This window comes from Pan paniscus, chromosome 1, assembly GCF_029289425.2.
Source record: "Pan paniscus chromosome 1, NHGRI_mPanPan1-v2.0_pri, whole genome shotgun sequence".
NCBI classification, from domain to species: domain Eukaryota; kingdom Metazoa; phylum Chordata; class Mammalia; order Primates; family Hominidae; genus Pan; species Pan paniscus.
Window position 1 is genome coordinate 158,305,019 of NC_073249.2, and position 144,179 is coordinate 158,449,197.

The window sequence follows — 144,179 nt, forward strand, 5'->3', positions numbered from 1 at the left end:
GGTACACATGAATATAAAGATGGAAACAAGAAATTAGGGATTCCAAAAAGGCAGAGGGTGAGAGTGGGCCGAGGGTTGAAAAACTATCTACTGGGTTTAATGTTTACTGTTTGTGTAATGAGTACACTAGAAGCCCAATCCCTAACAGTACACAGTATACCCATGTAACAAATCTGCACATGTACTCCCTGAATTGAAAATAAAGCAAATTTTTAAAAATAGCCCAAAGGATAGGGGGATAAAAGTATACAGTTGTAACAATTTTATACTGTTTATGATGTGATATAATATTGCTTGAAGGTGAACTGTGATAAATTAAGAATGCATATTTTAAAATCTAGAACAGCTGCAAAAAGTATAGCTATTAGATCAATAGGAAAACAAAATGAAAGATTAAAATAGATTCAATCTAAACAAAGACAGTAATTGAAGAAAAAAAAAGAGCAAATCCCACAAATAGGAAATAAATAGCTGATAGACTTAAACCCAAACATAATGAAAATTATATTAAATATAAAGTTTCTTAACTGCCAATTAAAATACAAAGATTGCCAGAATGATTTAAATTCTCATATGGATTTTTATGATGACAATATGTCTTGGAATATGGTATGACTTTTTAATTTATTGATTCAAATCTTTTAGTTCTGAAAACATTTCTTAAACTGTATTTTTAATCTATTCAATTCTGTTCTTCGAAGTAATTATAAATAATTGAAATATTATTTGTCTCTCTTCCTTACCTATAAATTTCTCTCTAATCCTGTGTTATTTCCTACCGCTGCTGCAACAAATTACCGCAAATTTAATGGCTGAAAACAACACCGACTTATTATCTACAATTCTAGAGGTAAGAAGCCTGAAGGGGATTTCACTGAGCTGCAGCCAAAGCATGGGTGAGACTGTGCTCCCTCCAGAAACTCAAGCAAATAATCCATTTATTTGCCTTTTCCAGCTTCTAGACCTGCATTCCCGACATTTCTTGGCTTCTTCTTCCATCTTCAAAGTCAACAGGGTACCATCTTTAAATCTATCTCTGCTTTGTCATTACATCACCTTCTCTTTTTCTGTCTCTATGGTCAAATATCTCTCTGCTCTCCTTTTATAGGAACACTTATGGTTACATTTAGAAATCTCCAGGATAATCTCCCATCTCAAATTTCCTAATTTAATCACATCTGCAAAGTCACCCTTACTACATAAGGTAACATTCACAGTTTCCAAAGATTAGGACTTGGATATCTTTGAATCTATTAATCAATTTCCCACAAATCCATTTAAATTACTTGTTCATTGACATTTCAATTTGCTTGATTCTCCCAATCTTACTGTGTTTTCAGTAGTTTTTATTCTTTTTTTATTATTCATATTTGATCTTCATTTGGGAGATCATTGTATTTTTCTCATCAATTTCTCCTTAAGGTCTGAGCTTATGGATTTTTTAAATTGTTATGTAATATTTAAAACCTTTACAAACGAATGTTTTTATTTTAAAATATGTTGGCAAATTCTTTGAATCTCATCAGAAATTGGAGTCTAATTTCCCTTTCTCTGAATGTGGGTTACATTTGTTGTCTCATTTCTTACAGATAGCATATGACATAATCAAGGAGAAATTGGTAGTTGAGGGGAAAAAAAGATTATAACAGAAGACATATTATGTGACTTTTGAGGCTATATCACTGCATGATTTTACCTTGTGGCCTTTTAATCACTTGCCATGGAGGAAGCCAACTACCACATTGCCAGGATACTCTGTCAGCTCGAAAGATGCCTGCATAGGGAGAAACTAAAGCCTCTCTCTAATAGTCAGAACCAACGTTTAGCCATTTGAGTGGGTAACCTTGAAAGCAGATCCTTCAGCCCCATTTAAACCTTCAGATGACTGCAGTCCTGACTAACATCTTGACTGCAACCTATTCATGAATTTCTGACCCACAGAAACTGTGAGGATAATCAATATTTATTGTTAAGTCACTAAGTTTTAAAGTAATTTGCTGTGGAGCAATAGATACCTAATGCATAAATGTAACATATTATAAATTAAGAAGCATAACGATAAGATATACATCCATAAAATATCCACCAACTTAAAACCAGTTGATTGCATCTGAGGTGTTGACAGCACTGTTTCTCTCTCACTCTGACTCATCTATTGACTGTTTTCTTAAAATAGGGCACACGTATAGGATCCCTCTTCTGGTTTCACCATATGTGATTTTCCTCTGTACTAGTCTTAATCCAAGAAAGCATCTTTAGGAAGCCCAATCACCCTACTCCTCTTGCTTAAAACAAGGAATCGATATTTTCCCTTGGGTTATAGCACCAACTTTAGAGAATTGTGCTGTATTGATTTTCTTTCCTTTTTTTTTTTTAAATGCTTTTACTCTTCAAAAGACCAGCTTTTCAGAGCTGTTATATGAAAGCCATACTCTAAGGAATTTGTTAGCTTCTCAATATTTTAAGACTTTGACAATTTTATCCATATATTACAGGAAATAATTAAAAGTTGCATTCCTGAACCACTACATTCTCTAGTTTCCCTCTGCCCACCCAGTCACTAACCACTAACAATTTCCCCACAGAGCTTTACTTTCTCATTACTTCATTGATTTTCACTGATGGCCATTATAATAAATGATAAGTGGAAAAAACACTTCTGCATTTCTTCTAAAGATACTCCTGATTTCATTTACTATATTTACATATATTTCCTATATGTTAATTATTCTCACCCCAAACATTTGAATTGATAAGTTTATCTTAGGATTCAAGGCCAAGGAGGGAAAAATGGGTTTCTGATGAACGAGTATGTAGTCTTTAGTAACAAAAATTATATATTTCAGAGTTTATACAAGTGGGATTCATGTGCATACATTTTGTGTCATCATTGAATTTAAGAAAAGTAGGAAAGATTTCATAGTAGATGTACTAGAAAAAAAAGGAAGAATTGAGTCTTCATAAGAGAGCAATTAGTAAAAGATTCATACTGTTAACAAAAAATATGTTTTTTCAGAATATTGTTATTTGTAAGTGTATAGGCCTTTTCTTGATTAATATTTTTTTGTAATAAGGAATGTATGAAACCAGTTCCAAATCTGTAAATCATGTTTCTGGCTCCTCCTATTTCTTTTAATATTCTCAAATCGAAATGCACAACAGTAGCCCTAGATAATGGTGTCGTCTGCACACTTTTGGTAAGTCTTTTCAATTACTGCCTTTTCATCTTATGCCCTATTTTTGGAGGGGGAAGGAGAGGAGAAAAACTATAGAAAGAGATAGGTATATGAGCATGCCAAACCCAGAAGAACCTGTGCCATAGTAGTCAGTAATACATTTGTGTTGTAAACAGCCATTTAATGTCAGTAAACATCCAAATGTACTCCTATTTTTGTTTGAATTGTATTTAATTTATACATTTCTTTTTCTTTTTTAAATTTCCTACTTTTATTTTAAGTTTAGAGGTACATGTGCAGTTTATGCAGGTTTGTTACCTAGGTAAACATGTGCCTTGGTGGTTTGCTGCACAGATCATCCCATCACCAGGTATTGAGCCCAGCATCCATTAGCTATTCTTCCTGATCCTCTCCCTCCTCTCACCCACTGGCCCTCCAACAGGCCCCAGTGTATTGTTCCCCATTATGTATCCATGTGTTCTCATCATTTAACTCCCACTTATATCTGAGAACATGCAGTATTTGGTTTTCTGTTCCTGAGTTCGTTTGCCTCCAGCTCCACCTATGTCCCTGCAAACGACATCTCATTCCTTTTTATGGCTGCATAGTAGTATTCCACAGTGTATATGTACCACATTTTCTTTATCCAGTCTATCATTGACAGGTATTTAGGTTGATTCCATATCTTTGCTATTGTGAATAGGGCTGCAGTGAACATACACATGCATGTGTCTTGATAAGAGAATGATTTATATTCCTTTGGGTATATACCCAGTAATGGGATCGCTGGGTCAAATGGTATTTCTCTCTCTAGGTCTATATTAGTCTGTCCTCACACTGCTAATAAAGACATTCCAAAAACTGGGTAATTTATAAAAGAAAAGGGTTTAATGGACTCACAGTTCCACATGGCTGGGGAGGCCTCACCATCATGGCAGAAGGTTAAGGAGAAGGAAAGCCATGTCTTATATGATGGCAGGCAAGAGAGCTTGTGCAAGGCAACTCTCGTTCATAAAACCATCAAGTCTTGTGTGACTGATTCACTACTACAAGAACAGTATGAGGGAAACTGCTCCCATGATTCAATTATTTCAACCTTGCCCCACCCTTGACACATGGGAATTATTACAATTCAAGGTGGGATTTGGGTGGAGACATAGCCAAACCATATCATTCTGCCCCTGGCCCCTCCCAAATCTTACATCCTCACATTTCAAAACCAATCATGACTTCCCAACAGTCCCCCAAAGTTGTAACTCATTTCAGCATTAACTCAGAAATCCTCAGTCCAAAGTCTCATCTGAGACAAGGCAAGTCCCTTCCATCTAGGAGCCTGTAAAATCAAAAGAAAGTTAGTTATTTCCTAGATACAATGGGGGTACAGACATTGGGTAAATACAGCCCTTCCAAATGGGAGAAATTGGTCAAAACAAAGGGGCCACAGACCCCAAGCAAATCTGAAATCCTGCAGGCCAATCAGATCTTTTTTTTTCTTTTTCTTTTTTTTTTTTTTATTATACTTTAAGTTTTAGGGTACATGTGCACATTGTGCAGGTTAGTTACATATGTATACATGTGCCATGCTGGTGCGCTGCACCCACCAACTCGTCATCTAGCATTAGGTATATCTCCCAATGCTATCCCTCCCCCCTCCCCCCTCCCCACCACAGTCCCCAGAGTATGATATTCCCCTTCCTGTGTCCATGTGATCTCATTGTTCAATTCCCACCTATGAGTGAGAATATGCGGTGTTTGGTTTTTTGTTCTTGCGATAGTTTACTGAGAATGATGGTTTCCAATTTCATCCATGTCCCTACAAAGGATATGAACTCATCATTTTTTATGGCTGCATAGTATTCCATGGTGTATATGTGCCACATTTTCTTAATCCAGTCTATCATTGTTGGACATTTGGGTTGGTTCCAAGTCTTTGCTATTGTGAATAATGCCGCAATAAACATACGTGTGCATGTGTCTTTATAGCAGCATGATTTATAGTCATTTGGGTATATACCCAGTAATGGGATGGCTGGGTCAAATGGTATTTCTAGTTCTAGATCCCTGAGGAATCGCCACACTGACTTCCACAATGGTTGAACTAGTTTACAGTCCCACCAACAGTGTAAAAGTGTTCCTATTTCTCCACATCCTCTCCAGCACCTGTTGTTTCCTGACTTTTTAATGATTGCCATTCTAACTGGTGTGAGATGATATCTCATAGTGGTTTTGATTTGCATTTCTCTGATGGCCAGTGATGATGAGCATTTTTTCATGTGTTTTTTGGCTGCGTAAATGTCTTCTTTTGAGAAGTGCCTGTTCATGTCCTTCGCCCACTTTTTGATGGGGTTGTTTGCTTTTTTCTTGTAAATTTGTTTGAGTTCACTGTAGATTCTGGATATTAGCCCTTTGTCAGATGAGTAGGTTGCGAAAATTTTCTCCCATTTTGTAGGTTGCCTATTCACTCTGATGGTAGTTTCTTTTGCTGTGCAGAAGCTCTTTAGTTTAATTAGATCCCATTTGTCAATTTTGGCTTTTGTTGCCATTGCTTTTGGTGTTTTGGACATGAAGTCCTTGCCCACGCCTATGTCCTGAATGGTAATGCCTAGGTTTTCTTCTAGGGTTTTTATGGTTTTAGGTGTAACGTTTAAATCTTTAATCCATCTTGAATTGATTTTTGTATAAGGTGTAAGGAAGGGATCCAGTTTCAGCTTTCTACATATGGCTAGCCAGTTTTCCCAGCACCATTTATTAAATAGGGAATCCTTTCCCCATTGCTTGTTTTTCTCAGGTTTGTCAAAGATCAGATAGTTGTAGGTAAGCGGCGTTATTTCTGAGGGCTCTGTTCTGTTCCATTGATCTATATTTCTGTTTTGGTACCAGTACCATGCTGTTTTGGTTACTGTAGCCTTGTAGTATAGTTTGAAGTCAGGTAGTGTGATGCCTCCAGCTTTGTTCTTTTGGCTTAGGATTGACTTGGCGATGCGGGCTCTCTTTTGGTTCCATATGAACTTTGAAGTAGTTTTTTCCAATTCTGTGAAGAAAGTCATTGGTAGCTTGATGGGGATGGCATTGAATCTGTAAATTACCTTGGGCAGTATGGCCATTTTCACGATATTGATTCTTCCTACCCATGAGCATGGAATGTTCTTCCATTTGTTTGTATCCTCTTTTATTTCCTTGAGCAGTGGTTTGTAGTTCTCCTTGAAGAGGTGCTTCACATCCCTTGTAAGTTGGATTCCTAGGTATTTTATTCTCTTTGAAGCAATTGTGAATGGGAGTTCACTCATGATTTGGCTCTCTGTTTGTCTGTTGTTGGTGTATAAGAATGCTTGTGATTTTTGTACATTGATTTTGTATCCTGAGACTTTGCTGAAGTTGCTTATCAGCTTAAGGAGATTTTGGGCTGAGACAATGGGGTTTTCTAGATAAACAATCATGTCGTCTGCAAACAGGGACAATTTGACTTCCTCTTTTCCTAATTGAATACCCTTTATTTCCTTCTCCTGCCTGATTGCCCTGGCCAGAACTTCCAACACTATGTTGAATAGGAGCGGTGAGAGAGGGCATCCCTGTCTTGTGCCAGTTTTCAAAGGGAATGCTTCCAGTTTTTGCCCATTCAGTATGATATTGGCTGTGGGTTTGTCATAGATAGCTCTTATTATTTTGAAATACGTCCCATCAATACCTAATTTATTGAGAGTTTTTGGCATGAAGGGTTGTTGAATTTTGTCAAAGGCTTTTTCTGCATCTATTGAGATAATCATGTGGTTTTTGTCTTTGGCTCTGTTTATATGCTGGATTACATTTATTGATTTGCGTATGTTGAACCAGCCTTGCATCCCAGGGATGAAGCCCACTTGATCATGGTGGATAAGCTTTTTGATGTGCTGCTGGATTCGGTTTGCCAGTATTTTATTGAGGATTTTTGCATCAATGTTCATCAAGGATATTGGTCTAAAATTCTCTTTTTTGGTTGTGTCTCTGCCAGGCTTTGGTATCAGAATGATGCTGGCCTCATAAAATGAGTTAGGGAGGATTCCCTCTTTTTCTATTGATTGGAATAGTTTCAGAAGGAATGGTACCAGTTCCTCCTTGTACCTCTGGTAGAATTCGGCTGTGAATCCATCTGGTCCTGGACTCTTTTTGGTTGGTAAACTATTGATTATTGCCACAATTTCAGCTCCTGTTATTGGTCTATTCAGAGATTCAACTTCTTCCTGGTTTAGTCTTGGGAGAGTGTATGTGTCGAGGAATGTATCCATTTCTTCTAGATTTTCTAGTTTATTTGCGTAGAGGTGTTTGTAGTATTCTCTGATGGTAGTTTGTATTTCTGTGGGATCGGTGGTGATATCCCCTTTATCATTTTTTATTGCGTCTATTTGATTCTTCCCTCTTTTTTTCTTTATTAGTCTTGCTAGCGGTCTATCAATTTTGTTGATCCTTTCAAAAAACCAGCTCCTGGATTCATTAATTTTTTGAAGGGTTTTTTGTGTCTCTATTTCCTTCAGTTCTGCTCTGATTTTAGTTATTTCTTGCCTTCTGCTAGCTTTTGAATGTGTTTGCTCTTGCTTTTCTAGTTGTTTTAATTGTGATGTTAGGGTGTCAATTTTGGATCTTTCCTGCTTTCTCTTGTGGGCATTTAGTGCTATAAATTTCCCTCTGCACACTGCTTTGAATGCGTCCCAGAGATTCTGGTATGTTGTGTCTTTGTTCTCGTTGGTTTCAAAGAACATCTTTATTTCTGCCTTCATTTCGTTATGTACCCAGCAGTCATTCAGGAGCAGGTTGTTCAGTTTCCATGTAGTTGAGCGGCTTTGAGTGAGATTCTTAATCCTGAGTTCTATTTTGATTGCACTGTGGTCTGAGAGATAGTTTGTTATAATTTCTGTTCTTTTACATTTGCTGAGGAGAGCTTTACTTCCAACTATGTGGTCAATTTTGGAATAGGTGTGGTGTGGTGCTGAAAAAAATGTATATTCTGTTGATTTGGGGTGGAGAGTTCTGTAGATGTCTATTAGGTCCGCTTGGTGCAGAGCTGAGTTCAATTCCTGGGTATCCTTGTTGACTTTCTGTCTCGTTGATCTGTCTAATGTTGACAGTGGGGTGTTAAAGTCTCCCATTATTAATGTGTGGGAGTCTAAGTCTCTTTGTAGGTCACTCAGGACTTGCTTTATGAATCTGGGTGCTCCTGTATTGGGTGCATAAATATTTAGGATAGTTAGCTCCTCTTGTTGAATTGATCCCTTTACCATTATGTAATGGCCTTCTTTGTCTCTTTTGATCTTTGTTGGTTTAAAGTCTGTTTTATCAGAGACTAGGATTGCAACCCCTGCCTTTTTTTGTTTTCCACTGGCTTGGTAGATCTTCCTCCATCCTTTTATTTTGAGCCTATGTGTGTCTCTGCACATGAGATGGGTTTCCTGAATACAGCACACTGATGGGTCTTGACTCTTTATCCAACTTGCCAGTCTGTGTCTTTTAATTGGAGAATTTAGTCCATTTACATTTAAAGTTAATATTGTTATGTGTGAATTTGATCCTGTCATTATGAAGTTAGCTGGTGATTTTGCTCGTTAGTTGATGCAGTTTCTTCCTAGTCTTGATGGTCTTTACATTTTGGCATGATTTTGCAGCGGCTGGTACCGGTTGTTCCTTTCCATATTTAGTGCTTCCTTCAGGAGCTCTTTTAGGGCAGGCCTGGTGGTGACAAAATCGGTCAGCATTTGCTTGTCTGTAAAGTATTTTATTTCTCCTTCACTTATGAAGCTTAGTTTGGCTGGATATGAAATTCTGGGTTGAAAATTCTTTAAGAATGTTGAATATTGGCCCCCACTCTCTTCTGGCTTGTAGGGTTTCTGCCGAGAGATCCGCTGTTAGTCTGATGGGCTTCCCTTTGAGGGTAACCCGACCTTTCTGTCTGGCTGCCCTTAACATTTTTTCCTTCATTTCAACTTTGGTGAATCTGACAATTATGTGTCTTGGAGTTGCTCTTCTCGAGGAGTATCTTTGTGGCGTTCTCTGTATTTCCTGAATCTGAACGTTGGCCTGCCTTGCTAGATTGGGGAAGTTCTCCTGGATAATATCCTGCAGAGTGTTTTCCAACTTGGTTTCATTCTCCGCATCACTTTCAGGTACACCAATCAGACGTAGATTTGGTCTTTTCACATAGTCCCATATTTCTTGGAGGCTTTGCTCATTTCTTTTTATTCTTTTTTCTCTAGACTTCCCTTCTCGCTTCGTTTCATTCATTTCATCTTCCATTGCTGATACCCTTTCTTCCAGTTGATTGCATCGGCTCCTGAGGCTTCTGCATTCTTCACGTAGTTCTCGAGCCTTGGTTTTCAGCTCCATCAGCTCCTTTAAGCACTTCTCTGTATTGGTTATTCTAGTTATACATTCTTCTAAATTTTTTTCAAAGTTTTCAACTTCTTTGCCTTTGGTTTGAATGTCCTCCCGTAGCTCAGAGTAATTTGATCGTCTGAAGCCTTCTTCTCTCAGCTCGTCAAAATCATTCTCCATCCAGCTTTGTTCCGTTGCTGGTGAGGAACTGCGTTCCTTTGGAGGAGGAGAGGCGCTCTGCATTTTAGAGTTTCCTGTTTTTCTGTTCTGTTTTCTCCCCATCTTTGTGGTTTTATCTACTTTTGGTCTTTGATGATGGTGATGTACAGATGGGTTTTTGGTGTGGATGTCCTTTCTGTTTGTTAGTTTTCCTTCTAACAGACAGGACCCTCAGCTGCAGGTCTGTTGGAATACCCTGCCCTGTGAGGTGTCAGTGTGCCCCTGCTGGGGGGTGCCTCCCAGTTAGGCTGCTCGGGGGTCAGGGGTTAGGGACCCACTTGAGGAGGCAGTCTGCCCGTTCTCAGATCTCCAGCTGCGTGCTGGGAGAACCACTGCTCTCTTCAAAGCTGTCAGACAGGGACATTTAAGTCTGCAGAGGTTACTGCTGTCTTTTTGTTTGTCTGTGCCCTGCCCCCAGAGGTGGAGCCTACAGAGGCAGGCTGGCCTCCTTGAGCTGTGGTGGGCTCCACCCAGTTCGAGCTTCCTGGCTGCTTTGTTTACCTAAGCAAGCCTGGGCAATGGCGGGCGCCCCTCCCCCAGCCTCGCTGCCGCCTTGCAGTTTGATCTCAGACTGCTGTGCTAGCAATCAGCGAGATTCCGAGGGCGTAGGACCCTCCGAGCCAGGTGTGGGATATAGTCTCGTGGTGCGCCGTTTTTTAAGCCGGTCTGAAACGCGCAATATTCGGGTGGGAGTGACCCGAGTTTTCCAGGTGCGTCCGTCACCCCTTTCTTTGACTCGGAAAGGGAACTCCCTGACCCGTTGCGCTTCCCAGGTGAGGCAATGCCTCGCCCTGCTTCGGCTCGCGCACGGTACGCGCACCCACTGTCCTGCACCCACTGTCTGGCACTCCCTAGTGAGATGAACCCGGTACCTCAGATGGAAATGCAGAAATCACCCGTCTTCTGCGTCGCTCACGCTGGGAGCTGTAGACCGGAGCTGTTCCTATTCGGCCATCTTGGCTCCTCCCCCTTTTTTTTCTTTTTTTATTACACTTTAAGTTCCAGGGTACATGTGCATAACATGAAGGTTTGTTACATATGTATACATGATCCGTGTTGGTGTGCTGCACCCATTAACTCGTCATTTACATTAGGTATTTCCCCTAATGCTATTCCTCCTCCAACCCCCTACTCTACAACAGGCCTCGGTGTGTGATGTTCCCCACCCTATGTGCAAGTGTTCTCATTGTTCAATTCCCACCTATGAGTGAGAACATACAGTGTTTGGTTTTCTGTCCTTGCGATAGTTTGTTCAGAATGAGGGTTTCCAGCTTCATCCAAGTTGCTACAAAGGACATGAACTCATCCTTTTTTATGGCTGCATAGTATTCCATGGTGTATGTGTGCCACATTTCCTTTATCCAGTCTATCATTGATGGACATTTGGATTGGTTCCAAGTCTTTGCTATTGTGAATAGTGCCGCAGTAAACATACGTGTGCGTGTGTCTTTATAGCAGCATGATTTATAATCCTTTGGGTATATACCCAGTAATGGGATGGCTGGGTCAAATGGTATTTCTAGTTTTAGATCCTTGAGTAATCGCCACACTGTCTTCTACAATGGTTGAACTAGTTTACACTCCACCAACAGTGTAAAAGCATTCTTATTTCTCCACATCCTCTCCAGCACCTGTTGTTTCCTGAGTTTTTAATGATGGCCATTCTAACTGGTGTGAGATGGTATCTCATTGTGGTTTTGATTTGCATTTCTCTGATGGCCAGTGATGATGAGCATTTTTTCATATGTCTGCTGGCTGCAAAATGTCTTCTTTGAAAAGTAACTGTTCATATCCTTTGCCCACTTTTTGATGGGGTTGTTTGATTTTTTTCTTGTAAATTTGTTTAAGTTCTTTGTAGATTCTGGATATTAGCCCTTTGTCAGATGGGTAGACTGCAAAAATTTTCTCCCATTCTGTAGGTTGCCTGTTCACTCTGATGGTAGTTTCTTTTTCTGTGCAGAAGCTCTTTAGTTTAATTAGATCCTATTTGTCTATTTTGGCTTCAGGGAAGTCAAATCTTAAAGCTACAAAATTATCTCCTTTGAACTCCATGTCTCACATCCAGGTCACACTGATGCAAGAGGCGGGTTCCCATGGTCTTGGGCAGCTCCACCCCTGTGGCTTTGCAGGGTACAGACCCCCTCCTGGCTGCTTTCACGGACTGGTGTTGAGTGTCTGCAGCTTTTCCAGGCACATGGTGCAAGCTGTTGGTGGATCTACCATTCTGGGGTCTGGAGGTCAGTGGCCCTCTTCTCACAGCTTCACTAAGCAGTGCCCCAGTGGAGACTTTCTGTAGGGGCTCACACCCCACATTTTCCTTTTGCACTGCCCTAGCAGAGTTTCTCCAGGAGGGTTCCTCCCCTGTGGCACACCTCTGCCTGAACACCCAGGCATTTCCATACATCCTCTGAAATATAGGCAGAGGTTCCCAAACCTCAATTATTGACTTCTGTGCACCTACAGGCCCAATACCACATGTAAGCTGCCAAGGCTTGGGGCTTGCACCCTCTGAAGCATTGGCCTGACACAGGGCACCAAGTCCTGAGACTGCACAAAGCAGAAAGGCCCTGGCCACAGCCCACAAAACCATTTTTTTCCTCCTAGGTCCCCCAGCTTGTGATGGGAGGGGCTGCAGTGAAGACCTCTAAGATGCCCTGGAGACATTCTCCCCATTTTCTTGGTGATTAACATTTGGCTCCTGGTTACTTATGCAAATTTCTGCAGCCTGCTTGAATTTCTCCTCAGAAAATGGGTTTTCCTTTTCTATTGCATTGTCAGGCTGCAAATTTTCTGAACTGTCATGCTCTGCTTCCCTTTTAAACATAAGTTCCTATTGCAAACCATGTCTTTGTGAATATATAAAACTGAATGCTTTTAGCAGTACACAAGTAACCTCTTGAACACTTTGTTGTTTAGAAATTTCTTCTGCCAGGTACCCTAAATCATTTCTCTCAAGTTCAAAGTTCCATAAATCTCTAGGGCATGGGCAAAATGTCACCAATCTCTTTACTAAAACATAGCAAGAGTCATGTTTGGTCCAGTTTCCAACAAGTTCTTCACCTCCATCTGAGACCACCTCAGCCTGGACCTTATTGTCCATATCACTATCAGCATTTTGGTCAAAGCCATTCAACAAGTCTTTAGGAAGTTCCAAACATTCCTACATCCCCCTGTCTTCTTCTGAGCCCTCCAAACTGTTCCAAGTTCTGCCTGTTACTCAGTTCCAAAGTCACTTCCACTTTTTCAGGTATCTTTATAGTAGCAACCCACTACCTGGTACCAATGTACTGTGTTAGCCTGTTCTCACACTGCTAATAAAGACATACCCCATACTGGGTAATTTATAAAGGAAAGAAGTTTAATGGACTTATAGTTCTACATGGCTGAGGAGGCTTCACAATCATGACATAAGGCAAAGGAGAAGCAAAGTCACATCTTACATGGTGGCAAACGAGATCTTGTGCAGGGGAATTACCATTTATGAAAACATCAGCTCTTGTAAGACTTATTAACTGCAATAAGAACAGTGTGTGAGAAACCACCTGCATGATTCAATTATGTGAACCTGGCCCTGTCCTTGCCATGTGGAAATTATTACAATTCAAGATGAGATTTGGGTGGGAACACAGTCAAACCATATCAAGGTCTTTAAAGAATCACCACACTGTCTTCCACAATGGTTGTACTAATTTACACCCCCACCAACAGGGTAAAAGCATTCATTTTTCTCCACTACCTCACCAACGTCTGTTGTTTTTTGACTTTTTAGTAATAGCCATTCTGCCTGGTGTGAGATGGTGCATCTCATTGTGGTTTTGATTTGCATCTCTCTAATGACTGGTGATGTAGAGCTTTTTTTCATGTTTGTTGGCCACATACATACCTTCTTTTAAGAAGTGTCTGTTCATGTCTTTTGTCCACTTTTTACTGTGGTTGGGTTTTTTCTTGTAAATTTGTTTAAGTTTCTTATAGATGCTGGATATTAGACCTTTATCAGATACATAGATTTGACAAATGTTTTCCTAATCTGTAAGTTATCTGTTTACTCTGTTGACAGTTTCTTTTGCTGGGCAGAAGTTCTTAAGTTTAATTAGATCCCATTTGTTAATTTTTGCTTTTGTTGCAATTGCTTTTGGCATCTTCATCATGAAATCTTTGCCCATGCCTATGCCCTGAATGGTATTGCCTAGGTTTTCTTCTAGGGTTTTCATAGTTTTGGGTTTTACATTTAAGCCTTTAATACATCTTCAGTTGATTTTTGTATATGGTGTAAGAAAGAAGTCCAGTTTCAATTTTCTGTATATGGCTAGCCAGTTCTGCCATCACCATTCATTAAATAAGGAATCTTTTGCCCATTGCTTGTTTTTGTCAGGTTTGTTGAAGATCAGATGGTCATAGGTGTATGGCCTTATTTCTGGGTTCTCTATTCTGTTCCATTGGTCTATGTGTCTGTTCTTGTACCAGTACCATGCTGTTTTGGTTACTGTATCCCTATAGTATAGTTTGAAGTCAGGTAGTGGGATGCCTTCAGCTTTGTTCTTTTTGCTTAGGATTACCTTGGCTATTTGGGCTCTTTTTTGTTGCATATGAATTTTAAGGTGTTTTTTTTTTTCTAATTCTGTGAAGAATATCGATGGCAGTTTGATAGAAATGGCATTGAATCTATAGATTGCTTTGGGCATTATGGCCATTTTCATGATATTGATTCTTTCTATCCATGAGCACGGAATGTTTCTCCATTTGTTTGTGTCCTCTCTGATTTCCTTGAGCAGTGGTTTGTAGTTAACCTTGAAGAGGTTCTCCACTTCCTTTGTTAGCTGTATTCTTAGCTATTTTATACTCTTTGTGGCCACTATGAATGAGAGTTCATTTGTGATTTGGCTCTCAGTTTGCCTGTAGTTGGTGTATAAGAATGTTAGTGATTGTTGCATATTGATTTTGTATCTTGAGACTTTGCTGAAGTTGCTCATCAGCTTAAGAAGCTTTTGGGCTGAGACACTGAGGTTTTCTAAATATAGGAACATGTCATCTACAAACAAAGGTAGTTTGACTTCCTCTCTTCCTTCTTAAATACCCTTTATTTCTCTGGCCCTGGCCAGAACTTCCAATACTATGTTGAATAGAGGTGGTGAGAGAGGGCAACTTTGGCTTTTGCTGATTTTCAAGGAGAATATGTCCAGCTTTTGCCCATTCAGTATGATATTGGCTGTGGGTTTGTCATATATGACTCATTATTTTGAGGTATGTTCCATTAATACCTAGTTCTTTGAGAGTTTTCAACAGGAAGGGATGTTGGATTTTATCAAAGGCCTTTTCTGCAGATATTGAGATAATTATGGGGTTTTTGTCTTAGTTCTGTTTATGTAATGAATCACATTTATTGATTTGCATATGTTGAATCAGCCTTACATCCTGAGGATGAAGCCTACATGATTTTGGTGGATATGCTTTTTGATGTGCTGCAGGATTTGGTTTGCCAGTATTTTGTTGAAGATTTTTGCATTGATGTTCATTAAGGATATTGGCCTGAAGTTTTTTGTTTTAATTGTATTTCTGCCAAGTTTTGGTATAAGGATGATGCTGGCCTCATAAAATGATTTAGGGAGAAGTCCCTCCTTTTCAATTATTTGGAATCATTTCAGTAGGATCAATGCCAGTTTTTCTTTTATCTCTAGTAGAATTCAGCTGTGAATCTATCTGGTCCTGGGCCACTTTTTTGTTGGTGGTGGTGGTGGTAGGCTATTTATTACTGCCTCAATTTCAGAACTCATTACTGGTCTATTCAGGGATTCAATTTCTTTCTGGTTCAGTCTTGGAAGGGAGGGTGCATGTGTCCAGGAATTTATCCACTTCTAGATTTTCTAGTTTATATGCATAGAAGTGTTTATATTACAGTATTATCAGATGGTTGTTTGTATTTGTTTAGGGTCAGTGGTAATATCCCGCTTATCATTTATGATTGTGTTTATTTGACTGTTTTTTCTTCTCTTTTTTATTAATCTAGCTAGTGGCATATCTATTTCATAAATTTTTTCAAAAAAAGAACCAGCTGGATTCATTGATTTTTGAAGGGTTTTCCATGTCCCTAGCTCCTTCAGTTCAGCTCTGATCTTGGTTATTTTTCTTGTCTTCTGCTAGCTCTGGGTTTGTTTGCTCTTGGGTTTCTAGTTCTTTTAGCTGTGATGTTAGGTTGTTAACTTAAGATCTTAAGTATTTTGATGTGGGCATTTAGTGCTATACATTTCCCTCTTAACACGTCTTTAGCTATGTCCCAGAGATTCTGGTATGTTGTTTTGTTGTTCTCATTCATTTCAAAGAACTTCTTAATTTCTGCCTTAATTTCATCATTTACCCAAAAGTCATTCAGGAGCTAGTTGTCCATTTCAAGGTAGTTGTATGGTTTTGAGTGAACTTCTTAATCTTGAGTTCTAATTTGATTGTGCTGTGGTCCAAGAAACTCTGAGTTCAGATATTTTTGCATTTACCGAGGAGTGTTTTACTTCCGATTATGTGATCAATTTTCAAGTAAGTCCTGTGTGGTGATAAGAATGTATATTCTGTTGTTCTGGGGTGGAGAGTTCTGTAGATATCTATGAAGTCCACTTGAGCCAGGGTTGAGTTCAGGTACTGATAGCTTTGTTAATTTTTTGTTTCATTAATCTGTCTAATACTGTCAGTAGGTTGTTAAAGTCTCCCACTATTATTGTGTGAGAGTCTAAGTGTCTTTGAAGGTTTTTGAGAACTTGCTTTATGAATCTTGGAGCTCCTGTATTGGGTGCATATATATTTAGTATAATTAGCTCTTCCTGTTGAATTGAACCCTTTACCATTATATAATGCCTTTGTTTTTTTTTTTTTTAATCTTTGTTGGTTTAAAGTCTGTTTTGTCAGAAACTGTGATTCCAAACCCTGCTTTTTTTCTGTTTTCCATTTGCTTGGTGTATTTTTCTCCATCCTTTATTTTGAGCCTATGTGTGTCTTTGCATGTGATATGGGTGTCTTGAAGACAGCATACAAGTGGGTCTTGATTCTTTATCCAGCTTGCCGTTCTGTGTCTTTTAAGTGGGACATTTAGCCTATTTACATTTAAGGTTAGGATTATTATGTGTGGATTTGTTCCTGTCATCTTGATGCTAGTTGGTTTGCAGACTTGTTTATGTGGTTGCTTCAAAGTGTCATTGGCCTGTGCACTTCAGTGTGTTTTTGTATTGGCTGGTAACCATTTTTCCTTTCCATACTTAATGCTTCCTTCAGGACCTCTTGTAAGGCAGATCTGGTGGTAATGAATTCTCTCACCATTTGCTTCTCTGAAAAGAATCTTATTTCCCCTTCACTTATGAAGCTTAGTTTGGCTGGATATGAAACTCTGGGTTGGAATTTCCTTTGTTTAAAAATGTTGAATATTGGCCCCCAGACTTTTTGAGCTTGTAGGGTTTCTGCTGAAAGGTGCACTGTTAGTCTGATGTGCTTCCTTTTGTAGGTGACCTGGCCTTTCTCTCTGGCTGCCCTTAACATTTTGTCTTTCATTTCAACCTTGGAAAATCTGATGATTATGTGTCTTGGGGATGATCTTTTCATGGAGTATCCTACGTGGGTTTTCTGCTTTTCCTGAAGTTGAATGTTGGCCTGTCTAGCTAGGTTTGGAAAATTCCCCTGGATGATATAGTGAAATACGTTTTCCAAACTGGTTTCATTCTCCCATCTCTTTCAACTACCCCAATCAGTGGTAGATTTGGTCTCTTCACATAATCCCATATTTCTCGAAGGTTTTGTTTATTCTTTTTCATTCTCTTTTCTCTATTCTTGTCTGCCTGTCTTATTTCAGAAAGACAGTTTTCAAGCTCTGAGATTCTTTCCTCTATTTGGTCTATTCTGACATTAATACTTGGGATTGTATTGTGAAGTTCTTATAAAGTGTTTTTCAGCTCTATCAAGTCAGTTATGTTCCTCTGTCTATGGGCTATTTTAACTGTCAGCTCCTGCATTGTTTTATCATGATTTTTAGTTTCTTTGCATTGAGTTACAACATGCTCCTTTAGCCCAGTGAAGTTTGGTTTTATCCACATTCTGAAGCCTACTTCTGTCATTTCATTCATCTCAGCCTCAACCCAGTTCTGAACACTTGCTGAGAAGGTGTTGCAGTCATTTGGAGGGAAGGGGGCACTCTGACTTTTTGAGTTTTCAGCATTTTTGCACTAATTTTTTTCTCATCTTTGTGGGCTTACCTACCTTCAATCTTTGAGGTTGCTGATCCCTTTGAATGAAATTTTGTCATCATTGTTGTTGTTGTTTGTTTTTCTTATAACAGTCTGACCACTGTTCTGCAGGGTTGCTGTGGTTTGCTGGGGGTCCACTCCAGACCCTAGGCTTGTACATTGAGGTATCAACAGGGAAGGCCACAAAACAGCAGCCTGCTCCTTCCTCTGGAAGCTCCATCCCAGGGGTATACTGACCTGTTGTGCTCAAACACACTTATAAGAGGTGGTTGGGGACCCTGGTTGGGAGGTCTCACCCAGTCAGGAGGAACAAGATAAGAGACCCACTTAAAGAAACAGTCTAGCTGTGTTTTGGTAGAGCAGCTGTACTGTTTTGGCAACCCCTTAAGCCCCCCATTGGTTTGGGCTCTCCAAGGCCCGCAGGGTGGACCGGTTGAGATGCTCAAACAATAAAGATGGTGGCCCACCCCACCCCATGGGAGAAATTAGAATTGCATCCCAGGGAGAAATTAAAACTCTGTTGGCCATAGAACACCTGCAGGAGTGGCAAGAGGCCGCAGTTAGGTGGATCCACCCTGTGAGGAGGAGAGGATGGAGTCCAGTTTAGCAGCCTGGCCACCCCTTGACAAAACAGCTGTATCTGCTGGGGAGCCACCTCTTTTCTGGTTGGCTTGGACTCTCCAAAGTCCACAGGCTGGAATGGCTGAGTTGTCCAAACAACAAAGTTCTTGGCCCACCCCACACCCTAGGCAGTCCATCCCAGGAAGAGATCAGAGCTCTGTTTTTAGAATACAGGCAGTTGGGGGTGGCTAGAGGCCCCAGATGGGAGGTCCCGCCTAATGAAGAGGAATGGATCAGGGTCCAACTTAAAGAAGCAGTCTGGTAATGTTCTGGCAAAGCAGCTCCACTGCGCTCAGGGGGACCCTTCCTCATCCAGACCATCTGGACTCTCCAAAGCCTGCAAGCTAGAATGGCTGTGTCAACCAAACAGCAAAGATGGTGACTGGCCTCTCCTTCTGGGGGCTCCATCCAGTCTCAGTCAGGCTCCACTTTGTTGCTAGTGGCTGGTTGGAATTTCAAGCCAGTGGGTCTTATCTTGTGAGGTGCCATGGAAGTGGGGCCTGCAGACCAACGCTGCTCAGACCCCTGGATTCAGTCCTCTTCCTAGGGGTATGTATGGACCTGCCTTGCCTGAGTTGCAGTCCCTTTGTCAAATACCCCAGAGCTGGAATATGTAAAGCTCTAAGGGTTGCAAAGGTTTGTGGGAGAAGCATGGTTTCCCAGGGCCACACATTCACTCACCAGTTCCCTTGGCTGGGAGTCGGGGGTTCCCCTGGCTCTGTGTTCCTCCTGGGTGGGCCATCGCCCCACCCTGCTTTTCTTCATTTTCTGTGGGTGAAGTTGTTTCCCTGATCAGTTCCAATGTGAGTACCTGGATATTTCCGTTGAAGATTCTGTATTCACTCGCCCCTTTCATTCCTCTCCGTGAGTGCCAGGCACCACAGCTGCTTCTAATTGGACATCTTGCCCTGGTATCTATATATTTATTTTTCTAGTTTTATATTTTTATAAGAGCCACAAACATAAGAAGTACATACTTTATGAGCTTTATTTTAGTTCCACTTAAGTAACATTATAAGACAGGTGGCTTGCCTCGACCTTATGAATCTATGAACATATTTTTCTTTTCCCCTAAAGTACTGATATTGATTCCTCTTTGTCTAGCTGCTAAAAAGGTCAGAAATAAGTTTTATAATCAATTGCCATTCCACCACAAATAGTTCTCTGTATAGTTTTCTTCTTTCCTCCTTATTATGTCTCCATTTATTTTTCTTTGGTAAGTTGTTTTTCCATATCATATTTGTTTTTTCATAAGCTGTCTGATATAGTTTGGATATGTGTCCTTGCCAAAATTTCAGGTTAAATTGCAATTCCCAGTGTTGCAAGTGGGGCCTGGTGGGAGGTGTTGTAAACTGTGGCACCTCCCCCACCCCACTCTTTCTCTTGCCTCTGCTTCTGCCATGTGATATGCCTGCTCTTGCTTTGCCTTTCACCTTAAGTAAAAGCTCCCTGAAGCCTCCCCAGAAGCTGAGCAGATGCCAGTGCCATTCTTGTACAGTCTGCAGAACCATAAGCCAATTAAACCTCTTTATTAATTATTCAATCTCAGGTATTTATAGCAATAAAAGAACAGCCTAACACACTGCCTAAAATGAATTTTTTACATTGACAAAGTAAAAACAATCAGTAAGACATACACAATTTCTTTTTTTGAGAAAGGATCTGGCTCTGTCACTCAGGCTAGAGTGCAGTGGCACAATCTTGGCTCCCTGAAACTTCCACTTTCTGGATTCAAGTCACCCTCCCACCCTAGCCTTCCAAGTAGCTGGGACTACAGGTGCAGGCTACCACATTCAGCTAATTTTTGTATTTTCTGTGGAGATAGATAGGGTTTTGCTGTATTATCCAGGCTGGTCTCAAACTCCTTAGCTCAAGTGATCCCCTAGCCTTGTCCTCCCAAATTGCTTGGATTATAGGTAGGAGCCATTGCACCCAGCCTTCAAGTAGAACTTTCTGCAATGCTGGAAATGTTCTATATCTGCACCATCCAATATGGTAGCCACTAATCACATGTGCCTACTGAGCACTTGAAATATCACTAGTGTGCCTGAGGAACTGAATTTTTAATTGCATTTAATTTTAATTAATTTAAATCTGAATAGCAATACCTAACTGGTGGCTACACTATTGAACTGCACAGCTATGACATTAAAATAATACCATTTGCACTTAAGTGATTTTTGTCCTCTCCATAAGATGTAAACTTTTTGTGAAATTTTTATATTTTACATAATGCCTTAAGCACACCAAGGCAAGTTTATAAAGTTTAAATAAAAACTAAGATAGTATTTCTTTGTTCATGAAAGACTATAAAACCATCAAGCATGTTGACTTATTTTATTCTTAATGCAAATCAATACACCATTATGTTTCTTTATCTATAAAGTCCAGATATAATATGATAGATACTGTATCTCACAAATACATGTTAAAAACTGATAATATTTTATTACTGTACTGGAGACATGGGAAAAGAAGTAGTATACAGATGGTAACATTATTACATTATGACCTCTCATATAGTTTGAGTGATGAGTTAGTTAATGGCCATAATATTAAACAATTTAATAAAACTTTTGGAGATGGCTAAATTAAATGGTTTAATGGCATAATGTTGAGTTTAGAGTTAAGCAATTGAATAAAGCTATAAGGGAGCATCTGTAATCAAGCCAGATTTAAGCAACATCTGATGCACATTTATAGAATAATAGTCTTGATGGTAAGCTAATTTAAGGAAAGTAGGTCCAGCTGTATATTCATTAGAAAGAAGGAAGATGCTTTCTCTAAAACATAAAGCCACACACAGGAGAGGCAATCTAGTAAAATATCCATTAGCTTAAGGGTATGTAAAAACAGTCTTAGCTCCATCCCTGACTAAGCAAGTTCATTTCCCTTCCTTTATTTATGTGCTGGTGCCTCAGGAAAATAGAGGGGAACAATAGCCTTACATTTGCCCTGCATATTTGATGAATAGATTGTGAATATAAGCATACTGATATGGAGACGGGGGATAAGGTGTGTTGCACATTTTGGAAGATGCATTACTTCAATTTATTGAGATGAGAACTTGGGAACCTTTCAGATCATATACTCTATTTCCAAAAGACAATATGTTATCATTAAAGATAATGTTATATTTAAGCAGTTCCAACTTATTTGCACTTACTGACATTAATAAATGCCTGTGAAATTCTTCTAATACCTTAGCAATTTCATAAGATGCTTTTGAATGCAGGTTTTAAATGTTTACAAATCTGTGGTGAGGTGCTCGTTATTCCTCATTGTATTCTATGGCAGGACACCATGTAGTATATCACAAAGAAAATGAGCTTTACGTGCCACACGAACTTGAAATTGAGCCTCAACTCTTACAGCGCATCATTTTTTACTTAGTAATGCTACTTCTTCATGTCTGTTTTCTCATCTGTAAAGTAGGCATTGTAAAACTCACCTGTGTGATGTGAAAGATTAAACGAAAAATATACATATTGCAAGGACAAAAAACCAAACACCGCATGTTCTCACTCATAGGTGGGAATTGAACAATGAGAACACTTGGACACAGGAAGGGGAACATCACACACCGGGGCCTGTTGTAGGGTGGGGGAGGGGGGAAGGATAGCATTAGGAGATATACCTAATGTAAATGACAAGTTAATGGGTGCAGCACACCAACATGGCACATGTATACATATGTAACAAACCTGCACGTTGTGCACATGTACCCTAGAACTTAAAGTATAATAAAAATATGTGTGTATATATATATATATAAAGAAAATACACACAAAAGCGTTGTATTCTACAGTATGCCTTAGTGTTATGCTGCAATTATAATTGGGTTAAAATGGCAAAAATGAGGAGCATGAAATCATAGTAGGAAGCCTTTTGAGTAAGGCTCTTTTCTTTCAGCATAATACTCTTGAAATTAACCCACAGTTGTGCATATCATTAGTTTGTTACTTTTTGTTACTGGGTAGTATTCTATTGTATAAATGTACCACAGTTTATCTATTCATCCTTGTTGACCATTTAGGTTGTTTCCAGCTTTTGGTGACTATGAATAAAACTGTAGAAATGAAAGATAAAAATTTCATAAAAAAAGAAATAAACTATAAATATGAAAAAAAGAAAGAAAAACATACATATTTAGCGCCTGGAATGACATAGATGCTTATCAATGTCTTCTTCATTATTAATTCTGAAATCATGTATTGTTTGTTCTGCCTTTCATCCCTGGCTCTGCATGCTTCATCCTCTGTCTATACTATAATCTCATCTTATGAGTCTATCAAAAGAGAATGATTGAAAATGCACAAGACAGCTTTGAAGAGAGAACATTTCAGTCACTTTCAAGTTTGTGTTTGGACTGTAATCATAAATCAGAAAATGATAGCCCAGGGGCTAAATTCAGCCTGAAGACTGTGTATGGCCCATGAGCTAAGAATAGGTTACAATGGAGAAGAAGGAAAGAAGAAAAAAAAATCAAACAAGGAAAAACATGGGGAGGAGGAATAGGAGGAAAAGAAGGGGTAAGAATATGTGAGACTGTATATCCTCAAAAAAAACCTAAAATATTTACTATCAGGCCCTTTAAAGAAAGAAAAATCTTGTCAACTTCTGGACTATATCCTGAAGGCTTTGTGATTGGAGGCCTCCTCTTGTTATACAGCATTGAGAATTCAGCATAATTATCTATAAGTAAATAATAAAAACCTACACTTGTAAATAATTGTGTTTATTAACGATAAAGAAATCAAAGGAAGATTAAAAGTATAACAAATCTGTGATTATTTTTAGATATTAGTAAGAATAATTCTTAGTTACCTAGAGTCTGAGTTAAAATTAAGTTCGTTTGAAATGCTGCATAAGTTACTGGAGGGCTTCCAGTTTTGCAACCAAAAAGCTCATTGCGTTACACATTATTTGAATATTGCAGTAAAGAAAGTCAACATGCTTAATTAAAATGTCTGAACTGTGATATTAGTAGTTATTTATTGAGCTGTTATTTCAGAACTTTACAGGAAATACAATTTATATCTTAGGCAATAAAACTCCAGCATTAAATTCAAACTTCCAACTACCTCTGACTCCAGCAGAAATTTAACTTTCTTGACAAACCCAATTTATTTTTGTAAATGCAGGCATATGGAAATGAGCCCAGGACTGTATTAGTCAAAATTATCAAACTGTGAGCAAGAAATTTAATAAAAATTAGGAATATAATTCACAATATTGGTGGTCTTAAGTCTTAAGAGTTCTGATGTTCACTATGTGAATAGACACAGGCTGACTATTCAGTCCACAGCCCATTTTATGGGAAATGACTCACCACATACAAGTGTGAGGCCCCTCTGGCCCTGTGTGTCCCATATGATCCTGTCAACCTGGCCATAGCTATTTAAATTGAGTCAGTCAAATCTTCCTTCTAGAATTGAGTTTCAGATACATTAATCTGTCTCTTAGCTTAAACTCTTATGGAGCTGAAGGAAGGCCACTTTCAGCACATGCATAGAGAAGTACAAAGAAAAAAGAAACTCCAAACAAGGAAAAATTCACAAGGTTCGTAGAGCAAAGCCAAGACAGACCATGGCAACCTGTATCTACAAAGGTCTGCATCACTGCCTTGCCAGCTACTGACTTTTCTGTTTATTTCTCATCCCTCATGAAGGCCAGTGATTTTCCTGCTCCCTGCTTGTGTAAAATACTCTGGATCCATATGTAGTAAAATATGTTTGCTCCACAATACGACTCCCTAGAGTTTCTGATTCACAGGCCTGAGGTGGGGCCCGATCATTTGTATTTCTAAAAGTTTACAGGTGATTCTGCTATATGGAGAGGGGACCACAGTCTGAGAATCACTACCCTAAGGTCATGTATGTGTCTTGGATTGGAGTTAGGGGGAAGAGGTGATTACATAGTTCAACAAATTAGGGGGAAAAAAGACCTCTTGTCTTCAGTTCTAGATAATTCTAGTTCTGTGATGTTAATTGTTTTCTAGTTCTACGAGATGATTTTCAAATCATCTAAGTACCCCTTTGTAGACTAGTGTTTCCACTCCCTCTGCAGTAACATGGGACTCCAGGAACTAAGTGTCCCAAGCCATGACTTTCAGTGGTACCACAATCCACTCAGCCTTATGGAAGAACTATCATTTCCAAGAATTATGAGAATTGGGGGAATAAGATGTTGGTCCGTATTTTTACTCCCAACAAGCTGTCCAACATCTGTGACACCCAACCTCAAAAACTCTTAACATTTTCTTTCTCAGAAAGGAGCACTTTCATGGACCACTTTCATTGGAATCTTTCCCAGTCTAAAACAATCAATTTACATCACCCTGATGAGCCTAGCTTTTTAAAAACAAAGATTTTGTTTGATACCCTGTGAGGGCAAGGGGCTAGGTTGCTGAAGGAAGATGGGAAATCTCTGAATACGGAATGAACATACTTTTACAATGCATAAGCTTCATAAAGTACAAAGTCTATCTCCAAGTCTTGAGAAAATCCACCCACAATTCCTTAACATCAGAAGTCTTTTGGTTCCAGAACTTCAGGATGCCAAGTTGGCATCAAAACTGATTCCAGAAGATGCTTATTGTCAACAGATATTTACTGAGCATACATACTTTCAGCAGAGGATCCAGCCTTTATGAGATCTTAATCTTAAACAATTTGAGAGAGAAAGAGACCCTTTAAATACATATATATAAATTATAAATGCAAAATTAGGTAAAAAAATATTTATTTGAAATGAGAAAACAAATCACAACAAATAATAAATTTTATTAAGTTGCAATCTCAAAAGCATAAAATCAGAAAAGTCACATATTTGTATTAATTAACTTTTTTATTAAATTAACTGCCAAATTAAAAATTTGTCATTGGTAACAACATGTAAAATTTTCAGATTGTTGTGATATTTAGAAAAACTTCTATTGAAAGAACTGTTTGACTAGGTGTTGATGAAAAACCATTTCTATACTTACATTTTACTTATCTAATGTTTGGAAGAATTTTCTATAAATTAACTTCTGGTTCTGAACATTTCTAACTTTGTTCTCCCCCTCTACCAACATACTTGAGGAGCTGTGGCTATAAGATGAATTCATGTTAATAAAGTGACTGCCTGTGCTATATTTTATGTCTCAACACAGGTTGAGTCAACACAGTGGGATACAGTAATATTTGAATAAAACATCCTTGTATCAGGATGGCTAACAACTATTTAACTATACAAGGAGATAACTGAAAACCACATAAATAAATCTCTCTAAATAAAGTGTATTGCTAAATCAGTTTCCTCTAAGTCAGATCCAAAAACTGTCTTTAGCTAGTTAAATGCCAACCCATCACATGGGAAGCAAGACAGAGGTGAAGATGCAGTGGAAAGACTGCAGCTTGAAAAAAATCTTTCTTTTAAAAAATACTATAAAATTTGCCAGGCCAGGTGGCTCATGCCTACAATCCCAGAGCTTTGGGAGGCCAAGGCGGGAGGATCAGTTGAGACCAGCATTTGAGACCAGTCTGGGCAACATACTAAGACTTTGTCTCTACAAAAATAAAAATAAAAAATTTAGCCAAGTGTAGGTGGCACACTCCTGTAGTCCTAGCTACTCAGGAGGCTGGGGCAGGAGAGAGGATTGCTTGAACACATGAGTTCAAGGTTTCAGTGAGTTGTGATTGCACCACTGCACTGCAGCCTAGGTGACAGAGCAAAACCCTGTCTCTCTCCAGAAAAAAAAATAAAAAAGATACATGTATGTGTATATATATATATACACACACACACATATGCATATATTTATGTAAATTTATGTGTACATATATTTAGATTAAAAAATATAAATGTTTATGTGTACATGTATAACTTTACATAAATATATAAATATATACATATATTTGTGTATATATGTATGAATTTACATAAATATATACATATATTTGTGTATATATGTATAAATTTACATAAATATATGAACATTATTAGGGCTACTCCAAGACATTGGAATGGGCTTATGCAAGTGAGGGTGCCTGAAACTATACTTCCTTTAATTCATGATAAATCTACCACTGCATCTTCTTACTAGCAAGAAGAGGAGTTAACATGATTTTAGAAAAATGAGTAATATGCAAAAGGAGTATGCACTAGAATCAAGGAGATTGAATACAACTTCTGGGCTCTTGATTAACCCCTGTATGACCACAGCTAATGCACTTGACTTTAGTTTTCTCATCTCTATTATGAGACTGATGGCAATAATGTCTCCCAAAAGACAGAATTCAAAAGAGTGCAATTTTTAAACTATAGAGCAGGCTATTGAATGGATGTGTCCCCCTAAAATTTATATACTATAGCCTAATTTCCATTGTTATGGAAACCCCGTCTCTACTAAAAATACAAAAATTAGCTGGGCATGGTGGCAAGTGCCTGTATTCCCAGCTACTCATGAGGCTGAGGCAGGAGAATCACCTGAACCCCTGAGGCAGAGGTCGCAGTGAGCCGAGATCACACCACTGCACTCCAACCTGGGCAACAGACTGACAGAGCGAGACTCCGTCTTAAAAAAAAAAAAAAAAAAAAAAAATTACACAGCAAGAAGATGGCCATCTATGCACCAGGAAGCAAGCCCTCACCAGACACTGAATCTGCTCACACTTTGATCCCAACTTCCAGAAATGTAAGAAATAAATATTTGTTGTTTAAGCTACCCAGTCTATGGTATTTTTGTTACAGCAGCCCAAATGACTAAGACAGAGTGCTTTGTAAGTGTTTATAATTATTTTTGTTAATAGTGTAAGCACTACCATTAGCATTATTAGTAGTACTAATAATCAACTTAAAGTTATAAAAATTGCTTTTGCCCTTCTGCACTCTTAGCTTCTAGTCTCTACAGTGTTTTCTCCACTGTGGCTAACCTAGATAAAATTAAAGCATAGCAAGATTACAGTCTTGCCATATGTGGACTCCTAGTACACATTTATCCTTTTCCAGTGAGGAAGAAGTTTCCCTGGTAACTTGCCTTTCTAAGCCCACTCCCGATAAGCAATTGGCTGAGTTTGACAGTTGTTTCTTCAGTAATCTCTGTAAACTACTAGCAATTTTTTGAACATGACTTCTTAAAGAGGTTCATGTCTTTTTTCCTGTTCTAGGCATTGGAATGAAGTGCATTAGAACAGAATCATTTAATTATTTATATTTGCATTTTTAATAAAAATATGTACGGATTTGCTCATATCAAGTATTCCTGTTAATGTAACTAAATGTTGGTCACGGCTGATCTCTCAGGTATTATCAATCTACTTGGGAACCTAGTAATGTTCCCAAATTTTCTAAGGAATTATAAAACACAGCATTCAGTACTTTTTATTAAATTGTATTCATATTTATCTGAACAATTGAATTTAGATTTAAGTTTTCTCAGAATATATTGCTTAAAAATAAAGTTTTCAGAAACTTTGAATTTTAGAAAAAGAATCTGGTATTTAAAATGAATACAAAACTGACGAAATCACTTAAGTGTAAAAGGATCGTTTTAATCTGATTTGGGGAAGAATTAACAAAAATAAAAATATTTATTGAACTGTACCTTTTAATAATTCTGAGTAGATTTGAGATCATTTCATAATCACTGCATTACAGCAGAACTCCCTATAGAAACAGAGTAATGTTTTAAATTTATCCCCACAGTTCTCATAATCATTTAACTAATAAGTAGAAAATGAAACCAAAGCATAAAAGTATAAACATACAGAAAATAAACACAATGGTATTAAGGGGACCAGTTTAAGAACTTCCATTGTTATAAGGTATTAAGATGATGATAGCAATTTCTCAGGGTGCATATTTCCTAGATTATGTTTTGTCTGTCTATTGTGTACCAAAGAATTTATAATCAACTTTTCTATGTATTACATTTGGCTTTTCATTCCTTCATTCATTCAACAAATATTTATTGAGTAGCAACCATTTTGCAGCTGCTTTGTTAGATATTGGGTATATAAAGTTAGAATGAGAAAACAATTTTCCCGTATCTCTGGTATTGACAATTTAATGGAGTATAACAGAATGTTCATATGGGATTTTGTCCTGTTTTAAAAATCACTGCGGAAGCTCAAAACTATATACAAAACATACCAAAAAATACATCATAAGCTTAGAGAGTCACCAGGAGTTGGGGCCAGATACATATGTATTTTTAGGGACTAATGAGAGGCACTAATCCAAGAATTTTTTCTACCACATCCAATGCTCATTCTTGTTACAGTCAAAACACACACAAGACTGTGAGGTAAGAAAAAAAGAATAAAAAAAGAGAAAAAAGACAAACAAAAAAAGTAAAAGAAAGAAAACTGTGAGATAGGAGAGCACATGGCCTTTTCAGAAGCCCAGTGTCCAAGCAGGAAGACTCTTCTTCCCTTCTCAGCAGAAGCCTACAGGAATGCTTCTCCTTCCAAACTCCACAGGGAATAGGAAGCTTCATGAAGATCACTTATGCAATACTAGGATTTCTGCAAGAAAAGAAGAGCATTTTGTTCTCTAGTTGTATACTTGTGGAACCAGCAGACTCACTAATCTGCCCCTTGGTCACCGTGAGCTGAGAAAAGATAAGGAAGACAAGGCTAAAAGAGAGGGAAGCAGTGGGACTGCCCTTATACACTCAAAGCTGGGGCAAGCAGACACCTCAGAGGTAGCTGAATTTGAGCTATCTTGCAGGAACTTCTCCCAAGAGGGACCCCAGCAGCAAGATGCTGTGGAATAAGGGAAAGATGAGAAGGAGGACAATACCAAGCCAAAGCTAGATTTCCTATATCAGATAATCAGCAGGAAACTTGACCAGGGCCCTCCTGTGCTCCATGACAGAAATGACCAATGTGAGCTAGAGACTTCTCATCAGTTAACGAGTAACCACTTCTACTCCCAGTTCAGAAAGGAGAAGTTTGCCTGTTCCCTCTCCTTCCTCTCCACCTGAACCTAAGAGAGGATCTAGCACCTAGAAGATAAAGGAGGGTGGGGGAAACTCTACTCCAGCTGCTGAAGACATGAAAATTCCAACTATCCTTTGAAGAGAAAAGAGAACTTTAAATGGAGTTTGAGGCCAAAGTCATAAAATATATAAGGGTAAAGATTAAATATTGAAACAGAATTGCTCCAATAACTGAAAGAACGTGGAATATTAAAGAGCCTATTCATGATTCCACTAGACAGAGTGAATGGCATTGCTTTTTCCAGAGTTTAGGCCAAGTCATGAGCAAAGCTAACAGTCACAGAAATAGAGATAAGCAGATGCATTGTTTTGAAAGATAGAAGCAGGCCTGGACCCCAAAAAATGGATCTGAACTGAAGGTACAGACTTGGAAGCTCTCAGCTCTTCAAAAGAATAACATTGATAAATAATGCTATTAGCAAAATATAATATTATTAACAATAACAGTTAACATCTATTAATCTCTTACTACTTGACTGGTACTTTACTGAGAGTTTTATATGAATTATATAATTTAATCTTTCGCACAATCTTACGAGGTGGGTCTGAAAAACCAACCACTTTGGGCCCATTTTACTTAGAAGGAAAGTGAAAATTTAAAGAATTTAAGGACCCTGCTTCACTTCCTAACAGAACAGGTATCTAAAATAGTTCTGACTACAATGGCCACATGCTGAATCCAATTTATTAAACTACCTTCTTAACAATTTCTCTTTTTTTTTTTTTTCTTAACTGGGTTTGTCTTAGGGAAGGGAAGTAGAGGACATGAGAAATTTATTCATTTTATTTTATTTTTTCTTCCAACTTCTATTTTAGGTTCAGGAGGTGCATGTGTGGGTTTCTTATATAGGTAAGTTGTGTGTCACAGAGATGTAGTATACAGATTATTTCGTCACCCAGCTACTAAGCATACTACTGGACAAGTAGTTTTTCGATACTTACTCTCCTCCCACTCTCCACCCTCATGTAGGCCCCAGTGCCTATTGTTCCCTTCTTAGTTGCTTTGTTAGATTGTTTAGCTCCTACTTATAAGCGAGAACATGTAGTATTTTGTTTTCTGTTCCTGCATTAATTTGCTGAGGATAATGGTCTCTGGCTCCACCCATGTTTCTGCAAAGGACATGATCTCATTCTTTTTTATGAATGTGTAGTATTCTATGATTTTAGGTACCACATTTTCTTTATCCAGTCCATTATTGTATATTTAGGTTGAATCCATGTCTTTGCTACTGTAAATAGTGCTGTAATGAACATATGCATGCTTGTGTCTTTATGGTAGAATGATTTACTTTCCTTTAGGTATATAACCCATAAGGGATTGCTGGGTCAATTGTTAAGTTCTTTGAGAAATTTCCAAACTGCATTCCACCATGGCAGAACTAGCTTATATTCCCACCAGCAGTGTACAAGCATTCCCTTTTCTCCCCAACCTTGCCAGTATCTGTTATTTTTTTTTTACTTTTTAATCTGACTGGTCTGAGATGGTATCTCATTGTGGTTTTTATTAGAATTTTTCCAGTGATTAGTGATGTTGAGCATTTTTTCATATGCTTGCTGGCTATGTGTATGTATTCTTTTGGGAAGTATCTGTTCACATCCTTTGCCCATTTTGTAATGCGGTTGCTTATTTTTTTGCTTGTTGATTTGTATAAGTTTCTTATAGATTCTGGACATTAGAACTTTGTTGAATGCATAGTTTGAAAATATTTTGTACCAGTCTGTAGGTTATCTGTTCACTCTTGATAGTTTCTTTTGCTATGCAGAAGTTCTTTCATTTAATTAGGTGCACTTGTCAATTTTTGTTTTTGTTGCAATTGCTTTTGTCATCTTCATTATGAAATTTTTGCCAATGTTTATGTCCAGAATAATATTTCCTAGGTTTTCTTCCAGGGCTTTTTATGGTTTCTGAATTTACATTTAAGTCTTTAATCTATCTTGAGTTGATTTTTGCATATAATGAAGGAAGGGGTCCAGTTTCTATAATCTGCATATGACTAGCCAGTTAGCACAGCACCATTTACTGAATAGGGAGTCCTTTCTCCATTACTTGTTTCTGTTGACTTTGTTGAAAATCAGATGGTTGTAGGTATGTGGCTTTATTTCTGGGTTCTTTAACCTGTTGCAACGGTCTGTGTTTGTTTTTGTACACGTACCATGCTGTCTTAGTTACTGTAGCCTTGTAGTGTAACTTGAAGTCAGGTAGTGTGGTACCTCTGGCTTTGTCCTTTTTGCTTAGGATTGCATTGGCTATTCAGGATTTTTTTGGTTCCATATGAATTTCAGAATAGTTCTTTCTAATTCTGTGTAAAATGTCATTAGTAGTTTGCTAGAAATAGCATGAAATCTGTAAATTGCTTAGTGCAGTGTGACCATTTTAACAATATTTATTCTACCTATCCATGAGCATGAAATGTTTTTCCATTTTTTGTGTGTGGTCTCTGATTTCTTTTGGCAGTATTTTATAATTCTCATTGTAGCAATCTTTCACCGCATTAGTTAGCTGTATTCCTGGGTACTTTATTTTTTGTGGCTATTGTGAATGGGATTGCATTCTTGATTTGGCTCTCAGCTTGCATATTGTTGGTGTAAAGGAATGCTACTGATTTTTGTATCCTGAAACTTTACTAAAGTTGTTTGTCAGGAATAGGAGTCTTTTGGAGGTTCTTTAGGTTTACTAAGTATACAATCATGTCATTGATGAACAAAGATAATTTAACTTCCTTTTTTCTTATTTGGATAATTTTATTTTTTTCTCTTGCCTGATTGTTCTGTCTAGGACTTCCAGTACTATGCCGAATAGGAGTGGTGAGAATGGGCATCCTTGTCTTTTCCGGTTCTAAGATAAATGCTTCCAGCTTTTGCCCATTCAATATGATATTGGCTGCGGGTTTGTCATAGATGGTTCTTATTATTTTGAGGTATATTCCTTCAATGCCTAGTTTGTTGAGAGTTTTTAACATGAAGGGATCTAGAATTTTATAGAAAGCCTTTTCTTCATCTATTGAGATAATCGTGTGATTTTGGTTTTTCTTTCTGTTTATGTGGTGAATCACATTTATTGATTTTTGTATATTAAAGCAACTTTGCATCCCAGGAATAAAGCCTACTTGATCACGGTGGATTATCTTTTTGATATGCTGCTGGATTTTATTTGCTAGTATTTTGTTGAGGATTTTTGTACTTATGTTCCTCAAATATATTGGCCCCAAGTTTTCTTTTGTTGTAGTTGTTGTGTCTTTGCCAGGTTTTGGTATCAGAATGATGCTGAGCTCATAGAATGAGTTAGGAAAGAGTCCTTCCTCCTCAATTTTTTGGAATATTTTTAGTAGGATTGGCACCAGCTCTTCTTTATACATCTGGTAGAATTCAGCTGTGAATCTGTCTGGTTCAGGGCTTTTTGTGTTGGTATGCTTTTCATTACTGATTCAATTTCAGAACTTGTTATTGGTCTGTTTGGGCTGTCAATTTCCTCCTGGTTCAATCTTTGGAGGTTGTATGTTTCCAGGGACTTATTCATTTCTCCTAAGTTTTCTAGTTTGTGTGCAAAGTGGTGTTTGTAACAGTAACTGAGGGTTTTTTTTTCTTATTTCTGTGGGGTTTGACAGTAATGTCCCCTTTGTCATTTCTAATAGTGTTTATTTAGATCTTTTTTCAATTTAGCTCTGATGTTTGTTATTTCTTTTCTTCTAGCTAGCTTTAAGGTTGATTTGTCTTGTTTTTCTAGTTCCTCTAGGTGTGGTATTAGGTTGTTAGTTTGGGATTGCTCTTAACTTTTCTGTTAATACTGTTTTAGCTGTGTCCCAGGGATTTTTTTTTTCCTTTCTTATTTTTTTAGACAGAGTCACGCTCGGTCACCCAGACTGAAATGCAGTGGTGTGATCTCAGCTCAATGCAACCTTTGCCTCCCGTGTTCAAGAAATTCTCATGCCCCAGCCTCTCAAGTAGCTGGGATTACAGGCATGCGCCACCACACCCAGTTAATTTTTGTATTTTTAGTAGAGATAGACTTTCACCATGTTGCCCTGGCTAGTCTCAAACTCCTGGCCTCAAGTGATCTGCCCACCTTGGACTCCCAAAGTGCTGGGATTACAGGCATGAGCCACCACACCTGGCCCATCCCAGAGATTCTTGTATGTTGTATCTTTGTTTTCATTAGTTTCAAATAATGTCTTGATTTCTGCCTTCATTTAACTGTTTACCCAAAAGTCATCCAAGAGTAGGTTAATTTCAATGTAATTGTATGATTTTGAGAGATATTCTAGGTATTGACTTCTCTTTTTATTGCACTGTGGTCCAAGAGTGTGGTTGTTATAATTTTGGGTTTTTTTAATTTGTTGAGAATTATTTTATGGGTGACTGTGTGAGCAGTTTTAGAGTATGTGCCATGTGCAAATGAGAAGGATGTATATTCTATGGTTGTTCTGTGGAGTGTTCTGTAGATATCTGTTAGATCCATGTGGTCAAGTGTTGAATTCAGGTCCTGAATATCTTTGTTAGTCTTCCGTCATGATGATCTATCTAGTTCTGTCAGTGAGGTGTTGAAGTCTCCCACACTTATTCTGTGATTATCTAAGTCTCTAAGTCTCTTCATAGGCATCTAATAACTTTTTTAAATGAATCTGGATGCTTCAGTGTCTAGTGCATATATATTTAGAATAACTAAGTCTTCTTGTTGAATTAAACCCTTTATCATTATGTAATAACCTTCTTTGTCTTTCTTGATTGTTGTTGATTTAAAGTCTGTTTGTCTGAAATTAGCTCCATCTCTTTACTTTGAGCCTATGGGTGTCATTGCATGTGAGATGGGTCTCTTGAAGACAGCATAAAATTGGATCTTGCTTCTTTATCTAGCTTGCTACTCTGTGCCTTTTAATTGGGATATTTAGCTCATTTACATTCAAGGCTAATATTGATATGTGTGGATTCGGTCCTGTCATCATGTTGTTAGCTGGTTGTTATGCAGACTTGATTGTAAAGTTGCTTTATAGTGTCAACAGTCTGTGTACTTAAGTGTGCTTTTGTGATGGCCAGCAACAGTCTTTCATTTCCATGTTTAGCACTCCCTTAAGGACCTCTTGTAAGGCTGGTCTGGTGGTAACAAATTCTCTTAGCATTTGCTTGTCTAAAAAGAAAGTTATTTCTCTTTTGCTTATAAGGCTTAATTTGGCTGAATACAAAATTCTTGGTTAGAATTTCTTTTTTTAAGAATGCTGAATATAGACCCTCAGTCTCCTCTGGCTTGTAGAGTTTCTGCTGAAAGGTCCATTGTTAGCCTGATGGGGTTTCCTTGCAGGTGACCTGCCCCATCTCTTTAGCTGCCTTTATTTTTTCTTTCACATTGACCTTGGAGAATCTGATGACTATGTGTCTTGGGGATGGTTGTCTTGTGTAGTATCTCACAGGGATTCTCTACATTTCCTAAATTTGTCAAATTCTCTAGAAAAGTTGAGGAAATTTTCTTTCTGTTCCTCTCTTTGAGGGATACCAATAAGTCACACATTTAGTCTCTTTACATAATTCCATCTTTCTCAGTGGTTTTGTTGATTCTTTTTACTCTTTTTTCTTTATTTTTGTCTGACTGAGTTGATTTGAAGAATCAGTGTTTGAGCTCTCAGATTCTTTCCTCACTTTGGTCTATACTGCTATTAATATTTGTGATTGTATTCTGAAATTCATATAGTGAGTTTTTCAGCTCCATCAGATCAGTTTGGATCTTTCTTAAAATGGCTATTTTGTATTTCAGCTCTTGTATCATTTTATCAGTTTCCCTAGATTCCTTAAATTGGGTTTTGACTTTCTCCTTAATCTTGATGATCATTGTTTCTATCCAAATCCTGAATTCTATGTCTGTCATTTCAGCCATCTCAGCCTGGTTAAGAGCCATAGCCAAGGAACTAGTGCAATCACCTGGAAGTAAGAAGATACTCTGGCTTTTTGAGTTGCCAGAGTTCTTGTGCTGGTTCTTTCTCATCTGTGTAGCCTCATGTTCCTTTAGTCTTTGAAGTTGCTGCCCTTTGGGTGGGTTTTTTTGCTTTTACATTATTTAAGGCCCTTGAGGATTTGACTGTGGTATAAGCTAACTTCAGTTGACTGGCTTTGTTTCTGATAGATTTTCAGGGGCTCAAGACTCACCTCAGCACTCCTGGGCTGCATGCTCTAGCCCTAGGGAACTGGTATTAGGCCCAGTGCTTTGTTCTTTGGCCCCTCAAGGTTAAGCACCTGCTGCACTGGAGGGGCTGAGGTATTCCTGGTCTGCTGACAAAAACACTCCAATGGGAGGTGCCAGCCAAAGCTTTCCATTGAGGCAGTGGCAGCAGCGTCCGCACTCCAGTGTGCATGCCAACAAATCAGCACCTGAACATTTTCAACAGTGTGAAACTAAATATTATCATCAGGACATGAATAAAGTAAAAAGAAAGACAAACTCCAAAAAACACTTAAAGCAGAGAAGCCAGGAAGATGGGTGGAAAATCAAGAGAGGTTAATTTAGATATTTTGTAAGATGAGGCTAGCATGATCATTACAGAGATATTAAAGACTTCTTTTTTACCTCAACTAGTGTTGACAGCCCCATTTAGGCTGAAAATAATGAATTTATAATATCACATTCCTTTGCTGGTGGTTCATATGTTTTCACAGGTAAAATGCTTGTTTTGTTTACAAAATAACACTTCATTTAACAGCTCTATTTTCTATTATTTGATAACAGCTGCATAAAGAAAAGTGCATAATTGATAATTTCATCAGATGTATGTAACTATATGGAAAAGGTATAGTTAGATGGGTACATATGCGTTTTTAAAAATTGAACACATTTTGTAGATCACATTCTTTAAACATGATTATTTTCATGGGTTGCAGAACATTCTCTGTTCACAGTTTGATGCAGAAACTGAATTAAGACTGTTGTGGTTCATTTTGTAACTAAATATCCAAAGCTATTGCATTCACTATCCCTCATTTTATGTAGCCACACTTCATTTCACTGATATCGCCCAGGAATAAGGTACTCAACATCGATCAATTTTTCAGGTAGCTGAAGCTTACCCACTATATGAGTGAACTGACTTTATTTTAATTTGAAGGAAATCTAAAATATGTCATACACTTTCAGTCCTTCTTACAGAAAGTATATTATATAAAAGTATATTATATAAAATTTATAAAATTTATCTTTTTCTTGATGGTCTTGAATCATTCTTATAAACTTCAGGGTTTGCATTGCACTACAATGTAGCAATGCCCTGAGGGGCGAGTCATGTAGAGCTGTTTACCTTTATACAAAGATCACATCATGATTGGCATAATCATTCTGAATAAAATAAAGCAAAACTAAGAATGCCATGTGCTTTGAATCCAGCCATATGTGGTTTAAAATCTTGGGTCGCTTATTTAAGGTCAGGATTACTCTTTAGGTAAGTTATTAACCACTTATAATTCTTTGTTTTCCTATTAGTAAAATGGGTATAGAATTAAGAGCTAATATTTAATATGTACTAATTGTCAGATATTGTACTACAGCATTGACTCCACAATGAGAGAAATAGTATAGTGAGATTAAAAACTCAGACTTTGGAGTCAGACCACTTCCTATCTCTGTGACCATATACAGATTATTTGACTTTCCATGTCTTATTTTCCTCATTGGTAAAAATGAGATCATAAAAATACCTACCTTCTGGAGTTATTGTTGGAGTTAATACATTTGTAACACTTAGAGGAGTGCCAGGATTGTAGTACGCATTGAGTAAGTGATGATGATGATGATGATCTCATTTTATCCTCATAGCAGTCCTGAGAGTTCATTAATATTATGACTTCCTTATCCTAGAAATGAAGAAACTAAGGCTTAGAGATGTTAAGCAACTTGTGAAGGTCACAGCATTAGTAAAAAAGTACTGATTCCAGACCCAAGGAAACATGGGCCACTAAGAGGACAATCCAAGATGTATTGCTCACACTGTCAGAGATGGCTTTGTTGTTCTTCAGGGTACAACCTGTATAGCTCTGTGAAACAGCCCTGCCACTAAGATAGGCTGCCTCCCTATTTCATGCAACATTTTTTGAAGGTAAACTGAAACAAAGTGTATGGAGGCAGCCAACACAGTTTCTTGTATATAGACCTAATAAATGCGAGGTGCTTTGCACCTCTTCATGCTTCAGTTTTGTTTAACCCTTTTGGCTGCACGCAATCTGGTACATTCTGCACCTAAGGAGAAATTAGATAATTTGTCAATTCAATAATTAACTATAAGCTACTTTTAGGCCTGAAAAATATGCTCTTATCTTCTTTTAGAAAAAGTTTAAGGATATTTTGATAGATTTTTTTATTCTGGGTGTGATAGGCAGCTTCCAAAATGGCCCCCAGTGATCCTTACCTCCTGTTATTTATTCCCTTGGGTGATGTCTTATTTTTTGAGTATAGGCTGAACCTAGTGACTTGCTTCTAACAAATAGAATATGGTAAACGTGATGGATGACACTTCTGAGATTAGGTTATAAAACTATGACTCCTTGCTTGCTTGCACTCTCTCTTGCATACTTATACTTGCTCACCTGGATGAAGCCAGCTGCCCTGTTGTGGGTCGTCCTACGGACAGGCACACCTGATAAAAGCTGAAGGCAGCCTCCAAACAATAGCAGCAAAGAACTAAGGCCTTCAGTCCAAGAACTCGCAAGGAACTGAATCTTGCCAACAACTGCCTGAGTATGCCTGGGAGCAGATCCAGCCCAGACAAACCTTGTGATGACTACAGCCTCAAGGTTGATGAAAGCATTGTTAGTCAGAGGACCCAGCTAATTCAGGTCCAAATTCCTGGCCCATAGAAAATGCCAACTAATAAATGGTTTTTTAGGCCACTGAATTCTGGGGTAATTTGTTATGTAGCAATAGAAACGTAATACACTGGGGCTTTTTCTACTTAGTCTCAAATCTCTGCTTGTGTTTTATATGGTTAACCAAGATCATACTACTAAAAAGAGACATGGAACCAGCAATAATTTCTAACATAACTTTTGCCACACAGTATTGTCATTTTCTGATTCCTTTCTTGCCAGTCATGCTAGACTGTGAGCTCCTTGATGGCTGAAACTGTATCTTTTATCTCTATTTTCTAAAATTATAATACTTGTTATCTAGTAATTAAAATATCTGGAGCCAAAGATGAAGTACAAACTCAAAAGAAGCAAAAGTGTGGGAGGATATGGGGAGAAAGAAGAAAAGACTGTAATTCAAGAAGCGATTTCTAATTTTGAAATCCTAAAGAAAACAAACCAGAAGGAGAATAAAGTGTGAAATGTGACAGTAATTTTGCTTGGCATACAAGCCATTTTTAATTCGCCTAGAAGTAGTAACTTATGATAGGCAATAACCACATGTGGAAGAATTAGTGGTGGGCAAAGCTCCCTCCTTGCTTTTGAGAAACACCTAGAGTTAATCGCTAATAACCTAACCCCTCTCTAACACTTCCTGGCCTCAGAAATGAGAGCCCAGGACCACAGCATCACATCCGGTTCTATTTCCAGACACATCATGGCAAAAGGATGGGGAAAACACCTCAACACATCACTTAGATCTGGCTGCTGGTCAACAAAACAAATTGTCTATATGGAGTTTCATGAGGAGAAGTTTAAAAAGCTGATATTGCATTGCCTTAAGAAAAGGCACTTGCAGGCCAGGCGTGGTGGCTCACTTCTGTAATCCTAGCACTTTGGTAGGCCGAGACAGGTGGATCACTTGAGGTCAGGAGTTCAAGACCAGACTGGCCAACATGGTGAACCCCCCATCTTTATTAAAAACACAAAAATTAGCCGGGAATGGTGTCTTGCACCTGTGGTGCCAGCTACTCAGGAGGCTGAGGCAAGAGAATCGCTTGAACTCAGGAAGCCAAGATTGCAGTGAGCCGAGTTCACACCACTGTACCACTGCAGCCTGGGTGACAGAGTGAGACTCTGTCTTAAAAAAAAAAAAAAAAGGAAAACACTTGCTTAGTATACTTTATCTGACCAAGGACCAAGTTGACCTGATCTTTGATAAGAATTCACTTTTCCCTAATTTCTTGGGATTTGGTCATAATTGGGTTTTGTGTAATTACTGTAATAGCTTAACTAATTTGTGCTTTTAAATTAATAGCAAAATTATTAGAATTATCCATATTTTTCTAGTCTATTCCTTGTTACTTATATTATCAGGGATAAAATAGGAAAGAGAAGACATCCTATGGACCAGAACACTGGGGATTTGGCCTCAAGTCTTAGATATCCAGCTAATCAAATGTATCCTTAGATGATATTTAACTTCTTTATGGCTTAGTTTCTTTATTACTCCAATTATTACGGTAACTGCTATTGAAATTTTGTCTAGATAAAGTGAGATGCTCAAGGTGAAAAGCCTTTGACAAGGTTAAATGAGCTGCTCAATACAAATTAAAACACAGACGTCAATCTGCATCTATTACAACCCTCCAGAAAGGATTAACCTTCTATAAGAAATTTTTCTTAATTCTAGCTTCATCAGCAATCTCCTTTCCCTAGAGTTCTTCTGTACTTTTTACATGTTTTATATTATCATGTGCTTATTTCTAATTATAATAATTTTCATTCAAGTTGATGGTACAAAAGTCAAAAATATTGTAAGATAAATATCAATGTGAACTTCCACTTGCCCATTAGCACCAAACCAAACTACACCTGTGCCCTTGTGTAATTTTTTGACCTCTCCAATAACTTGATTAAATATTATACATCTAGAATGTTCCACAGCACCTACTTTCACCACCAGCAACAATCGGTCAATGCCTTCAGAGTCACATTTTTCAGGATGCCTTATACTATTATTCTAGGATATACAAAGTATTATTTCCAGGAAGTTGGAGTTTATAGAGAACCAAACCTCCCAGTTTTGGGAAAATCCATGCCTGAGACAAGGCCCCTTTAAAAAAAGAATTTTTTTTTTTAATCTTCATTTTGGTCCTAAGAAGCCCAGGTTACTCTCTCCAACTTTACCTGATACCTGATTGGAACTAGGCCATGGTACACCCTTTCAACACACAAGTCCAGTACTTGTGCCTATAACTCTAGGTAAACATCAAGATAGATACTTTGTGTGCTACCCCCAGGCCAGTGAGGTAAACCTTGCTGGATTAGAGAGCCCAATACCAGCATGCCTTCTTCTTCTGCTGCTGTAAGAGGAGCTCTTCTCCTCACCGTTTCTCCAAAACTCATCTCCCTGGCATCTAGGGAGTTCCTCCGCATTTGGCACAGGTAAAACTGAGTATACACATATCATAACATAATTCTTAGTTGATTAATATATCATCTCTATTTTTTCTTAGGTTCTCTACTCTCACTGCTTCATTGTACCAGATTCACTTTTCCTTGTCTTTCGGAGACTGGAGTAATGGGAAGGAAGGTGAAGAGGAGAGGTTCACTATCTCCACAAGAGTACCTATCTGAGGGTCCTACCTCAACAAGAACATTATAGAGATGCTGAATCACCATGTCACCATGGGGTTGGTTAGCATTGCAGTCCCTCAATTATAATCATGGTGCCCTATTCTGGAGTTACTTCTGTGGCATGAAGGCATCTGCCAGTGCCTTCCAAACCACCCAAACTTCCAGGGTAAGCACTCTTATCTCCCAGGGTACACCAGTTATTCCTCAATATTATTCTGGATTTTAGAGAGTATATAGTGAAGAGCCCTAAACTGTGCTCTTTTATAAGCCAGGAAGCTGGTCCTAGAAAAATATCATGTTCCATCCAGCTAATGTTAAGTTTCCTCTTATGTGAATGCTGTTCATGCCATTATCAAAGCACCAAACAGCATTGTATTGAAGTTATCCCACCTTTTTTGTTAAAGTGTACATTCTTTACAGACAACTACCAGATCACAGCATATTTCTTAGAGCTATATGTCTGCATATGTCTTTTGAATTGAATTGCATTAAGTCAGGGATGTGATCCTGGGAAATTCTGAATCTCTGAGTTCTCTTTGCTATATTTTATATTATCAACAAGAAAATGTTCCTAAAAATCTCATAATAAAAATATTAAGCAATTTTCAATATGAATTTTCTAGAACATTGAATTTATGATTGTAAAAATTATTTCTAATTCTTTAGTATTGCTGTCATTAAATTTTTCAAAAATATGTACATCTCAATATCAATGTATATTAATATTCTAATTCTTTGACCTAAGTAAATGTTGCTTTATTCAACTACCACAGTAAGATTCTGTCACTATAATAAAAAATCCAATACTTTTCATTTTAAAATAAATATGGTAGTACAAAACAGTATTATAAAAGATTGTGGATGCTTGGATAAGCAGTGGTTAGGAAGTAGAAAAGCATCATATTTCCTATATTAATCATGATTTAAAGACATAATAAAATCTTAAAATTAAGCAACTGAGTAATTGAGTAGCAGAATAGAAATTGCTTTCAGTGAAAAAGCTAGTCCATCATTTTCAGTTTTAGACCATTAATTATAGAGTATTCTTACTTACTGCTTTCTATTAGTAATAGATGGTTTCACGGTAATAAATGCAACATAAATTTAGCTCTTTATAATTCCTTATGACCTCTTGATTTTAAAGTTGACAAATCTCCTTAGATTATAATGTTCTGTAAAATATTCCATGTACATAGGAGTCAAATGCTATCCAATGTATTTACCTCTCCAAAATTGCCCCTAAACTACCCACTCAACCACAAATACACATAAAGAACCTATAGAGGTACAATCTTTATTTTCTTTTGTATGATAGTACAATCTCACTCTCTCTAAAGTGGCAGATAAGGTTGCCTTTTGTGAAAAAGCAGAGTATTGCAGTTCATGTCATATTTCTTCACTTATTCTACAGCATTTATTGATAGACACAATATGGCCTTTCATGGAAACTACAGTCATTGGACTGTCATTGGCATATATTAACACTCAAGCTCACTGCATTCTTGAGACTGTGTCCATTCAAGCACAACCTGGGCAACTTGAATAGTTCTTCTTTAAGTACTCCATTTAATAGAAGCCCACCTACTCATACATTTTGTAACACCCAGGTTCTCCATCAGAGCATCTAGGACCCCATGTGCTGTCACTCACAGAAGTCTGAAGTTCACCTGCAAATAACCTGAAGTAAATTATCATGATCCCAAATCCTTTTGTCCATGATTACAAAAATATTTAGTTATACCACCACCTTTCATTCTTGCTCTTTCTCTCTTGGAGGCTTTGGACTCTATAGGCTGGTCTACACTCCATTCATCACCATTGGCCAGCCAAACAAGATTGTTTTTCTCTTACTATGCTATAGAAGAATATTCAGAAATTAACTTGAAGGCATGCACTCAGAAATGTAACTTCCAATGACAAGAGGAGGAAAAGAAAACAAAAGTTATCTGAGAGCAAGCTAGCAGAGAAATTAAAATAATATATTCTACACTTCAAAGCCATGGTGATTTGTCTGGAAAAGTGAGGATAAAATGAGTAATGAATTTAACAGAGATGGTATTTATATTTCACAAGGGCAGAATGATCCCTAAAGAATAAGAAATGTGGAAGGAAACTGGAAATAAAATGGTAAGACAAGCAAATATATAAATGGATCTGCTGTCAGACAAGATAACAGTGAAGGTAAGCTGTTAACAGATGGCATCAAGAAGCATTGTAATATGATTGGCCTAGGAGACAATATACATATAAAATTATTTATTAGTAGTTGACAGCGATGCATGAGAACATTAACGTTTCTTTATGATTGATCACTGTTTTTATTCATTTGTATCTGATCAGAATTTTGTATTAATTAGAACCTCAGCATTATTTAACGTAGAGAAAAAGTATAAATTTTGCTGGGCACTCACTCTTTAGAAGAGACAAAATAACTTTGAAGTGGGACCATAAAGCATCACGATTTACAGGCTACAAGTCTCAGGGGAGGCCCTTATACAGAGTTTCTCACAAGGCAAAAAGCGTTTCTAACACCTCTTCACGTGGTTGATTTATACTTGGTGTTGAATATTATCCTAGGCCTTCTTTGAGCTAAATGTCCCTCCAATATACCTCCACAAATCGTATACCTCTCTTATCAGAGCAACAATTAAACCTTATTTTATTGGCTTGTATTTCTTGCTAGACTGTAACTTGGAGTGAAACTGTATTTTCCTGACTAATATAGACCCAGATCTAACAAAGTTACCAGAACATAGTAGGCAGTCAACGAATATTTATTGAAGTAATGAAAGAGCACTTAGATAGGAGTGATGACTTACAAAAGAGTCAAAAATATCTAGTTTTTAAACTAGATTTCTTTTAAGAAATTTGTCATTTCTTGATAGGCACTCCTAAAGAATCTTAAAAAGGATTGATGTTATGGCCCCTAGGAAATGTATGCCTATTAGAAGCTTAGGCTTCTAGGAAGTAGACATCCAACCTAAATACATTTTCATTATGGTGACAGAGAAAGGCAAATATGCTAGACCCATTTCTATCCAAGACTGATTCTCAGAGTCTAGCAGTTCACTTTATAGTGTCCATGATACCATGTTTCCTATATTTAGAATTACTTCTAATAACTGAAACCCAATGTCTAAATTCTCCAGTGTGCAGTGAAGATAGAATTACATTAAAAGTTCATGAGCTTTAAAGTGCCAACTGCAATATAACCCCATTACAATTGCTTGTAACTGTACCATAACCATGTTTTATGAAGAGACAACCTATGAATAAGTTAGCATTTTGATCATTATTTGGTACATATGAACACTTTATTTTTCCCCTTTATTTTTTAATAGTTAACATATGCCTTGAATAGTAGTTTTTCAGTTATAAATAACTTCTCTTAATATAAGACTAAAAAAGATTTTTAGTCCTTGTGTCTGATTATCCAAGAATTTCATTGTGAATAATTTTATTTTTAAATTTATTTTCAAGTATAAAAATGAACCTATTAATTTTAAGGAAAAAGGAAACAAGTATAGTAACACACAAAATGTTATATATTATATTTAAATTTTTTAAAGAACAAACACTACTAAAATGGTTGGGATGATTTAATTGATAGGGTATTTTTGTACTGTGGTTATTATTTTTGCTACATAGTGTAACAGTTTTATTATTTCTGCAGAAACACTGAAGCTTTTTTAACTTTTGAATTATTCGAATACAAAGATCTACAAATGAGAATGTAGAAAAATGTAAAAATATTTTAAAAATCAATTACATACTGAGCCTGCAGCAAATACTATGAGAACTAAACAGCAATGTGAAGATTATTTCTTTCAGAATAACAAAGAACAATTATCTTAATATCTAGAAAAGGAATTTTACAAGAGAGAAATTAAATTTTCCCTCATAAAAAATTATTGGCAAAAAATTCATTTAAAAATTCTTTATTTGATAAGTTATGATATCCTCTCACTCAATAATCAAGCAACTATTTATTAGTAATTCACTATTGTACCTAATACAGGTATAAAACCTGAACAGATGCATCCAGCAGCTGTTTGAGAACTCTGAAAAGTAAGTGGCAAGGAGACTGGGAAGAAAATCAGATATCAAAGTACCACTGAAAGGGCAGTGAGTTTTAACTTTTATTTTACTCTAGCATCTCCTGTCCTGGACTCAATTCAGCAGGAAATCTGGAAATAGAATTTGATTGTAAACAGATAAAGTGCCAGGAGAATTCCTCCAGTTCTGGCTTAAGAAGCTCAAGGAGTGGAAAAGCAATCTCCCAACACTCAGAGAATGCAGGAACTCCATTTTTCTTTCTTGTTCTCCATTCTCTCATGTCCCTGCCCCCAAGCAATCCAACAGTGGCTCAAAGACCATGACTGAGGTAGCATTGGGAGGTACAAGGGCTGAAAACTCTAAGGGAGGAAAACTTTCATTTCCAGTCACAGGAGCTGTAATTAAAGGAAGTAAGGTAATTTTTCCCCACCCTCTTCGAAATGGTTTGGCCCTGTGTCCCCATCCAAATTTCATATTGAATTGTAATCCCCACGTGTCTAGGGAGGGACCTGTAATGCCACAAGTCAAGGGAGGGAGGTGATTGGATCACAGGGATGGTTTCCCCCATGCTGTTCTCATGACAGTCAGTGAGTTCTCAAGAGATCTGATGATTTTATATGTGTTTGGAAGTTCCTCCTTTGGTCTTCTCTCTCACCTGCCACCTTGTAGGACATGCCTGCTTCCCCTTCCACCAGAATTGTAAGTTTCCTGACACCTCCCCAGCCATGCAGATCTGTGAGTCAATTAAACCTCTTTTCTTTATAAATTACCCAGTCTCAGGCAGTTCTTTATAACAGTGAGAACATGTACTAACACACTCTTATTATCTTGTTGCTTTGTACCAGATGTGGAGAGAGTCACAAGAAGTGCGTGTCAGAGTGGAGTAATAAAGATACAGTAAGAGGACTAATGAGGGGAGCCCCAGGAAACAGGAAAGTACAGGAAAGAGTGCAGATACAAAATCTTGAAATCTTGAAATAAAATACAGTTGATATTTGAACAACAAAAGATTGAACTGCATGAGTCCACACAGTGGATATTTTTCAATAAATACAGTCAGCTCTCTGTATTGGCAGATTCCATATCCACAGTCAAACATGAATTGAAAGTACAATATTCATGGAATGTGAAACTTGAGCATACAAAGGCCACCTTTTTGTATCTGAGGGTCCCACAGGGCTGACTGTGGAACTTGAGTATGCACAGATTTTGGTATCCACAGGGGGATCTTAACCAATCCTCTGCAGATAGGGAGGAATGATTATAGAAAATATAAAGAAGAACCAGATGGATATTTTAGAACTAAAAGATGCAATAACAAATTTTAAATCTTACCAGTTGGGCTCAGTAGCAGAATAGAGAGGACAAAAAAAAAAAAACTACTGAAGATAGAACAATAGAAATTATCATCGTCCCCCCTTATGCAAGGTTTTGCTTACCCATGGTCAACTGCAATCTGAAATATTAAATAGAAATACCAGAAGAAAGAATACACAACTTTTAAAACATGTGTGGTTCTGAGTAGCATGATGAAATCTCACACCATCCCACTTTGTCCCACTCAGGACATGAAATCATCCCTTTCTCAAAGCATATCCACACTGTGTATTCTACGTGTCCATTAGTCTCTTAGTGGCCCCATATTTGTTGTCACATCAACTGTTGTGGTATAGCAGAGCTTGTATTCAAGTAACCCTTATTTATTTACTATTGTTCCCAAGGTACAAGTAGTAATGCCGGCAATTCGGATATGCAAAAGAGAAGCCCTCAGGTGCTTCTTTTAAGTGAAAAGGTTGTTAAAAACTTCAGTTGAATTAAATTTGAAAGAGTTTAATTGAGCAATGAATGCTTTACAAATTGGAAAGCATCCCAAGCCAGGGTATGCTTAGAGACTTCAGCATAGCCATGTGGTGGAAGAAGATTTATGAACAGAAAAAGGAAAGTAACCTACAGAAATCGGAAGTGAGGTGCAGAAACAGCTGGATCAGTTACTGTTGGTGTTTGCCTTATTTGAACATGGTTTGAATAGCTGGCTACATTTGATTGGCCAAAGCTCAGTGATTGGCACAAGTATAGGCTATGGTCTGTTACATCTCCACTTGTTAGAGTTCACAATGCGCAGAGAACCCTTTAGGCTGAACTTAGATTATATAAGGATGCAGCTTTAGGCTAAACTTGATTTAATAAGGTGAAAGTTTTCAATTTAATAAAGAAATGAAATAAATCATATGCCGAGATTACTAAGATTACAGTAAGAATGAATGTTCTATTTGTGAAATTGTAAAGAAGGAAAAGGAAATGTGCACATAGTCTATACAGGGTTTGATACTATCTGCCTTTCAAATATCCATGAGGGGTCTTGGAACGTAACCCCTGAGAATAAGGGGGAACTATGGTATATGATCTGAAAAGCAGGGGAAAAATGATTGAGAAACCTCAGGAACATGTGGTGCGATAATGAAAGAACTAATATTCTGTTATTTTAGTCACAGAGACAAGAAAGAATATGTTAATTTTAAAAACCTTGAAGAAATAAGGGCTGAAAATAACCCAAATGTGAAGAAAAGACATTAAGCTACAGATTCAAAAAATTCAGCAAACCCAAACAGAAAAATAACAACAACAACAAAAAAATCATGCCCAGAGCCATCCTATTCCAACTGCTGAAAACTAAAGACAAAGAAAGTATCATGAAAAAAGCCAAAGAAAAATGATGTATAACTTATAGGGAAACATTTATTCTAATGACTGCAGCTGTCTCATTGAGGCCAGAAGGAAGTGAAACAACATTTATAAAGTGCTGAAAGAAAATAATTTCAACCCAGAATTCCATATTCAGAGAAAATGTCTTTTAGGAATTAAGATAAAATATTCTCAGATGGATAATAAACTAAAAAATGTGTTGCCAGCAGATCTGTTCTAAAAGAATCGTTAAAGGAACTTCTTCAGACAAAAGGAAAATAATACCCAAAAGATGCCTGTAGCATGGAGAATGAAGGAAGAACAACAGAAATGTTAAGCATCTCAGTAAATATAACAAAGTCTTCTTGTCTTCTGTAGTTGTTTAAAGTGTGTTTGATCTTTTAAAGCAAAAATTGTAACATTCTCTCATGCATTCTTAATGTATGTAGATAGAATACATTATGGTAAATACAACTGAAGAGGGAACTATATGGTGAAAAGGTAACTGGCTGTTTTATGCAGGATAAACTTTAAGGAAACAAAAGTAGATGTGGGAACTACAATTATAATGTGGCTGCCTACAGGAAAGTGATCTTTAAAGTCAGAAGCAAGAATTATCAGGAATAGATTTGAAGTGGTGTAAAGTGAAATTCTTAATATAGCAAATACATTATCAGAATCTGACCCATGCTTACCATTACAGCTTCATATCAGTCTCCTTTTCCTTGTACTATATATTCTACTTATGCAAATTACCTGCAATTCTCTGTATATTCTATACTTACATGCCTCTATGACTCTTGTATAAGTTGCTTCTTCTCATGAGATTGACCTCCTTCCTTCCTTTCTCCACCTGGCTAATTAAATTCATTCATCAAGATTAGCTCAGGTGTTTCCTCCTGACATAACTTCCCCCAAAGTTAGGTTTCATGATGTTCCTAAGCATCCCACATAGTTTATTACAGTGGCCATGGTGCTTAAAAAGATATACTACCTGTTCATTTGCCTTCATATTTAATTAATAAAGAAATATGTGCTTAATATAAAAATTTCAAACAAGAGAATAAAATACATCTTAAAGAAACAACGAATACAAATTTTACATGGAGTAAACATTTACTTCATGTACCTTTGCCTCCCCAGATAAGTGTGTGTTTATCAAGTTTTTTTTTCTTTTTACTTAAATCCTTTCTCAGATGGAGCTTTTCATTCCAGCGGGTGAAAACAGATTTTATAAAATATACATATAATACGTTGATGCTGATAGTATCTAAGAAGAAAAATTAAACAGGATAATGGGGAAAAGAAGGAGTAGGATTTATAATCATTCCACAACAGTGTCCCCTTTGCCACACTCTGCCTTACATATTATAAATTTTGTAATGTGCAAAAACTGGAATATACTATTTAATTAGAATTTCTCTGATTATTAGTGTGTGCAGATATTTCACAGGTTAACTCACCATGCAACTGTCAGTTTACATGATTATTTCATTCAACAGAACATAAGCTCCTTGAAGCCAATAACTGCAAGTTTCGTGTCCCTGGATCCTAGCATAGTACCTAGTATAAAGTAGGCTGAATGAATGACAATGTAAGAAACATTATATATGTGTGTGTGCATGGCATGTGCATGTGTGTCTGTATAAAGCAAAAGTTCTCTTAAATCAATGCATCATAAAAACAATTTGAAAATAAATGAACATATTTAAAATAAATTTAGATTAGTTTAAAAAATGCATTGAATATGACCTCTAGTACTTCTCCTATTTAGTTGTACCTTGGTACCATTATTAGAATGATCTTAACTAATGTGTTAAATGCCCAAAGGTAAAATTACTTTTATGAATAATGTTTAATGATCCAGCAGGACAAAATCAAACCTAGATTTTAGGATAATTTTCAAAACATATTTTTAAAACTTGGTATTTTAAAGTCACTGTTGAATAAATGCGTGTTCTGAAATTTGGTAAATTTATTATAAATTCCTGGAACTGGAAGAATCTTAGACATCTACTTCAACTTCTTCATTTTACAAATGAGAAAATTAAGAACCAGGGGAGAGATTTGCCAAGGTCTCATAGTTAATTAATGGCAAAGCCAAGATTAGAATCAATATTCCTTGACTCCTTCCTAGAGCAGTGCTCGTTCTAGCACACTACAAAGCCTTTCATAGTTACAGTAAATTCTGAACTTATGAATGGATTGTACTTTAAATATTCATTTATGAATCATTTGTGGCTAGAACTGGGAATTCATTTTCCCCTGGAAATAATTCTTAAAATTTGACTGAGTTTCTAATATAATACCCACATAAACGTCCTGTAAGGAACTAATAGTTTTTAATTCAACAGCCTGCACAATGAGGAAGAATTAAAGTTAAAGGGAAGGCTAGTTTTATGTGAAAGTCCTTACACCTCATAGATGAAGCTTCCTGAACACATGTTACTAATGATTCTTGCAGTTGAAAAATGCAGGATGACTTTCTAACCAGGTATTACTGTGATTCTAGAACACTTTCCCACCTTTAATATCCAACTTCATAAGGATTAGATTTGGGGATATTTTTCCTTTGTACTTAGAATATCTGCCAGATGTCTTGTAGTTGCCAGCCATCCTCAGCTGCGTGCCTGCCTGACTCCAAAACTTTTCTGTAGGAGCTGGCAAGACTTGCATTAAATATGACAGTTTCAACATACTTGTTGGCTTAAGTCCAGCCAACACTGACTACCCAGGGTAACTAAATGTTCTTATTATCTTAAATAATCTAGGCCTACCCCAGATATGGCAGCAGTGTGACTATCTCCCTAAACTCATAGGAAGTATATAAAAGAGATGAAAGACCTAAGAAAAATCTGGGTATTATAAGGGAAATGGATGCTGAGTGATCAATCAATAAATGTCCGCTACAGCAGGAGAGAATGTTCCTTGTTTTATGAATTTTCTTCTAGACACAGTGTCATTTCCAGATTTCACGGCAGTCTTTCCTCAACACAAAATTCACAAACTACCTCCTCCTCTACAAATCTCCTTCTACCAGTCATTTTCATACCCTGAGTTTGTCAGATTTCCCATGTATACAATATAGTTACAAAGCAGCCAGCCAATCATTTTTCTGCTTTATGAATGAACATAAACATAATGCATATACTCATATCTGTGTCTTAGACCCATATAATTGTACAGCTAAAGATCAATTGATTTTAATAAATCAATCTTATTGAAAAACATAAAAATTACATTAAACAAGGGCAAATCCAGACATTTGATGGTTGTATATTAAATTAGCATTTTTCATGTATATTAACTGAAATTCATTAATGAAATTTGCTCCCTGCAGATAAGCTCTGACTAAGCAAAGTTAAAAGAGAATAAAAAGTTGGCATTAGAGTTTAAAGAAAAGTAGAAGACTATAAAATTACATATGATATGAAGACTAGAATTTCCTACAGCCACATCCCTTACTTCCATCTCTCTGCAGAAAAGACAAAAGATAAAGAAAGAAAAGCAAAAAGCAAACAGAATGAAGGAAGATGTAAGAGGAAACTACTGCATGTGAATGATTGTAATGGAAAAACTGAAACTCTGTATTAACCATGGAATATAATTTACAAAATGGCACTACTTTTATTATCATGCACTAAACACATACACACAAATTCGAATTATTCAGAGAGAAGAAATCCAAGGGAAGCTAAAAATAATAATATTCAAGTATAGTAAAACCCAAGCAAAACAAAATTAGGAAGTGCTTAATTAAAAACTTTTTCACATAATTTTTAATGCACATATTAAGCATTAACAGGACATCAAGGGAAGTGATTTATTTTAGGAGGATTTTCAACAATTATGTTGAAACCAATAGTATTTTGATTAAACAGAAAATTCTGATTACTATACCTCATGCATACTTAAGTATTATTTTAATCTGAATTTCAAATATATACATGTATGATATATAGAAGTAGATATATGGATATATAGTTAGTATGCTTAAACAGTCTTTTCACAAAGAATAAACTCTAAAATGCAGTATTTACATTTGGAAAGTCTAAGATATTGGTATTCATCTTTTAAAACCAGTTTGAATTCCCTATCTCTGAAGACTTCTAAATGGGGTATGAGTTAAAAGTAGTCAAGCTTAAGTGTGTACATTGATATGCTACTACAGAGAACTCCAAAGACCGTCCACCAAAGATCTAATACGCAAAAAGCTCAGCCTGGTGCTTTGGATTCATTTCTATCTATTCTTACAGTTGCTAGTCAGACCCCAACAGTCAAAATGGTGAAGCATATTGAGAACAAGTATGCTTTTCAGGAGGCCTTGGACAATCTAGGAGACAAACCTATAGTAGTTGATTTCTCAGCCACGTGTTGCAAGCTTTACAAAATAATCGAGGCTTTCATTCCCTCTCTGCAAAGTATTCCAAGATGGTGTTGCTTGGAGTAGACATGGAAGACTGTCAGGAAGTTGCTTCAGAGTGTGAAGTTAAATGCATGCCAATTTTTGAGTTTTTTTTAAAGGACAAAAGGTGTGTAAATTTTCTAATAAGAAAAAGCTTGAAGTCACTATTAAAAAATTAACCTAGTTATGTTTTCTATTTCTTTTTTTTTTTAGACAGGGTCTCACTCTCACCCAGGCTGAAGTACACTGGTGCAACCATGGCTTACTGCAGCCTCCACCTCCTGGGCTCAGGTGATACTCCCACCTCAGCCTCCCAGGTAACTGGAACTACAGGCATGTGCCACCACACCTGGCTAATTTTTTGTATTTTTTGGAGCAGTGGGGTTTCTCCATGTTGCCCAGACTAGTCTCAAACTCCTGGGCTCAAGCAATCTGCCTGCCTTGGCCTCCCAAAGTGCTGGAATTACTTTGTGGTAATACTTTGTGGTGTGAGCCACTGCACCCAACCCTAATCATGTTTTCTGAAAACATAACCAGCCATTAGCTACTTAAAACTTGTAATGTTTTATTTATAGGAAGGGTGAACTATGGAGCTCCAGCTGCCTTCTGATTATGAATGAGAATAAAATATTAATTCTAAGAAAATAATATGCAATTATGTGAAAGCATTCATATAAACCACAGGGAGAAAAGTGACAAGTAATTTTCTGTGTTGTCCCATATATGACTGAGGTTTCTTAGACTCATCATTTATCATCATTGCATTGCAATTTTTATTATCATAGGTATCCTTAACCATCCCAAATATAAATTTCTGCTTCTCCTTCTAGTTTTCATTAAACATTTCCATGAAGTCTTTCTAGTCTCTCCTGAACAGATATGGGTCCTTCTTTTTACTGTGTTCTCATAGCACTTTGAACACACCTCCATTATCACAGTTAAATAATTGCAGTTCAGTGCTTGTTTACATGACCATTTCCGAAGTAGGTTGTAATTTCCTAGAGAGAAATATTATATTATTTTGCCAAAGTAACTTCTACTTTGGGGAGTTCAATATATACTTGTCAAATAAATGAATAATTGAAACTGTGCCAAAGAGTAATTTCTTCAATAAATTATATAATATAGGTAGGAGTTGAGACACAAGACAGTTTTTCTGACACATTTTCCATTCCCACACTCTCTCTATTACAATAGAAAAGGCCTATCACTGCCTCCTTAATACAAAAAAGGAAGTATTTCCTGCTCCTTTAAAGGCCAGTCTCTCCACTTCTACTCTATTCTCAGTTTCTCATAGAGCTTGCATTATCTGTCCGTACATTATCAATTATTCTCTTAAGCTTAATTATTCCCATCTTTAAATAATAACTATCACAGTTTTCATAAGTAATGTATGTAAACTATTTTAAAAATTAACTAATTAGGTAAATATAATGGAATAAATGCTTATAAGTAAACATGTCAAATAATTTAGAATCTAAAGTTATATTAAATTAAATAACAGATATTAATTAAATGTCTGGGTTATTTCCCATCTAAAAAATTATAAGAAAACATTTTTCTCAAAAAAAGTGTTCTTAAAGGAAAATGATTTTTGTCTTATTCAAGGTTATGTAAAGGTTATTTATAAAACAGGGCAAAAGGTACCAGTAAATAAGAGACATATAAAGAATCTTATAACTATAAAGAGCTACTTTGGGTAAGAAAAATTGAAGGGGGAATAATTTTATATGAAAAAAATCTTATATGGTAAACTTTTGTCCTAAAATAAAATGAATAGGATGTTAAGGATAAAATGAAAAACCTAAGCAAGTCATAAATGGTGTAAGTCAATAAAATTTGTAAAAAGAGGCTTTATGGAAAAAAAACTTTATGTGATCAAGTTGGCTATAATTAAAAGAAAATTAGTTATAATAGTCTTTCTAGAGATTGGTCTTTGATATTTAAAATACACTAATACACTAAATAATTGGTTAGAACTACAAAATTTTCTTAAGGTATTATCTCTTAATAAAATTACAAGAGGGCTGGACATGGTGGCTCACACCTGTAATCCCAGCACTGTGAGAGCCCAAGATGGGAGATCACTTGAGCCCAGGGGTTCAAGACCAGCCTGGGCAACACAGTGAAACCCATTTCTACAAAAAACATTTAAAAATAGAAAAAATTATCCAGCATGGTGGCATGCACCTGCAGTCCCAGCTACTCTGAAGGCTGAGGTGGGAAGATCTCTAGAGCCCAGGAGATCAAGGCTGCAGTGAGCCATGATCACACCACTGCAACACAGCCCAGGCAACAGAGTGAGACCCTATCTCAAACAACAAAACAAAAAATAATTAGAAGAAATTTTAATTTATTTTTAACCCAGAAGTTCAACTTTTATTGCATCTTGCTGTTTTGAGCTTTCTTTCCTTTTTGAGAAGGGCTGAAGTAATAACGCTCAACTTTTTAATCAGCTCCTATAACATTTTCCTCAGGTTCTAACTATTGTTGTAGCCTGATGCTAAAAATGTTTTATCTCAAATGTCTAAAGCAAATGTTTTCTTCCAATATAACATCTTGTGCATTGGCTTTAAATTGTTCTATTAAACTAAAACTTTTCACTTATGATCCAGAATACATTCTTCCTATGTCTAACTAATTCAAATACCATTTTCTTTAGTTTCGACTTGCAGGTTATCTAAGTGGACTTCCCATAGGGGAGAGGAATCACAGTGCAGAAGGTTTTTTGGGGGGGGATTGTTTGTTTTTGTTTTTTTGCCTTTTGGTACCTGGACTAACAAACAGATTTTACATTTTATCAAAGTTATGACTATTTAATTATTATTAAGTTTTATTATTATTTTTAATAACTTAATTATTATTAAGTTTATTATTGATTTGCTTAGGAAAACTGAGGTTTTTAAAAACTCTTTAAAATTAAGTTTATTACATCCATGTAACTTTCTGTATTACTTTTATTTATTTGTTAACCTTAATTTAAAATTTAAAAATGTTTTATTACTGAAAAATGCTAGCAGTTATCTGAGCCTTCAGTGAGTCATAATCTTTTTGCCAGTGGAGTGTCTTGCCTGGATGTTGATGGCTGCTGACTAAACAAATTTGTGATTGCCGAAGGTTGGGGTGGCTGCGGTAATTTCTTTTTCTTTTAACTTTTGTTTTAGGTTCATGGGTACATGTGCAAGTTTGGTATAAATTTGTGTCACAGAGGTTTGTTGTACAGTTTATTTAATCACCCAGGTACTAAGCCTCATACCCAATAGTTATATTTTCTAATCCTCTCCCTCCTCCCACCCTTCACCCTCAAGTAGGCCCCAGTATCTGTTATTCCCTTCTTTCTGTCACTGAGTTCTCATCATTTAGCTACCACTTATAAGGGAGAACATGCAGTATTTCTGTAATTCTTTTAAAATCCTTATGCTATTAAGTTACAGGGCTTCGATTCTTGGGTCTAAAAAGGACATCAAGTCCTGCTAAATCTTAAACAAGGGCAGTAGTTAAAGCATCATCTTCAGACTTGGGGGAAGATGATAATCAAAACAAACTGTGTTCATGAGACACAGGGCCAAGAATTAAAAGTATTCCACCCTTCTAGGCCTAGAGACTATTGTGGAAGAGGTAGGCACATGAAATCATAAGGGCCAATTTTGAGAGATAAAATTAATTCAGTTTCTTTATAAATTAAATGTTAATGTTGAAGGCAAACTGATACAAGACCAGCATCAGGGCCTCTGTGTCAGATTAACAAGGTTTTCTTGGAGCATTAAACTGCCTTTTAAAAAACTTATAAATGGTTACAAAGATGTTTGATGGAAATTATGTCTTATGGTCAAGATTATTAAAATTTTATAGATGTTTATAACATTTGAGAGACAGATTTAATTGGCCTCATGCTGTCTTTGTTAGGGCTTATTGTTTGGGAAATTAAGTCTCCTCTATCAATGAGTAAGGTTTTTTGCCTTTTTAAAATTTTGAGTTATCATTTTGGGTAAATAAATGACTTATAGTGACCTGGAATTCTATTTTGTAATATCAAGTGTTTTAAACTTTGATATTTGACAAACTTTCCATAATCAAATTTTAAATTATGTTTTTTTGACCTAATTAACCCTTTGAGATATTAGGTCCCCCAAAGACCAAAAGACACATATTCAGCTTATTTGATACATTAAATTCATATAGGAAGCATTGTCAAATGTAAAATGATGTGTAACTTTCTTTCTTTAAGTTATAATCATATAAATGTTATTAGTATGCATTACAAAATCATATAAAATTTCTATATTCTGATATGTCTCAGTATATATTGTCAGTAATAATTATAATTGTTATGTTAAATTGCTGTATACCACAGAGGTGACCAGATTTTCTTGTCAATTGTGTTTTTAACTGTGGCTGTTCTAAGACTTTTGTCATCCAAAGACAATTGTTGTCTTGTTTTAATCCTCTTCAAAAGGCAGTTTATAATCAGCTATAGGACTCTTGGACTCTCTGATAACTTTGAAAATTGGGCCATTGAAGTAGAGAAAACAAAACAGATAAAACAATTTCCAGGACTCTCATAGAAAGCTAATATATTCCAAAGGATTCCTGACATGGACTAAACTAATAAAAGGCTGAAATAATCTTTTAATGATTTTTTTTTTTTTGCTTAAAATGTTGCTGATCCTTTTCATTTTGTTTTTCAGAGTCAAGAAAACTTTTGTTTTCTTTTGAGCTATTTACAGCTTTCAGCAAGTGAGTAAATATACTCCTGTAAGAAAAATTTGGAGCATATTTCTTTCTCTCTATCTGATTTCTCCAGAATTTGGAAACTATTTGTGAATATTCTTAACTTATGGCAATATAGTTTTTGCATAAGTGCAATAAGAATCTGTTTTCTTTAGTACAGGACCCAATTGGAGACACTGGTTATTTTACCAAGGCTTTGACTGGAATGGCATATTTTCAAATATAAACAGACTGCTTTGAATAATCAAAGGTGACTTATAGAGTGAATAGAAGCCCCTTGAGAAAACTGGCCTCATACGTTGTCTACACAGTCCCTGTACAGGGTTCCTGACTTGCGGTCAGCAAAGAATGTCACTTTCCGACAGGCTCAGGAACCTCAAGTTATCTTGTCACCTTGAGAGGAGAGCAATTTACCCAACTCATACAAGTATTTGCGAGCACAGATAAATCTGTGGCTGGGCTCAATGCTTTGAAAAATCTAATATGAGATTCCTTATGGAACAAACTTCCATCAAAGCCAATTTAAAAAGAGCCTATGTGGCAAATAATTTATTCTTGTTGTACTTTATGCAAATAATCAGGCCAAGTATAAGACTAAAACTTATTTTGCAATAAATTGGTCCTACTATGATTTTGTCTGTAATAAAGTTGGGGAATTAGAAAAAGAAAAATCATGTTTCAAAATAAACTATAGTACACCTGTTACTAGGTTCTGGCCTTGCCTAATATTTTTACGTTTTTATTATTTTCTATAAATTGGACAGAATTCTAAAGTTTTTCCTGGCTGCAAGTTCCCAAAATAATGTCTTACATTTTTTCCTTCTTTCTTTTCCTTTTTTCGTCATTTTTCCTGATTTGAAATCACTGAACATTAAACTGAGAAAACTGGAACTAGACAACTTAAACTTCAGAAGAAAATAACAGCAACATATATATATATATGTACTTACACACACTTACATATATATGTGTGTATATATAGATATATGTGTGTGTATATATATAATATATATATAATATACCATTTCATATCTTCCTACTGATATATGGACTTTAGAATAATATGGCCTTTATGGGTTTTCCAGGATTGCTCTCCCTTTTTTTGTTCATTTGTAGTTTTAGTTCTCTCTTCCTCCCCCTATTTTTTGTCTTTGTAGGACGTGAGACTGCACAACCTGTTAATAATGAGCTTTTCTAACAACATGAGACCTTTCTAGGAATAAACCATCCTAGCCATGAGAGATGAGACAAAACTCAAGACCACAGACTCATTTTCTTCTAAAATGTTTTCTCTGAAGATTTTAAAAAGAAAAGGGGAGAGAATTTCGAAAGAAAAAAAACCTGGGAGCCCAACTCACTATGCCAAAAGGAAAAAAATTACCTGAAAGCTGAATCATGCAAGAAGCTGCCTTTCCTTTTGTTCCTAAGCAAATACCTACGGATAAAAGGTTAAAAATCTTCATAGGAGGCTGGGCGCAGTGGCTCATGCCTGTAATCCCAGCACTTTGGGAAGTGGAGGCGGGCGGATCACCTGAAGTCAGGAGTTCGAGACCAGCCTGGCCAACATGGTGAAACCCGTCTCCACTGAAAACACAAAAATTAGCCAGGCATGGTGGCAGGCGCCTGTAATCCCAGCTGCTCGGGAGGCTGAGGCAGGGGAATCACTTGAACCCGGGAGGTGGAGGTTGCAGTGAGCCGAGATCGCACCATTGTACTCCAGCCTGGGTGACAAGAGCGAGACTTTGTCTCAAAGAAAAGAAAAAAAAAGTCTTCACAGGAAGTTACTATGTTCACCTTATCTTATGTAAAGTACCAATATACTGAGCTTGAGGTGAATACATAATTGACTATTCCCCTACCTGTTCCTTTTCTCTTGCAATATATGAGTTCAGTAATGTGACCATACCCTCCCTCTTTCCCCTCCAGCCTGCTTTTCCCCTGAAACCTTCAAAATCACCTATGGAGAAAGTACAGACCTGTCTCATGGGCATGTCCTCAACCTTGGCAAAATAAACTTTGAAAGTGATTGAAACCTGTCTCAGCTACCTTTTGGTTTACACCCAAATGATTTTTTTTCCTGTAAATCATCCTATTACATACAAATACAGCACAGAATTATATGGGATATGGCAACATGACTACAAGTACCTGTCACTGTCCTCCCAGTTTTTCTCAGTAGATGTGGATGGTCCATTTCATACTACAGTCTTTACCAGAATCTTTGGAGAATTTAGGGACTTCCATCTACTTTGTACTAGGTGGGATATCAGTGGTCTCTGAAGGTAAAACTCCTCACAAACACTCAAAGGTCTCAAGATCACTTAGCTGTCAAACATCTACATTTCTCAGGAAGAGAGCACTTTATTGTGAGCAATTATATTAGGCCATTCTTGCATTACTATAAAGAAATACCTGAGACTGGGTAATTTATAAAGAAAAGAGTTTAAATTGGCTCATGATTTTGCAGGCATTATAGGAAACATGGAACTGGGCATCTGCTTGGCTTCTGATGAGGCCTCAGGAAGTTTACAAGCATGGTAGAAGGCTAAGGGGGAGCAGGCATGTCATATGTCCAGAGCAGGAGCAAGTGAGAGAGAGAGTGGGCAGTTCCATACACTTTTAAATGATGATATCTCCTGTGAACTCAGAGAGAGAGGTCACTTATTACCAAAGAGGATGGCCTAAGCCATTCATGAGGAATCTGCTCCCATGATCCAAACACATCCCACCAGGACCCACCTCCAGCGTTAGGAATTACAATTAAACATGAGATTTGGGAAAGGGCAAATATCCAAACTATATCAGCAATCCTGAAAAATCTCGCAAATACAATTATATAGTTGCTCTGACATCTATGTAGAGTGTTGTAACGTACTGGAATGATATAGAACCTTACCTAGGAGCTCAATGGCATCTGTGCCCTTGAGAAAAGTCATTGTCATTAGCATTCTTGAAAACGTGTCTTTTACTGGAGACCTTTGGAGGGTAGATGAAAGAAATCTAAACAAACTGACTTGTTTAATAAAAAATTGTTATTGTCCCACTTAATAAAATTTCAGGAGTCTAAGTGAACCGCAGAAAGACTAAAATTAGCACTCTCTAGCTCTCCTTTCTGCTTCTCTTTGGTCATCAGTGCATTTCACCTGACTAGAGAGTCTCCATTCAGGTGTAACTATAACCACACTGGCTCCTGGCTCATAGCCTCTCATCTTAGTCACCAGAAAGAGAAGGCTTTTCCCTCTTAATCCAGTTTTTAAAAATCTTACTGACTCAGCTTGGGTCATGTGACCGCCTCATTGGAATTGGGTGAGCAGAACTGTGACTCAGTTGGAGCAAGTGTTCACTCCTAGATCCCTGAGACAAGAAAGAAAAGTTCTCTCAGAATACATTTTAGAGCTAGAAAGGGCCAGACGCAGTGGCTCACACCTGTAATCCCAGCACTTTGGGAGGCCATAGGTGGAAGGATCACTTGAGGTCAGGAGTTTGAGACCAGCCTGGCCAAATTTTTAGTAGTGAACCCCGTCTCTACTAAAAATACAAAAATTAGCCAGGCATGGTGCCACACACCTGTAGTCCCAGCTACTCAGGAGGCTGAGACAGGAGAATCACTTGAACCTGGGAGGTGGAGGTTGTAGTGAGCCAAGATCGTACCACTGCACTATAGCCTGAATGACAGAGCAAGACTCTGTCTCAAAAAAAAAAAAAAAAAAAAAAATGCTAGAGAAGTATTTTCCCAAATGAGGAGGTATACTTTTCCCAAAGGAAATGAGAGCTGATTGCCAGACAAGACAATACATGTCAACTGTACTTCTAATCCTAAACTACACCAGCTGTCTGAATACTTGAGGATGCAGGATTTGGGGAATGATGGTTGAAAAATAAAAAGTCATTATCTGAGAAATACTTACATGGACATAACTGATCTTCACTGAGGCTTATTTCAGTTACTGATGTTAAATTTTAAAAAAAAGCCTTGTATAAGAAAACATAAATTTAAATTAAAAGCAATGCAAACAATAAAATAATCAGCAGTTCAAAGAAGAGGGTCATTCTGAGCATTTTACTGTGAGCTAGTTTAAGACAAAAGGGAAAAATAATTAAAGTCTTATTCATAATTCATATCTCCAAGCCTAAATCAAGAGCAGGCAATACAGAAATAAATAATAATGAGAGAATAGAAAAGTCTTCCTGGAGATGAATGAAAAACTGAGCATAAAGGAAAATTAAATAGAAGCTCAGCTGGAAGAATTCTCTCAGAATTTGAAGAAAAAAATAATAAAAGGAAAATTATAGAAGGAAGGACATCAGAAAAATAAGATAGATCCAGAAGATCAAATAATGAATAATAGTTTCAGAAGCAGGCAGGACAAGAGCCAGGAGCAATTTAAAAGAAAAAAATTAAAAGAAATTTCAGACCAGACCAAATATTAGACAAAATTCACGAAATAAGACTCATAACTAGACATAGCATGGTGCAATGGCTAACCTCAAGGATAAATAAATTTTACAGACTTTCAGGAATATTTTATTAAAGGTTACCTAGAAAGGAAAGACAATTAGATTATATTCCCTATATATAAACTTTCCTTTTTGTGATAAGAAAAAATTCATCCTTTCACCAAATATTTATTAAATTCCTACTATGTGCTGTTTAGGGGCTGGAGAGAGAGCACTAATCAAACTGGATAAAGTCTTGGCCATGGAACTTATTTTCTAGTGGGAATATATGAATTCCATGGGCAGAATGAGGAAAGCCTACTAGAATAGATAATTTCTGTCTAGGCAGAAAAAATTTGTCTCACTATATATAATACAGGGTACATGCAATTCATTTTCTTTTTTAAAAATTTTTTTATTTCCATAGGTTATTGGAGAACAGGTGGTGTTTGTATATGAGTAAGTTCTTTAGTGGTGATTTGTGAGATTTTGGTGCACTTATCACCTGAGCAGTGTGCACTGCATCCTATTTGTAGTCTTTTACTCCTCACTCCCTTCCCACCCTTTCCCCTGAGTCTCCAAAGTCCATTGTGTCATTTTTATGCATTTGCATCCTCATAGCTTAGCTCCCACTTATGAATGAGAATATACAATGTTTGGTTTTCCATTCCTGAGTTACCTCACTTAGAATAAGTCTCCAATTTCATCCAGGTCGTTGCAAATGCCATTGATTCATTCCTTTTTATGGCTGAGTAGTATTCCATCATATATGTATGCCAAAATTTCTTTACCTACTTGTTGATTGATGGGCATTTAGGTTGGTTCCACATTTTTTCAGTTTCAAGTTGTGCTGCTATAAACATGTGTGTGCAAGTATCTTTTTCATATAATGACTTCTTTTCCTCTGAGTAGATATTCAATAGTGGGATTACAAAATCAAATGGTAGTTCTAATTTTAGTTCTTTAGGGAATCTCCACACTGTTTTCCATAGTGATTGTACTAGTTTACCTTCCCACCAGCAGTGTCGAAGTGTTCCCTATTCTTTGCATCCACACCAACATCTATTTTTTTTTATTTTTTTATTATGGCCATTCTTGCAGGAGTAAGGTAGTATCACATTCTGGTTTTGATTTGCATTTCTCTGATCATTAGTGATGTTGAACATTTTTTCATGTTTGTTGGCCATTTGTATATCTTGTTTTGAGAATTGATTATTCATGTCCTTAGCCCATTTTTCGATGAGATTGTTTATTTTTCCTTGCCAATTTGTTTGAGTTCATTGCAGATTCTGGATATTAGTCCTTTGTCACATGTATAAATTGTGAAGATTTTCTCCTACTCTGTGGGTTGTCTATTTACTCTGCTGACTGTTCCTTTTGCTGTGCAAAAGCTCTTTAGTTTAATTAAATGCCAGCTATTTATCTTTGTTTTTATTGAATTTGCTTTTGGGTTCTTGATCATGAAATCCTTGCCTAAGCTAATGTATAGAAAGGTTTTCCAATGTTATCTTTTAAAATGTTTATAGTTTCAGGTCTTAGATTTAAGTCCTTGATCCATCTTGAGTTGATTTTTGTATAAGGTGAGAGATGAGGATTCAGTTTCATTCTCCTACATGTGGCTTGCCAATTATCCCAGCACCATTTGTTGAATAGGGTGTTCTTTCCCTACTTTATGTTTTTGTTTGCTTTGACAAAAATCAGTTGGCTGTAAGTATTTGGGCTTATTTCTGCATTCTCTATTCTGCTCCATTGGTCTCTGTGACTATTTTTACACCAGTACCATGCTGTTTTGGTGACCATGGCTTTACAGTATAGTTTGAAATCAGGTAATGTGATGCCTTCAGATTTATTCTTTTTGCTTTGGCTATGTGGAATGTTCTTTGGTTCCATATGAATGTTAGGATTCTTTTTTCTAGTTCTGTGAAGAACAATGGTGGTATTTTTATGGGAATTTCATTGAATTTGTAGATTGCTTTTGGCAGTATGGTCATTTTTACAATATTGATTCTACCCATCCATGAGCATGGGATGTGTTTCCATTTGTTTGTGTCATCCATGGTTTCTTTCAGCCATGTTTTGTAGTTTTCCTTGTAGAGATCTTTCTTCTCCTTGGTGAGATATATTTCTAAGTTTTTTGTTGTTATTATTTGTTTTTATTTTGTGCAGCTACTGTAAAAGGGGTTGAGCTCTTCATTTGATTCTCAGCTTGGTCACTGTTGGTGTATAGAAGAGCTACTGATCCGTGAACATTAATTTTGTATCCACAAACTTTGCTGAATTATTTTATCAGTTCTAGGAGCTTTCTGGAAGAGTCTCGAGGATTTTCTAGGTAAACAATCATATCATCAGCAAAAAGTGGCAGTTTGACTTCCTCTTTGCTGATTTGGATGTCCTTTATTTCTTTCTCTTGTCTGATTGCTCTGGCTAGGACTTCCAGTACTATGTTGAAGAGAAGTGGTGAGAGTGGGCATCCTTGTCTTGTTCCAGTTCTCAGAGGGAATGCTTTCAACTTTTCCCCATTCAGTATTATGTTGGCTATGGGTTTGTCATAGACGACTTTTATTATATTGAGGTATGTCCCTTGTATGCCAATTTTGCTGACAGTTTAATCGTAAAGCAATGCTGGATTTTGTCAAATGCTTTTCCTGCATCCATTGAGATGATCATGTGACTTTTGTTTTTAATTCTGTTTATGTGGTATATCACATTTATTGACTTGTGTATGTTAAAACATCCCTGTATCCCTGGCATGAAACCCACTTGATCATGGAAAATCATCTTTTGATATGCCGTTGGATTTGGTTAGCTAGCATTTTGTTAAGGATTTTTGCATCTATGTTCATCAGGGATACTGGTCTGTAGTTTTCCTTTTGGTTACGTCATTTCCTGGTTTTGGTATTAGGGTGATACTGGCTTCATAGAATTTGGGATGATTCCCTCTTCCTCTATCTTGTGGAATACTGTCAATGGGATCGGTACCAATTCTTCTTTGAATGTCTGGTAGAATTCTGCTGTGAATCCATCTGGTCCTGGAGTTTTTTTTGTTGGTAATTTTTTAATTACCATTTCAATCTCACTGCTTATTACTGGTCTGTTCAGGGTATCTAATTCTTCCTGATTTAAGCTAGGAGGATTGTATCATTCCAGGAATTTATCCATCTCCTCTATTTGAGCTTATTTGAATTTTCTCTCTTCTTTTCTTGGTTAATCTTGCTAATGGTCTATCAACTGTATTTATCTTTTCAAAGAATCAGCTTTTATTTCATTTATCTTCTTTTTTTTGTTTCAATTTCATTTAGTTCTGATCTGATCTTGCTTATTTCCTTTCTCTGCTGGGTTTGGGTTTGGTTTGTTCTTATTTCCGTAGTTCCCTGAGGTGTGACCTTAGATTGTCTGTTTGTGCTCTTTCAGACTTTTTAATGTAGGTGTTTAGGAAGATAAATTTTCCTCTTAGCACTGCCTTTTCTGTATCTCAGAGGTTTTGACAGGTTGTGTCACTATTATTGTTCAGTTCAAAGAAATTTTTAATTTTCATCTTGATTTCATTGTTGACCCAATAAAGGATGCAGGAGCAGTTTATTTAATTTCCATGTATTTACATGGTTTTGAAGGTTCCTTTAGGAGTTGATTTCCAGTTTTATTCCACTGTGGTCTGAGAGAGTGCTTTATATAATTTTAATTTTCTTAAATTTATTGAGGCTTATTTTGTAGCCTATCATATGGTCTATCTTGGAGAAAGTTCCATACGCTGATTAATAGAATGTATATTCTGCGGTTGTTGGGTAGAATGCCTTTTGTTAAGTCCATTTGTCCCAGGGTATAGTTTAAATCCATTGTTTCTTTGTTGACTTTCTGTCTTGATAACCTGTCTAGTGCTGTCAGAGGAGTATTGAAGTCCCCCACTATTATTGTGTTGCTTTCTATCTCATTTCTTAGGTCTAGCAGTAATTGTTTTATAAATTTGGGGGCTTCAGTGTTAGGTGCATATATACTTAGGATTCTGATATTTTCTTGTTGGACAAGGCCTTTTATCATTATATAATGTCCCTCTTCATCTTTTTTAACTGCTGTTGCTTTAAAGTTTATTTTGACTGATATAAGAATAGCTACTCCTGCTCATGTTTTGTGTCCATTTGCATGGAATGACTTTTTCCACCCCTTTACCTTAAGTTTATGTGAGTCCTTATGTGTTAGGTTAGTCTCTTGAAGGCAGCAAGTAGTTCGTTGGTGAATTCTTATCCATTCTGCAATTCTGTATTTTTTCAGTGGAGCATTTAGGCCATTTACATTCGACATTAGTATTGAGATGTGAGGTTCCATTCCATTCATCATGCTATTCGTTGCCTGTATACCTTAGTTTTCTGTTTTTTTTTTTCAATTGTATTTTTGTTTTGTAGGTCCTGTGAGATTTATGCTTTAAACAGGTTCTGTTTTGATGTGTTTCCAGGATTTGTTTCAAGGTTTAGAGGTCTTTTTAGCAGTTCTTATAGTGCTGGCTTGGTAGTGACAAATTCTCTCAGCATTTGATTGTCTGAAAAAGACTATATCTTTCCTTCATTTATGAAGCTTAGTTTCACTGGATACAAAATTCTTGGCTGATAATTGTTTTGTTTGAGGAGGCCGAATATAGGACCCCAATCGTTTGAGGAGGCCGAATATAGGGCCCCAATCCCTTCTAGCTTATAGGGTTTCTGCTGAGAAATCTGCTGTTAATCCAATAGGTTTTTCTTTACAGGTTACCTGGTCTTTTGTCTCACAGCTCTTAAGATTCTTTCTTTCATCTTAACTTTAGATAATCTGACGATAATGTGACTAGGTGATGATCTTTTTGTGATGAATTTCCCAGGTGTTCTGTGAGTTTCCTGTATTTGGATGTCTAGGTCTCTAGCAAGGCCAGGGAAGTTTCCCTCGATTATTCCCCCAAATATGTTTTCCAAACTTTTAGATTTCTCTTCTTCCTCAAAAATGCCAATTATTCTTAGATTTGGTTATTTAACATAATCCCAGACTTCTTGGAGGCTTTGTTCATACTTTCTTATTCTTTTTTTTTTGTCTTAGTCGGATTGGGTTAATTCAAAAACCTTGTCTTTGAGCTCTGAAGTTCTTTCATCTGCTTGTTCAATTCTATTGCTGAGACTTTTCAGAGCATTTTGCATTTCTGTAAGTGCGTCCATGGTTTCCTGAAGTTTTTATTGTTTTTTAATTATGCTATCTATCTCATTGAAAATTTCTCCCCTCATTTCTTGTATCATTTTTTGGATTTCCTTAAATTGTGCTTTGCCTTTCTCTGGATCGCCCTGATTAACTTAATAATGAACCTTCTGAACTCTTTTTTAGGTTAATCAGGGATTTCTTCTTGTTTTGGATCCATTGCTGGTGAGCTAGTGTGATTTTTGGGGGGGTGTTAAAGAACTTTGTCATATTACCAGAGTTGGTTTTCTGATTCCTTCTCATTTGGGTAGGCTCTGTCATAGGAAAGGCCTAGGGCTCAAGGCTGTGGTTCAGATTCTTTTGTCCCATGGAGTGTTCCCTTGATGTAGTGCTTTCCCCCTTTTCCTAGGAATGTGGCTTCCTGAGAGCCAAGATGTAATGATTGTTATCTCCTCTGGATCTAGCCACCCAGCAAGTCTACCAGGCTCTGGGCTGGTACTGGGGGTTGTCTGCACAGAGTCATGTGATGTGAACTGTCTGTGGGTCTCTCAGTCATGGATACCAGCCAGCACAGTATTTGGGGTGTCTTCCGGGTCCTGCAGGAGCAATCCACTTCCTTCAGATGGTCTATCAATTCTCTCAGTTTTCCTGATTTATTCCTGCAGTCATTCTGGAGCAAAAGTTCACAGTGCAAGCCTCCACATTCTGCTCTTTCCATCCAAGTGGGAGCTGCAATCTAGTCCTGCCTCCCATCCACCATTATCTCTCCAGCTACCTGAATTAAGTTCTGTGTGGCTTGGGACGCCTCACGATCATGGCAGAAGGTGAAAGGCACATCTCACATGGTGGCAGACAAAAGAAGAGAGCTCATTTTCTTTTGTGATACTCATTGTATCACAATGAGTAGATTAGGTTAGGTTCAGCTAGAAGAGTAAATTAACAGAGGCTCATATTTCTTTCATATATAAGTCCACAGCTAGGCAGTTCATGGGCATTACAGCATCTCAGCTGCACAGTCTTCAGAGATCCAGGCTCCTCCAACCCTACACATTGACCCTGTACTCTCCCTCCCATGACACACACACACACACACACACATACACATTCATACATACACCCCAATCAGGATTTGGGGAATCCCAGGAATCAGCATTTTAACAGGTATTGCAGGAAATTCTAAAACATGTAGTTTTTAACCCACTCTGAGAAATTCTAATGTAGTAGAATTAGGAAAAGGATGATAAAGTGACTCTCGCAGAATTGGTAATGAGAGGAAATAAAATGACTTCCAAGATTTAAACTATGCAATCAATGAATAATTGTTAAGAGCAAAGGTATGTAAAGTTACCTTAAAGAAACTCGGACCACTCACATTTAACAAAAACCTAACTTTTAAATATTTTATCATCTAAAGACACTATAAATGTGAAAGTGGATGGTGCAGAGTGAATCCACAGCCACAGTGGATTATTAAGGTACTATTAAGCTGTGGCTACCTATATCAAAGGCTGTATGTGAGATGATTTTCAACTTGGGGAGCTGGGCAAAAATAAACTTTGGCTTCCACAGTCTCATCTCCATTTCCTTCTGAAAGGAAAAAGAAAAGAAAAACGAAAATCCTGGGACAATGTATCATAAAGCCAGGTAAGAAACAGTTAACATTATTTTGTAACATCAATCATTTTACTTTTCCTTAACATAAGTGGAAAATTAAGTAGATTGTTCCTGTTTACCAAGTATGTTTTTGAAAATTCCTACCCACTGGTCCTGGTAGAAAATAGATGTGTTTCTGCCTAAATAACCCAAATTAAGGAAAACTCCACAGACCTACACTACCACTCCCTGAACATTTTTCTTTCTCTCTTCTTTTTACTGCTTCCTATCCTCTTAAACTGCTATTTAATTTCCAAGTGAATTCTTCCACAGCTTCAAATCACTCAAGCAATCTCCCACTTTACTAAGGGATTCTTAGCATCAGATAGTTTCAGACTGGTGACAGGGTATTTATTAAAAGCATGAAGTCTGTGCTTTGCCAAGGAGACCTAAGACTGAGTAAGTCTCTTCAACTCTCGGAATGTAGTTTTTGTCATTTGAAAATTGACTTCTGTTGAAGATTTATTTTCTAAGATCCTAGTGAAATTTTAAGTGTATAATCACGATCCAAACATAACCAAGATTCTTATACAGTAGTAGAGTTTAAGGGAAGCAATTTGACAAGTTGTACACAACCTTTCCCAAGCCCCACATTGTATGTACTTAAGAAAGACTACCTATAATCCATTTTATTACCCAACTGGGGGGTTCTGAATGATCCATTTTACTGCACAATTAGGGGGTTCTGAACCTACATTTTAGCACTTCAGAGAATCATGGCACCTGCTGAGAGAGAGGATAGGCAGCAGAGAGAGAAACTGCGACATATATCCACCAGGTTGCTTTGCCTTCTAAGCTAACTGCTGAAGATCCTGTAGGGCCAGGCAGAAAAACCGTATTTTCTTGTCTTTTCAAATTTCAAATTCCCTTAAACCAAAGGCTGGACTCCAAATAATTTCGTTTGGAACTAAACAGCTCATCCCCTCTGAGCACGAAAACAGGACTCTGTGACTCCGCCCCGCCGTAGACCGCAGGAGGGAGAAACAGCGCCAGGGAAACCCGAGCCTGTCCCACCGAGGCGGTCCCAGGCCAGCCCAGCCCACCCCAGCCCGCGCCAGCTACCGGAGCCCCAGGACGCAGCCGAGCGGCCCTCGCCGACTCCTTCCCGAGCCTGGCTGTGGCGTCACGTGACCCGCGGCGCGGCCAATCCGCGCAGCCCTCTATGCTATTCAAATCGGCGGCGGGGCCAACGGTTGTGCCGAGACTCGCCACTGCCGCGGCCGCTGGGCCTGAGTGTCGCCTTCGCCGCCATGGACGCCACCGGGCGCTGACAGACCTATGGAGAGTCAGGGTGTGCCTCCCGGGCCTTATCGGGCCACCAAGCTGGTAAGACAGCTCGGATAGACGGGACCGGTCAGCGGGCTGACGGCAGTCACCACTGTTCGCAGTTTTACCTCGACCGTTCGCAGTTTTACCTCGGTCGGAGGGATGAGTCCCAGGATCCCTAGGTTCAGTGAAAAGGCTGGCGAGGAGAAGTAGCGGGTATGCGACCCTTGCCAGACTCACCGCTCCCTCTATTTTGAGGGTCTGGGCCTCAGGTCCGAAAGGAAGCGCCGCGCGTAGGCCGCACCAGACTCGCTATGAGGAGCGACTCCTGTGCCTGGTGTGGCCGGCGTCCCGTGGGGGCGTCTTAGAATATTCCGATTTGGCCGCTCACCTCGCCTGATTTTCTACCCGCCTCAGAATTAGGGAACAATTGGGAATGAGGTCCAAAGCTTTGTAGGGTTAGGTGGGGGGCAAGCCCGAATGTGGCAATTTTGTTTATTGAACCCATAGAATTTAACGCAGGATGTATCGGCCGAATAGCACTAGGATAACAGCTGCCTGTTTCAAAACGGTATTTCCGAGTACCCATCAGTAACCACTGCTGGTGGTCCCTGAATTGCACGTACAGCACTCCTAACGCGTTTTGTGCAGTTGGGTCTTCGGTTCTATAGAATACTGTGGTGCTGGTTATGTGACGTTAGGTGAGTCCCCTACCTTCTGTGAGCCTGTTTCCACATTGGTAAAGGTTACTAATACATGCCTGCCTTAAGGGGTTTCCCAGGAGGATGCTGTTTTTGAAAGTGTCTTGTGATCTGCAGAATAACAAGCATTTTCCTCTTAGGAATGCCCTTCAGACGAGCATGTATTATTAGCCCTACTTTATCAGTGTGCACACTGAGGCTCACAGACGTTAAATGCCTTCTAGAGTCACATCAACAGCAAGTGGCAGAGCTAGAATTCAGATCTTCCTGGTATGGCGATCTTACATGGATTCTGCTACTTAGTAAGTTATTGGCTATATTTACCAATATGAAGGATAGAATTTAGGACAGGAAGGAACCTCAATCAGTAGTCCTGCCACATTATTTAAAACCCATTAGATGAAAGTAGTATAAGCACGCTGAAAAAGAAAACATGCACTGAATGCTGACTAGTACTTCACATATATTACATCATTTTATCATTCCAATAAGCCCATTCGTTAGGTCCTTTTGTCCCTGTTTTGTGGTTAAGGAGATTGAGGCATAGAGATTGAAGATAGGCCCAAAAAGTCATAAACAATAGTGGCAGAGCTAGAGCTGGGAAACCAGCCCTACTAGTCTAACTCCAGAGCCTGTTCTTAAAGCCACTACCCTGTACTGCATCTCAGGAAAGCCGTTCTGTAATCTCCCTTAGTACAGAGTCCCTTTCTGTCATTTTTATTACTGTGTCCTCAGGCCAGTACAGAGTGAGCAGCTCAATATCAGTTTCTAGAGTCAATCACACCTGGGTTTGAATGCCTAGGTTCATCACTTAGCTGTGTGACCTTGGTCATTTTATTAATCTCTCTGCTTTATTTTCCTTATGTGAAAAATGAGAAATTAATAGTACCTATTCATAGAATTGGGGTGATTAAAGTGAAATAATGAATGTGAAGCACAGTGCTACCAACATTAATATTAATTGAGGTAAAAAACAGGGATGAATGTTTTCTCTATTGATTGTAGTTCTTCCTTATTTGCAGATTTCTTAAATAAGCTCAGGATCTTAAATAAGGATCTTAGATCAGCCAATGAAGTTCTTCTAATAAAAAAGCTATTACATAAAAATATTACTACAGCACTAGAATTAATAAAAAGAAAGCAGTGTAAGATATAATTTTTTTTTTTGAGACTGAGTTTTGCTCTTGTTGCCAAGGCTAGAGTGCAATGGTGCAATCTCAGCTCACCGCAACCTCCGCCTCCCAGGTTCAAGTGATTCTCCTGACTCAACCTCCTGAGTAGCTGGGATTATAGGCATGCACCACTATGCCCAGCTAATTTTGTATTTTTAGTAGAGACGGAGTTTCTCCATATTGGTCAGGCTGATCTCAAACTCCCGACCTCCGGTGATCCACCCGCATCGGCCTCCCAAAGTGCTGGGATTACAGGCATGAGCCACCGTGCCCGGCCAGATATAAAATTTTATATGGCACAAATAAGATGAATGATTCTTCAAGAATTTTTATGATATAATCAGATGTGAATTAAAGAATTTTCTTTACCTAATGTACTTCAAATCAATATGAGATTTAATTTTTCTTCAATTTTTTAAAAATATTTTCCTTCTTTTTACAGTGGAATGAAGTTACCACATCTTTTCGAGCAGGAATGCCTCTAAGAAAACACAGACAACACTTTAAAAAATATGGCAATTGTTTCACAGCAGGAGAAGCAGTGGATTGGCTTTATGACCTATTAAGAAATAATAGCAATTTTGGTCCTGAAGTTACAAGGCAACAGACTATCCAACTGTTGAGGAAATTTCTTAAGAATCATGTAATTGAAGATATCAAAGGGAGGTGGGGATCAGAAAATGTTGATGATAACAACCAGCTCTTCAGGTAATGAACAGATATGTAACTGTAAAACTGAATTACTGTAAAGTTTTATCTCTACTTATATTATACTTTTACTATAACAGCAGCTTCTTCAAAGAAGTTATATTTCTTTGGAAAACTATTAATGCTGTTCAACTAAAATCATTTAGAAAAATTGTAATGTGAAAGTTAATTGCTTCAAAATTTAAAGTTTTTAAGTGTTAGCATATATAATAAAGTAGGGAATTGGAAGGGAAATAGTGATATATTATCACTTCCGCATATTCTGAACACTTCATAACATTTTAAGGACATATTACTGACCTTTAGTTGCATAGTTTCTAGATTATAAGTTCACAGATCCTTCCCTTCAAACATATAATTTAATTTAAGAATACATGTAATAAGATAATAGCAAATCTTACATAATAAATAACAGACAAATAACAGGACCAGGTAAAGTGGCTCATGCCTGTAATCCCAGCACTTTGGGAGGCTGAGGTGGGCGGATCAACTTGAAGCTAGGAGTTTGAGACCAGCCTGGCTAACATGGTGAAACCCCGTCTCTACTAAAAATACAAAAAATGAGTTGGGTGTAGTAGCACACACCTGAGACTGAGGCACGAGAACTGCTTGAGCCTGGAGTGGAGGTGGAGGTTGCAGTGAGCTGAGATTGCACCACTGCACTCCAGCTTGGGCGACAGAGCAAGACTGTCTCAAAAAATAACAATGATAACAGAAGAAATATACCACAGGTTAAAGAGAATATTTATTAAGCAGTTAAGATATAACAGAAACTCTGTTTGATGATTTACATATGTGTTCTTACTTAATTGCTATAGTAGCCAAGCAGGGTAGGTATTAACCCCTTTTAACAGATGGGGAAACTGAGACCATGCTTCAACAAATCTTGTTCTGTCTGCCTGAAATGTTTTTCCACCGTGAGACACTGTACACATTTGTCAGGCTAGTAAACTTATACATTTCTTTTAATCTCAGCTCCTTTATAGCCTCTTCTGTGGAGCTTTTCTGATTCCCACAGGTCAGCATAATTGCTTTTTCTCTTATGACCTACGCTTCTTTGTTATGTAGCCATTAAACTAGGCCTGTGGAATCTAATGCCCATGCTTTTTTTTTCCTACAACATTAGGTACTTTGCAAATGAAATGTCTAAGAATTTATTGTTTCCTATGTACCAAAAATGATTTATGTCATACAAGTAAACTACAATAACAGTCATATGAATAATCCATTTTGTATAGCACTCTACAAATCTTTCCTCTCTTAACTACTCCCCAGTTATCTTTGTGGGCTCCTTTACTGCTGCTCATCCTTTAACTCGCCCATCTTCAAGTTCCTGCCCTTGTCCTTACTTCACCTTCTCCCTAGGCAATCTCATGCCATGTCTTCGCCTACTTTTCTTAAGACTTTCAGGCCTCTCCTGAAATATCTTTCCTGAGCTTTCGGCCCATGTTTTTTCATCTGCCTCCTGGAAGGCGCTTCAAATATACCGTATAGAAAAATGACTATCACCCTCTAACCTAAATTTTGTCTTCTTAGGTTTCCTATCTGAATAAATGGCATTGCCTTCCCTATAGTTGCCTTGATTCTTTCCCTTTCTTGTCCTTTAAATATGATTTAGTCTATTGTGCTCCCTAAGTAGTTCTCTGATCTGTACACATCTCTCTCCAAGATGAATCTTCTTTTTGTTAGGCTATAATTCTTACCTGGATTTCTCTTTATTTGTTTTGCTTTTGTTTTACCTGGATTTCTGCATAAATCCTCAACTAGTCTCTCTGCCCCTAGTCTTTTCTGCCTCCTGGGCTCAAGCTATCCTCCCACCTCAGCCTCCAAAGTAGTGGGGACTACAGGCACACACCACCACACCCAGCTAATTTTTGAATTTTTTGTGGACACGGGGTTTCACTATGTTGCCCAGGCTGGTCTCAAACTCCTGAGCTCAAGGGATCCACCCACCTTGACCTTCCAAAGTGCTGGGATTACAGGCATGAGCCACCGCACCCGGCCTCTCCTAGTCTTTTACGATCGTAACAAAACTATAAAGTACGTAAAAATAAAGTTTACCAAAAATGTGTAAGACCTTATTGGAGAAAAGTATTAAATTGTATTAAATAGAATAAATGGAGAAAGATACCCTGTTCATGAATGAAAATACTTAGTACATGTATATACAAGTCAATTCCTCCCAAATTGAAATAGAAATTCAGTGCATTTTCATTCAAAACTTCAATATAGTTTCTTTGTGGAACTTGATAAGCAGATTCTAAAATTCATTTGGTAAAAGTCTAAGAGAATTTTGAAGACCAAGGTCAAACTTCTGAGGTGTTCAAACTTTTGAGGTCACTACAAACTTTTTGAATAAATTTGATATATGGGGCCAGGCAGGGTGGCTCACACCTGTAATCCCAGCACTTTTGGAGGCCAAGACAGGAGGATCACTTGAACCCAGGAGTTCGAGACCAGTCTGGATAACATAGGGAGACCCTGTCTCTACAAAAAAAAAAAAAAAAAATTAATTAGCCAGGCATGGTGGCATATGCCTGTGGTCTCATCTACTTGGGAGGCCGAGCCCGGGAGGTTGAGACTGTAGTCAGCCGTGATCACACTACTGCACTCCATCCTGGGTGACAGAGTAAAACTTGGAGAAGAAAAAAAAATTGATATATAGTAAAAGATATGATAAAGTGAAAAAACACCAAACCACATATTGTTTATATACATTTATTAAAAGTATAAAAGCATGGAAAAGAAATACAACTATAGGTTTATTTTATGAAACTGTAAGTTTATAGTTTACTCTCCCTTAGAAAGAGGGAGATATGAATGAGCAAAGAATTTCATTTTTTTTAAAAAAGGAGTTATTTACACTCCCACCAACAGTGTATAAACATTCCATTTTCTCCGCAACCTTGCCAGCACCTGTTATTTTTTTGTTTTTTAATAGTGTCCATTCTGACTGGTGTGAGATGGTATCTCATTATAGTTTTGATTTACATTTCTCCAATCAGTAATATTGAACTTTTTTCATATGCTTGTTGGCTGCATATATGTCTTCTTTTGAAAAGTATCAGTTCATGTCCTTTGCCCCCTTTTTAATGGAGTTGCTTTTAAATTTAAGTTCCTTGTAAATGCTGGATACTAGACCTTTGTCAGATTCATAGTTTGCAAAAATTTTCTCCCATTCCATAGGTTGTCTGTTGACTCCATTGATAGTTTTCTTTTGCTGTGTAGCTCCTTCATGTAACTACAGTCCATTTGTCAATTTTTGCTTTTGTTGCAACTGCTTTTAGCATCTTCATCATGAAATCTTTGCCCATTCTAATGTCCAGAATGATATTGCCTAGGTTTTCTTCCAGATTTTTTATAGTTTTGGGTTTTACACTTAACTCTTTAATCCATGTTGAGTTAATTTTTGTATATGGTGTAAGGAAGGTGTCCCATTTCAATCTTCAGCATGTAACTTACCAGTTATCCCAGCACTATTTGTTAAATAGGAAATCATTTCCCCCATTGCTTGTTTTTGTCAGCTTTGCTGAAGATTGGTTGGTTGTAGGTGCATGGCCATATTTCTGGGCTCTGTATTCTGTTTCATTAGTCTACGTGTTGGTTTTTATACCAGTACCATTTTGTTTTGGTTACTACAGGCCTGTAGTATAGTTTGAATTCTGGTAGCATGATGCCTCCAGCTTTGTTCTTTTTTCTTAGGATAGCCTTGGCTATTTGGGCTCTTTTTGGTTCCATATGAGTTGTGGACAACAGTATAATGATTCATTAAAATCCTAAAACCAGAACTACCATTTAACCTAACAATCCCTTTACTAGGTATATACCCTAAGGAATATAAATCATTCTGTCATGAAGACACATGTACACGTATGTTCATTGCAGCAGTATTCACAATAGCAAAGACAATGAGTCAACCTGAATGTCCCTCAGTGGTATACTGGATGAAGAAAATGTGTACATATACACCATGGAATAGTATGCAGCCATAAAAAAGAATGAGTTCATGTACTTTGCAGGAACATAGATGGAGGTGGAGGCAAACTAACTAAGGAACAGAAAACTGAATATCACATGCTCTCACTTACAAGTGGGAGCTAACTGATGAGAACTCATGGACACATAGAGGGGAACAATAGACACTGGGGCCTATTGGACAATGGAAGGTGTGAGGAGGGAGAGGTTCAGGAAAAATGACTAATGGGTACTAAATACTTGGGTGATGAAATAATCCGTACAACAAACCTCCACAACACAAGTTTACTTATGTAAGAAACCTGCACATGCACCCCTGAACTTAAAATAAAAGTTTAAAAAAATTAAAGGAGAAGTCTGGCAAAATGTCAACGATTACATTGGTTGCCAGTTACATACATGGGTATTGTTTTATTATATCTTTGAAGTATTTTATATTAAAATAAAAGGAGGCCAAAACATTACAATCAAAAGAAGCAACAGAAACTAAGTTCCAGAAATGAGGACAAACACAAACAAAAGAGGGAATATACAAACTAGATAACTCATCAAAGAAATTTAGAAAATGTAGCATTCTAGAGCCATTTTGTGTGTAAGCAATACCCCTCTACCAGAATTGACCCTAATAATAACCCTGAATTATCCAGAAATAAAGTTAAAATATACACAATATACTAAAGAAAAAAGGAACCTATTTTTTTTAAAGGTTTAATGGGAAAATTTATTTGTCTAGAATCTTTATTACTTGGTAGTATTAATAAGTCAGGCTCTTTATGTGAATTTAAAGAAAAAATAGGCTCTAAAAGTTTGTTTCTGATCTCACATTATTTAATTGCTTATTGTTTTTAAACCAGATTTCCTGCAACTTCGCCACTTAAAACTCTACCACGAAGGTATCCAGAATTGAGAAAAAACAACATAGAGAACTTTTCCAAAGATAAAGATAGCATGTTTAAATTACGAAACTTATCTCGTAGAACTCCTAAAAGGCATGGATTACATTTATCTCAGGTAACACATCCTTTTGCTAATTACTAGTTTAAATATAATTATGAGGTACTCAATGATAGAATCATTAAAAGTAAATGATTCTTTAATATTTAAAGCCAGAACTGAAACCTCCTAACCTACATTACATTCTAAATATGTATATATAAAATTGTTTGTAACCCATAGAAAGAATAATAAAAATGATAGTGAGACATAATTGAAAACAACAGTTATATAATTTAAGTGTGTTTTGGTTTAAATTGATTTGAGGGTGGTAGGGACAACTGCAAAATTAAAAACTCCATTACCATATTACATTATTTCTTTGGGAGACACTTTATAGCTCCACAATGGACTGACAGTAATAGAATTATTGTTGCTTTCAATATTTAAAAAATTTGAGCATAACAGATTAAACCAAAATAATCCTTTTTTCAGGAAAATGGCGAGAAAATAAAGCATGAAATAATCAATGAAGATCAAGAAAATGCAATTGATAATAGAGAACTAAGCCAGGAAGATGTTGAAGAAGTTTGGAGATATGTTATTCTGATCTAGTAAGATAAAATTAAGCTTTAATGAAGTTCCTGATGTGTTCTGATTATTAATTTGACATTTTCATCAAAATATGCAAATGAATCAACAGATTAATTCTGAAAGCTTAGAATGCAACCTGTATATGTGTTTTTAAATAAATACTCTTGTTATAGCTCTAGTAGAGTAGAAATTGAATGTTTTGGTATGATTCACCTTTTCTTTGAATCAACATTATGGCCATAGTTTGGGATATATATTGGAATCCTTTTAAGATTATTGAGATAAATGTATTTGAAAGGGGATACTAAATATAAGTCTTAGAAATTTGGTTAAAAAAATAAAATATTCTGATGGCTTTGTTTACTAGTCATATTCATATGTATAATCTATTTATGAAGAAAAAAAGTTAATATTCTTTCTTCTATTTAGCCTGCAAACCATTTTAGGTGTGCCATCCCTAGAAGAAGTCATAAATCCAAAACAAGTAATTCCCCAATATATAATGTACAACATGGCCAATACAAGTAAACGTGGAGTAGTTATACTACAAAACAAATCAGGTTGGTATTAATAAAATAATTGGACTTTTAAAAACTTGCCAACAAGGTTGCAGCTATAGTAGTGTAAAGAGAGACCCAAATATTGAAAGTACAATACTTTCATGGAGCATCAGAGGGGCTATCATAAGTTCTTTAGTAATAACAGTGGAATAATTTTTAAGTGAGTATTATTCGTGCTAGTATAAGAAATATTTTGTCTGCTAAGATAAATTCATGCATGGTATTTAAAAAAATGACAAAGTTAAGCATCCAAAAGGTATACAAATATAAGAAAAGTTTTGATTAAGCACATTTTTGTTGAGGGCCTCCAACACGTCAGACATTGTGCTAAAGATTAATGATAAGTAAGATAGAAATGGTCCATACTCTCATGAGGCTTACATGAGTAGTTATGTACAAATTAACAGGAGTCAAACATATTTACAAAACTGTAATAACACAACAAAATAAGCTCAGACTTTCAAGATGAGGATTCTAAAGGGATTGGCTTTTTTGTTTTATATATTTATATAGTTGATTGATTTCAGATTTAGATACAAAAATCAGGGAAATAATTCAAGCTAGATAGATGTATTAGAAAACTTAGATTATGAGAAAGGTATCCATAAATCTCTCAAAATCGTAGCTGATGTTTTTATGATAAGTTTCTGGCTGTGGAATTAACTGACATATGCTACTTTGGTTTTCTTTTTATGGGCAAGAACTTTGAGTTTTTAATTGTGGGAGCAAAAGGTAAATGTTAAAACTGATGAGTTTGCTATGTGGCATATGTATGTGGCTGTAGACCAGTCCCTTCTTCCATTACCTAAAATAATATGGTTAACAGTATATTCCCTCATTTAAGATTTCTATTCTTTGTAACCCTGTGTTAAAAAAATGCTAGATTTCTATGGAACATATTTTATTTAGTGGCACTCGAAAGATTTTAAGCAAACTTCACTATAAAAGCAGCATAATAGTGAGATACAGTTCATTTCAATCTTAGGTCTCACCCAAATCAGTAATATTCAAATAGCATAGCAATAGGCAGAATAGAAACAAGGATGAAGAAAAGATAGTGGTAGTAGATAAAAATGAACGTGGAGTTTATATCTAAACACTCCCTCAAAATAATCCTCAATTTGGCAGTATTTAATTGTTATATGTAATATGAATCAAACTCAGAATCCATAATTTTTTCAGACTTTTTCTATTTTAAAATATTGACTTGATCCTGTGTCTTATTAAACATATAATACTTTTTAATCCTGGTAATACACACATATACAAATGTAACATGTATGTGTATGTATATATACATATATATAATTGCACATAAGTGTGATATTTTAAAATATACTATCATAAAAAATGTATGGTTTACTTAGTAATATTTTTCTTTTTGTGTAGATGACCTCCCTCACTGGGTATTATCTGCCATGAAGTGCCTAGCAAATTGTAAGTTAAATATATGTGTGTGTGTGTATGTGTGTGTGTGTGTGTGTGTGTGTTATATTGATAGTATTTAACAAGAACCAAGGAAATTTAATAAAGTCCTGATAAAATTAAAGTATATCATTTCTCTTGATTTATAAATGAAAGTCTAGTGGAATTTATTACATTATGGAGCCCTTAATTTTTTCTGTTTAGAAAGGTGGCGATTTTTTAATTCAAGCATATTATTTATGGTTTAGTTCACATATATTATAAAGTCATAGCCTAGAGGATCTCAAAGGATTTTTTAAGTGAAATCCACACTAATTGCCTCAGTGAGGCTCAGAGTTCAAATGGCTTGAACTCCTTGGTATTTCTATAGTGTAGAAGCATAGAATACTAGATATATTAATGTGACTTTATGTTATGAAAAAAAGATTATCTGTCATTGTATCAGTTTGTTCTCGTGCTGCTGTAAAGAAATACTTGAGACTGGGTAATTTATAAAGCAAAGAGGTTTAATTGGCTCATGGTTCCACAGGTTGTATAGGAAACATGGCTGAGGAGGCCTCAGGAAACTTACAACTTACAGTCATGGCAGAAGGTGGAGGGGAAGCAGGCATGTCTTACATGGCTGGAGCGGGAGGAAGGTTGTGTGCAGAGGTGGTACACACTTTTAAACAACCAGATCTTGTGATAACTCACTCAGTATCACAAGAACAGCACCAAAGGGGAAATACACCCCCATGATTCAATCACCTCCCACCAGGCCCCACCTCCAACACCGGGGATTACCAATTTGGCATGAGATTTGGGTGAGGACAGATCCAAACCTTATCAGTCACTAATCCAGAAATTTTTTTAGCATTTAATTGATCAAGCTTTTCGTAGTGATCAGTGATAATTGATTTTTGTAACATAAAACCCTAGTATGAGTACAAAATCCTAATTGCTTTCAAAGTTAATTTTTTAAATGTACAAAGATATAAGCTAAATCATCAAAAGCTAAATTATGTTTTAATAGTTACAAGTATAATTTTCTAGTTCATACAAAATTAGCATTTTCTAAATGCTAATAGGGTTTTATTAATGTTCAGGGTAACTTTATATTCCTTTGTTGTCCACTGGGTGTCAATATGATAAAATGACATTGAATAAATAGCAATAAATTAAATATATTTACAGAAACATTTTATCAAATTAAGATTAAAATCTTTATTATGAACTTAAGACTTGAATTTGTCTTTCTACTTTCCAGGTATAGTTAGCTATTCCTCTCTTTCATTCCTTTGCTCATGGTTAGGAATTCAGATAGGCATACTGACAGGGATTTCTCTGACATCTGGTCTTCAGGGATTCTGTCTTCCTTCTCTTTTCAGTCTATGTAATACCTAAACGATACCAATTATATAACTTACTGGATTCCAAATTAGCAACAATGTATTTAGCCAGAGGCAGTGTTAAGACTTACTTTACTTGTTATTCGATCCCCCAGAGTAATTCTGTGAGATGTAGGAATTAGTAATCAGTATACCATCCCAATTTTTCCAACAGAGAAAGCCAAAGCTTCGAGTATCTTCTTTTAGTGCAAATGAGCTAGAGCTCAAACCTAGATTCTCTATAAATTCTATATTTTTAATATTTTTAATTCCTGTAAACATGTATTTTCTGTCTTAGAGAACTTTCTAATGATTATCAAATCTTTTATTCCACATACTATTTCTTATGTCCTTAGAAAAATATCTATTTTGCTCTGTTGTTAAGAGTGTGTGTGTGTGTGTGTGTGTGAATTGTTTTCTTTAATTCTTTTTCAGTGTTTGCTCACATTTGTGTGTCCATACAAAAGTGTGGAAACAGAGAAGTAAGAAATATTATTTGGACTTGGGAAGAGAAACATTTTAACTTGAAAGATAGTATAATGGCTCTAAAACCTAGCTGCATACCACAGTCACTAAAGAGACTCTCCAGAGATTCTGTAGGTCAGGAATCTTTAAAAAAAAAATATATATATATATATATGTGTATATATATATATATATACACATATATATATATATATATGCCTCCAGAAGATTACTATAGTGAAGATTCTCAGGTTAGTGTTTGGAAAACACTCAATTAGTGAACCAGAAGCAAACATTTCTAGGTCAGTAAATTTCTGGCCCCGCCTTCATGGATTATGGTCTCCATAGAGGACTTTGTATTTTTAATAGGCACATTGGATGATTCTGTGATATAATCTATGAACCACACTTTAAATGTTGTTGTAGCTTTAAAAGTCCTGGGCCTTGCGCTTATTTTACACTGCTCTAACTTCTAATTCAAACTTTGCTACCAGAGTCTTTTTCATCTTGGGCAAGGTACTCTCAGCCTCAGTTTTCTTATCTATAAAATGAGATCAGATCTTATTTTTGAGGAAAACACAAATGAGTAGGTATGATTATTTCAATAGTTGTGTCAAGCTTAAGAAACAACAATGTAAAGATATTATTTAAATTCATTAAGGCTATGCTTCATGTCAGACAAAATATATTCATGAACATGTAAATTTACAAAAAGACAATTTGAAGGAATTATTTGTGTTGTCCAAATATTCTTTCCTTTACAAAATGAATTACAATAAAATCTTATTAAACTAAGCTTCCCTAATGCTTTTAAAATGATATTAAAATTTTGCTTTATGTATGATTTTTCAGGTATACAAATGTTAAACAAAATACTAGCAATTGACTGCTTCTAGTGGAAAGATAATGAGGAAGAATGAGATACACCCTTTAAATTTTTGAACTGTGGCAGAATTTGTTGTTAAACCTAGCTCCTTCATGAAATACAGATTTTATACTTTTTATGTTTAAAAATTGTATTTAAATTAAAATATACTTTACCTTTTTCTCTTGCCTGCTACTTCTTAGGGCCAAGAAGCAATGATATGAATAATCCAACTTATGTTGGATTTGAACGAGATGTATTCAGAACAATCGCAGATTATTTTCTAGATCTCCCTGAACCTCTACTTACTTTTGAATATTACGAATTATTTGTAAACATTTTGGGTATGTATGGATTTTACTGATTTTAGTTCATTTTGTTAAAGTTTTCAACTTTCTTATAATTTCGAAGATCTAAAACCATAGGTAAATATAAAGGTGGCAGCCTACAAATTATTTTAAAATTCAGTGAAATAAGGTTCCCAGGTTACTCATACTTCCGCCCAGCCAACTACCAATTCGGGACTTCCCTCAACCCCCTACCAGACTCAATAATTCACTACAGTGATTCACAGAACTCAGAAAAGCACTTTAACTATGACTATTAGTTTATTATAAAAGCTAGACCTCAAGAATAGCCAAATGGAAGAGTTACACAGAGCACGGTATGAGGGTGGGGGTGGCACAGAGTTTCTCTACCCTTTCTGGTCATGCCGTGATCCCAGCACATCCATGTGTTCACTAACGTAGAAAACTCCCTCAGCCTGCATGTTTTAGAGTTTTAATTGAAGTTTAATTACCAAGGCATGACTGACCAAATCATTGGTCACTGTTGTCAATTGAACTCAATCTCTAGCCCCTTTCTCCTCCCACAAGGTTGTAGTTGGTGATGAAAATTCAAACCATGGCCGGCCCTCAGTTACCTTAGCATGAACTCAGATACGCTGAAATAGGCTTGTTATGAGTAACTAAAGACTTCTATCATTCAGGAAATTTCAAGGATTTTAGGAGCTCCATACCAGGTACCAAGGACAAAGATCAAATATATGTATTTTATTATACCACAATTATCTTATATTTATGAGGTTTCTAGTACTTGCAGACTGAGAACAGATTTTTTAAATGTATTCTGGCTCAATCCATTTAATTAGGCTGTTGAAATAATTTTTTAAAGTTATATTACAAATGGGAAAACCACTCATCTGTCTTGCACGTTTGTAACCGAATGTTGCATGTGTCCTATTTAAGTGGCTTCTGAATTAAGCAACTACTGTGTATACTATACTAACAATATATACTATAGTAATGCTTTATTTTTTAACTTTACTATTGTTTTTGTTTTATTTTTGTCCACTGTCATACAGTTGCATCTTAATTTTTGTTTCATTTCCTGGTAGTTGTTTGTGGCTACATCACAGTTTCAGATAGATCCAGTGGGATACATAAAATTCAAGATGATCCACAGTCTTCAAAATTCCTTCACTTAAACAATTTGAATTCCTTCAAATCAACTGAGTGCCTTCTTCTCAGTCTGCTTCATAGAGAAAAAAACAAAGAAGAATCAGATTCTACTGAGAGACTACAGATAAGCAATCCAGGATTTCAAGAAAGATGTGCTAAGAAAATGCAGCTAGTTAATTTAAGAAACAGAAGAGTGAGTGCTAATGACATAATGGGAGGAAGTTGTCATAATTTAATAGGGTTAAGTAATATGCATGATCTATCCTCTAACAGCAAACCAAGGTGCTGTTCTTTGGAAGGAATTGTAGATGTGCCAGGGAATTCAAGTAAAGAGGCATCCAGTGTCTTTCATCAATCTTTTCCGAACATAGAAGGACAAAATAATAAACTGTTTTTAGAGTCTAAGCCCAAACAGGAATTCCTGTTGAATCTTCATTCAGAGGAAAATATTCAAAAGCCATTCAGTGCTGGTTTTAAGAGAAACTCTACTTTGACTGTTCAAGACCAAGAGGAGTTGTGTAATGGGAAATGCAAGTCAAAACAGCTTTGTAGGTCTCAGAGTTTGCTTTTAAGAAGTAGTACAAGAAGGAATAGTTATATCAATACACCAGTGGCTGAAATTATCATGAAACCAAATGTTGGACAAGGCAGCACAAGTGTGCAAACAGCTATGGAAAGTGAACTCGGAGAGTCTAGTGCCACAATCAATAAAAGACTCTGCAAAAGTACAATAGAACTTTCAGAAAATTCTTTACTTCCAGCTTCTTCTATGTTGACTGGCACACAAAGTAAGGCTGTTGCTTTCAATGCATGCAATATTAACTTTTAGTGTTTACTAACTCTGTGTTTTGCTTACCTGGCTTTTCTTCCTTGAAGTTGCTTAATTTTTTTTCCTCCAAGAGGAATTATTTAAAAAGACTTTTGTCTGTGACATAACCAAGATTTATTCTGTTTACCTAAGGAACTTATTTTCTTTTTTGCAATTTCATTTATTCTGAGTCACTTTATTTGTAATAAGTGAAGAATTTTAATACTTAGAAATAAGTTGTAAAGAAAATAATGAGAATCTTACCATGCTTTAGAGGAACGTAATTTCTAGAAATAGTTAAAAGATGAAATACTAAGATATTATTTTACCTTCTTTATATAGCTGTATATACTGGTAGTATGAAAGCAACTAGTGTCATTGATGATTTTTTGGGGGGGTATTTTTGTATTCTAGGCTTGCTGCAACCTCATTTAGAGAGGGTTGCCATCGATGCTCTACAGTTATGTTGTTTGTTACTTCCCCCACCAAATCGTAGAAAGCTTCAACTTTTAATGCGTATGATTTCCCGAATGAGTCAAAATGTTGATATGCCCGAACTTCATGATGCAATGGGTACGAGGTCACTGGTAAGTTGATTTCTTATAGAAAGAATAAGTCTGATTCATAAACCAAAATAACAAAACCAAACTACGTAAAAGTACTACTCAAGTGATGTCTTAGTCTTAAAGTGCTAGATTCTTAGGTTGGAAAGGCTCTTTAACCTTTCCTAGCAGCAGAATTTTGGTGTATTAATCTTTTGTGCACACTCTGTTATACTTTCACATGCTGATGTTAATCCTGGCTAAGGACTTTGCCTGCTCATTCATCCTGAATCACTTCATAGTGATTGACCAGTCAGACCACGTTATGTTGCCTTGTGCCAATTCTGTTTGGTGGATAAGGAAGAAGAAATGTAGGTACTGTTGAAAGCCTAAGGAGACTATAACTGTGGACGCAGAGAACTAATGGAACTTAATACAGTAAGTCAGTGTTTCAGAGAATATAGTAATGGAAAAGTAGGTCATTGTGGACAAGAAGTTGGGAAGCACTATTGCCAAACAGCCTTAGGCTCCTTGTGAAAATGAGGACAAGGGCATTTATATGCAGACAATTGATTGGAAATGAACTCTTGAAATAGTATCTTTAATCTCTCTCTTTTTTTTTAAGTCACCACTTCCTCAAAATGCAACTTCAATTTACAAGAGGTTCTTATACCAAGGAAACCGGAGTTACGCTTTCTTCCACGCGTTATTAAAGATAGTTCTTTAACAATGACAGACCTAATATAAAGAAGAAGAATTATTCTTGAGTAATTATAGCACTATTAAAAAGCTAGGAAGTTTATAGAGGAAGATGTTTTCAGGAGACATGACTGGGAAGGTGATAATTTTGGTTTTGCACTTTTAAGATTTGAAGTCATAGGACCTCCAAGAGAAATTGAAATTTGTCCAACAGAATGTTGGAAATATGAGCCAGGTGAAGAAAGATCAGGGGAGAATGCAAATTGTTTTGGTCATTTACATAGGGATGGTACTTGAAGCTATGAGAGTAGATGAGCTGTACAAGGCTAAGAATGTGAAGAAAGAGCAAAAGGCTGAGGTCTGAGCCACGGAAGGAGACAGGAAACCCCGACTGATGTGTAGGAATAAAACTAAAAATGTATCAGTTCTATAAATATTCTGATCATCTACTATGTGTGAAATATTTAAAACAATTCTGATTTCTAAGTATTTTAGAATGAGGGGTGTGTGTGTGTGTGTGGTGTTACAGTTAGAGGGTTGCATAGATATAAGTGAAAGTAACGAGAGTAATAAGTGAGAGTAATCAATTTTATCCCAGGATTTGAAGATCCCATAAGATGGAATTGAAAAATGTGTGTTTTAAATTGCTGTCTAAAGACTGACAGAATAAACATTTTTAAAAACTATTTTCCAGCATTTCAAAAGCTAAATGGCATCAGCTTTGCAACCAGTTATGAATAGAAGTGTTCTATATGTTACACATTCTCCTGGTTTGTGTTTTTCTGTGGGATTCATTTAATGTAATTAGTTATTGTTCTCTGACAATCTTTAAGCTTAAGCAACATATATATGTGGTATTAATAGAACCTATGGTGTTTACTGATAAAATTGTGACAAAATTGTAGAAAAACCAAAGCCTTTTATAATTCTTGGGAATTACATTAAGGATATACTTTTTATTTATTTATTTTTTTTCTGGTTACACAGGATCACGCTCTGTTTCCCAGGCTAGAGTACAGTGGTGTGATCACAGCTCACTGCACCCTGGAATTCCTGGGCTCAAGAAATCCTTCTGCCTCACTCTCCCAAGTAGCTGGAACCACAGGCATGCACAATCATGCCTGGCTAGTTTTTTATTTCTTCGTAGGTATAGGGTTTCACTATGTTGCCTAGGCTGGCTTCGAACTCCTTGCCTCAAGTGAGCCTCTCACCTCAGCCTCCCAAAGTGCTTAGATTACAGGCATGAACCACCATGCTCAGCCATGGAAAAACTTCAAAAAGGATTTATGTATAATCAAATTCTTACATTTCTAACTGTATAAATCGTTGTCCTCATTTTTAAACTGAGGGCTGCTTACCACTTTTTCCCAATACTTCACATAATGCTACCTGGAAATTACCGATATTCTAGTTTGTATGCAACCTTAGCTTTTTAAATTCACATCTTTTAATATTTTTCTAGATGATACATACCTTTTCTCGATGTGTGTTATGCTGTGCTGAAGAAGTGGATCTTGATGAGCTTCTTGCTGGAAGATTAGTTTCTTTCTTAATGGATCATCATCAGGAAATTCTTCAAGTACCCTCTTACTTACAGACTGCAGTGGAAAAACATCTTGACTACTTAAAAAAGGGACATGTAAGTATTGTGAGTCTTAAAATTCTCTGCAATAGTCAGTTGCAAGTGGCAAACTCATCTCAAGATAGCTTAATCAGAAAGGGAGACTTTATCAGCTCCCATAAACAACCTCTAAAAGTCAGGAATGTAGACAGAATCTGGGACTCAAATAGCTATATGACTCTTTCCATCCCTCCATCTCTTATTTCTGTGTTGATCCTGTGTTTGACAATGGCTCCTTCACATGATGAGGAATGTGGCTAGTTGAAGTTCATGAGTTAGAGCCTTACATTTGCAATTCAAAGGAAAAAGAGCCATTCCTCCGTCTCCAATTTAAAAGCTCTGGATGTAGACTCTTACCATAGTTGAGGTTAAATATGCATCGTTTAGGTTGTTAAGAGTGAGTATGATGGAGATAGGGCCTCACTCTGATTGGTTCTACACAAATTAAAGGAGAATTTATTCTTCACAAAAGGTGAAGGTAGAGGGGTAAAATGGGAAGGAACTATTAAAAGAAGGAGAGAAGGAATACTGAGCAGCCAAAATAACAGACATCTACTGTATTCTGTCTTTGGCTGCCCAATACATGTTTATGTTTTTCCCATACATACCATTCTAATATTGCCCTGGCTTATAATTATAACTATCTCCTAGAATTTCTTTCTCTTATCAGAAGATGTTAGAAGCTCTGCCTATGTCCCTAGGCCTCAAAAAAAAAAAAAAATACATGAAAACTAAAAATATTTCATTTCAGTAAATATGCTGATCATCTACTACCTGCACTGTCAGAACATTAAAGTCTTAAGATGCATTAGAATAACACTTAGATTGTTATTTTATAGTTAAAAGAATAAAATCCATAGTTAATGGTAATAATTATAATACCTGTCTTTATTTAATGCTTATTGTGGGCTGAGCCCTTTCTATACATTTTCTTATGTAATTTCCATTTTAATGATGAAGAAACAGACCAAGAAAAGTTAAATACATTGTTGAATGCTGCAAACCAAGTAGATTATGGAGCTGGGGTTTAGAACCTACTGACTTACATACCTCTACTGCATAATACATAGTTTTTTTAATGGCTGAATGTTTGATTGGTGGTAAATTAATAGGTTCTAGATCCCATCAAAAGAATACTTTATCATATAAGAACATGACCAGAATTAACAGAGTTATATCATTTTGTTCACTACAGATTGAAAATCCTGGAGATGGACTATTTGCTCCTTTGCCAACTTACTCATACTGTAAGCAGATTAGTGCTCAGGAGTTTGATGAGCAAAAAGTTTCTACCTCTCAAGCTGCAATTGCAGAACTTTTAGAAAATATTATTAAAAACAGGAGTTTACCTCTAAAGGAGAAAAGAAAAAAACTAAAACAGGTAAGAGAATGAGCAAGTTCTCAATCATGTAAATATTTTCTAATGTGCTGTTCCTGGTTGTTAATAACATTTAGAATCTACTTTCTTATTTTAATATTTTAGATTTTAAGTTTGAGTTATATAGACTATATATTATGATGTCTTGTATATGTGCGTTAACCTAAAACATGTGAGTACCTACCTGATTTTGCTCTTTATCCTGAATTTTAAAATAATACCAACAGTAATAATATATATATTCTCCTTTTTCACTGGTATTTTGTATAATTATAGCTTGGATTAGCCTGGGAAAGCAATTTATAAGGTATGGATATGTATCTTTGAGTGACTTATCACTATGTTTTAGAATTTTTAGCTCTGAAAGCCCAGTAGCCACATGATTTTGGCATGTCTAATTCTACGTCTGAGACACTGAAAGAAATATGAATACTAATGCCTATGCCCTTTATAGGTTTTATCAGTGGGAAAGAAGATCTGGAATTTAGGGGGAGAATTAACATTGGAAGAGAAAGAATCCTAAAATGTTAATGTTAATGAGATCTAAGAGATCTTATAGTATTCACATGAGAAGAGAGAGGGAAAGGCAAGGATAAAATGAAAGGATACTAATCTCTATACTACGTCTTTGAGAAAAACACTGAATTCTTATAAAATGTTGAGCACTGCTTCAGCTTGGGAAATAATGTTAAATACCTTCTAATTTCTCACCTCATTTTTAAGTTTCAGAAGGAATATCCTTTGATATATCAGAAAAGATTTCCAACCACGGAGAGTGAAGCAGCACTTTTTGGTGACAAACCTACAATCAAGCAACCAATGCTGATTTTAAGAAAACCAAAGTTCCGTAGTCTAAGATACTAACTGAATTAAAAATTATGTAATACTTGTGGAACTTTGATAAATGAAGCCATATCTGAGAATGTAGCTACTCAAAAGGAAGTCTGTCATTAATAAGGTATTTCTAAATAAACACATTATGTAAGGAAGTGCCAAAATAGTTATCAATGTGAGACTCTTAGGAAACTAACTAGATCTCAATTGAGAGCACATAACAATAGATGATACCAAATACTTTTTGTTTTTAACATAGCTATCCAGTAAGGCTATCATGATGTGTGCTAAAATTTTATTTACTTGAATTTTGAAAACTGAGCTGTGTTAGGGATTAAACTATAATTCTGTTTTTAAAAGAAAATTTATCTGCAAATGTGCAAGTTCTGAGATATTAGCTAATGAATTAGTTGTTTGGGGTTACTTCTTTGTTTCTAAGTATAAGAATGTGAAGAATATTTGAAAACTCAATGAAATAATTCTCAGCTGCCAAATGTTGCACTCTTTTATATATTCTTTTTCCACTTTTGATCTATTTATATATATGTATGTGTTTTTAAAATATGTGTATATTTTATCAGATTTGGTTTTGCCTTAAATATTATCCCCAACTGCTTCAGTCATTCATTTGTTCAGTATATATATTTTGAATTCTAGTTTTCATAATCTATTAGAAGATGGGGATATAAAAGAAGTATAAGGCAATCATATATTCATTCAAAAGATATTTATTTAGCAACTGCTATGTGCCTTTCGTTGTTCCAGATATGCGGAGACAATGATAAATAAAACATATAATCTCTTCCATAAGGTATTTATTTTTTAATCAAGGGAGATACACCTATCAGATGTTTAAAATAACAACACTACCCACTGAAATCAGGGCATATAGAATCATTCAGCTAAAGAGTGACTTCTATGATGATGGAACAGGTCTCTAAGCTAGTGGTTTTCAAACTGGTGCACATTAGACTCACCCGAGGAATTTTGAAACAGCCTGTATGCCCAGGGCCTAACTTATACTAATTAAATCTGAATTTTGGGGATGTTGTATAGGGATTAGTATTTTTTTTAATCTAGGTGATTCCAATATTCAGCCAACTGTGAGAATCAATGGCCTAAATGCTTTTTATAAACATTTTTATAAGTGTCAAGATAATGTCACATTGACTTTTTTTTTTCATTGGAAGAAAATGCCTGCCAAGTATAAATGACTCTCATCTTAAAACAAGGTTCCTCAGGTTTCTGCTTGATTAACTTGGTACAAACTTGAAGCAAGTTGCCTTCTAATTTTTACTCCAAGATTGTTTCATATCTATTCCTTAAGTGTAAAGAAATATATAATGCATGGTTTGTAATAAAATCTTAATGTTTAATGACTATTCTCATTTCTCAATGTAATTTCATACTGTTTCTCTATAAAATGATAGTATTCCATTTAACATTACTGATTTTTATTAAAAACCTGGACAGAAAATTATAAATTATAAATATGACTTTATCCTGGCTATAAAATTATTGAACCAAAATGAATTCTTTCTAAGGCATTTGAATACTAAAACTTTTATTGTTTATAGATATGTAAAATGTGGATTATGTTGCAAATTGAGATTAAAATTATTTGGGGTTTTGTAACAGTATAATTTTGCTTTTGTATTATAGACAAATATATAAATAATAAAGGCAGGCAACTTTCATTTGCATTAATATACATGCAATTGAGATTACAAAATACATGGTACAATGCTTTAATAACATAAACTCTGCCAGTAAGGTTTGAATCCTACTGTGCTATTAACTAGCTAGTAAACTCAGACAAGTTACTTAACTTTTCTAAGCCCCAGTTTTGTTATCTATAAAATGAATATTATAATAGTACCTCTTTTTAGGATTGCGAGGATTAAGTAGGATAATGCATGTAAAGTGTTAGCACAGTGTCTCACATAGAATAAGCACTCTATAAATATTAGCTTTTACTAGAATCACCTAGGATTATAGCACTAGAAGAGATCTTAGCAAAAATGTGGTCCTTTCTGTTGCTTTGGACAGACATGAACCAAAACAAAATTACGGACAATTGATGAGCCTTATTAACTATGTTTTCATTATGAGACAAAGGTTCTGATTATGCCTACTGGTTGAAATTTTTTAATCTAGTCAAGAAGGAAAATTTGATGAGGAAGGAAGGAATGGATATCTTCAGAAGGGCTTCGCCTAAGCTGGAACATGGATAGATTCCATTCTAACATAAAGATCTTTAAGTTCAAATATAGATGAGTTGACTGGTAGATTTTGTGGTAGTTGCTTTCTCGGGATATAAGAAGCAAAATCAACTGCTACAAGTAAAGAGGGGATGGGGAAGGTGTTGCACATTTAAAGAAAGAAAGTGTGAAAAAGCCTAATTGTGGGAATGCACAGGTTTCACCAGATCAGATGATGTCTGGTTATTCTGTAAATTATAGTTCTTATCCCAGAAATTACTGCCTCCACCATCCCTAATATCTTCTAATTGGTATCATATAATGACCCACTCTTCTCATGTTATCCAAACAGTTATGTGGCATTTAGTAATGGAATGTACATGGAATTTCCCACTGACTTACCTTTCTGTCCTTGGGAAACTTAAACTCTGAATCTTCTCATCTGTAAAATGTGAATTAAAGTATCTACCTAACTGAGTTGTGATTGTAGTGAAAGAAAGGCAATATATTTAAATCTTGAATTTAGCAAGCCCATGCTCAATTTTTATGTCCTTTCCTCTTGCCTTGTATTGAGTTTAAGATCTCTACTGATTAAAACTCTTTTGCTATCAAGTTTCTTTTCTTGTATCTCACAATATATTTTCTACCCTATCAGTGGTAATATTTTCTTTACCTCGTTTTTGGTGAAATGAAAGATGGTTATGGAATTTTATATCCTGGTAATCTGTACGACCAAGAAATATACCACCCTTTTATTTTGAAAGTGGAGAGAGAGAGAGAGAATGTGTGTGCATGCATGCATGTGTGTGTGTGTGGGGGGCGGGGGGGTATTGTTGAAGAATTTCTGGGAAAGAAATGAAGGATAGCTAGTTTTAATATTGAATTAAATTGAAAGAAAATCGTTTCACCAAAATAAATTTAACAGTTCTAAATACAGTAAGTACAGCAACTCAGACTTATGTATTTACTCAGAATTAACTTTTATTAAGAATTTTTTGTTTTCTCAGAACTGGGAGAAACATATATGTTAGTTGTTTTCATGTCTTCTGAAAACCTCTCAGAATGTGTAGTGAGGAAACAGAATTTATTAGACAAGTAAAAGTATTGTTCGACTTCTGCTCATTATAAAAACTCACAATTTTTCTACCAAAGCATAGCTTCATGTATATTTGTGGACTTCCAAATTGTCCCTTCTATCATAAGCAACTAGGAAATGAGCTAAAATATATGAAACAACCCTTTTCAAACATTGGACTACAGGTAATGCAGGGCTATGATCCCCAAGAGAGGGAAAACAGGTGATGAGCCTTGTGATTTCCCCAAATTATTGCCTGAAGGCAGTTGCCAGCAGAGGAACCAAAATAAAGCCCAGTGGTCTCACTGCAATTAAGAAACCAAAGATGACTGAGTTCAGAATCACTCAGGCAGCTGCAAAGAAAAAGAGCTCCAGAGATCTGCAGAGTAGTCCTCCCTAGAGGTTTTTGTTGAGTATTAATTAGCATGGGGTAAAGGAAATGACTTGAGTAGTATGTAACAAAGCCAAGGAAGGAATGATTGGAAAGCAGTGAACAGTTCCTGGGTCTCACAGGGCTAAGAATAGTTAACATTCCCATCAGCCAAAATGGAGAAAGCTTGTAATACAGGGGACATTGGGTGACATCCTCAACATGGTTGTGCTTTAGTAGCAGGGCCAAATTAGTTTTAGAATAAAAACTGCTATGGATTTACTCTAACATTTAAAAGCAAGCCTTAAAATGTTCAAATTGGTCTTCAAGTAGCACTGTGTGCCAGAACAAAGTTTCCCACTCAAGAAACAGCAAAATCCAGCATTCAGCAATGTAAAAATCACAATGTTGATCATCCAATCAAAAATTACTAGACATGCAAAGAAACAAAAAATACGACACAGAGTCAGGAGAAAAAATGAATCAATCAAAACATACCCAGAAATGGTAGAGGTAATGGAATTAACAGGCAAACTTCCAAGGAGTTATTATAAATATAATATTCTAGGATAAGAAGGAAATCAGAAATAAAGTAATAGAAATGGAAGACATAAAAAGGATTCAAATAAAATTCAAAAAAAGAAAAATGCAATATCCAAATTGAAAAAAGTACATGGAATGGGATTAACAGAAAATTAGATACAGCAGAAGAGAGGTTGGTGAATTCAAAAATATCAGTAGAAACTAAAACAATATATAAAGAGAAAACAAAACAAAAAAAATGAAAGGCGCCTCAGTGAGCTGTGTAAAAACATGAAACATTAACATGTGCAATTGGAGGCCGAGAAGGAAGGGGAAGAACACAAAATTATTGGCCAAAGATAATGACTAATTTTTTTCTAGATGTGATGAAAAACATAAACTCACAGAAGCTAAAGTAACCTCAAGCAAAAAAAAAAAAAAAAAAAAACCATAAAACCACACCAAGGCACATATAATCAAGTTGCTGAAAACCAGTAATAAAAAGAAAAATCTTAACAGAGACAAAACATATACAGAGTAACAAAAAGTAAGAATGAAGGTAGATTGCTTGTCAAAAACTATGCAATCCAGAAAACAATTGAGTGATATGTGATTGTAGCTTTGCTAAGTTGGCTGGGAGTTGATGTCAGCTTCTTAGGACTACTAGTTTTGTCTTAGATCATGTTCCCCACAATACTGAGACAAATATTTGTGTTTATGAGGTTTACTTGAGAATGACATTTGTAAGAAAGTGATGGAGGTGGGATGGGGCAAAAGAAAAAATTTAACCACAATGCAATTGCAATAAAGGCCTCAGCTGATCCCATGGGGAGTCCTGGAGCTGTGATGACTTTTCAGAATTGTCCCAAATTAAGAAATGGGGCTGGGTCTTTTACCTTCATATAAACCAGTCAATGGATATGGGCTGATCCTGGGGAAGAGATGTAAGCTTGGTAACGTAGTTCCCTTTAGCCAAGCACAGTTCCTAAAGAGGAATGTAGCCAATATTCCTGACAGCTGGAGGAATAAATGACTCAACTCTGAAAGAATCTGTGCAGAACACCCCACATTCACTACTAGGGACCCCTAGCATTAAAACTAAAAAAAAAAAAAAGGTTTTGTGTTAATAAGTAAGAGACAGACAGAAGGAATGAGAACAATGGTTTTGGTTATCTTAAAATTTAATATTTCTTGATTATTTCATATTTAAAAATATATATATAGATGATTTGGAAATGAAAGTTTAAATCACTTATAATCTTATCATCCAGATATGACCCTATGAAAATCTTGGAGTAGTCTATCTCCAGAACTTTATATCTCTTAACTACTCAAGAAAAAGTACCTTTTTGTCTTCTAAAGCTTATATGATTAGCTAGGGTTAAAGATTTGCAATAACTTTCCTTAAAAATTCATGAGGCCGGGCTCGGTGGCTCATGCTGTAATCCCAGCACTTTGGGAGGCCGAGGCGGGCGGATCACCTGAGGTAGGGAGTTCGAGACCAGCCTGACCAACATGGAGAAACACTGTCTCTACTAAAAAATCAAGATTAGCCGGGTGTGGTGGCACATGCCTGTAATCCCAGCTACTTGGGAGGCTGAGGCAGGAGAATCGCTTGAACCCGGGAGGCAGAGGTTGCGGTGAGCCAACATCACACGATTGCACTCCAGCCTGGGCAACAAGAGCAAAACTCCATCTCAAAAAAAAAAAAAAAAAAAATTTCATGGTAACACTAAAAATACAGTGATAAAAGACCTGCCATTTTTGTTTATTACATACAATGTCTCAGACTTTTGTATTCATGTGTTTTCATTAGGTTTCTGATTTATAACTTGGAAATTCCTGCATTCATCTTTAGATCTTAGCAGTCTCCATCTGTCTTCTGATTGCTCAGTAATCTGATCTGTCAGGCAGCAGCTTATGCCCAAGCAAAGAATCTGAATCTCTTTCTTTTCTCCAACTTAATGGATCTTCATGTGTCCCATCCACACAGGCTTATAGTCTACCTTTTACTGGATAGAAATGCTACTAAGCATTACTCTACTCATTCATTAAAGTGAAAATTAAATTTCAACATCAACCATAAACTGGAAGGAATTACACAAATTATAAATTACTCAAATATTGGTTGAAATTTAACTTTTGGAATCAGCATTGGATAATTTCTAAAGTAATTCTTTATGCATTTTTTTAAGTGACTCTCAGGCAGCAGTGCCATCTGCAGGCCTCCTCTGATGCAGCTCTTTTTAGTTTATGGAAATCTCTTCTTAAAAGGGATTTGGCTCTACTAAATATAGCTTTATAATGTCAAATACAAAGTGATGTTATTCACAAATTTTAAAAAGGTGAATTTACAGGTACAGATCTCTGATAGAAATCTTTTAACCATTAAGCTAATATCGACTGTCTGTATTAATAATCAAAATATCAAACATAATGCACAGCATCTGGAATATATATGGAATGAGCACGGATTTTGGGGATCACACAGAACTGCGTTCTTGGGACTCATTACTTACCAGCTGTGTGAAACCTTTAAAATGTTACTTAAACTTTCTGAGATGCAGGCTTTTTATTTAAAATATGGGGATAATATTTTCTTCATTAAATGTTTGAGAGTTCAAATGACATGTATAAAGTGCCTAGTACAGAATGTGCATACAGTATGCCTTCAATTGATAATAGTGCCCTTTTCCTTGAAATTAAAACAGAAATATCTCTAGACCATTTATTGCTTTTGTGCCCAGAAAATTTAAAAGTTGTGAACATATCATTGCCCTTTTAGAGAAAATAGAGTATGAAGGAACTGTCTTCCTAGAAAACTTATCCATCTCTTTTCATTCTGACATCCTTTAAAATTTAGCTATAGATGTATATGTTAATACCTGCATAGAATATTACTGTTAGATAGTTATAAGAAATTGATAAATAGTGGTTGCTGAATTTTGGAGCTATAAAAGGGTCTTATTTCTTAATGTGTATATCCTTGGTATTATTTTAATTGCAATCATGTACAATATTACTTTTTGAAAATAAAAACACACAACCACCTAGAAAAGAAAAATATATGAGACTGCCCTTACATTAAAAATGGACGATAAGGCCAAGCATGGTGGCTAATGCCTGTAGTCCCAGCACTTTGGGAGGCCGAGACAAGCAGATTGCTTGAACCCAGGAGTTCAAGACCAGCCTGTGCAACATGGTGAAACCCCATCTCTACAAAACATACAAAAAGTAGCCCAGTTGTGTAGGTCTGAAGTCCCACCTACTTGGGAGGCTGAAATGGGAGGATCACTGAGCCCAGGGAGCTTGAGGTTGCAGTGAGCCATGATTGCACCACTGCACTCCAGCCTGGGCAACAGAGTGAGACACTGTCTTAAAAAACAAAAAAAAAAAAACAAAAAAAAACAAAAAAGATAATTATCTCTCCCCATCTAATCTTTGCTTCTAAGTATAACAAGATATAAAAAAAAAGAAAGTTTAATAGAGCAATTCAGATTTTGTATAAACTTCCTTTGGAATCATAAAATATACTCTTAAGGGAATCTGTATACAATTTTCCTCAAAATTGATTAGATTAAACTACCTATAATTCTCTCAGGAAGCAGAGGCTGAGCTAGATATATTCAACTGCTAGCTCTTTGTCATGTAGTAGACAATGGTTTCTATTTGCAGACTTTTAAACAAAGCACTCTGCCTTGAAGTGAGCCTACCATCTACGTGGAAAACTAACATAAGTACGGTTACCTTGGTACATGCTACAAGAAGACAAGATTCTTTACCTATCTAACAAAACACTTAAGGCATGTTACATGTATTCCTCATACTATGATGATGCAGAAATTGCAGGTTAGGCTAGAAGAGATACAATAAAATCTGTGATATCTGGAAGATATAGTTTAGAAGAATTGGTAATTAATTATCTTACCTATAGTTTCCAAAGACTTCTGAATCAAATTTATTAGACTTTAACATCTACTATGTTATTGCATAGTATCCACAGTAATAGTCACCAATCTCTGCCACCCTTCACCTGACTAAATCAGACTAATTTCTTAGTACTCAGCTGAGGCACCACCTACCCTACTAAGTGGATCTCCTCCTGTGTGTGCTCCCAAAAGACCCTGTATCTGTGTCCATTACTGAACTTACCACATTTTGTTAAAATATTTTGTTTATATGCCTGGCTTCTTCCATCAAACCATGAGTTTCTGGAGAGTAAGAACTTTCTTGTTCATTTTTATTAACTCCAATACCTATCACAGTACCTAGTGAAGTAAATCAAGCTATTTCACTCCAAAATATATTTCCTTGACATATTCTGAGATAGCTGTTTAGAAATCCTGTAAACAGAAGTAGCTCTACCAAGCTGTCTTTTGTGAAGGAGATTTACATCTGTAGAGAATCTGCATTGATGCAGGCAGGCCTTCCCTTGTCCAGATCTAGGAAAGATTGAGAGTCAGAACCCTTTAAAGGTCTGAAAGAAACATTTACCATCTATTCTCTTTGAGGGTTACTACCTGTGAGGTTTCATTTATATAACAAGACCATGTTTGCTAGCCAGGCCTCCTCTTCTCTTCTCTCTCCCATAACATGTCTTGCCAATATAACCTGATTTAACTACCATCATCTGTTTTGGGCCATGCTCTGAGCCCCTATTTTTTCTGTATCCTCCAGATAGTATATGAGCTTCTGAATTTCATCACTCCGTGACTCTCCCCGTGCGCATGCTAATAGATTTATATGCTTTTTCTCCAAGCTGGCTTTTGTCATGTGATTTTTCAGTGAACCTTCACAAGGTAGATATTTTCCCTTGGCTCCTACATTAACATATACTTAGAAGTTACTCAAAAGATGTTAAATGAAATAAATGGAAGAATGGATTTGTGTCAGGCCTGTGGCACCAAAGTCTGTACATAAGAAAGCTTTGACAATGTTTCTGAAAAGTCCTCTTCCATAGTTTCTTGATTTTGATAAAATCAATCAGATTTTTGACTCCTCAGAAGGAAACAGTCAATCCTCATTATTCATAATTCTATATTTGCAAATTCACCTACTTGCTAAAATGGATTTGTAACCCCCAAATCAGTACTTGCAGCACTTTCATGGCTATTCAAAGACATACCCAGAGTGGTGTAATATTTGAGTCACCCAACATACACATTTCTCATCAAAGTCAAACAAGGTGATATTCTACCATCTTGTTTCAGCTCTTCTACTGTAAACAAGTGTCCTTTTTGAGGTGTGTTTAGTGCCACATTTTTCTGCTTTTTGTTGCCCATTTCACTGTCTGAAATGGCCACAAAGTCTGGTTCTGAGATACTGTCTAGAGTCCCTGAGGACAAGGCCAATGTGCCTTACTTACAGAGAAAACGTGTATGTTAGATAAACTTCATTCAGGTCTGAGTTATAGTGCTGTTGGCTGTGAGTTCGATGTTAATGAATCAGCAATATATATAAAATAATGTGTCTTTATAATAGAAATAAATATAAAATAAGGTAATATATTGATTCATTGATAAAAATGTTGGGCTTACAGTAGCCTAATCTTGTGTATCGGCTAGGAGCAAAAGTTCAGTATTCACTAATTCAGTATTTGCAGTGACTTTATAGAACATAACTTCTACAAATAATGAGAATCAATTGTATTACCATATGTTTACAAAACAGTGGCGGTATCATGGTTGATTTGTTTTTCCTAAATATTTCTATATTTTCCAAATTTATAATCATGAGTATGTACTAATTTTATGACAAGGAATAAAGCTTTTAAAAACAGAGACACTGTTTGTGATACTGTAGTATGAGTAAAAAGTAATTATGTAGCAGTCAGATCTAGGTTTGAGTCACCATTCTGCCACTTACTACCTATGTAGTAAGTGTTACTACCTACGTAACTTTGGAAAAGTTGTTTAACTTTTCATAACCTATTTCCCCATTTGTAAAACCAGGATAACACTATGGGACTTTATTCTGAGGATTAGAAACAATATAGCTAAGTTATCCAGCTCAATATTTAGCATACAATGGACATGCAATAAAAATGCAGGTATGAATATTATTAACTTTCTCCTAGGATTAAACTACAGAAAATCTAGCCTCAATGGCTCACACATCTTTGGGAAATCATGACTTTTATCCTAGTTATTATCCCCATTCATAAGCACAAATTTTACAGACTCAATGCCTCAGCTTCTCATCCCTTATGTTCATTCTATCATTTTTTTTTAAGAGAGACAGGGTCTCACACTGTTGCCTAGGCTGCAGTGCAATGGTACAATTATAGCTCATTACAGCCTCCAACTCCTAGGCTTAAGTGACCCTCCTGCCTCAGCCTCTGTAGTCACTGGGACCACAGGTACACACCACCACGCCTGATTAATTGTTGTTTTATTTTTCATAGAGACGGAGTCTTGCTATATTGTCCACTCCTGACCTCAAGTGATCCTGCTGCTTCAGCCTCTCAAAGCGATGGGATTACAAACATGAGCCATCACACCCAGCTTATCAACTGTTTTTGAGTGTTCATGATGGGCAGGAACTATACTAACATTGATTAAAATAGAAAAGGGTCTTGCCTTGGTTCTTGCCATGGGTTAAAACATGTAATTTAGACCTTTGTAGGAGAACTATAGTGATTTTCACTTCCACTTACATACCCCTTTGAATACTGGGATATAGGGTTAAGACAATTAACCATAAAATATAGCATATTCTAAAAAGTGCTTCTTTTTCAAATCAAGTCCCATCAAGTATTTGCTCAGGGACCACCCCAGTTGTTTGTTCTTTAAACTGCTTAATATGTGTGGCATTGGAGTGTTAGATTTTCTTTCAAACAATAATTCTCCAAAGCATGTTCCACATGTTCCCTTTCTTTGAGAGTTCATGACATTCTCCTCTCTCTTTCTGACAACCTGGGCAGATTAACATAGCAATACACTTACACTAGGTTAGTCTGCGATGGTCAACAGGACCTGACTAGTGTACACATTTAACATTTCTAAAATGAAAACTATTTCTAAAAGGAGTTTTTGAGAATAACTGAATTCATACCCCAGTTACATTTAATAAGGCTGATTTAACTGGAACAGAATTAGTGACAGAATTTATGCTCTAAAACTAAACTACACGATTGGAAGTTCCCCTTGACCTCCCATACAGGGAGGGGTAGCAGTGTGTTTCTGTGTTTCTCCTTACTTCTGTGTTTCTCTGCCAGTCATGATCTGCCCACCTGTGTTGCCCTGTTCCTTGGTGTAGGGGCATTTGAAGTGTCACTTCCTGTGTTCTCATATTTTGTCCAAGAGGCAGAAAAATTCTCTCCACCTATGGCCCAGTGTCCTGTTGCTCCCATGAATAGAACAGTTTGCTCCCCTCTCCCGTGGGATGCAGCCCTTCTGCATTTGTCTATTTGATCTTATCTCAGCTTTTAAGTTGTGTTCTGTGTCTCTCTACCTTACATTATCATGTCCTCTCTCTGCATATTCTCTTCTGCTTCAGTGCTCCACCATGTTGGAAAGACTATTTACCTTTGGGAAATGATTTTATTTTGCCACCAGGAAACCACTCCTTTCCCCTAGTGTTTCTTCTCTCACACACCATGGATCCTGAGAACAGGATACAATAAGTAGATTTTCTTCATTCCAGAACATCCTGGGCCATAGCTACACAGCAGGGATCAAAGCAGCCACACATCAAAAGCAACCCTGCTGAGAAATGCGGCCCTGAGGCTTCAGTGCCTGAGGCTCATTATCCTCACTGCCTGAAAGTCATGTATATCTCATCTCGTCTTCCCCTTGTCTGCTGTTCCTTCTCCACACCCAGCAGAGATCCACTCTTTACTAAACTTTCTTAACAACTCAAGATAAAAACTCTTTCCCCTTCTCTTCCCCTGCTTCTTCCTCTCCTAATTAACTGATAAACAATTTCAGTGATACTCACATGTTCACTTAACATTTCTTAAACCCTTACTTTGTGCCAGGTACTATGTTAAGTGATGGGGCTAGAAAAATGAACGACACCTTCCCTGCTCTCAAATAGCTTTTTAACTAATGGAGCAAGACAGGCAACACCTAAACAGATCTATATAGTGTGATGAAGTTGGTGGTAGAGGCAGGCACAGATCTTTTGAGAGTAAATGGGAGAGGCCCCATTTCTTATACAAGGTGATGCCCTTGCTGAATATTTTGCCAAAGGGTGTAGAGATGTAGGGAAGGGGAATGGGGGTGTATGGCCTGGCAGACAGCTGGAAATCACAAGGGTGAGAATAGCAGAGGTGCTCTGAGGTGGGGAGGGTAATAGAAGAAGGCCAGGATTGCTGAACTATGTATTCGTAGCAGGGAATTACTAGAGATAGGGCTAGCAAGAAAGAACATCACAGAAATTCATTTCAGTCATATTCAAGAACTTCAACTTTATCCTGTACAGATGAGCTTTATGGCCAGGTGCAGTGGCTTACGCCTGTATTCCCAGCACTTTGGGAGGCCAAGGCAGGTGGATCACCTGAGGTCCGGTGTTCAAGACAAGCCTGGCCAACATGACAAAACCTCTTCTCTACTAAAAATACAAAAATTAGCCCAGTGCAGTGGCGTGTGCCTGTAGTCTCAGCTACTGGGGAGGCTGAGGCAGGAGAAACACTTGAATCTGGGAGGGCGAGGTTGCAGTGAGCCAAGAACACGCCACTGTACTTCAGCCTGGGTGACAGAGAGAGACTCCAACTCAAAAAAAAAAAAAAAAAAGAAAGAAAGAAAAGAAAAAAAAGCTTTACTAAAACATAACCTCCTTTGGTAGGTAGAATAATGAGGCCCCAAATCAGTCCACATCCTAATGTCCAAAACCTGCGATTATGTTACCTTACGTGATAAAATAAAACTTTGCATAAGTGATTAAAGTGAGAATTCTGAGATGAGGAAATTATCCTGGATTATCTGGATGTACTCAATATAATCACAAGAGTCCTTATAAGAGGAAAGCAGGAGGATCAGTCAAAGAGAGAAGGTGTGGAGATGGAAGCAGAAATCAGAGAGGAGAGAAGATGCTGTGCTGCTGATTTAACAGAGGGAGGAGGGTGCCACAAGCCAAGGACTATAAGCAGCCTCTAGAAACTGGAACCAGCAAGGGAACATCTTATCCCCCAGGGGCTTCAGAAAGAGTTTGTTGTGACAGATGCTGGGAATTTGCCAGATGGACAAGGGAAGGAAGGGAGGTCCAAACAAAGGGCTAGATGGGGGTGAAGAAAGGGAAGCCTGAAACTATTTTAGACTTCTGAACTCCAGAACTATAAGATAATAAATCTGTGTTGTTTTGAGCCACTTAAATGTGTGGTAATTTGTTACAGCAGCAATTGGAAACTAATACATTCTTTGAGAGCAGGAGTTTTTGTTTTGCTTGCTGCTGTATCTCTAGTGCCTGAACAGTGTCCAGCACATAGAAGACACTCAGTAAACATTTGTAAAGTGAGTGAGGGAGGGAGGACTCACAATGAGGAACCCACAGAGAAAACCTGAGGCCTAACTACTGAGTCCTCAGTGCATAGCATGTGACTGTTTTGCCCCACCATCTTGACCTAATGTGCTTTTCCATTAGCATTCAAGGTCATATGCCAGGGAATAATTGAACACACAGGACAGATAGGACCCATCTTTCTGCAGAATCAATTTGTCATAACATTTTGGAGAAGAAAAAGGATGTACTCATATAAACATAGTATTTTATGTGGTAGGCTATATGAATTTTTAAGAAACTTCAAAGAAATGTGGTCCCTCCAGCCAGTGGCCTCTGGCTATGGTCTTAAACATGGAGCATCTTTTGGTGAAGAGAGTTGAGAAGCGCATGAATACTGTTAATGATGGGAAAATCCCCACTCAGGCAGAGCTGCTCTCTTAAGCTCTCCACGTGTCATTCTCTTCTGTCTTATGAGAAGAGTTTCTGAGCATTTTTCTTTACTATGTTTCCAAAATTGATATTCATTTGCTATGGTTTGCCTTTCTTATTACTCTGCTACCACCTTGTAAATCAAGGTTTACAATGATCTATATGATCTTTTACAAATCACTTAACCTCTTTGGGTCTTAGTTTCTTCACCTGTAAACTGAGTATTTTCCACCAAGAGATCTTTAAGGTCTACCTCAAATTTTAAATTATGTGATAATATGTTCTACAGGATTAGTTAACTGCTAATAATAGGTGGCTCAGAGCAAAGCAAATATTTATTTCTTAATGCCTGTCCCTTATTTTTAATTATAGTTTGTATCAGGTAACTATTTTTGCATTAAACAGCCACCCCAAAATTTAGAGACTTAAAAGTAAAGAACACTTATTTAGCTCACAATTCTGTAGGTGATCAATTTCACCTGGAATCTGAAGGGCACGTTTTCTGGTCTTGGCTGCTGTAGAATGGCCTCAGCTGAAATGTCTCATTTCTGCTTCACGTGGTCTCTTATTCTCTAGCAGGTTACCCTGGGCTTTTTCTCAAGACAGAGGCAAAATCTCAAAAGACAGAATGGAATTGTTCAAGGCCTGCAGAAGATTAGGCTTGGAACTGGTGCACTGTCCCTTCCACTGCATTTTACTGGCCTAAGGAAGTCACATGGCCAGCCCAGATTTAAGAGTTGGAAAAATAGACTCATCTCTTGATAAGAGGAGTTGCCCAGACACATTGCAGAGAGCATGGAAATAGGGAAAATATAAATTTGGGCCACCATTTCTGTCAATCTTCCCCATTGTCCAATGATTGTTTTCTTTCTTCCCTCTAGTATCTTAGCTACTCTCATTCTTAACTGACAATAATAATAATAATAGCTAACAATTTACTGAGAACTTGTTGCCAGACACTATTTTTAGCACTTTACATTAATAATTTATTTTTTACAAGAATTCTTTGAGGTAGGTACAATTATTCTTGCTATATTACAATGAAGAAACTGAGGAACAGGAAGGTGAAACAATTTACCTTTGCACCAGGAAACAAAAGGCCTCAGAGGATAAACTCTGTGATGGTGATGATAATTTAATAGCAATCTCTGGATCATCTGAGAACATGAACACCTTTACAGAGCTCCTGTCACACCAAAAGGCATTTCTTTTCCACAAGCTTCAGAGGCTAAACCACTTGAGGAAGTGAAGTTGTCCTATCATTGTTAAAGAGATATTTGTACATTTACCATCTCAGCCAGAAAACAAAAACAAAGTAACAACAACAACAACAACAAAACCCTTTTCAATCATTTGTAATGGGAAGAATTCCTCTGCATAAGATTTCCTCACCATCTTTATGGAATCCGTTTTAATTTCAGCATTATGTATCAAATGACAATGGTGCTGGGCACTGGGCATATTAAGATCCACAGGGACTTTGCGTTTGACATATTAAACTCAACTGATTAGACAATTCTAGAGGAAGCACCAAATAAGAAAGTCTACAGCAGTGAGCCTGTCCTCAGAGCCACTAACATCACTCACCAACCTCAACTTTGAAGTCTTCTCTGTCCAGTAAGTCCAAGATCCTCTGCCTTTATGTCTGATCTGCTTCTGTTTAGAGCTTGCCTTTTAAACTTTTCCTTCTTTGAAACAGCCATCAATACACTCTACTGTGTCTGCCTTGTTTCAGTTAGCTCACATTTCCTACTCTAGTGTTTTTCAACCTTGTGTAATATATTAAAACACACCTAAAGAGTCACAATCTTCAGGAGAGAACCATATCTCTAACAAGTGCCCCTGGTGAGTCTTATAATCACATAGATTTGGTAAATCCTGCCATACCTATTAACTAGATTGACTTTAAATACAATCTAATTCTGATGGGCTTAATTGGATCCTAAAAGCTGGGTTCATGAAAATTGGTTTCCGTGGTGAGAAGTAAACTTTGCCTGGGAACTTAGCCTGGGCATTCTGTTTCAACGTGTTGGGTATAGCCCAACCAGGAGGCAAAACCTGGGGTTCTCATTCCTAATAATTAAATGTGATGTGGAAAATTGCTAACTGGTATCCATATAGGCTACATATGGGCTGTTGGAAATAAACATTCTCTGGTGGCAGAAAAGAATAAGACTGATAAATATAAAAACAAATATGCTCTAATATGCCTAAAATCTAGTTGCTATATGCTATAACAATGCCATTTCAATTTTGACTGAATTGAAAATAAAAGTAATGAGACCCCTTAGGTTTTTCCTATAGGTTAGATTACTAATCTTTTTGAAATTTAATATCCCAATATGTAAAATGGGAGGTTTGGATGAGATTATCTCTAAACTCCTTTAAAGACAAGAATCTTGGATTCTAAGAGTCAGTTTAGTGAAACAAAATATAACAAGTCATGGACATGACTGAAAAGTTTATTGAATTGATTGCAGTTTTATTATACTGATTAGTTAATATGATAAAGACCAATAAATCCATCTGTTTCTACAAGCCCAGCTAATATTTTTCATTTAATCCAAGTTTTGATATGGAAGAGGAAAGAAGAAGGAATTCCTTGTCATTCCTTTACTTCTCGTTCCAGACCTGAAAGGGTCCCGTGCTCGAACGATTGTTGAAATAGTGCTCACCTATTTCAAAGTGCAGGAATTCCTTTAATGTCCTTCAGAAAATCGGCTGGGCATGTTGGCTCATGACTGTAATCCCAGGACATTGGGACGCTGAAGTGGGGGGATCATTTGAAGCCAGGAGTTCCAGATCCACCTGGGCAACATAGAGAGATCCCCATCTCTACAAAAGTAAAAATAAACAAATTAGCTAGGCATGATGGCATGTGCCTTTAATCCTAGTTACTGGGGAGGGTGAGTCAGAGGGATTGCTTTGTTCTAATAGTTTGAAGTTGCCATGAGTTATGATCACCACTGTACTCCAGCATGGGCAAAAGGGCAAAATTCTGTCAGAAGAAAGGAAGAAAGGAAGAGAGGAAGAGAGGAAGAGAGGAAGAGAGGAAGAGAGGAAGGGAGGAAGGGAAGAAGGGAGGAAGGAAAAGAAAGAAAGGGAGGGAAGGAGGGAAGGAAGGAGCCACCCTGCTTCTTCTACCCCATTTCAAATTTTAACTTTACTGATTATTTCAAATCTGTTATCATCTGCTAATTATGAATTTTGCAGCCATAATAATCTAAGGTAGATCTTTTGAATGTAACAGTTGAAATGTAATTTCAGTGCAATTGGAACCTTTTTAAATCCAGTTGTTAAAATAATTCCTACTTAAACAAAACATCTCTAATTAATGAATGCAAAAAATAATAATTTTGGTATTCAAAAACTTGTCCTCACAAAAAGAAATGAAATAGGAACTTAATAGTAGATTATTCAGACAAAAAAATAAAGTGTTCATTTAGAAGTATGAACATCAGCGATCAAAGTGTTTTTTAAGGCCAAGATTCTTTGGGTAATTACCTTAACTGCACACAGCCTGTGCAGATATGATTAACTTAGCTAAAGAAAGATTATGAGGGATTTACAGTGGAAAAAAAATTGCTAGCAGATCTGATTGAGTGTGAATTTCTGCATTTACAGATTGATGTCAGAGAATGACGTTGCAGCAGTTTCATGAAATATTTCACAGCTTTAATGCATATTTTTGTGCTGTTATCAGCAGCTGCAAACTAATCATCACAGCCTGCATGGTAAACTATTAGAATCTACTAATCTGCCCACCACCCAGCTTTTTTAAATCTTCATATGCAAGATAAGCAGATTCTGGAAATAACTAATTTAACAAGTCTGATTTAGGCATCCTTAATGGATTATTGTCTCCTATTTTACCTTTTCATAATTACATTTGATGTCTTATCAAATGTTTGACCAAATGCTTAATTATAAAATAAGATTAAAGCCTAATAACTTACACATAACCTTACCACATTTTCTCTTATATGTGGCTTTTCTCCTTCTCTTCTCCTGTGTGTTCTTGTCCTATTTTATCATTTGCATGCAAGGACCTTCAAAATACAACTAATTCTGGCAGAGGTTTTCAAATCGAACTCTCTTTTATAGACTTGATTGGAATTTAAGGTATTGAACATGACTTGAATAGCTTGGCCTGAGCTAAAACATTTTATTCCACAGACATTTTTTAAAAAATAACCTGCTTGCCCATTCTCTATAATAGCCCAAGTCCATCCATTTGGTTATAAAATACCCACTTTGCTGAACAGGCAGTTTTAGAGGACACCTCTTGGGAAATGGGAATTCTCTTTATAAACCATAATAATAACATCCTCATCAGATATAGAGATTTCTATGGAGAATGACTTACCTTTTCTTTTCCAGCTTGCCTTTCAGACTAATTTTACTGATGGTGAATTAGCCTTGAGAAGGATACATGAGGTACTGTTCATTCATCTATTTATTCATTCATTTCTAAACATTATTCGAGATCCTAGGGACAGATACAAGGATCCTGCTGCCATGGACATGGTACACAATTAGTTGCTGTCCTTTTTTGCCTCAGCATTTTTTGCCACATGGCTGTATTGACCTATTGTGAAGTAAGTACTGAATAATACACAAGTAGACACATAATTAGCTTCTGTCTTCTTTGAATTTAGTGGATTCAAATAAGTGAATAACTGTTCACTTGTTTAAATGTGAAGGCAAAAGAACTGGAAAAATAAAGTCATCACTAGAAGATTATTATTAGAACTTTAGAAAACATATATGGAGACTTAACATATTATAACACACCACCCTCAGTGGTGGTTGAGAATGAATGCACTGGCCATTCAATTGAGAGATGTCAGGGCAATTAGCTAAAAGTAACCAAAAGACTCATTTATCCAAAATAACTTCCTTGACCATCAATTTTGATACAAAAAATTCATACTGTCCGTTTACCTATTCATTCACTGATACCTACTATATGCTCTGTAGTGTGCTAGACAATGGGAATAAAAGACTAAATAAGATACCCTGGTCCTGACTCTAGAGAAGTTTACAAACTGGTTGGAGAAAGAGATGAATACATTGCCAGTTACAAAATAATGAAACAAGTGCTATAACAGGGACAGCATAAGGCTATAATGTAACACAAGTCATATGTTGTGTATTTTTGGTTATATTGTCTGTTGCCTCACTAGGATGAAGTTTGATTTAAAAAAGGAATTTGTCTTCTATTTCACTGCCATATACATAGGATATGACAGGAAACATTTATAGTTTATAAATCTAACAGTAGTCTTTCTTAGGTTTCTTACCTCCTATATTATTTAACTTCCACTACCACCATATCATACCTAATGATTTTAGTCATGAAACTTTATCATCTCATTTTCTCATATCTAAAGATTCACAGCATAAATTCTTCCCACCCTGACACACTGTTCTATATGAAGGTCAGACAGTTCTCTGAAATTATTTCAAAACAAGTCTTCATCAATTCATGAACTTCAGCTTCCAACTAAGATTGAGCACTAGGGACCATAGTTGGTCTGTGCCTAAAATAATTTAAAAATAAAACAACAGTGTTTAAGATACAAGACATCAGAAAATAAAGAACAATAATCACTAAACAAGGTGAAAGCCATCCGATTGCAACATCTTAGTGTTATAAAAAGTTTCCAGGCTGTGATATGCAAGAAGTGAGCATAGATAAAGCCAGCCAACACACTTTCGAAGTTGAGGAGATGAAGCTGAGAATCTAGAAAGAATGAGGTGACTAGGATTTACTTATTAAGTAATGAGTTCTACAATACAGTGACAAATTAACAGGGGCACTACTCTCAAGAAACTCTCTAGGTAGGGAATCAAACATAAAAACAGATAATAAATACACACTGGTAAAAAGAAAAATAAATATAAGTGTGGACATTCAGTCCATTTATTAATAACTCTCTCCTATTAGGAAGCCTATTCTTTATTGTCTGAGAAGGCCCCCTCAAGCAATCTAGTAATTCCAAAAAATTCCATAAACTGGCTCAGCACAGCCAGAATTCCTAATGCTATTAGAATAGCTCTTTGTCTGATACCTACAGTAAGAGGTTAAGTGGTTTTAATCTACACTTGAGGTTCTTTGATCAAATAAACCAGTTCTCTGGTCCAAAGAGTCAGGGAGAAGGGTCTCTTTTCCTAGAAGATTTCAGCCTCCCATTCTTCTTAGCATTTGCACTGACTGTCATGACCTGAGAACTTCCAAGTGTACCATAGGCCTTCAATAGCTGAGCCACCATTAATCCAATACGGCTGACCCAGAATCCTCTTTTGTGCTTTTTTTGGTGGATGTGAATCAAGAGCTGATTAACTAAAATCAGAGTACAATCAAGATTTTAAGTAAAATATTTCAAATTCTTTTTAAAAAAATCATTAAGCACTCATTTATAAACAAAACTTTTACTCTTGCCTGCTCAGTTCATTCAGGCAGCTCTTCTAGTGGGCCTCTACTAACTTAGTCAACCATCAACAAGTTTTAAGCTCTTGTACTGATGCCCTAAGCATAATGAAGCAGAAGTGTTGCAGGAAGCCTGCTGCCAGGCTCTACCTTTTCAAGATATCAAATGTCAAAACATATCACAGTCAAGCCAGAGACCACAAGTAATTTTGATGTTTATTACTCACACAGGCAGTGGAAGGCAAGAAGGATTCTCTAAATGAGGGATGAAACCCACCAGCAAGAGGGCACTCTGACATCCACTAGAGGGGAGGAAATAGAAAGATACATGGCCAGGGCTATCCCTAGGTCCCTCTTCCCCATGACATTTTTGAATGATGCCTGGGCAGACTAAGTTCTGGCAGTGGTGGAGAGACAAGAGGAGCAGGGAAGGTTGCCTTGCGTGTGATTTATGGGTGTGAAGCAGAAGTGAGTGCAAAGCTTTGCTAGTCTGTCCATTTTCCCCTGAGGGAACAGGTGGCTGTCTCCAGTTTCCACCCTGACAGATATTGAACAGTTTAGCCAAATATCAATGTGCTAGGCATGACAATTCTATTTCTCTACAATAAGCAAGAAGAGCAAGACAGACATGCTAACGAGTGAAATAATATAATGTGATCTAGACATATATGAGTTTCAGAAAAAGAACAAAGGATACCATCCTGTCTGAGGCATTCCAGGAAGGTTGTACTCTATCAGGGTTATGACAGACACTGGGAATTTGACAGACGGACAAGAGAAGGAAGGGAGGCCCAAGCAAAGGGCTCGACAAAGTGAAGGGAGGCCTGAAACAATATGCAATCCATGAGAGACAGTGGCCAGCTTGGTACTGCCAGAGCACAAAGGAAAGGGGAAAATGGCAGATGATGGCACTAAGAAGCCAGCAGGGGACAAGATGGGAAGGATCTTATAGCTGTGCTAAAGTGATTGGACTTTATTGAGTAAGTTCTGTAGACCTCTTAAACACCTCAAGGAAGGAAGATGGTCAGATTTTCCTTTAAAAGAATGCCTCTGGCAGTATGGTTGGGAATGAGTTGAAGAGAGATTTCAACCCTTCCCAGATAACTTTCCAGCAAGACAGCTGGGAAGCCTCCAGGATCATCTGTCTATAAGGAGTACTAAAGTATCATTGAGCATGTAATGAAACAGAGAAAATTATATTTGCTAGAACTTCTATATGTGGATGGAAGAAATACTTATAAAATGTAGGTTCAGACTACTTTGGGTCAAATCCTACCTCTACTGAGAAAATTCCTTCAGGGTAGGGAGTATGAGGGCTGCTATTGGGGAAGGAGGAAGAGGGACAAGTAAGTGTCTTGGAGAAGATGAATGTCTTACAGGCTTCTCACATCTCACGTTTAACTGAGAATTTGTAATATACCCATTTCCACTCAGCAATTTCTCCCCTAGTCCTGGAGAATAGTTTGACAGTCATTCAATTGCTCTTTCTAAAACCTAGAAATTGAATTTGGGTCTCCCATGTGCTGAAAAAATGCTTTCAATTCTACATCCTTCCCTGTTTCCATGACCTCTGCAGTGTGACACTGTAGTCCTTCTCACTGAAGACTACCAAGGTCAAAGCTATTTTCACCCCCCTCGAAGTCTAAGCTGGCCACATGACTTGTTTTGGCTAGTAGAAAGTGGTGAAAGTGACAGTAGATCAGTTCTGAGCCTAGGCCTTAAGCGGCTTCTCCTGTTATCACTTGCTCTTTCATTTGTCATTGCCAGGGGAATAAGCCCTGGCTGGCCTGCTGGAGAGGAGAGGTATAGCAGAGCCAAATAACCTCACTTATTTCAGCCAGTATCTAGACAGCAAGGTAAACTCCAGTTATGAAAGCAAATCAAGACATAGCATGTGTCCTATAATTTCTACCTACAAAACATATCTCAAATCTTTCAATCTTTTTTCTATATGCATTGCTCTACTGTAATCTAAGCACCATCATCACCTCACCTGAAATGAACTGCCAGTTTCCCTACTTCCTTTCTAGACACTTATAATCCATTCTTCAAATATCAGTGGGAGTGATTTTTTTCCAAAACATAAATCAGATCCCTCAGTCATTCCCCTGTTTAAAGCCCTGAATATCTTCCCATTGCTCTCAGAACTCAACCCAAACTCCTCACCATGACCTGCAGGCCCCAGCTGATCTGCCTAATATCAGGATGAAAAAGCAGCTTTTATAATACCCTCTAAACCAGTTTCTTCAAAGAAATGTGGAATCAGTTTCTATTTAGAAATCTCTGTAGAAAGGTGTTTTGCTATTTTAATTCATGGAATATTACTTTGGTAAATACACCAAAGTATATCAAAATAACAGTTTCTTAGGCAGACACAAAAATTGGACATAAAGATCTGATTTTACCAAAAGACAAAAAATTAAGGTGGGGAAGGAATAAAAGGAGATGATGAAAAGAAAAGTAACAATACATTGGGGATCCGGTGTATCACACTGAAACCACAGAAAGATAAAGTTAGACCTAGAAAAGAGGTCTATATTTGAGGCTATAGGAGCAAAGAGGTCAAAATCATGCTTTGAAAGGATGTGGACATCTGATCTTTAACTTCACACCAATGGCAGAATAGGAAAAAAATGGGTTACTTCTGAGGTAGGAAGTATTAGCTAGAAGATTAGACACTCTCAAACTTCCTGAGAATTGACATTAATAAGCATTACTTAATATTCATATGGAATACTTCTGGCTAAAGAATGCTTTTGCATATTTTCCCTGTCTTATACCTGAGGAACTCAGGGTTCAATGAAATTTAATACACAGAAATTAGTTTTCATCCTGAATTTCTCCAAGCGTACTAATTTGATGATTCATATGGCCTATGAGTGTGTGAGCATTCCGAGAATGAATTGCCATGATTTGTACTTTTAAAAGAAATATCCTTCAAGAAGCTGACTTCTAGGATCTATACGTTGAAGCATAAAGGATACCACAGATGCAAAACAATGCAAAAAGTGCTAAAACCAGTTGCTGTTCTTAAACAATGTGGTTATAGCCCCAGAACACCAAAGGCAGCACAGGGATATCTAAGAAAGGCACTTGGTGCAGACACGGGCACCAGCAAGACTGGATTCTCATCTCCCAGGAAGTGATCTTAAATGCAGTTTGTTAATGCTCTCTCTCTCAACTAGTATACGCTTTCTTTTCGACAAAGACTTCTCTTTCAGCCTCTTGTAATGGGAGGGGAGAGGTGAAAATTTTAAAAAGCTGCTGGGTCTTGATATTAGTGGAATTTCTCTCCAATGAACTGACAGTGTACAGGTATGACAACATGGCCTGTAGCTCTTCTCGAAGAGAAGAGACTGCTGAGAAAATAAAATCCAACAAAAATGCTGCAGGAGAAAGTCTTTCTAACATGCTCATTCCTCTGCCTTCTCTCACTCTGCATCTTTCCCTAAGAATGCCACCTCCATCTTTTTTCTATGTCAACACTGAGCTTATCCTTCAGATGCTAACTCATTCAGCCTCCCTATTAGGCTCTCAAATGATTACAGGCCCCGGGGATCTTCTCCTTTAATAAATAAGTTCAAATCACAATCAGAATTCATTTTCTCTGTATCCCTGAAACATCACACACACACACACACACACACACACACACACGGTGTGCATTATCTGAATGAATTGTACCAGAAACCAGAAACCCACTGGTAATCCTTTTTTATGCCTTTTATTTCCCCAACACATTTACCAGTCCCAGAGTTAGATTAGGCCTCCTCTGAAGTATCTCTTGAATTTCACTATTCGTATCCATCCCTCAGTGTACCTGCTTACAACAGCTATCTCCACTTGTTTGATCCATGCCTCCCTTTAATTTGTCTTGCCCAAATCTCCTATTCCAGTATATTATCCACAATGCATTCTAAGTCGTCCTACTAAAATGCAAATCAGATCATGTCACTCCTCTGGATAAAATATTTCAGTGATTCCCCTTTTCTCATGACAAGGGTCTGGATTTCTGTAAATGGTTTATGATGTTCTTTTTTTTTTTTTTTTTTTTTTTTGAGATGGAGTCTCGCTCTGTCACCCAGGCTAAAGTGCAGTGGCACGATCTCAGCTCACTGCAAGTTCCGCCTCCTGGGTTCACGCCATTCTCCTGCCTCAGCCTCCCGAGTAGCTAGGGCTACGGGTGCCCACCACCACGCCCGGATAATTTTTTGTATTTTTAGTAGAGACGGGGTTTCACCGTGTTAGCCAGGATGGTTTCGATCTCCTGACCTCGTGATCTGCCCACCTCGGCCTCCCAAAGTGCTGGGATTACAGGCGTGAGCCACTGTGCCTGGCCTAGTTTATGATGTTCTACACAATCTGGCCTATGATTATCTCTAGTCCAGTTTCATCTCTAGCTATTTTCCCACCTTATGTTAGCCTCTAGACTTTTATAAATAATACAAGCTGTGCCTGAACACTCTTCTACCTGCCCTTTGACTGGCTAACTTTTATATATTTATCCCGTCTCAGCTTAGATACTTCCTTTTTCTCCTGGAGGTTCCTAATGCCAGTATCAATGTTCTTCCTGGGTGGTACCACAGCATCCTATGGTGACGAGGAGGAGGTGGCCTAGATCCTTCCTTTTCTTGGTAAAGGGTGGAAGCAGTGTGGATACTTTACTTGGTGTGTTCTGATATCCATGTGTCACTAGGCACTTGTTCTTTGTGTCTTCACATCTCCTCCTGTTGCATTTTAAAGCACTTTCATAGTATATGGTTTTGCCTAATAAAGCATTCTCATACCAAAAAGAAAGTATGGTATTGTGCAAATAAGTGCTCACTCCAAATTAGCGGTATATTTATTGAAGTTTAATATTGTGTTTGTGATATAGAAGTATTTGCTTTAATTCTAAATAAAAATTTTATGCTTTTATTGCTGGTTTAAGAAGATTTGGATTATCCTTGTACTTTGAGGAGAAGTTTCTTATTTGAAATATTTTGGAAACAGGTCTTTTAACATGGAAAGATAGATATTAATCTCCTCTTCTATTACTCTCCAAGATCCAACAAAAGTGATTATACCCCCCAAAATATGATGGTAGTATCTTATACTACCATCATTTTATAGGCATAGGGCTCTTAGCTGCAAATAATGGAACTAACTCTAATAAAGCAGAATGCAAATATTGTAAATATTAGAGAGCTAACAATCTCTGGGATGGCTAAAGGATGGAGCTTGGAGGCTACCCAGCCAGTAACAATATTCCGGGCTCCACTGTCGAATGGAGACACTACAACTGCCTTGGATGGGCAGAGATATTATGGATGCTGAGCCCCAGGTGCTACCACTAGGACTTCTACCACTGTCCCTAATGGGTGGAGCCCATCACATGCCTATGCCCTCACTGTAAGGAAATGAAGCTACTGTTGTAAATCTTGGGAAGCACTTGGATTAATTGTTATACAGTTTTGTTGAAGAAGACCCCTAGGGTAAGTAGCCGTAACTGCACACTAAATTTAAAATTGTTAATGAGTTTCTCAAAAAAAATGTTAAGGTTGTTAACTGGTATAGTATATATCTTGCCTGTTTTCCAAGGACTTCTTTGGGCAGTACCTTGTCTGTGCTGGCAAGCAACTGAGACTTAATGAAAGAGTATTGGAGATATGAATGAATTAATGCTGTATACTCTCAGAGTGCCAAACATATACCAATGGACAAGAAGGTGAGGCAGAGAGCAGACAGGCATTAGTGACAAGCAAAGATATGCAGAATTTCATTCTCAGCAAATCAAAAGTCCTCAACGTGGTTGGAAGAATATTGGCACTGAATGGTATCAATAAGGTTGCTAGAGAGGGTTAGAGGTGCACAATGTGCTTCCATAACATTTTATACTTCTCCAATCTTAGCACTAATCAAACATGGTTGAATAGTTTGTTTACTATAACTCTTACAGAGTTATAAGATCTGTGAAGACAGGGACAGGGACAATACCCATCTCTGTCTGGTTCATAGGTGGTATGTAATAGATATTTTTAAAAATAAGTGAGTTAATGAATGAGGGTGAGAATGAAGGCACAGAGGTATTAGGGGGAGGTGGGCCCCAGAGAATGGTGCCAAGGTCCAGTGGGGTGACTGGGATCAGCTCAGGCCTGACGCTGGCCACTCCCACCTAGCTCCTTTCTTTCTAATCTGTTCTCATTCTCCTTGGGAAGGATTGAGGTCTCTGGAAAACAGCCAAACAACTGTTATGGGAACAGCAAGCCCAAATAAAGCTCAAGCATCAGGGGGATCTGAGAGCTGAAAGCAACTTCTGTTCCCCCTCCCTCAGCTGAAGGGGTGGGGAAGGGCTCCCGAAGCCATAACTCCTTTTAAGGGATTTAGAAGGCATAAAAAGGCCCCTGGCTGAGAACTTGCTTCTTCATTCTGCAGTTGGTGCCAGAACTCTGGATCCTGAACTGGAAGAAAATGTCTATCCAGTAAGTATCTCTGGGAGACTTTTTAAAAACACCTTCATGGATTCATGATAAATGTGCTATTTCAAGGGCTCCTGAAGAGAAGGCATTGATTAATGACCTGTTTAGGAAAGACCCTTGAATTTTGGTGGGGAAATTTTTTCCTGCTTATGTATTAAAGCAACTAGCTAGAATTCAGGTCCAAATTATGGGGGGTTTGTGTGACTTAGCCCGGGGTTTGGAAGCAGTCTTGAGTATGGGGATTTCAGACAGACTTGGGCTCCACTCCTTGCCCAGTCATTTCCTAGTGTGTGACTTTGGACAAATTACCTAACTTTTTAAGTCTAGCTTTTCCTGTATATAGAAAGATGTCACAATAGCTTTTACTCCATTATGTTACTGTGAGATTTAAAAGAGCTAATGCCATGCAAAGTTCTTTTTATGGTATGTAGGACATAGTAATTGTTTAGTAAAAGGTAATTATTATAATTGAGTCTGGTCAGAGATTCCACTCTTTGAAGTTACAACATGAAACTGAACAGAGGATGTAGAAAGTAAACAAAAATATAGAACCTGAATCTCCTGGTCTGACTATGATGAAAAAGTACTGTAGGTCTTGGGGATTGGTAGAGAAATGAGATGATGGGGAAAAAATTATGGTATAATATGAGTGAATAATGAAAGATGAAGTACCTGACCCAAAAAGCTGTCATCTCTCAACCCCTAGGAAGGAGATAAATGAGTCTCTCCTTGAGGCAAGAAAATCAATGATGCAGTGAGCTGAGCATGTTGATAGGGTGGGAGAATACTGTGGGAAGGACCCTGTTTAGGAACAAATTTCAGGAAGTGAACTGATGGCAGTAGGATTGATTGATTTGTCTTCCGAAGTAAGGAAAAACTGCAGAGGACAGGATTAAGTTCACTGTAACCATTGATATTAAAAGAGAGGTCATGTCTCTTGACATCAGAGCAGTGATCTGGGACCCCCTTCCATACCTGAGTAGTCTTCCCCACCCCCAGCCTCACGTGCTCCTCCCGCCCTCACCCCCGCTTCTCCCCCTACCCCCACCCCCACCCAGCTGAGACTAGACTGGCAGGAGTGGACAGGCTTTGAGCCAGCCCTAGAGTGCCTTCTCTCCTGCAGCTCTGCCTCTATCTCTGCGGACTTTGAGCATCAACATGGGCTTCTTCCTTATTCTTCCACCATTTCAGGGTTGAGCATCCTGCTGGTGGTTACAAGAAACTGTTTGAAACTGTGGAGGAACTGTCCTCGCCGCTCACAGCTCATGTAACAGGTTGGTCTCGCCCATCTTGAAGCCATCCTCTTTTATGTCAGTCTCTCTTCTCTGGCTTCCTATTCCTTGGCGTCTCTCAGGGCAGACTCCCCCTGTGGGTCACAGGGAGAGGGATCAGGTGGTTTGGGCTTTTTATAGCAAGAACCCATTTTCTTTCATTCGCCTTTACTTTATTTCTCTAATGCAGAAAAATGCTACCTAATTGGAATTCCCTAAGGATCAGGATTACACCTTTGTCATCTTCAAACTGTCAGTGCCTAGCTCAGTGCCTGGCACATAGTACATTTCCTATAAATGTCTGTTCCATTGGTGTCTAAATAAATGAAGGCCCAGTGACAAGCACCTGGGAGTATTAAAGGGTGGTGGGTTTCATGCCCATTTTATTAGAGGAATGTTGGTTCTGCTGGGAGGCAGATGTAGATGCTAACCTAGCTCTATCATTTCACTGTCTGTGAATCCTCTAAGTTACTTAAACGTTCTGAGCCTCAATTCCCTTACCTACAAAAACCCAAAATTTACCTCATGAGGATGTTGTGAAAATTAAGTGGAGTAATGTAAATAGAATGATTCACCCACTATCCAACACAAAGTGATCAATAGACAGTAATTATTACTATCAGTATCATTATTAGTTATAGGAAATAATCCATTTGCTTGAAAAACTTCACTGGTAGGAATCAAGGAAGCACTGTCAATCACTGCCCTTCTCAAAGGATAAACCTACCTGGGTTTTTTTTTTTTTTTTTTTTTTTTTTGAGACAGAGTCTCGCTCAGTCGCCCAGGCTGGAGTGCAGTGGGATGATCTCGGCTCACTGCAAGCTCCGCCTCCCGGGTTCACGCCATTCTCCTGCCTCAGCCTTTCCAAGTAGCTGGGACTACAGGCGCCCGCCATCACGCCCGGCTAATTTTTCGTATTTTTAGTAGAGACGGGGTTTCGCCGTGGTCTCGATCTCCTGACCTCGTGATCCGCCCGCCTAGGCCTCCCAAAGTGCTGGGATTACAAGCGCGAGCCACCGTGCCCGGCCCTACCTGGGTTTTTAGGGACAAACCTAACTGTGAAAGCTGAGAGGCCTTAAGGACTATCTTGGGTACCCCACATTTTGCAGATGAGAACACTGAGGTCCAGAGATGACATGTGAGCTGATCCTAAACCAGAAGTCAGGTCCCTGACATCCAACCCTGTGGACTTTCTGCTACAGCAGATTGACTTTCATCCAAGCAGTAGCTCACACTCACAGAGGGATATAGCTCTAGACTTTAAAGAGCCAGGATTCCTGTTTTTTCATTTAAATAGTTTTTTTTCTATAGACACATCTTTTTAAAATACATTTATTCTCGCTCTTAATCCATCCTTCTACTCCTCACTCCACTAAAATATATCAAGAAATTTGAAAATCTTCTTAAAAATGAGATGGCAAAAGGCAAATGGATTGGTGTTTGGGGAAATCTATTAGGTGGAGAGTCCCAGTCCTCTCAAGATGCTTCTCCCTCACTCCTTCCAACCCTTTATCCACACTCTGGGGCATCTCCACGTTTCCCAAGGTGTGATCTCCTAGTGAAGGTGAGTCAAGTCAGCAGACATTTTCTAAGTGCTGTCCAGCGCGAGGGCTGGAAATGAAAATCACTGCCAGCTCTATGAGGAAGAAGCTGCCCAATCAGGCTGCTGATATACTCTGCCTTACCAAGGACAAGCCTAGCCCAAGGCAGGGATAAGAAGCAATGTTCTGTCTCCCCTTCATCACAGGCAGGATCCCCCTCTGGCTCACCGGCAGTCTCCTTCGATGTGGGCCAGGACTCTTTGAAGTTGGATCTGAGCCATTTTACCACCTGTTTGATGGGCAAGCCCTCCTGCACAAGTTTGACTTTAAAGAAGGACATGTCACATACCACAGAAGGTAAAGCAGCACTCCATGCCACTCCTCCTCCCCAAAGTAGGGCCTAGCTTGACTCCTCCTCCCATGTGAGTTTTAACCTCTGAACTCAGGAGGCAACCTATACACCCACTTTCTTCTCACAATGTACCTGGGCCAGTGTGTCTGCATGGATATGAGGGAACATTATCATGGAATAAAGGAGAAGCTAAAGCCTAGGGCTTTGGGGTCCAACATGAGTGGCTTTAAACCCTGTATTCAACAGACATGACTTGCCTAGGAGGGTAACCTTGGCAAGATGTTGACCTCCAATTCTTGGTTTTATAATTAGTAAAATGGGAGAAATAATAGAATCTACCTTATACATTCATTACAAGCATTAAATGAGAGCGCAGTGTCTAGCACACACAAAGCACTTCATAATAATAGCTATTGTGATGCTTGTTGTTATTATTATTAAACCATTGGCCATCTTGATTCCTTTTTCTTTTTATAAAATTGGAAAGGCCACTGGGAAAGGGGTCGGGGGCTGCCACAAAGTAGTGAAGGATGAAACATGTCATAGTGATACCAGAAAGAGAAGTTTTCTGAAAACAAGAGATTATTGCTAAAAAGTCTTGAAGCCCTAAATCATCATTCCAGGAAACCCCCATTAATGAAGTATTAACAAATACTTTGTCTTCTGCTTTCGTGTTCAAGCCTATTAGTGGCTTTGTTGATCACCACAGATTTCAGGCATTTTGAAAAGACCTGTAAAGAAACAGTGAAAGGGGACTTGAAGCAGGACAACTTGCACGATAATAGAAGAGAAACAGATGATGTCAAGCAGAAATGTAGCCATGAGAGCTTACTGTGGAGTTCAGATAAAGCTTCCTATACCTTCGACAGAGCAGGGTACTCTTTCTTCTTCATAAAAGTGCGACCGGGCGTGGGTGGCTCACGTCTGTAATCCCAGCACTTTGGGAGGCCAAGGTGGCCAGATCACTTGAGGTCAAGAGTTCAAGACCAGCCTGGCTAGCATGGTGAAACCCCGTCTCTACTAAAAATACAGAAAAATTAGCCGGGCGTGGTGGTACATGCCTGTAGTCCCAGCTACCTGGGAGGCTGAGGCAAGAGTATAGCTTGAACCCAGGAGGCGGAGGTTGCAGTGAGCCAAGATTGCGCCACTGCACTCCAGCCTCGTCAACAGAGCAAGACTCCATCTCAAATTAATTAATTAATTAATTAATCAAATAAAAGTACAAAATCAGATTTTAACTGGCTCTCCATATCAGAAATCCTGGGCAAAGTATGCTGTCTACTCTAAGATATGGTTTAGCAGACCTGTCTAGGCAAGAGATGAAATTCAAGAATACTTAATTTTTAAAACAAAATAAATGTTAAAATTGAAGAAAAACATAAAAGTAACAGAGGGAGATTGAGAAGAATATAAATCAGCACACCATGTCTGGAATTTTCCCAGTAAGTTTAGGTTGATAGGTTATAGGTGATGGGGGTGGGGGCTCTATGTGAACTTCCCCCAGGGCTGCAATGGTGTGATATAGAAAGTTCATGTTGTCCTGCTCTGGCCAACTAGGATTCTAACCCAGCTTGGCCACATATGCCAATCACTTAACTCCTCTGAACCTCAATTTCCTCATCTGTGAGGTTTAAAAGATAAAAACGTAAACTCAAGGGACATTGTGTCTGCCCTGCTTGGTCACCCCAAGAAAGTGAGCTAATAAAACCCTTTATTCTTCATGTTGTACATTTATGATTGTGACTTGATGAGGACACATAGAATGGCCATTCTAAGCTCCACATGGGCTATACGGATTGCTCCTGTCTATACCCTTCCCTATGTTTCAATGTCCTTCAGGTTCATCCGCACTGATGCTTACGTACGGGCAATGACTGAGAAAAGGATCGTCATAACAGAATTTGGCACCTGTGCTTTCCCAGATCCCTGCAAGAATATATTTTCCAGGTTACTGAACCCAAACTGAATGTTACTCAAGACATTTTATATTAGCCCTTCTTCTCTCATGGCTTGAAAATTACTGGACTGAAAAATTCATTTGTTTCTACAGGTTTTTTTCTTACTTTCGAGGAGTAGAGGTTACTGACAATGCCCTTGTTAATGTCTACCCAGTGGGGGAAGATTACTACGCTTGCACAGAGACCAACTTTATTACAAAGATTAATCCAGAGACCTTGGAGACAATTAAGCAGGTGGGACACAGTGCTAGGTGATGTTCAGGAATTTAGAATTTGGAACTTAAAATTATTTCAACATAAATTATTCATGCTGCGAATATATGATTCTGACTTGATGAGGACACACAGAATGACCATTCCAAGCTCCAAATGGACTGCACTGATTGCCTCTATGATGCTTTCCTGCAATTGGTGTAATTTGGTGAAAAGAACATGAGAGCCAGATTAAGTTTCAAATCCTAGCATTGTCAACAATGACTAGCTATTTGACATAGGACAAACATTGTTTCTTCATCTCTAAAATTTTAAACACTTACATGGATTGGAGAAAACCCATATAAAATGCCTAACATATTCATTCATTCATTCATGACACAAATATTTATTGAGTGCTTTCCATATTCAGAATTTATGCTAGATGCAAGGGATAGATCAATGAGTAGGGTAACATGGTCCCTGCCTTTCATAGCTTTTATAAGCTAGCATGAACCTGGTAAATACTGGGTGCTCAAAAAATTATAGCTACTGATACTGAAAATCATGCTATTTATGGTTCTAGGCAAGTATGTTGCACTAATTTGCCCCTTCTTATAGATACTTCTTATTAGAAATAAAGCTATATCTTGAATGAAATAGCATAGAACAAAATTTCAGCAATATTTGGAAGTGACAAATTTTACGGACAACTTAGGGAATCTCAATGCAGCAGTCCTTAGATACACATTTTGAACCAATATTTACTAAGATATACCTATTTACAAGGCATTGTTCTTGTCTTCAGGTGACTTAATGTCTAGGTGGAGAAATCAATTATGTAACTGTAATAGGACAAAGAATATGATGAGTCTTTTAAGAAGGAAAATATTTTAAGAAAGCATAAATACGAAAGGAATTGCTTCTGGAAGTAGTTGGCAATGCAAGGTGGGACAGGTGAAAGAAGGATTAAAGGGAAAGGCTTTGGGCTGGAAGTTAGAAGAGAGGGATGACTTCAGTGAATTTAGAGAAAGGATATGCTAGATGGAGGGGGTAAAGTGATCAAAAGCATGGAGGTAGAAGGTGTTCATGAAAACTGGAGAATAATCTCCTTGGACTAGACTTGCAGCATTTCTCAGTGGAGGTATTAGTATGACATTAGGCAGGGGGTGACTCATCATCATGGAGACGTCCCATACATGGGAGAGGTTTGGCATCCCTGGCCTCATCCACTAAACACCAGTCATGTTTTCAATCATTATACAGACCCAAAACGCTCCTGACATTTCCGTATCTTCCCCTAGGGGGCAATAACACTCCCAGTTGAGAACTAGTTGCCTAGAGTAGTTAATATCAAGGGGAATATTGAGACACAGGGTAGGATGAAATTAAAAGCTTGAATAATTGGCTAAACATTTGGAATATGTTGTTTACCTAATGGGAAGCTACTGAAAGTTTTTGCTCAAAGAAGTAGTATGAGTAGGGCTATATTTTCAGATGTTTATTTGGGGAGCCATGTGTGGGCTGTATGGGAAGGTAAAAGAGATACAGTATAGCTGGGAGACCAAGAGGTGAAACTAAAGGCCAGAACCACAAATGCAGTACTGGTAAAAATAAGAAGAAAAAAAATAGTCTCAACATTGAGTCTCAATAGCACAAGCTGATCTATAATTCTCAACAGACTATTTACTACGTCTTAACATACACTCCCCATAGCTCTTTCTTGTTTATGTTGTGTGTGTGTAACCATGTACAAGTGTGTGTGTAGCTCCTTTAGAGAAGAACAAAAGCTGAGTTTCTGAATCATTCATTTGACTTTGATAGGGAATCTGTATTACAATTACATGATATTTTAATTAGAAATATAGAAGCTATGGTATGGCTGCAGAATAGACTTTATTAGGAGTCAGGTTCCACTGTTACTAGCACTGTAAAATGTAATTTTTAAAATGTGAAATTTTTGATTGTTTACTGTTATTAACCAGTGCCTTTGCCTCCAGCCTGATTCCCTTAAATACAATTTATTTAAGGCAGCAGTAGCAATTTTTAAAAATATAAATATGAAAGTATTACTCCACCTAGGGAATCCATAACTTCCCAAATAAAGTCCAAGTGAAGGTCTTTGTGGCTGGCCCACTCTTATTTCGCCTCCTCTACGCATGCCCTTCATGGCAGCCAGGTTAAATGACTAGTAATGGCCAGACAGCACACATTATTTCACAAGTCTATGCATTTACATTAGGATTCCCACTCCCTGGAATACGCTGTCATCCTGCTCCACTTGGCTAACTCCTCGCACCTTTCAAACATTAGTTAGAGTCATGTTTCTCAGGAAAACTGCCTCATCCCTCAGTCTGGGCTAGATGGCGCTTCTCTACGATGCCATTGCACACTCACAGTGCTTTACGCCGGCTTATTGGTCTAATGCAGTGCTGTCCAATAGAACTTTCTGCAATAATGGAAATGCTCTATAACTGTGCTATCCTGGTGTTATTAAGCACTTGAAATGTGGCTAATGTGACTGAGGAGCTGAATTTGAAGTTCTATCTAAAAATTAGTGGTCCTGTATTAATAGAACAGCACGGGTCTAGAATGAAGTTCTTGAAAGCAAAGATCTTCTCTTTCCTGAGCCATGATACAGTGCCTGGCACATAGTGAAAGCTCAGAGTATTTGATAAATGATTGACTGAATAAATGAATATCTTGCCTATTATTTAAATAAGGGTGCTAAAATGTCCTATGCTTTAAAAAAACTCCCTAATTAATTGGAAATAATTTTGGTTAGATAAATATATATTCCAGTAATTATTCATTCAATAAATCTTTACCAAGTAGGTCCCAGGTGGAAATCTAGTGCTGATTCATCCAGCTCTTTATCCTTAAACAAGACACTTGATCTCTCTGGAACCCCAATTTATCCTTCTGCAAACTGAGAGATTTGTGTTACATTTGTAGTTCTAAACTTCTTATGAGACATAAAATTGAATTAAATGCTGTATGCTTTTGCCAGAAATGTTTATATTTAATTAAAAGAGATCCATGGTTCTCCTAAAGTCTATTTAAATTAAGACTTTCTATACTAGATGAAGCTTGAAGTCCCTTTCAGTTCCAAACTCATACAGTACCATGTGCAAGACACATAGTTGGTATTTACATAGTACCATACAAAATTGACATTTTTGGAAATCAACAATTATTAAATGTTAGCAATCTTATACAATTAAATCTAATACAATAATAAGAGTATAAAGAGGTCTGAGGACTCAAACTTATGGTTTGAGGTCAATCTGCATATGCTAAAAGAAAAGTAACTAACCAGAGCCCTGTATGGTATACATCAAATAAAGAGATGTCACAGGTAACTCCAGATTCAGACACATGAGGGGGCATTATGTTCTGCATGAAGGTGGGAACTCAAGGTGAAAGAGAGTAGAATCCAGAGAGATGGGAAGAAAGAGAAGTGCACGTAGGATGAGAGTTCAAGGGGTAGTGGTGACCTCAGACCTAGGGACAAAGGTATAATGTATCTTCCTTCTCTCAACTGGAGGACATTCACTTTACTTCCGTAGGTTGATCTTTGCAACTATGTCTCTGTCAATGGGGCCACTGCTCACCCCCACATTGAAAATGATGGAACCGTTTACAATATTGGTAATTGCTTTGGAAAAAATTTTTCAATTGCCTACAACATTGTAAAGATCCCACCACTGCAAGCAGGTGAGTTTACCAATCTGTCCTCTTCTGAAAATAAGTGTCTATATTGTGAGAAAGTTACTGTATTGTGAGAAAGATAAGAATATCAGAATAGCATTTTGTGCATAGTTAAATTACTCTCAGACTTCAGAAGTACTGCCCTCATCCCTACCCTATAAGGGGCCTAATGCCCAAGGGCATCATATCAAAGGCTGACAACTTGAAAATATAGAAAGCAAGTGTCCAAGTTCTCTTCTAGAATATTAAAAATGTAGTACATATATATATATATGGATTTGATCCTATACAATTAGGATTCAAACTTAGCAAACATTTATTGAGCACTTATTCATGTGCTAGGCAAAATTAAATTAAATAAGCATGTATGTGTGCATAATAGCATACATACATATATGAGAGTGTACTAAATATGTTGCGCTTAATTCCCAAAACTACAAACAAATCTGTTATCTCATAGAAGTACTATAGAAAAAGAACTACAGCAAAAAGAGTGTACCCTAGAATTCTCCATTCATTCTTCATTTATTGCCAGGTTCATTGTTCACCACCTTGATGATGGAATTATTTGAATGTATACAGATTTTTGTTTAGTATTATTTAGTACAGTTCTCAAAGTGTAGTCCTTGGGCCAAGACCATCACCTAGGAAACTGTTAGAAATACAAATCTTGAGCCTTGTCCTGGGCAGACTGAATGAGAAATTTTGGGAGTGGAGCCTGCAATCAGTATTTTAAGAAGCTCTTTATGTGATTCTGATGCACACTAAAGTTTGAGGACCATTCACTTACTAGTGAGTAAATTTTAATGTGCATAAGAATTACTGTACAGGGCTATTGACACAAACCCACCTAAACTATATCCTTTGGGCATCTTAAGATGTTGCAAAAGGCATTTTGACCATTCTGAGGTTTCTTCCCTACTCCCCTGACTTAAAACTCACCTCCAGCTATTGCAAGATGTGACTCCACTACACTCCTCTTGCCACAACCCTATTTGAGTGCACGTTTCCAAATCTGCTGCTATTTGGATTTTCCTGGGTGATTTTGCAGCTTCACATGAAATTTCACTAAGAAGTGCAAATGATGGAGAAAATGAAAATAACCCCTCTAAAACAATCAAAATGTGTTTCTTTGCCTGTATAAGCTGTTCTAAATGCTTTGTATTAAAAAAAAATAAGAGGCTCTTCCAAAGCCTTTTAAAACCACTTTATTTCAGACAAGGAAGATCCAATAAGCAAGTCAGAGATCGTTGTACAATTCCCCTGCAGTGACCGATTCAAGCCATCTTACGTTCATAGGTAACTTGAAGGCCTGCTATGAATCTTCAGGAAAACTCAAGTTTAAAGATTTGCTTTGCCTACCTTTGATACCAATCCTGATCACAATATTTTTTTGCAGAAAACTAAATTTAAACATAATTAATTTCATGTAGGCACTGTTGATTCTTGTAACTGAGCATACCACATATATACAAATTTGTCTGTGGCTTGAGAATCAGCCCTTTCATTCACAAGCCCGTTTGTGTTTCTGAACAGTTTTGGTCTGACTCCCAACTATATCGTTTTTGTGGAGACACCAGTCAAAATTAACCTGTTCAAGTTCCTTTCTTCATGGAGTCTTTGGGGAGCCAACTACATGGATTGTTTTGAGTCCAATGAAACCATGGGGGTAAGTCTTAGATATATTTGTCAAGTTTGTGATTCTGAAGAAGATGTGTTTAATAATGTACACTTTTTTCCTTTTAAAATGCATCAAAATATTTTCCTCATTTTTCAAGGTTTGGCTTCATATTGCTGACAAAAAAAGGAAAAAGTACCTCAATAATAAATACAGGACTTCTCCTTTCAACCTCTTCCATCACATCAACACCTATGAAGACAATGGGTTTCTGATTGTGGATCTCTGCTGCTGGAAAGGGTAAGAAAGGACACTGGATAAATGTGACACCTCCCATTGTTCCTGGAAATTACGGGGTTTTTACAGAGATGCTGCACTCAATCTGAATCACATCTAAAATAGCAAGAGTTATGTGAGGGTCAAAAATGTAATTGGAAAAGCAGTAGGGAGTTTAGGTAATCTGAACATCAAAACTATGATTAATGATTGAAAACTAATCGGGTCCACGAACCCCACCTGAAAACAAAAGACTCTGTGACCTGAGAGGTGAACTTAAACTTGACAAAATCACTGGGGAAACTTGAGCCCCATCCTCTCTGGGAAGGGAGAAAAAGACATGTGTTTTTCAGACTAGCCAAATCACTAAAAAGACAACAGCCCCTAAGGACACAAACAGAATGGTGACAGGAAGTCAGAACAGAAAGTATCTCAAGGCTGCTGTTACTTAAACAAATCCATTAAGCAGGTTGCTTTATTTTCATCCTGTGTGGGCAGGAGGAAATGGCTCTAATACACCTGGCTCAATAGCAGTTTCTGGGTTGTGGAATAAAGAACAGGCAGGCACTTGTGCTTAAAAAGGCATGAATCATCTCTCTAAAATTATTTGTAATTGCCTGTGCTCATGTTTGACTTTTTATTTTTGCAGATTTGAGTTTGTTTATAATTACTTATATTTAGCCAATTTACGTGAGAACTGGGAAGAGGTGAAAAAAAATGCCAGAAAGGCTCCCCAACCTGAAGTTAGGAGATATGTACTTCCTTTGAATATTGACAAGGTAACCTGCTTCTCTGTAGATTTCAAACAGAATGTTTCATCTCTCTCAGGAATTGTCCTCCTGCCTCATGTTTATACATAAAGTCTTGAAATTTGCGAGCTAGAAGGAGCTTTAAAAATAGACTAATTAAACTTCCTTCATTTTACAAATGAAACTAAAGCTCAGAATAGTACTGTGACTTAGCAAAAGCAACTGCAGCAGAGCCAGGATAAGAACCAGGTTTTTTAATTCTAAATCTGCCGTTCTTGTATTTACAAAATTGTCTTTAAAATATACTTCCTCGGTGAATAGTGCAGATCCACTGATTCCTATGATACTTTATCAATAATATAAATAGTTTAAATAATTGGAAGTTCTGGAGAGATGATGCATCAAAAAGTACTCTTGTAGGGAAACCAGTTCATTATTTTGGTTTTCTATAAATCTTCTGAAAAATATCACTAGAGGTTAAAAATCATTACTAACAATAGACAGTCATCTCTTTATTTCTACTTTTTCTTCCCTGCATTTAGAGACTGTCTTTTTAGAATAACCAGAGTAACATCTAGAATTTGTAGTGTGATGGAAATACCAGTCAAAATCAATAAAATATAATTCTCACATATAGGTATGTGAATATATGCTTTCTTTTATATCTATTTGCTCCCTGGTTGCACAAAAGGGGTTATTAAAACAGCTACATGGAATGTAAAACTTTGTACCAAAGGCTTAGATATGGTGTAGTAGAAAATAAACTCAATTTAGAACCAAACACCACTGCTCTTAAGCAAGTTTGTAAGCTCTATGAAGAATGAGAAAGAGGGAGAAGGTTGAGGTTGAGTGTTACAGACAGGCAAAAGGGCGTCTATAAAGGCAAGGAGGAGTTAAAAATGCAAGATTTCATCTATAAATATGAAGTAGTTGCTGAGGTTGGTTTATTTAGGGGTGTAGGGGAGATTGGTTTTGGGCAGAGAGACTGGAAAGATAGGTTGGAGCAATATTGTAATGGGCTATATAAGCCTTTGAGTGTTATATAAATATAGGGAGCCATTTAAGTATTTTCAATGTGTATTTTAAGTGTATTTTAGGACATGATTAGATCTGTGATTCAGAAAGTTTACTCTGGCAGCATCATGGAAGATAGACTGGAAAGTGGAGAGTCTAGAGCAGAGGCTAGAAGCCCTATTACAGGATTAATGCAATGAGGCAAATAAAAGGGAATAAGTAGTTGAGTTAAGAAAATGGTGACTGAGAGATGGAGATGCAAAGCTGAGAAATATTTAGGCAGCAAAATCAACAGCAGTTGGTATCTAATTACATGTGAGGGGTAAGGGAAAGGAAGGAGTTCAGGATGCCTTCAAGATTTCCACCCTGAGCAGTTGAGTGAATGATGGTATAATTCACTGAACTGAAAACATAGAAGTAAGAGGAGCTGGGCCAGGCGCAGTGGCTCACGCCTGTAATCCCAGCAGTTTGGGAGGCCGAGGCGGGTGCATCACCCGAGGTTGGGAGTTCAAGACCAGCCTTACCAACATGGAGAAACCTCATCTTTACTAAAAACACAAAATTAGCTGGGCATGGTGGTGCATGCCTGTAATCCCAGCTACTCAGGAGGCTGAAGCAAGAGAATCGCTTGAACCCAGGAGGCAGAGGTTGCAGTGAGCCGAGATCATGCCATTGCACTCCAGCCTGGGCAACAAGAGTGAAACTCCATCATAAATAAATAAATAAATAAATAAATAGAAGTAACAGGAGCTAGCTTGTAGAAAAAAGAATAAATTTTACTTTATAGATGTAATTTGAAAGTACCCACTAGCAATCTTAGCAAAGCATTCCATAGGCAGCTGCTGTACATGGATCTGGAGCTCCAAAGAAAGATCATGGAGAGAGATCAATCTGGGTACCTTAAGGATTTTTGCTTTCCCCTTAAGAAGCATATCACTGACATGTAGTTGAGCGTTCCCAAAATACTCACCAAATGGATGAGTCAGTTAATTTCAGTAAACTCTTACTTTGCTAATAATGGTAAAAATCACAATCATCTTTAAGGAAATAAAAGAGGATCACTTAACTTAAATATTCACATTGCAAAATAAAGAAAAAAGAAGGATTTTTCTAACTGTATGGTTATCACTGCCTGAAGAAATATTACCCAATTATAGAATAGGGAACTGTAATAATCATAAAAAAATGTCTAACATCATCTAATCCGTCCCCTTTCTTCTAATAGTTATTGAGTAGCCACTAAAGCAGGCATCATACTATTTGTTGCAGTGGGTACATAAAATACACTTCTAGTTCTCATGGAGCCCATTACCTAGTGTATCAGAGAGAAAGAAGCCGAATCAGGAATAGCCATGCATGTCAGCACAGGAGTAGTACTCTCAGGAGGGATAAATTGATTTGTTAATAGCTAGTCAGATGATAATGTAGGGGAGATTCATGGAACATAGTTATTTGCAATGGGCAGTAATATGGCACGTGGAGATGGGATTGAGGCAGAACAACTGAAGACAGAAAGAGCAGTTTGAGGAAAGACAGATAGGTGGAGAGGGAGATACGCAGAGAGAATTGGCTATTATAATTGGTTGAAACATAGGCAAAAGTAGTAAAGTAAATGGAATAAAAAGTTATAAAAGTACGTTGTACTCTTAGAAGGCTTTAAGGCCAGGCTAAGAAATTTGCACTTTATTGAACTGGTAATGGAAAGACAGTGAAGGTTTTTACACAAAAGAAAAGCCCATAATTAATGGTATTGAAATGATAATGAAATTTGTAAGAATAGAGAGATGAGACTGCAGGCAGGGGGGGAAATCATATTTTAGAATAGGTTTTCCAAAAGAAACATTTAAAATTTGCTTATTTAAAAAATAAAGAATTTGAGAGCCAGAGAATACAGAGAGAGAAGACAGCCAAGCACAGTAGCTCCAGAAAATAAACACGTGTAGAAAATGGTAGAAACAAGAGAAGCCAGAAAAAGAAACAAGAGCCACCAGAAAGCCCTAGTTCCCACTAAGAGAGAGTAATGTCACAAAGATGAGTGCAGGTGAGGGTTATACGGTGCCCATTGCCATAGACAAGTTGAAAAGGGTGAAGACTAAGAATAAAGCACTAGGTTTGGTGATCTCTAAGGGAATAGAGTGAGAGAGACAGAAGTCAGGCTTCAGGGCTCTTAAGGTAAGCAGTTGAGTATCTGGAAAGCAGTTACTGCGTGCACACTCTTAAAAGTTTGGCAATGAAGAGAAAAATAGAAAGGGCTTAGGTCCCAGCTACTTGGAAGACTGAGGCAGGAGGATTGCTTGAGTCCAGGAGTTCAAAGTTACAGTGAGCTACATGCCATTGCAGTCCAGCCTGAGGAAAAGAACAAGACCCCATCTCAACAAACAAACAAACAAAACAGAACAAGACTCCATCTCAAGAAACAAACAAACAAACAGGAAATCTAATTTAACAATGAAAATAAGCAAAATAGAACAAAGTAAAAAATTCAACTTGAAACCATATAAATAATATATTAAACATAGACATAGACATTTGTACTTATTGTATGCATGTACATAAATATGCATACATGTGCACACCCCTCGCTTCTTCCCAGCGTCACCACTAAGTACCTCGAGTCCCTTATTTCACAAAATCTTGCAGAATCTTCTCTTCTATTGGCTCCCACCTCCCATCCTTTCCCTATTCTGAAAATCTTCCACTATTTACTTTTAATTCTTAGTCCATCACCAGAAAAAATCTCCTGTCTTCTCTTCTTAGAATGTTGCCTTCAACTTCCTTTTTTAACCAAAATCTGGCTCTCTCCCCTAAGGACACTGGTCTCCCCAACAGTAATTTCCAGGGGAATCAGTTTCTCCTCTGTACAGGGTACAGCCCTTTTACCACTTGGCCTGGAGTTGGGGTAGAGGTCCTTCTTCTTTGCTGCTTTCAGATCATTGTTCCCTCTATTCACCCTTAAAATTCCCTAAGTTTTCATCTCATTTTATCTAATCATATAGCCAAGTGATGTATGTGTGTGTGTGTGTATGTGTGTGTGTATATATATATATATATATATATCCCTCATGCCCTCGACTTTGCCACTACTTAAGACTATACTCCTTCCATAATCTATTTCATGCATGACCCACTCTGACCTTTTATCTTTCAACATCACTTGCCTACTGCAATTTCCACCAGGAACTTCCAATCCATTGAACACAGTACTTTCTCACTCTCTCTCACTACGTTGAGGATTTACCTTCTCTCCTCACTCAATTTAAGCTTTACAGTCAATAATTACAATCACTTTCTCATGTAGACCTTCCTTTCCCTTGCCTCTTTCTTACCTTATCAAAGTCATTTGTCAAAATCACAACCCTAGTTAAATTCAGCTCTCCACCCCCTCCATGCTTATACCTCTGAGGCTGAACTAAGTGCAGACAACACACAATCATGTTAATTGGTCCCATTTTAGATGCATGACCACAAATCTTTCTGCTACATTTCCCGGCTTCACTTACTCTCTCACTTTGCTAGTTAAATATTCCACACCCTCCTCTCTTTAAACTTTTACCACCTCCCACTTCCCGCCTCCACACTCAGATGCAGCTGATGGCTATGTTTCCTTTTTCTCTGAAACAAATGAAAGAAATCAGAAAGGAACCATAGACTTGCCAGCACATCTACCCACCCACCAGCATCTGTACTCATATACTGAATTATCCATCTTCCTATCCAGAGCTGATCTCTTTCATCCTCCTTCACATTCTCAGGGAAATCACTCTCCCAATTCTCCCCGTCTTTCCTAGATCACCACTCTCCTACCCTTTTCAATGGATCATTTTTGTCAGGCTCTTACAAAATCCTTCTCTTGACATTTTTGCCCCAACCAGCTACCTTCTCATTCCTCGTCTTGTTGGAGGGCCTTGGTTCCCCTATCTTCCATTTATACACTCACTCGTTGTTAAATATTCATGCCTTATTCATTTACATTTTTAGCTTTCTCTTAAACTCAAGGTTCTTACCTGCTAGTGCCAGCTCCACATCTGCATTTGGATGCCCAATAGACATCTCAAGTCTAATAAGACAAGACTTGAACTTCTCATCTTCCCCCACCAAAAATTTACTCCACCTGTAGTTCCTATCTTTGTTGTGACATCAACATTGTACAGGTCAAACACCTTGGTGTTATGCTTGATGCCTCTCTTACTTTCATGCCTCTTCCTTGTCCCATATCCTATTTAACAGGAAATCTTCTTGACTCTGTCCTCCACTTCTTCCACTTCTCACTGACTGCAATGCTACTGGCCTAGTGTGAACCATTGTTTTCTTTCAACTAGACTACTACAAGACAAACTGGTTTCCCTGATTCCACTCTTGGATCCTCCCTACTAACAAGGCTACCCTAAAAATAAATCATAGCATCTCACTCCTGTGCTGAAAACCCTCCAATGGCTTCCCATCACTCACTCACAGAGAAAGATCAAGTCCTCATAATGACCTACAAGGCTTTGTACAGCCTGGCTCGTGACCTCCCCACCTTCCTTTCTTGTTCTCTCCCCTAGCTCAGTTGATAGAATCCACACTGGACTCTTTGATGCTCCTCAAACACACTCAGCATCCTCCTCCCTCAGGCCTTTGCACAATTTGTTCTCTTAGCTTGAACACTCTTCCCAGATATCTGCATTGCTAATTCTCTCATCTTCTAAGAGTTTTGTCTCCTCTGCCACCTGTTCAAAGAGACCTACCCTAACCATCTATTCAAATTTTAACCGCTTACCCTTCACGTTTCTGATCTTCTTTCCTCTATTCTATTTTTCCCCCACATTTGTGGTATATTATAAAATTTATTAATTATATTTACTGTATATCTCCTTGAACTAGAATGTAGGCTTCATGAGGACAGGGACTTCACTCTCCAAAACATCCTGAATGCCAAGAATAGAGTCTAGAATAAAATATGTAATCAAGTATTTGATGAAATTATTAATAAGTAGATATGTTAGAAAAATCTCATGGTATTTCATAAAATAATCAGAAAAATCATGTGTGTGTGACAAGAGATCTTAGGAAACATATGGTCCAGTGGTTTTTTTTTCTTTTTGTCAACATAACTGTAAGGATTTTTTTTTTCAAGCAAAATCAAAACATATTCTACGTGTGAAAGAAATATACATTCTTTCATCCCTCAGGCAGTCGAAGTCTTTGTTGTTCTGCAGAAAAACATTAATTATTATTATTATTGGTTTTGAGATTTTTGTTTGGTTTTTGTTTTTTTGTTTTTCAGAGGCCTTTCTTTGGAGCCCTAAATTTTCTTCGAGGATGGTCTCATTTTCTTGAAGAGAAAATTGATGGCCTAAGAGGTTATGTGACTTTCCCAGTGATACATAGCCAGTGACTGACACAGGCACAGATAGCTTGCCCAGTCGCATCCCAGGGTCCCTCATCTATAGCTTCCTGCAGTTCCTCCCTGCATGTTGACCTAAAAAAGAACTTGGGAGCCAAGACTTAAGAACTCTGCATTTTTGGCTGTTTGAATTCTTTCCTGCTCACTGAGGTTTCTGTTATCTTCTCTCCTAGGCTGACACAGGCAAGAATTTAGTCACGCTCCCCAATACAACTGCCACTGCAATTCTGTGCAGTGACGAGACTATCTGGCTGGAGCCTGAAGTTCTCTTTTCAGGGCCTCGCCAAGGTGAGATGATCTAGAGAAAACTTCACGCGGGAGTGAACAAATGTTTCTTTCAAAGAGATTAAGAGTTTTCCTAAGCATGTGCTCTATTTCGTAGCATTTGAGTTTCCTCAAATCAATTATCAGAAGTATTGTGGGAAACCTTACACATATGCGTATGGACTTGGCTTGAATCACTTTGTTCCAGATAGGGTAATTAATCCTTCTTACTAATATTTGAACAGTGCTTTGAGTATATGCTAGTCAAGTAAAGCATATTGACTGATTGCTTGATTGATTTTTCTTTCTCACAAACAGCTCTGTAAGCTGAATGTCAAAACTAAAGAAACTTGGGTTTGGCAAGAGCCTGATTCATACCCATCAGAACCCATCTTTGTTTCTCACCCAGATGCCTTGGAAGAAGATGATGGTAATGAAAGCAATTGTTGTGTCTGAATACTCTTCTTACTGCAGTTCTGTATGTTAGTTCATCAGGAAAGGAGTAAGGTTGATTATTCCGTAATACTCAAAAATGATCCTTAATACTATAAATAGAGCAGTACTGAAGAATTAAAACTATTTGAAAAGAATTTTCATCTTTTGATCAGGTCTTGTTGATTACCAGTAGAAAAAAATGTCAAAGCACCATTTGGTGTCACGATGGAGCATCAATGTCTGCTCTAGATGAGGGAGAGAAGGAAGAAAAAATGGCAACATGAATTCCAGGTTTTTGCCTTCCCTGACGAAGACATATTTCTAAAAAAATAGCAATTCTAAGAAGGGAAGCTAAGTATTATAGCAGATACAAGAGAATGAGAAGGCAGGTCTGTGAATAGTTTTCATTTGTTCTTTCGGTAAGCTAGGGCTTGAAAAAGACCCAGAGCCACACCAGCAACTCAGACACAGCAACTCAAATTACAAATCAGCAGTGTTAGTTAACTGCTTCTCAGCTGGGACAGGGAGATAGATTACACTCTATGGGATTAAAATATGGAAAACTAAGAGAAATGAGATAAAGGATTGTGGAGCCATTTCACACTAAATGATTTTATATATCCAGTCGAAGCTGTAAAAGATTTGTTCTCATTTTGTTTGAAGGAAGTCAGCTTCCAGATCGATCTTAGAAACCATACATATGATATATCTTACTGCTTTCAAAGTCTTTTAATACACACTTTTCATTTGATCATCACAGTTTTTACAGTATGTACAGCAGGTGCTATATTTTTATGTTACAGATAAGAACAGACCCATTTATTCAGTGAGTATTTAATGAGTACCTACTATGCTGTAGTCATTGTCATAGAATATTGAGATATAGCAGTGAGCAAGACAGACAAGACTCTCCCTTCTTAGAGCTTACAGTGTAGGTAGGGTACATAAAGAGTTTAAAAGACCTCTTTAGGTGGTCTCTTGCCAGGTGGTACAAGAGTCAGAAAAAGAAGTCAGGTCATATGGTTTTCTATATTTGTCAATGTAATACCTCCTATATTATTTCAATGACATTTAATCTATAGCTTGGGCTTTTAAAAACTCAATATTACCTAATTTACTTCTGATAAACAGGTGTAGTTCTGAGTGTGGTGGTGAGCCCAGGAGCAGGACAAAAGCCTGCTTATCTCCTGATTCTGAATGCCAAGGACTTAAGTGAAGTTGCCCGGGCTGAAGTGGAGATTAACATCCCTGTCACCTTTCATGGACTGTTCAAAAAATCTTGAGCATACTCCAGCAAGATATGTTTTTGGTAGCAAAACTGAGAAAATCAGCTTCAGGTCTGCAATCAAATTCTGTTCAATTTTAGCCTGCTATATGTCATGGTTTTAACTTGCAGATGCGCACAATTTTGCAATGTTTTACAGAAAGCACTGAGTTGAGCAAGCAATTCCTTTATTAAAAAAAAAAAAGTACATATTTAGATAATCACACTTCCTCTGTGAGACAGGCCATAACTGAAAAACTCTTAAATATTTAGCAATCAAATAGGAAATGAATGTGGACTTACTAAATGGCTTTTAATTCCTATTATAAGAGCATATTTTAGGTACCTATCTGCTCCAATTATATTTTTAACATTTAAAAACCAAAGTCCTCTACACTCGATTTATATTATATGTGGCTTTGCTGAGTCAAGGAAGTATCATGCAATAAGGCTTAATTACTAAATGTCAAACCAAACTTTTTCTCAAACCAGGGACTATCATCTAAGATTAATTACAGTAATTATTTTGTGTATACGTAACTGCTCAAAGATTATGAATCTTATGAATGTTAACCTTTCTGCTTATTACAAGCAAGTACTATTATTTCTGATTTTATAATAAGAAAATCTATGTTTAATCAACTGAGGCCTCTCAACCAAATAACATCTCAGAGATTAAGTTATATATTAAAAGCTTATGTAACATAAAAGCAAGTACATATAGTAGTGACTATATTTAAAAAAACAGAGCATAAAATGCTTAAAAATGTAGTATTTACTAAAATCAGATTATGGGATAATGTTGCGGGATTATACTTTATTGCATCTTTTTTGTTTAATTGTATTTAAGCATTGTGCAATCACTTGGGAAAAATATTAAATTATTAACATTGAGGTATTAATACATTTTAAGCCTTTTGTTTTTAAATTTCTTTTGTTCCAGAGATTGTTTAAAAATAAATATTGACAAAAATAATGTTTTATATCTTAATTCTAGTATCTGTTTTATGCTTGAAAGCATTACAGATCATGATACCTAAGATGATCAGCATGGTGTTTGACTAGGTAAAAATAGGTTGAAGGAACAGACTGACCAGGGTACCTGATCTATCCATTTGATCTTTATTTAGATAAGATGCAAACTCATTTTTTAAATTACAAATACTCAGTAAAGCATACTTTTCAAAGAATAACTAAAAATACAAAAAAGTAGAAATTGTAAAGTAAAATCATACAGAGCTCATCTAAGTTCCACTGCTCTTAAGATTTGGGTACTGGTCTTTTTCTTCTTTTCTATTCCTGTAGATTTTTTTATGTAATCATTATTTTTCCATCAGTAATTACTAGATAGAACTAAAAATCTCAAAACAGAAAGAGAATGCCAGGGAACTGCATGTAATATGTCACTGTAGATAAATATCAATCCATTGGTTCCTGTCTCTAGACATGATATATGAACAGAATTCCACAAAGAAAACTATTTTTCTATTTTTAAAAAAATGTAGAAAATTAATTACTGAAAAATTACTAAGTTTTAGACTTAATGTCTTCAAATTAAAAAAAAATTCCTACAATTCCACTTCCTACCCTTGCCAATCAATGATTCCCTGGCTTCTTCCCATTCATTTTTCATGAAGCAAGTCTCACAATTCAAGGTGACCATATCTCCTCCTGCTGTACGATCCCCTTTAGAGATCACCAATGTGTGAAGAAAGGAAAGAGGCAAATCTACGATAACATTCGGCTAATACCATTTCACCATCATTGGCATTCTCAATTACAATTATCACTAAGATTAGAGCAAGGAGACTTAGGAGCTACTTTTCAAGTGCAAGATAGAATATAAGCTTTAAAAACTTAAATTAGAATAAGAGATATTTAAGTTATGTGGGAGAGATTAACTCGTAAATTCGGACTTTCTAGGAAACACCTACTCCTCTGAGCGATCTAGAGAATTATGTCCCATCTATACAAAAGAAAATCTGTTTTCAGAAAAATAACTCAATTGAATTAATATAAATTAACCTGTTAATAAGTAGTTATTTTTAAATAACAAGCTGTTTGAAGCCTATTTTTTCTTCCATTTTTTGTGCCTTATATTTGCCACAGCCAAGACGAAAAGATAATAAAATCTTTGACATAATATCATCAAGGGGTAATCAGTAACTGATAACTGCCTCATGGCAGATAATCTAGACAGTCCCTGTCCTATATTCTAAAGCAGAAAAGACCAACAGACATCAAAGGGAGTCTGTCTTCCAAGGATTCTATGGCAGTATTACTCCATCATCCCACAGTCTGGCTGAGGAGCTAAATGCAGTATTTTCTTCTGTTCAGCCTAATAGGAAGAGTATCAATGATTAGAGATTATAAACATATCCCCTAAGGAATACCAAATCTGGTACAATGCAATCTCAATGAGAAAACAATCTCTGAAAGACAAGAGAAAAAAAAAAAACCTTATTTATCGAGTGCCTACTATTTACTAAGCATTTTTATTCCTCATACTACACCCATCATGGTACTATTTTCACCATTTTAAAGATGAGGAAAAGGAGGCCAAGTTACGTTCCTAATGAGCAATAAAACCTACAGTTTTGTAGAATTCTGTGAATTTCATATTAGGAACAGATAATAATTGTTAATATATATGCACCTAATAGATCCCTAAAATACGTGAAGCAAAAACCGAGAGAATGCAAGGGAGAAAGAGATAATTCAACAATCATAGTTGGAGACCACTTAATGCCTCATTTTCAATATTGGACAGAAGAACTAGGCTTAATATCAAAAAGGAAACAGAAACTTTAACAACACTATGAACCAAGCAGGTCTAACAGACATCTATAGAAGAATCCGCCTAACGATAGCAGAGTAGTCATTCTTCTCAAGCACACATGGAAACATTCTCCAGGCTAGGCCATATGTTAGGCCATAAAACAAGTCTAAATAAATTTAAAATTATTTAGATCATACTTAAAATGTTATCTGTCCAAAGTCGGGATAAATTAGAAGTCAGTAATGCAAGAAATTTTGGCAAATTCACAAATATGTGGAAATTAAATCGCACACTCTTGAATATCCAAAGGATCAAAGAAGAAATCACAAGAGAAATTACAAAATCCTTTATATAAATGAAAACAAACACAACATACCAAAACTTATGGAATGCAGCTAATGCAGGGCTTACAGTAAAATTTATAGCTGCAAGATACATATATTAAAAACATATACCTTTATTAAAAACAAAAAGCATCTCAAATCCATAATTTAAATATCCACCTTAAGTACTAAAAAAGAACAAACCTCAAATAAGCAGAAAGAAACAATAAAGATTTGAGTGCAAACAAATGAAACAGAAAACAGAAAATAAGAGAGAAGATTAATAAAACCAAAACAAATTTTTTTTTTTTTTAAATATCAGGGTGGGCACGGTGGCTCATGCCTATAATCCCAGCACTTTGAGAGGCCGAGGCAGGTGGATCACTTGAGGTCAGGAGTTCGAGACCCGCCTGGCCAACACGGTGAAACCCTGTCTCTACTAAAAATACAAAAATTAGCCGGGCATGGTGGTGGGTGCCTATAATAATCCCAGCAACTCGGAAGGCTGAGGCAGAAGAATCGCTTGAACCCAGGAGGCGGAGGTTGCAGTGACCCGAGATCATGCCACTGCACTCCAGCCTTGGCAACAGAGTGAGACTCTGTCTTAAAAATGAAAAAGAAAAGAAAAGAAAATATCAACAAAATTGACAAAATGTTTAGCTAGAGTGATCAAGGAAAAAGATAAAAACTTAAATTACTAAAATCAGAAATAAAAGAAGGGATATCACTAATAACCTTAAAGATAGAGATATATATGGGAATACTATGAACAACAGTATGCCAATAAATTAGATAACCAACGTGGAATAGGCAAATTCCTGGGAAGATATGACCAGCAAAAAGTGACTCAAAAATAAATAGAAAATCTGAATAGACCAATTAGAATAAAGAGATTGAATTAGTCATGTCAAAACTTCTCAAAATAAAAGCTCAGGCCCAGTGGCTTCACTGGTAAATGGTACCAAACATTTAAAGAATTAATACCAATCCTTCACAAACTTTTCCAAGAAGTAGACATGAATAAAATACTTTCCAACTGATTCTATGAGGCATTTTACCCTAATAACAAAAACAGACAATGGCATAATAAGAAAAGAAAAGAAAGAAAACTACAGAAAAACATCACTTATGAGATCATAAACAAAAGAAAAGGATTCTCAAATTCAAAAATATATAAATATATAAAAAGGCTTCTACACCACGACAAAATGGGATTTCTCCTAGGAATTTAAGGTTGGTCTAACATCCAAAAATCAATATTAATACAATAATATAATATAATATAATAATCAACATTAATAGAATAAAGGACAAAGCCCATACAATTATCTCAGTAGGTTAAAATATAACATTTGAAAAACATTCAATAATCATTCACGATAAAAGATAAACATTAGAAATAAAAGGGAATTTCCTAATTCTGATAAAGAGTATCTATTTAAAAATCCACAGGTAACATTTTACTTTACAATGGAAGGCTGAAGTTTTCACCCAAATCAGGAACAATACAAGGATGTCTGCTCTCACCACAACTCTTTAACATTGGACAAGAGGTTCTAGTCATAACTATTAAGCCAAAAAGAAAAGATATAATATGTATATGATTGGGAAGAAAGAGTAAGACTATATCTATTCCCAGATTATATAATTTGCATATAGAAGCTTCTAAGGAATTCACTTTTAAATGTATATGTGTGTGTGTATATATATATATATGAACCAATAAACAAGTTTAGCCAAGTTGCTGATACAAGATCAGTATACAAAAATCAGTTGTATTTATCTGCACCAGAAATGAACAACCTAAAAAATAAAATTGAGAAAGCAATTCTGTTTATAATTCAATTTAAAAGAATGAAATAAGTAGAAATAACCTTAAAAGAAGTTCAAGACCTGCATACATAAACTACAAAACACAGTTGGAAAAAAATAAAGAATTCCTAAATAAAGGAAAAAACATTCCATGCTCATGAATTGGAAGATTTAAAATTATTAAGATGGCAATACAACTCAAATTTACCTACAGATTCAGCTGAATCTTGACCAAAACACTAGCTTCTTTTAAGCAGAAATTGACAAGCCAACTCTAAAATCCATATGAAAATACAAGACACCAAGAGTAGCCAGAACAATTTTGAAAAGGAAGAGCAAAGTTGAAGAACTCACATGTTTTCATTTCAAAGTCGACTACAAGGCAACAGTAATCAAGAAAATGTGGTACTGGCAGAAGGATAAACATATACATTTAGTGAATAAAACTAAGACTCCAGAAATTAACCTTCACATTTTTAATCAGTTGATTTTCAACAGAAGTGCTAAGAAAATTCAATGGGAATTTTTTATGTTAGCCTTAGATAACAGGTATATTCAAAATATGTAAACCACAATATCAAAAACAGCCCAGTAATAAAGAATAACGAAGATACTAAAATTTATAGTCTTAAAAATTGAATGGAAGAATCATAATCTCACAAACTATAAATGTACTTAGTGTCATGTAAGTAAAATGTGTCAAATGAGCACACTTAATTTTTTCCTGACTTCAAGGGAGTTCATTTGTAACTAGCAGACTTTGCATTTAAGAAAAATATTCATAAATTAAAATTATGGTGTGAATAACTAGAGTTTTAGATGAAGTTATGTAAGTCTTAAGGTAAACGTTGAACATAGAGGTTACTACAAGACATGTAATAAAGGAATTTGGCAAGACTCTGTTGCCATCCATATGGGTATGGACAAGTCTCTTCACCTCTGTTCTTCAGTATCCTCAACATCAGAGTAATTGAATGATGTATTAGTCCATTTTCACACTCTTACAAAGATACTACCTGAGAAGGGGGATTTTTGAAGAAAAGTGGTTTAATTGACTCACAGTTCCGCATAGGTGAGGAGGCCTCAGGAAACTTAACAATCATGGCAGAAGGTGAAGGGAAAGCAAGGCATGTCTTCTCATGGCAGCAGGAGAGACAGAGCAAAGGAGAAAGTGCCACTTTTAAAACCATCAGACCTCCTGAGAACTCAATAACTATCATGAGAACAGCATGAGGAAAACTGTCCCTATGATCCAATCACCTCCCACCAGCCACCCTCCCTCAACATGTGGGGATTACAATTCAAGATGAGATTTGGGTAGGGACACAGAGTCAAACCATATTAGATGACATAATCTTTATGGTTCTTTCTAGCTTTGAAAATTATGTATAAGACAGTAAGGCATAAGGATTATGAGTTCTACATGCACTTAGAATTAGATAATATCCTCAGTATTGACTGATTATCTACTGTGTGCCAGGCTCTATTCCAAGCACTGTGGTGAAAGAAACACACAAATATCCCTGTCCTCATGAAGCTTACCTTCTAGTGGGTGAAGCAGGTAATAAACAATATAAGTAAGTAAAAATAAGTATGTTAGCTACTGGTTAGTGTTAAGGAAAGAAAATAAAGTAGGGAAGGGGGACATGAAATGTTGGGAGAAGGGTGAAATTTTAGATAGGATGGCCAGGGAAGGTCTTTCTGACAAGGTGAAAGTTAGTCATGTAAGAGGGAAGAATCCACAGTAGTAAAGAAGGAGTATGGAGACTGAGGGCAGAGAGTAGTAAGAAGGAGTATGGAGACTGAGGGCAGAGAGGTAGAGAGCTCTTAGGAACTGGGAGGATATGTGATGACATGCTGACTTGAAAACTGCAAAACATAAAAGAGTTGTGAGCAGAGATGTAAGATGATCCGGTTTACATTTTAATAACATATTTTGGGTACCATTTTCAGACTATATTGCAGAAGTAGGGGAAGCTGTTAGGAAACAATTGCAGTAATCCAGGTGGAAGAGGATGAAGATTTGGACTACAAAAATGGAATGAAAAGTGATAAGAAATAGAATTCTGAATATATTTTGAGGAGAGAGCCAACATAATTTTATAAAAGACTAGGGTGGGAGGAGAATGTAAGGAGTCAAAGATAACTCCAAAATCTTTCTACCCAGCATCTCGAAGGATGTAATTACCATTTATGGGAAAGTTGGCATGAGGATAGTTTAATAATTGTTTATAGATGAATATTAGGAATTGTTTTGAACATGTTAAGTTTGAGATGTCTCTAACTATCCACATGACATATCAAGTAAGTTGCTGGATACAGGTTTCTGGAGGTGAGGAGGGGTCAGAGCTGCAGATATAAATTTAGGAGTCATCACCACATAGTATGGCTTTAGTAGTTAAAGCCATAAAACTAAATGAGATCACCTAAGGAAGAGGTAGAGACAGAGGAAGAAGGGGGTTCAAAGACTGAACTCAAAGTCACGCTAACATTTACCAGTCAGACAGATAAGAATGAATTAGCAAAGAAAGAGCAAAAAATATATAGGAGAAAAAGAAAACAGGGTGGGTGTTATGGAAGCAGTGTTTCAAAAACAAGTGAATGATCAAACATGCTAAATGCTGCGATCAATCAATTTAGAAGAGGATTGGAACTGACCTCTTACTTAGCAATGTGGAAGTCATTGGTTTAACTTTAAGAGAAGTTTCTGTGGAATGGTGGTAAAAAAATACTTGATTGGCATGGATTCAAGAAAAAATGAGAGGAGGAAATCGGAAGTACAGAATAAAGCACAAAAAATGCCTT

The 144,179-nt window shown here is 37.0% G+C and overlaps 2 protein-coding genes, 1 long non-coding RNA gene and 1 pseudogene across 6 annotated transcripts; 3 read left to right on the forward strand and 1 right to left on the reverse strand.

The window, feature by feature from the left end:
* Positions 1-27,069: 27,069 nt before the first annotated feature.
* LOC130541797 (uncharacterized) lies at positions 27,070-69,880 on the reverse strand. Its single transcript, XR_008955920.2, has 3 exons — positions 69,634-69,880; positions 37,234-37,385; positions 27,070-29,082 (listed from the first exon to the last, which is right to left on the reverse strand). It is a non-coding gene; the product is annotated as an uncharacterized LOC130541797 (long non-coding RNA).
* LOC106634961 (thioredoxin-like) lies at positions 51,935-52,760 on the forward strand (annotated as a pseudogene).
* Positions 63,810-92,318, forward strand: DEPDC1 (DEP domain containing 1). 3 transcript variants are annotated; one of them, XM_003807878.6, is made up of 12 exons: positions 63,810-69,453; positions 71,709-71,974; positions 76,804-76,960; positions 77,378-77,496; positions 77,906-78,036; positions 79,426-79,473; positions 82,362-82,502; positions 83,555-84,406; positions 84,841-85,013; positions 87,130-87,306; positions 88,484-88,669; positions 89,390-92,318. In XM_003807878.6, exons 1-12 carry the CDS (start codon positions 69,406-69,408, stop codon positions 89,528-89,530), a joined length of 2,439 nt encoding a protein of 812 aa, XP_003807926.2. In that variant the 5' UTR covers positions 63,810-69,405; the 3' UTR covers positions 89,531-92,318. The 3 variants fall into 3 exon arrangements, with proteins under 3 accessions (XP_003807926.2, XP_063456490.1, XP_054973427.1); XM_055117452.1 differs by lacking the exon at positions 63,810-69,453 and adding an exon at positions 70,071-70,396; XM_063600420.1 differs by lacking the exon at positions 71,709-71,974.
* Positions 92,319-116,328: 24,010 nt separating this feature from the next.
* On the forward strand, positions 116,329-137,436 carry RPE65 (retinoid isomerohydrolase RPE65). 2 transcript variants are annotated; one of them, XM_003807877.3, is made up of 14 exons: positions 116,329-116,432; positions 117,621-117,703; positions 119,448-119,598; positions 121,433-121,540; positions 121,644-121,785; positions 125,313-125,460; positions 126,672-126,753; positions 126,991-127,123; positions 127,233-127,372; positions 127,998-128,127; positions 134,671-134,785; positions 134,880-134,974; positions 135,080-135,191; positions 136,328-137,436. In XM_003807877.3, exons 1-14 carry the CDS (start codon positions 116,422-116,424, stop codon positions 136,477-136,479), a joined length of 1,602 nt encoding a protein of 533 aa, XP_003807925.1. In that variant the 5' UTR covers positions 116,329-116,421; the 3' UTR covers positions 136,480-137,436. The 2 variants fall into 2 exon arrangements, with proteins under 2 accessions (XP_003807925.1, XP_034823168.1); XM_034967277.1 differs by lacking the exon at positions 121,433-121,540.
* The last annotated feature ends 6,743 nt before the right edge of the window (positions 137,437-144,179 follow it).

Excerpts from the sequence above, each read along its gene's own strand:
- RPE65 (XM_003807877.3), top strand. Across the intron at positions 128,128-134,670 it reads TTCCTTTGAATATTGACAAG|GCTGACACAGGCAAGAATTT; the intron begins GTAACCTGCTTC and ends CTTCTCTCCTAG. Across the intron at positions 135,192-136,327 it reads TGCCTTGGAAGAAGATGATG|GTGTAGTTCTGAGTGTGGTG; the intron begins GTAATGAAAGCA and ends TCTGATAAACAG.
- DEPDC1 (XM_003807878.6), top strand. The coding sequence starts at position 69,406 with ATGGAGAGTCAGGGTGTGCCTCCCGGGCCTTATCGGGCCACCAAGCTG. Across the intron at positions 76,961-77,377 it reads ATGGATTACATTTATCTCAG|GAAAATGGCGAGAAAATAAA; the intron begins GTAACACATCCT and ends TCCTTTTTTCAG. Across the intron at positions 87,307-88,483 it reads ACTACTTAAAAAAGGGACAT|ATTGAAAATCCTGGAGATGG; the intron begins GTAAGTATTGTG and ends TGTTCACTACAG.